Below are 143,810 nucleotides of genomic sequence, written 5' to 3'. Positions count from 1 at the left end.
TTATCCATTGCTCCTTAATGTGAGTGGCTGGCTACAAAACAAATCGCTTGCCTTCTGGGGCAGTGCCTTAGTGGTTTGGATCCTTGGGACTTCACAGGTCTTCAGGTGGGCACCCCCTTTCACAGGTGTTTCGTTAATTAGCCCACGACACCTCCGGGGGACTTGACAGCGGGACCAGCGTCCTGGAACCACTTCCTCTGTACCTCGGATCCTCTCCACTTGGCTCTGCTCTCCCTCCTATCTGCTGGCTGGATTGCGCCATTGCTCAGCCCTCTTCAGCCAGAGCCATCTTGACGCTGTCTCTGCCTGTTTCGTAACATTCCCAATCAGCGTCTTGCGCACAGGACCTTTCATTCCAAGGGCTCCTAGTGCTGTCCACAATGATTGCCCTGGAAAACCTCTACAGCCAACTTCGACTGGGAGATTCCAGGCTTTCCAGCCCTTCTGCTGGATCTCAGAAATCAGAGGCTGATACTTCCCACGCTTCCGCTCATGTGCCTCTTCAATCCTTTCCGCCCAGGGCACTGTTAGTTCCAAGAGGACCACCTGTCTGGATACTTTTGACCAGATCACAATGTCAGGACGGAAGTTGGTGTCAATAATCTCTCCCGGAAATTTAAGCTGTTTTCCAAGATCTACTCTTATGTCCCAATCCTCTGCTGTCGCAAAAATTCCTGTGGACACACGTGTCCACTGTGTTTTCCGACTGTGTTGCAGACGTTCTTCTGCCTCACACAGTGCCTGACTAGCTGTCCATTTGCGACCTGTCCGAACTCTGATGTCTGCCTGTCAGACCGCTTCATCATCACTGTCGCGTAGCATCACGGCAAGTCGCACCTTTGCAGTTTTAAATTCTTCAACGACAGGTGGTAGTGGAAGCTGTAACTTACTTCCTGAACTGTACAAACCAATTGAGCAAAAACTTCTGGGTACAGACAGCCACCTTCTCAAATAGTTGTTAATCTTCCTTTCCAAGAGCTCAACCGTCGATAGGGGAACCTCGTAAATGAGCAAAGGCCACAAGAGCTTTGGAAGCACTCCATGCTGGTCGCCCCAGGCCTTATACTTTCCTGGAAGGCCATTCTTCTCCAGGGCTCTCATCCATGCTTCAGCTGGTTAAGCATTTCCTTCACGCTAACTTTATCATTCAGTTGAGCTCGGTACCACTTCCCCAAACTTTTTACTGGTTTCTCCGTGACTGATGGGACAATCTCTTCTCACATTCTGAATCAATAAAGGTCCTGCACACGCCTTTTCTTCAGAACAAAGCTTCTGGATTTAGATGGCTTAAACTGCATCCTAGCAGCCTTAGTCAACTTTACTAGATCTTCTAAGATCCATCTGCCCTCTGGAACTGATCTTGCTGTAATTGTGAGATCCTCCATGAAGGCCCTGATAGGGACTTGCTGAGTTCCAGTCAAGAGTAGAGCACCTCGTCTAGGTTTTTCCACCGACTTCACAAGGAGGTTCATTGCTGCTGCAAACAAAATCACTGAAATGGTACCGCCGGTGACAATGCCAACCTCCAGACGCTGCCATTTGGTGGTGACATTACCGGAGGAGAAACGCATCTTAAAATGGCCACAATAGTTCTGGAGGAGCGGCTGGATGATATCTGGGACATGATAGGCCTTTTGGGTGGCATCTACCAACTTATGTGGCATGGTTCCATAAGCATTGGTGAAGTCCAGCTGTAGGACTGCCAGGTCGCCTCGGTTTCTCTTTGCATCTTCAATAATCTTCGAGATGACGCTGTTGTGCTCAATGCAGCCTGGCACTCCAGGAACTCCGCCTTTCTGCACCGAAACATCTATGTATTTGTTACTCATCAGAAAATGGGTCGACCTTCTTGCTAAGATGCCGAAAAAGACCTTCCCCTCCACATTGAAAAGTGAAACTGTGCGGAACTGTTGTATAGAAGTGGAATTTTCCTCTTTAGGAATGAAGCAACCTTCAGCCACAAGCCAGCTCTCTGGCAGATGCTTCTTCCTCCATGCAACCTTCAGCAGTCTCCATAACCGCCTCCTCAACCTTTCACAATTCCTTTACAGTACAATAAATTAAATGACACACAATTTTACGATTCATCATGGCCCTCTGTTTAATCCATTACACATAAAAGGGGAATCTTTCTAAAGCTGAACAGCCTGACCATTGAATGCTTTGTGTCTGCAGATGTCAGTTCCACCTTGCCTGCCCTGACTGTGGTCGTCATAGTGAGCGCTGTCAGTCTCGTTCTTCTTATGATGGTCACACTTACTCTTTCAAGACTTCAGATGAAACCAAGACAACCTACAGTCAGCACAAGTAAGCATAAGTATATAATCCTGTTCCACAAAGTATTTTAAAGAGCTTCCGCTTCCCTGGAGCTAAGAGCAGTTTTTTGGGTTTTTTTCACAGGAAACTCACAGGAAGATGAAGTAACCTACACGGAAGTCAGAGTGATTTCCAACGCAAGAGGAAACAAGCCGAGCTCAGACGAGGGACAACCTTGATTCTATTTCCTCCGAAGTCATTATCAGTACAAAATGTGACAGATCAAATTACTCATGTTCTGAAAGATAAATGTGGAAAAAGGTCGTTGTTTGATATAAAACAGATTAATTGCAAATTGTGACTGAATTGTGAAATATTGTGTCCTGTTTATTGTATTTGCATTAGTTTTATTTTGAAAAGACTTAGAAGCATTTCATGGAGCTAATTATATCAGCAATGTTTGATTCTGATACATTCAAATTTAAATGAACATGAAGCACAATGATTTACTCTAACATTTCGAACAACAACAAATCTCACGTCACTCATTTTATGCATCATAAAATACAAAGTCTATATATGAATAAATAAATAAATAAATAAATAAATAAATAAATAAATAAATAACAGACGACTTGTATGTAACTCTGAAAAGAACTGTGGAAAAGTACAACAAATGAAATCCCTCCAAGGTTTAAACCATTTCAGTTTTATTATAACTTTATTATATATTATTTATTATAACTTACTTTTTTGTTTGAGTAGTTTTGGAAAAGATTATAACTTTAACTGGGTTTTTCTATCAGAACAATAGTTAGAATGCAGTATAATGTCAACAATATCACTGTATTTCCACCTGCTTCTCCAGAACAATCTGACTTTTATGACAGGTTGTCAACTGTCTGATCAATACTTTTTGTGTGTGAATATTTACATTATTAATGTTTTTAATAGAAATTCAGCTGGGTAAAAAAAGCAGATGGTACATTTTGTCCTCTTTCGTCTGGAAAATTTTTTCTGCTCTTGTTTGCAGGGGAAGGTTAAAGCTTTCATCGTCTTTTTTGCTTAAAAATTTGATCTTACACAAAATGTGTTTAATAATGTTAATAGAACTAAATATCACGCCTGATGTCGAAATAAAGCATATTTCAACTGTTCAGTGTGGTCATTTATTTCAAATAACACCTGGTGCTTAGCACTTTCTAACAAAAATAAATCAACTGTCTCTTCTTGTTTTGTCTCTGAGGTTTTCGTTTCTTTTTTTGAGATGAACAGTGGTCAGAAGCTGAAGCAGAGACACTGCAGAAGGAAAGCGCTGTGGTTTAAACAGGGCCTACGTTGTTCTGAAAGGTTGATAATAGAAAACAACAGCCATAAAAAAGCATCAGTACCTTGTAACAATATAGTTCAGGTCTGTGAATGCACATTTCCCTCTATGTAATTCACTCTTGATTAGATTAATCTAAGTGCTGGGACAAGAGATCACACCTGTCGGGGGGAGGACCAGGACCACGGTTCACTGCGAGAGAGTCCCAGTATGCAGCATGGGACCCACACAACAGTATGTGACCCTCTTGAAGAATTCTCTGGCATTGCCATCAAGATCTTTGGAAACCACAAAGAGGTACTTACCACAGAGACCCTCTGGCCAAGGGTGCGCCAGCACATCTCGGCCCATAGGTTGTAATTCCCTCAGGGAAAAGCCAAGTGGACGATGGGTCAGTTCCTGAGGTGATCCCCACCCTGCTGAGAGATCCCAAATCGTGTGCCCCACCTCCAGGTGGAATGACAATCCTCCTGGTGGAGGACTCTGATGGGTCAGGGCGCCCGCTCGTGTAATATCCAAGCAATATCCAGGTAAAGGGCGCAGGACACGTCTACCAATCAGTTGTGGCCGGTGCTGTGTTTTCCACTGTGGTGTGCTGGGGAAACTGCATGACGGTCAAAGAGGGTAATTGTTTGGACAAGCTGGATTCTGTTGGTGAAGTGGTGAAGAACAGAATGAGGAGGGTGATGGAGTCCATCCCCAGGAAAAGCAGGCACCCCCTGCATGAAACTGTGGTTGCTCAGCAAAACAACCACAGTGCACGACTCCTTTCAGTGCGCTGAAGGACAGAGAGGTTCAGGATGTGGTTTGTACCGTCCAACCAATTGTGTTAAGGGGTATTTTACTTATTATTCATGTTTGTAATGCATATTGATGTGTATGCTACACTATGTGCTGCTGGACACCTGAATTTCCCCTCTGGGGATTAATAAAGTACTTTAACCTTTAACCTTTAACCATTGACAGACGAACTACACAGCAGGCACATGGCCGCAGGACCAGCAAGGTTTAGCAAGGTTTAGAAACTTAAACTGTAACTGTAAAGTTAGTCTTATTTTGTATTCTAAATAACATAAAGCCATTAAATGTGATCCGTCACCATTACCAACCCTGCTCAGGTGTCACAGGTGATGTTGTTGGTACTCGAACACTTGAAGAGAACATTCAGCGCTTTCAGCACCGCCTTCAGTGGGGATGAAATACACCGGCGGATTATGGCTTGAAAAGAATACAGATTCATGCATTGATGTATGATTTCATTTTCCCCCTGAGGTGGGTTAGCGTCTGTATTGAACTGGGTCAAATCTTATAAAGGTAGTGCTAATATTCTGGTTAACTTCAATGACGCATCAGATTGCAATAATGACAATAACACAACTATAGTAGAATCCTATTAAAAAAAATTCAGTCATATTCTCTACTTAAGTCATAGTTTGTTTGTTTTTTAATGAACATTTGTAAATGTATATGTGGGTATAGTTTTATGTTAATTTAAAAAAAGAAAAGAAGTTGTTTCACTGGACCCATTAATTTTATTTCGATTAAATCTAGAATTGCAGGGTTTTCATCAGAGCGCCAAAAACTCCAACTGCAGTGACTACTACTGACCACATGATGGTGCCACAGACTACTCTGAATGAGCCCTCCTAAAAAAAGCCCAACATAAAAAGCAACATGTTTAACTCAAGATGCCAAGAAGGTCGTGTAGACATGTATATATGTGTGCATGCCATGTGTACATATGCAAAAGTTTGTCTGCACACAATAAAACAGTCTTTTTGTACCATATCATGTATTACATAGAAAAATGTACCATCAATGTGAATTATAGATCAGCCTGAATGCAAATTAAAACATTTCTTTGTAGTCATTTACACTAAATGTATGTGCTCAGTTTTAAAAGTCATTGATAAAATTAATAATGTTTTTAATATTAACAATAAAAACCATGTATATTTTTATATATTGTCTATTCAGCAGATTTGTTTTAAAGCTCGAAACGTGTGTTGTTTTTCTGATGCATGATCCTTCCTTTAGATACCTGTCAGTGATTTAGGCCCACATCAGATACATGTTTTTCTTTTCTCTCCACTAATAGTCAGCACGCAACACAGAGTGTCCGCTGCACTTCTTTCTTTCACGCATGTTTCTCAGTGACACACTGACCCAATGATCACATCAATATCACTTCACTTATTTCTCATTCTTTCTCTCCATGTTGGTACCATTGGGGGATTCCAGATCCCTGTCACTTTCTGGGCCCTGAGACAAGCTGAAGAAGATGAAGGAGGAGGATGAGTGGGAGAGGACAAGGGAGGTTTAAAAGGAGTTTAATGGGTGAGAACAGCTTACCCTGTGCACCAGTCCCTGAAACAACTCCTCTCTCTCTCATCATCAGTTACTCCTTACAATACAGAGTGGTGCAAACTCCGTCGCTCCCCTCCTCTCCAGCCTGCAGCCTATTCTGGCTGCTTTTCACTGCCTTTGTTTTTCAGATATTTTCCTTCCAAACAAATTCAGATCTGCACAATTTACATCATCACTTCAGGCCTTTCCAGATTTCCGTAACAGTATTTAAATCCACATGTAAAACACTCACTCACGCCTCCTCTGAGTGGGGAGTCCATCTTTCTTTCAGTGCTGCACCATATTTACCTGCAATATTTTAAAACCTTCAGCGTGAACAGTAACTTTCCCTCCCTGCCACCCTCTCGCTTCGAGCCCTTGTGTGTTTTTATGGGGTGACTGCAGGGGAAAGAAGGAGGGCTTCCCCCACTACCCTCGCGTTCCCCGCTTTGAAAACATGTGGCCTGGGAATAATTGGGTTACAACTGCAGCAGTCCAATGCGTTGGCCTTGATTTGGAGAATGACTCCATTTACTTTTGTCTGACTGCCTGCTGCTTCCACAGCTGCAGCTTTTATTCCAGGGTTTTACTGTATGGGCCTGGCGGGCAGCCAGATGAGAGAGTGGAACACAGGCCACAACGCTTACTAACATCCAATGTGTAAGGTGGCAAAGGACGATGGGATGTCTCCTGTAAAGCTCATAGCAGCACAGGGAACCTTGATATTAGCTAAAAGTAATCAGAAACTACAGCAGTTACATTTTTTTTTCCACAGTGTGAACAAAAAACAGGCCCTGTGTCTTCACTCAACAGCATGAAGATGAACAAGGTCCCTAGTTTTATTAAGTAAAATAAGAAAATTCAATTAAGACACCGACATGACTGCAAGAGCGTAGCTTTATACATGACAAGCTCAGTGCAATATTTTCCATTTTTCAGTGGAAATTGAGCTGAATAAGGGTTTATTACTTAATGATAGCAGAGCTGCCCCTGACTCATTAACAGCAAGATAATATCTTGAACTATCTACAGTCTTAATTTTGAATCACACTGAATTTGCATTGAAGTAAAAAAAAATTCCCTGCAGAGTTTGGGTTTAATATTTAGACCTGTGCATATCGCAGGGCACTTGCTCAAGATCATTTACAACGTTTACCTGATGAAATTCTAACATTCTGACATTTGCAGATGCACCGCTGTCGTGCAGCATCTCACTGCTTTTTGTGTCTTCATATTAGCTTTTGCGTTTTGGTCCTGCCATCCAAAAAACATGTTTGTGACTCTGTTCCCCATGTGAAGATGAGTGGATGTGACTGTGTGGTTTTGTGTGTTTGCCCTATGATGGAGCGGTGACCCACGCAGGCTGTGACACGCCTCAGAGCATCATGGAACTGACTTCAGTCCTTGCAGCTCTCAGTCGGATAAAGCAGCTAAAAACATGAGAGGACTGATGTTTTGTTGCTCCAGAAGAATGTTCCTTGGTGAGAGTGAGACTAAAATTAGCTCTTTAAAACAGAAAACTTGCGGTCATGGTTTTCTCTAATGGTTAACAAAAGGTAAATGGATTTTACATAAAGCGCTTTGCACTGTTAACCACATTCACCCATTCACACAGTAATGAGGGTGACTGCCATGCAAGCCACTCGTTCCATTGGCGACCAAGACAAGAACCTCTAATCAGGTTCTGCAGCCCATAATTCATCACCGGATTTTCATCATCTGCTTGTTAACTGGTGCAATATAGAAAACATGTTTCAGTTCCTTGAACGCTCTCAAAAAGCTCCAGAGTGAAAGCCACCCATGCACTGGCAAAAAACCATTAGGGAGCAAGAGCAGCCACAAATGGAGCTCAGATTTCATTGAGAGCAACTTGAGGTACAGCGTTTTGCTCAAGGACACTTTGGCAAATGGCCAGGCAGACGTGGGGATCCGACCACCCACACCGGAGGTAGAGAGCCACCTGCTGCACTGCACATGCAGGAAAGTCAAGCGTCACTGGAAATTAATTACTCCATGCATCAGAAAGATGCTTTCTATATTATGTTCCACAGCAGGACTTCCTGTTTGTGAGATTTCTGCTGATCTCACTTGAGAATCAACTGAATGATTATATTGAAGATCAACTCCTGTGTCCAAGAAAGTTCTGAATTACTTTATTGATTTATGTGAGGCAACTTGACATCATTACAATAATAACAATAAAAGTAATAGCTCAATCAATGTGCAAGTATGCCAGACTCATTTAGAAGGAATATTTACCAATCATATTTCAGTTGTTTTACAAAGAGAAAATGACTTGTTAAGCTTCTTTTTGGCACATCGACACACAGGAAGGTGTTTCTTGTTGACATTCTTTCTTGTTGTCAGAGCAACTTCTCAACAAACACACCGCCTGTCGATTGGCCCGTCCTGCAGTCATGGCGTCAGAGGTCAAGGTGCAGCCGCCTCTCACCAGATAGCATCGGATTCCTCCTGTGCCTCTCTTCCAACAATGTACTCCATGAGCCAAGGTTGTGGCAAAAAACTTTCCTCATGTCATCCGTCTCCCTTATCAGACGATTTTCCACCAATCAAAACAGGCCAAGCCCTCCTCCTGTTTTGCACTTGGAACTCAGTGGCTGTTAGTTTCTTCGCAGCTCGAGGGGGTCAAGGTCTGTGAGCACTGTTAATGATGTGACCCGACCTCGGTATTGCATTGAACAGCAGCCAGCATGATTTCAGAGAAATTATCGGGGTCACTGAGACAATGAAGGCTCTTATCCGCCAACAAAAGCTCCTTGGTCGATGAAGTAGGTAAAAATTACGACACGCCCAGCTTAGAGACACTTAAAGAAGGAAACGTCTGTACTTTAGTCAATAAAATAAATGATAAAATGACTTTGGATGTGACCTCGGTGAAACAAAACAACCCGCCCCGAAGCCACGGAGCCCATTATTGCTTTTCATGGTCACCACCCAGGCTGAATAGGAAACGAATGCCACTGCGGGACACAATAAATCCAGTGTAATCTCTGTCCAAAGAGGAACTGCGCTGATGCACAAGCCAGAACTCGCTGGAAAGTATTGGGTCATTTGCAATCCAGAGTAACGAGCCGGTGAGTGAATTCATGTCCTGAAAGGTCTAAATGATGCAGAGAAATGACACATGATGGACCTCAGTAGGCCGCTCACTGAGGCAGGCCTACACAGGCTCAAACGTGCAAACACACATATAAAAAAAAAAAAAAACACATGCATGTACCCAAATGTGAGCACCACGTATCTCCATGAGTATATTGATCCACGTGAAGACCTAAAATCTGCTTCGCTTGCACGCCATCGGTGTTTCGCACCAAGATAAGCACACAGCTACGCACATGCGCGCCACTTTTATAGTCCTGCCCAAGGAAACCATGGAAATGTCGAGCAAACACGAGCTCTCCTTTGGCAGGCGGCTTGCTGGCCTCCGTCTGTGGGAAATACTGTACCGAGCTGCTGCTGCTGTGTCAGACGTATGATGGTGAAGCAGACGGGCCTGACGGAGGACATGGAGAGGGAGTATTCAGAGGAAGTGGACCTCCTCTGACAGACGTCTCTTGAAGCAGTTTGTGTGTGTGGCACATCAGACATCTACGAATGTGTGTTTAGCTACAAAACACAAAGGTGTTGCTCAACATTTCACGTCACCTTCCATTTAGAAATGTACAGTGTTGCTTTGTACCGAATAATCACCTCTGAGGTCAGTATGTTCCTCATCTCACCCCACATTTATTTGTTTCGACACAGTCCTGCATGATCAGTCTGATTACATTGAATCTTTTCGCACATCTCTTCTATTTTTTTTAACATGAAACTTCAAGCGCCGAGTTTCCTTCAAGTTATTTTTCTTGGTCAAGTGGGATGGCCTGTGAAATAACATTTGGATGAGGTAACGCTAAACCTCTGCCCTGAAACTAATCAATATTAATGAAATTCCTTTGGCAGCCGGCTCCTCGGGGCACAATGTCCACAGAGTCGCCTCAATGGCAGCATTGTAGCTTCATATCCACAGGTAACACATAAATACTTCCCTGTATTTGAGATTGTAATGCGAAGAGAAAGCCGTTTTAAGTTAGTTTTGTTCCACTTGGTCATGTTTGACAACTAATGTGACACAATCCGGGCCTTCGTGCTCCAGTGCGCTCCGGATACCGTCTCATTCCAAGCAGCTTAATGGAGTTTCCCTGTAACAAATTTCAGTTTGGTGCACCGATCTGGGCGAGCAGCATGAAACCTTCACTCATGAATGCACATGAATCAGATCTGAAGCTGCGGGTTTGAGTCATGCATCTGAGTTTGGAGCTGAGATAATGTTTGAGTGACATGATGTTCTTCCTCCATTGTTTTGTTTGTAACAAACATCTGTGGACGCGGCCGCCAGCTTGTCATATCAACACTACCATTGCACAATATCTGTCATTTAGGAAGGGATGGATCCCTGCTGGGAGCGCAGAGTTCACGCCACACTTTTGTAATTTGTTGTTTTAAATGGACGTTCGGCTCAAAATGAACCCTGGACTCTTTCTTGCTTCTTAACTTTTTTTTTTTTTTTTTAATTCAACATACTTTTTTGGGGCTCTTATTTTGAGCCTGGTTTTTAAATATCCAATCATGCCGTGATGCTCTCATGTTTTTTTTTTTTTTTTCCTTTTTCTCTAAGAACTGTTTTAATTATGTGGTGGCGTTTCTGCATTTGTCAGTGTTTTTGTCGACGAGGTTCTTTGGCTTCCCCTCTTCTCACAGATGTAAAAATGACAAGATACAGATGGGTGAATGCATCCCTAAAACATTTGAATTAGTGAGTTTTATTAGATTTGCAACACAAGTGAAGTTATCTTGCAGAGAATGAAAATATTCAGACGTAACTGCACCAGAAGCTTCAAATCAAACTTTAAAAGCTGGTCTTTGTGGTATTTTTTTAACCTCATCTGGACTCCCGATCTCTGGCCTCGGTTGCACTGATGACCTTCACGCTCGGTGGGTGAGGACAGAAAAAGGCCAAAGGACAGTGTGATGAGTTGCAGTTTTATTTGTGGCATGGGTATTTATGTTTTTAGAAAGTGACTGATTTGCTCGGAAATGTGTTTTTGTTTTGGCGGCCTGCTCCAGGCCGGGAGACCGATCCATAACCCAAATAGCTTCTGACTGCAGCGGAGCTCTGACCTCCTTCAACCTTGGAGGGAAAACGAGACAGAAATGACTCTGCAGGACGGTAATGGAACCAGTCAAAACACAGAAGAGCTGAACGGTGAAACTGGATTGCATTATTTATTCTTGCTTTTAACGGGTGATGGATACCATCCTGGCTGTTAGTGTTTGGGTGATTTATGTTGCACGGCCTCAGAGAGCAGCGCAAATAGCTCCAGTAAAGAAGCTGGACCCTCCTCTCCAGAGTTATGGCCCTTCTTGCTGAATGCTTGGACCTCGAATTATTGCATCTCCAGACGATCTTATTCAGGAGGTTGACCATTGAAACGAAAAAAATAAAAAAATAAAAAAATAAAAAAGCCTTGTGTTATAGAGGCGATGCTGCCTGGGAGGCAAAATGGGAAACGACCCTGAGAAAAAAAAAAAAAAAAAAGAGAGCGAGAGAGAGAGAAAAAGTTGCACATGGATCTTTTCTAGTTGATACAATGGTGCCAATGGTTGTGGAACTTCCAGTCTCTATGGTATCTGCTGGAACGCGCAGCTGCTCCTCTGGGATGAAAAGAGCGTAAATAAAGAATCGTGCGTTGGAATGCGTGCGCCGTTAAAAAGACTGAACAGACTGAACAGAAATGGAAAAGAAAAAAGAAAAGACATAGAAAGAAGAATATCCTGGGTAGAATGAGGAGGGAAGGGTGCAACCAGAATAGATCCTAAGACCCCATGGCCTTTAGTTTTGTAACTGTGATGTAGGAATCTTCAAAAATTATGGTATAATCTTATGTTGTTTTTTTTTAAATCTTTTAACTTTTACTTACAGTCAACAGGTCATGGGGTTTTATTTATAGTGATCCACATGATTGAAATACGTCTGCTTTTCCATAAAGGTAAATAAACTGAGAGTCTCTTTTAATGAAAAAAACACTGACGTTACGTGGCCCGGATGAGAAATTGAGTCCTCGCATCAATCTGTCATCACTCTCAGCTCGACTCATCTCACACAGGGCCGGGTTTTACCGAGAGCAGACGAGCCACTAAAATATGAGCCGACTATTTTGTTTATATTCGCTTTTATTCGAGCCGATTCGAGAGTCTTGAGATGTGTTGCATATGTCTGCAAAACCAGGAGAAAAATCAACTTGGCAACAGCATGGCGGGCTCTGAAGAGGATTTATATTCTGCACAGTAAACAAAAGACCTCAGAGGATTTCAACGTCCCAATAACGTATCTTTTATACGTCTTTAGCTTCCCCAGCATTCATAAACCCAAGTTATTGAAGATTTATTTGACGGTGTCATTTGTTTGTGTGTTTGTAGCTGTGTGGCGTTTAGTTCTGGTTTGATCTCAGTTGTCCAGACATTGAAACAAGCGTCATGTTGTTCAAGTGACGAGAGTTCAGTAGTTCATTAAAAGCAGCAATGGATGAGGTCAAAGGTGGCACAGTGCTGTAGTGGATAACAGACAACTTTCCCATCAAAAAGACCCTGGTTCGATTTCTTCATGAAGTGAATGTTTTGTTTTTGTTTATTGTTTTTTGTTTTTTTTTTGGTGCTGTGGTTCCCTCTTTCAGTCCAGATGTGCATATTAGACTTAACCGTAAAATTTAGAGCAGTGGTGGAAATCATCGATGCAGTCTGCAGATGACTTCATTTCAAAACAGAAATTACAATATGAAGAACAATTATGCAAACTTTCAACCTTTGGAGGACATTCTAATCTAATTTTGCAGCATCTGTACAAACACAAAACACACAACATAGATAATGGGGAAAAAATCTCCAAAAAACAATGAAACAAAATTTTTTTGCTATTTTCTCTTTCTGCTGTAAAAATTGTCTCTAACAGTTCTTGGTTGAGGTCGTTCTATTTTTTCCAGAATTGACAGCAATGGAGGAAGGTTTGAATCCTCTTTAAGGTGGACCTCTCAACTTCTGCACTGGTCCTTGGGGTTATGATCAAGATTTTCAGGAGAGTAATCACTTCTAAAAATACCTGATCCTGAGTATTCTTCGTAAACAGATGGAAAAAAAATGCTTTTCTGACCCAAAGCTGAGCTCACTCATCATTTCTACACTCGTCATTAGCACGTTGCACAGGTTTTTATAAACTTTAACATCACTTCAGATTATGTTAAGTTTTTCACCGGCCTTTCCGTGACCACCTCCTGATTTTCAGAAGCTTTTATTGCCGCGCTGAGTGCTGGATAAGTATGAGGTCTCTGTCAGTGTCTCAAAAACAGCGACTCTCTCTCTAAATCCTCTTTTAATGAGGGTGAAAGCAAAGCAGAGTTCAGGCCTCAGCTCTTCACGAGGCCAACCAAAACATGGAGAGGGTCAAAGGTCGTCCAGTGATATATACACACACAAACAAACAAACTGAGGGAGCTCTCAAACGGTGCTCCTCGCCATCATTTGGGGTTGAAGAAACACTAAAAAGCATAAAAAGCAAAGAATAATAAAAACAATTAAAAGCAGAAGTGTTCAGATAGTCATCGAAGCTACTGAAGCTTTGCCAGTCGGCCTGGTAACACTTCCTTGGATCAAGTGTGCATAAAAACAGTGTTATATGGTTACTGGTGACAATAGCACATAAACAGAGCGAAGGGAGTTGTGTTTCTCATTTAGCTCTTACTTCACAAAGCGAATCGTTTTCTGTAAGCAAGAAAGCAATAAGTCAATAATTAAAAAAAATCAAAAAATTTATTGGCTGCAGGGAGAAAACACATGTTTCTCTGTGTCTTTTATTCTTGAGTGAAGACAGTGAATATTGAGGACCTCAACAGTATTAAAAACAGACAGACTTGAACAGAGTCTCATTCCCTCCCGAAGTGTCCTGCATGCACGGTAATTGTTTTGTCCTCAAAACAAAACTGCTTATGTTACTGCCTCACTTACTGCTTCACTCGCACCGCAGCCATTTAACTGACAGTTACAAAACGGCGAGTCCTTTAATGTACACCGAACCGTCCCGCCAAACATAAGATTACGTCCCGACTCTTTCATTATGGAGAGAAACACTCCTCCAGCGACTTCGCGTTGCAGCGAAGCTTCACTGTAATAAATTAGGGTTTGGTGGGTTGCTTATGTGGGTTTTTTTGAATTATGGTACATGTCTTCCACTTACATCAGAGAAAGAATGGTCAGAATGTATGTGCAGTGTCTCATGCACACGTCCAGCCTGTGTATGAACGCTCGTGCATGGCTGTCTCTGGCAGTAGATTGGTACCGTATGGAGCAAGAAATATGGAGTTAATACCATGGTCCTGAAAGCTGAAGCAAGGTGCATGTTTAGACTGGTGCAAAACATAGAAATCAGTTGATATTTAAGAATAAAAATGCTCTTTTGATGCAAACGTACTTAATCTTGCTCAGTGATTTGCTATCTGATCTGATCTTTCTTTCTCAGCAGACTGCGAGATGTTCCTTTGTATATAAAATAAACCTGCAAAAGTAAGCGATACAGTGAAACTATTCATTTTTCAGAGGTCAGTGTGAAATATTTGACCCTGGATGAAATAAACATTGTGTTAAAGTGGGCTGGACGCTGCTCTGGTGATGCTGCTTCTTGCAAAGCAACAAAGAATCAAACTCGACATGTTTATCCGGAGTTAAATAAATGTTTATATCTTTCTTTTCTTCCATGCAGCAGTTTCTTTTTCTTGAGTTGTAATTTTCTTTTTTTTTCTGTTTTGCTTCCACGTTGAGTGTGTTTGTGTGTGTGTGTTTGTGTGTGTTATCTTTCATTCGGGGTCACGGCCTGTTTCTGCGGCTGCCTTCAGGTTGATGCTGGACGGCAATGAAAGCCAAAACAAAAAAGATCCAAATCCAGTTTGGATGCATGAGTCATTGCACAAGACAAAACAAAACCTTTTCTGTCACTGAGCCATGAGAATAGCACTCTTACAGATAATGAAAAACTTGATTTTCCTGTCAGGGATTTAAATATTTTAGTTTTTAGGGTTGTTATTTTCATGGTAAATTATTTGAGATAATTGGTTACTTGTTGTCACACATGATATTAATCTAATATTTGAACTTAAAACTTACTTAAAGCGGAATATTGTCATTTGATTAAGGGCGTCTGTAAAGTGTGTGTTTGCGGTTGTGGGTTGCAACACACACGAGGAATCCCCGGTGGTCTCCCAGTGTGACGCTGCCGAGTCACGACTCCAGTATAAAAGACAAATTCAGTTCTTTTGTTCTTCTGTAATTTTTCTGTGGGAATTCTTGCAGCTGCAATTTGTGAAAAATGTGAATAATCACGTCATGGTAATACACTTCTCATTTTATTTAGAATCCTGAAAAAAAAAGCAAATAAGAAGATTCAGAACAAAAAAAATGTGTTTGGTAGAACAATAAGTTAAATACAAGACAAAAGGATTTGTGACAAAAAAGACCATTAAAAGACAAAAAGGGCAAAGGCACAAGTGACTTGTTATGAACTGCATGTTAAAGCAATTACACTGAAACAAATATGTACAAAACCAAAGAAACACGGTGGCAGAAACAGAATTTTCACATAATTTACAAGACAACTGATAATGGTGGCAAATACCAGCAGCTACACGTCGATATCTGCAAAATCAATGGACAACAGGACTACAAAAGTCATTCTCATGTCAAAGAACAAATCTCAAGAATCTTGTTAGTAATATTTCTAAAACTGAAAATAATACCACTCTTCTCCAATCACCCGGTTCACTCCACTACTCACAACAAGCTACGTCATTACAAACTCAATTCATCTCGCAGGAAGTTGTCAAGAAACTCGTTCACCTCACGGGTGACCATGGACCTGAATTCATTTTCGGGAGAGAATACACCTTCCCACATCTCCATCTTTTCCCGAGAAGTACTGCAATGTCACAACACAGCAAGTCCGAAAAAAAAAAAAAAAAAAAAAAAAAAAAGAAACGCAGTGAGTATTACTCCCACATGTGAAGTCCCAGTTTACAAGTTTCTAACAGTTTTCTATGGCCGTGTGTCAAATGCACACAGACATTTTAAAGGCTGTTTTGAGAGGTGGAGAGCTCGGCGGTGTCGACCTGGACCGTTTCCAGTCATAAAAACCGTCGGTGAACTCTGGGTGCTTGTTTTTGTTTTATGAATGATTCCTCTTTCAGTCGTGTGCATGAGCCAGAGACACCAACATGGACGACCTCTCCTTCAGAATGTCTCCATTGCATGCATGCACCAAATTAAGCGAAGTGAATGATCATTAAAGCGTCATTCCTCGTTTTGTTGTGGCTGCGTTCACATCTGGGAGAGATTCTTTAAGCTGAATCTCACCGAGGTTTAGAGCCTCTCACAAAGCTCCCAGGATGTCTCCTGCAGGGATTTGTTTACATTTTGGAAGGTGGTGCTTACATAGCTGCATACGGAGGCATTGAAAACAGGTTATAGTTCGCTACACCCAGTCACCAAAGCATATTGACAAGAAATCCAGACATTCATAGTTACACCTGTCAGAGATCTGCTTAATGTTGCTTGTTGCTTCATAAACTGATAAAGGAGTAGACTATCAAACAGAGATGCTGCCCAGTTTTAAAACACGGAAATTCCGGAATAAGTAAACTGCATACATTTAAATCAGGAATGCATGTATAATAATGACAACAGCATAAATAAAAATACACGTTTCAACCCTTAACCACAATGTGTCGCTATGCCTGATGTGATATTTTGTGTGCTACGATGCAAACTGCTATTATGAATCCAAATAAAGATCCCAAAAGTTTTAGAACAATCTCTGCAGAGTTAATCACAGCAAACACACCAACCGGCTTAAAAGGTTTGCAGAGCACACACACTAGCATCTTGAGGTTATAGCAATGCCTGCATTAAAACATGTTGATGGTGATAAATGGTCCGGAGCAGTCACTTCAAACAGCATTCAGCTTTCTATGCACTGTGATTCTTTGTTTTAATGTGACTGGACTGTACTTGTGGTGTAAATGTACATACTTTCTCATGACTGTATTTCGTTCAGTGTTTTGTTTGTTTTGGTTTTTTTTTTTTCTTTTTCCCAGAAACAGATATTCATTGCAAGCTAAGCTGAGATGCGAGATGAGAGCCATCAGATTGGGAAACAGAAAACAATGTCAGCTGTTGCAATGGTCGAACCAAGACAAAGCCTTCTTATTCCATCTGCTCAATATACATGGCGTCAATGGAGTCTGTCACTGGGGAAATGCTGATCTTGGATCATTAACAAACTAGCATCAATGTAAAACTGACCCCAGATCAGCAGCCCATCTTGACAGAGCCCGATCGACCATTGTTTGAATCCCCAGTTATACAGTATAACTGTATCACCTTCCCCTCCATCTCACACTAGCTCCACCTTGGAATTGGGATACACTGCAACAACATCGTAGCCTTCTGGGGGCTGGACGCGGGCCATGGCGTGAGTCTCACAGTACAAATTGTCCTCGATAAAGAAGTAGCCTCTCTGCTTGAGGTTGATCCCACAGTCGTCACACATGAAGCACTCGGGATGGTAGAGCTTGTCCCGGGCCTTGACGATGGTCCCGCTGGAAGACGGGATGGAGACAGAGGGAGAGATTTAACGTGTGAGTGCCTGAACAGAGGTGTGTTTCAAAACAAAGGGATCAGCCATGTGTAATCTAATCAGGGTATTAAGGAGCTATTGTCAAAAACATGCAATAAACTTAGTCATCCCAAGCTGTCCTTACAAGTTTTGTCATGTAAGAAACACCTATTCTGCCTCTTCACTGCTGTTTCCCGCATTGATGCCTGATGTCAGTGAAGACAGTTACATATTTACTCTGGCAGTGAGCCGCTGCAGCGGCGGTGAATCAAGTGGTTCAGTCGCACAGTGACAGCCTGATTCAAGGGCGTTCACTTCTCTCAATAAGATTTTCCTTTGTGGACGGGGAACCGGGGCCAGCGACCAGCCGGTTATTAGCCTGCTTCTTTTTTTAACTTTTTTCCCCAATGTAACCACACGACTCTCTGAGTAAACTCCTGACACAGTGCTCCATACATGTTTCACCAAGCTGTAAAAACGCTCCTGGGCCATAAGAGTCTGACTGTACCCGACAGGCCTCCACAGGGTCCGCTTGTTAACAAGTACAGCTCTCCTGACATCACCTCCTACCTGCAGCCGCCTTTCCAGAGCGAGGATTACCGGTGCGTGTGGCTACCTTGGCACACGCTGTGTGGATGTGCATGCACCTGTGACTTTGTGTGTGTATTAAGACTGAGCATGGGAAAGGGTGCGGAGGACGGAGTGGTTTAATCATTAAAATGATAAGTGAAGACAGATTTTTTTTCCCGGAGCGCTTTTGAAGGGCCTGTTCGTGCAAGTCATGGAAGTAAACTGCTTTTACAAAGGAGTCGGCAAGGCTTTCGATTCACCTCACATGGCTCATGAAGCGATAGTGAAATCATGCAGTTCAGAAGTGTTGTAAAAGAAAAACATATTGGATCCAGCATGGCAAAACATTATACGGAGCCTTAAGCTAAAACATGTCAGGGACACACTTGTGTACATAAACAGTAAACGTGGATCTGTTAATACTTACACAATACCGTTACAGCAGCGTGTGCACTGGGGGAGCTTCTGAAGTCCTGACATGGGGGGCGGGATGGGGCTTCCCAGCTTGGGGATTGGAGAGCGGACTGGAGATTTTAGGCTTCTCATCCTCTCTGTTGGTGACATGCCTGTGATGAGAAAAAGGAAGAAAAAAAATTTGAAGACATTATAAACTCCCAGAGACTATGAAACTCGAAAACAAGCATGAAAACCATTCGTATAAATGAAATCCAAGAAATTCAGGCAGTGTCATGAGACACCTTGTCCGGAGGGCGTCTGGTGACCACTTTTATGTGTGTGTGTGTGTGTGTGTGTGTGTGTGTGTGTGTGTCTGCCGAGACCAATAAATCCGAGTTAGTGCTGCTCTGGTGATTCAGGGGGAAAAGCCAAAGAAGTTCCCCAGAGTGTTACTGTGTTTGCCGTTTTGCAGGAAATTCCCCTTTTAGTTTCAGGTAGTACCATCAGGCTGTGAGGTGACACAAAGATGGATTAAATGTTCCCACATTACACCAAAAAGAGAAAACAAAGGTGACTTGCACTGTGGTATTTGCAGTAACCTGCTCTGACCAAACCTGGTTGAAAAAAGGTCTCGATGTAGGGTTTAGTTATTGAGTTACTCATTTTGTTACAGAATTCACCAAAATTCATCCAATATTATTCAAAGACTTGGACATGCAATTTTAACCACAAAACGTAGTTAAAATCAAAACTGAGTTAGCCACCCAGATCACTCCAAAACGTCTCCAGTGGGAAACGTGCATCTAAATAGAAGCAATCTTTACAATATTTAACTATCAGAGTGACATCAGTGATCTGTCATGTTTGACAAAACTGGTAGGAAATTTCAATTTGATGAGCGAATGTTCTTTTTTTCCCCCTTGAGAGCTAAGATGACATTTCCTATTGACCCCGTCTCTTCTCTCACAAACAGGATGCTGCCACTTATTCTTCTCGTCAGATGTTCCCCTGCATTCGAGTCTATTTAAAGGTTACATAATAAAGGAAATTTTCACAACAATGTTTTTCACAGCTTGAAATCTGCTGTAGTAGACAAAAATGTGTAGCTAGCTAGCTAGATAGATAGATGATAGCTAGCTAGCTAGATAGCTTGCTAGATAGATAGATAGATAGATAGATAGATAGATATTTGGTGCTAAATAGATGGAACAGAAGTGACGGTTTCATTATGTTAATACAACAAATGTGGCATCTAAGTGTTAACTTAGAGAAAAGAAACCCTTGAACATCTTCTGCTCTATTCAACTCATTCATTGACGTCTTTTTCTCCCCTCTCTCAGTCTCTCTGGTATGCCTTACCCTCTCTATGACTTATCCTTGCGTCTGGCACCTTCCTGTATGCTCTATTTAAGCGTCACATTCTGCAGTGGCATTTCCGAGTAGGAATTCATCAGTCAACCTGGCCAGACACCAGACGGTCAAAACATCCACTGCCACACAGGCCAGATTCGACCATCGCACCAATCTGCTACAATTACATAATGTGTGTGAACAGCAAAAGCTGAGCTGTGATGACATTTATCTTCTAGAATGAACAGCTACATTCATCTTCTGTACGTTTTGCAGATGTCTGATAAATGGGAATCCCTCAGAGAGACTCTTTTAGAGATTTCTCCAGTCTTTTTATGTTCTCACGATCACTTTTTGTTAAAAGACACTTAAATGACAGGGGCAGGTAATGACAGTGTTGGTGGACATGGCCCACAGGCTTCCCACCCGTGGTGTTTTTTATTAGGAGCCATCAGATTAGATCAGACCACAGCGCAGAGCGTTTGGTTATGCCTGACTGGAATGTATGAAAGTGCTTTATACTGGACGTCTGGAGCCACTTCAGCAGTTCCACGTGCAGCTGGACAGATGAAGGGAGGACATCCATGAACTGCACTGTGCGACCTCTCTCCTCTGATGATGAGCCAGCAGAGGCTATACAGGCCAACAAGCCAAGTATCGCTGCCCCGAACCGCAATATAATGACTTTCTATAATCTGGCACCGTGTCTTTTTCCCTCGGTAACAATTAGCCGTGGTGATTTCAGGGACAGACTTTAGCTGGGTGTGTTATTTTTGGGGATTAATGTCTCTATTACCTAATGATCTAATGATGCTAATGGAAAACTTTTTTTTATGTGTGGCACTCCTGTGACTTTTGAGCAGAGGGGAAGGTTTGACTAATAAGAGTTTTCAGACCACAGACCATGAATAAGTGGAGAAAGTGGAATGAAAAAGCACATGTTTAGTCTTGGTTCTACTCTTCATCTTAAAATAGCCAGATTAGGATTCTTATTGGTACTTTGAAACGGACCTCACCCTACATGACATTCGTGGCACAATGTGTGTGTTCTATCACTGTGACTAACGTCAACCAGATGTATTGTAAAACAGACACATGAAGGCTGTTAACCTTCATTCTGCCTCAAATCGGTCCGACGGGGAGTCTGAAGCTTCCCAAAATTTATGGGGAAAGGTAATCACAGTGTCATTCCAGACAGCTAATGCAGCTTCGTGGTGAGATAACTTCTATATGATATATAGGGGGGATAGAAAATATGCTGTGATTTGGCTCGTGAGCCATTATGTACAGGTTTTTGTGTGAAAGTGTGTAGATGTGAATGTGATTTTGAGTTTTTACTGTGATGGACAGATGGATTGATGAACCAAAATTCCCTATAAAGATGATTTCCACCTCACACTATTGTCAAAAGAAAGTCTTCTGTAAACAGTCAAAGGGCAAACCTCTGCACTGGAACCACATGTTAACCCCCACAGGACGAGAAATCTGAATCACGCTTTAAATATTTTCTCTCCTGCTCGGCTTGTTCTTCAGTAAAGTTTACAGCCTGGAAATAAAGTAATCCATTGAAATAGCAATACAATTCAATCACTTCACCTTTCTGTGCGTTGGTCCTTTCAGAAAAAGTCAATAAATTAAACACAAGATGTGTTTAATATGTGACGAAGGAAGCCAGCAATGAAATGTAGCATTGCTGCCTCAAACACCCCAACTTAACAACTTTATTTAACAGTTTCTTCACTCTTTGTTTTCCAAACGCTGTGGAGCCTGTGGAACTCTGGGTAAACTGACACCCTTGTTTGCTTTAACTTTAAAAGCCCCTGAAAGTCAACATGGCCTCTACGGGGGCTTTCACCTTCAAAAGAAGACGAACTGTGGTGACATAAAATCTTGACAGCCAGGCATGCATTTAAAAGCGGGATGATTTCACGTGTGAAACCTGAGCGAGATCAGTCCGCGTATCCTGTTTGTTGTTTATGGAGTCCTTTGAAAACAAGGCCCGACTGAGACATCTCTGGCAGGATTTCGCTCTCACAGGGATTAAGTGATGCTTCGAGACGTCAACAAAGGAGCAGGTCGCTTCTGAGAGGACTTAAATCCAAACAAGAGTCTCCCTGTTACTGCGAGGGTTAAGCTTATCAATCAGCCTGCCAGTCTGTAGGGCTGAAAGACAACTGACAAGCAGACACGACAGGCTCCATTTATTCTCTCTAACCCATCAGCGGTGTTACACCTTTCCTCCCCCATCTGTCATTACCACCTGTCTCCGTCTGTAGCACACTCTGTCGGATTGCTTTGAGCACTATAAGGAGTGATAATTAAGGGAAACAGTGTGGCTTGGCCCGGTTCCAGGTCTCGCTGCAGGAGCAGCTTGCTTCGTTTCTTCGGCTCTGAGCTTTCCTTTCAGCTCTCACTTCAAAGGTGAGCCTGGAGATTTGAAAGTCATGCAAAGAAATACTATTTCACATGGGATTGCGTTAGATGAGAAATTGACGCTTTTCCCATTTGTCTTCATTATTTGTTTTGACAAAATGAATAAAGGGTAGAATCAATGCTTCTGTAGATCTTATTAACCAATAAGTGCAATCCAGTGAGTAAAAGTGAAGAAATCATGGAGATGATCAATTGTCTATTCACCATAAATATCTTCAGTGGAATTGCTTGTAATCGAGTAAGTTGGGTTAAGATTCACCATGCAAACCTCGGTTTGCAAGAACTTCAAACGTGTGTAAATTTTAAATGAGTATGAAGAAGATTGAGTTTTCTATGAATAGATGAACTGATCCTTCAGATCCAATCATTTATAGCTGGTAACAGAAAGTACAAGTGATATTAAAAGGACCTTTTCTAGAGCAGCTGAGGTAGAGAGTAATTACTCATTGACAATTTGCACTTATGGGGCATCAGTTCACTTCTGAGCTATTTCTGTTTGAATATAGCAGCACTTGGCTTATGATTATGGCTTTCTCCACTCTCGCCCTGCTTCAGTGGTGAACGTGGAACCTGAAGTAGAGGTTTTAGTTCCAGGGATTAGCTTCCCCTCTGCTGCTGTCAGCATCACATGACTCCACCTCGGACGCTGGAATGCCGAGCGGTCAGGAGAGAGACAGGAAGACCACATTTTTCACTTTATTGTCCTTTGTAATGTTGTTTTTGCAGTAAAACGTCTTAACAAAACTTCCGTACCCGCTCATCTGTGTGTGAGCTATTTAAAGCCCGCAATCTTTCTTTTGCTTTCTTTGTCGCTGCTTTTCTGATCGTTTCTCTCTCTCGCTCGCTCTCTCTATCTGCCTGGCTGTCTGTGTTTTTCTATAAAAGGAAAGCTATGCCACTTTGACGCGGCTCATCACAGTGCCTGTGAAAAATGTTCTGCATTGGAGGAAATGCTTACTCACAAATTTCCAGGGTGCGGGCCCCATACGCATGAAAGATATTACATAATAATGCATGGGAATTACACCGATGTTCACCATCACAACCAGCTGTATGTGGCATAACTTGCTTTTTAAATATGACATCAATGGACTATTAGGGCAGCTACTATTATATAATTTACACACTATGACACACACAAATGTGCATGTATATACTATATGCTTACCTCCGTCTTCGGCCTCTAGGATACCCTGGAGGTATTTGAAGGAACCGGACTGTTTGGGCTCGGAGGCGGGCTCCTCGTAGTCCTGCAGCATCCTGTACACATCTGACTGCAGGTCGAAGCCGTTGCGGTTCACAGGGGACTGAGGAGGAGGCTCCGGGCTGATTGATACAAGTGAAGCAAAGCTGATTTAAGTGAACTGCAATGCAATGTTTCTGGTGAAAAATTGCAGGTGAATAAAAAAACATGGATTCATTTAGAGACCATGTATCTGTTCTCAGAGTCCTGTACACTCGTTTCATCCATAAAATAATTCTCTAACCCTACAGTATGAAGTGTTTGACGTCTCTCCAGGGGCCTGAGGATGTGTGTGCGTGTGTGTGTGGGAGAGAGGCTTGGGAACATTGTGTAAGTGAAGGTGAGTGACAGCAGGCGATGGAAAGTGCTAAAATGTCATTTAAGTGTGTCTTTGTCTCCATGTTCATGCACAGGCCAAGCAAGGATTAACAGTCTCATCCAGGGGAACTCTGGGAGTTTTGGAGAGGATGTTCACTCCGACACAAAACACACACATTTATTACTCACTAGAGGGGATGCACAACAACAAATGGCTTTTCCAGCAGTGCAAATATCTATCCTAGCAGGTGTGTCTAGAGACTTCCAAAGTGTGGAACTGCTAGAGTGTTCTCAAAGGAGCCAGCACATGCTTTTATGCATCTGTGTAAGCACGTTAATATATTGCCAGTCCTTTTTCATATAAGGCTACACCTGGAGAGGCTTCCACAACAGATAAGTAGGATTTTAGAGGCAGTCATTCTCACACCACGATGGTATAGAATGAGGCTGCTATAGAAAAAAACCCCAAAAGATGATTTCAAAGCAGATATGCCTCAACAACTGTGGTCAAATCAGAGCTCCTGCATAGATACAGCTCACTTTTTTCCTGTTAAGGATGAGATACGGACAGTGAATACAGCATTTGATGGATTGTTTGGGCAAAATATGGATTTGGTGCTCATTCCTTTGGTTGTAAAAGTGTGACTACAGGCACTTTTGATGGTCTCACCTGTGTGTGGCGCTGATGCTGAGGCCTCCCATCTTGCTTGGCAGAGCTCTGTCTCCGTTGCTGCCGTTGTGAGCGTACAGTCCCGCTGGGTTGTTGTACTGAGCGTGCCCAGTGCCATTCCCATATCCGTAGCTGTGGCCGTTGTTGGGTCTGGAGTGTCCGTTATTCAGATGAGTGGGCTGTGGGGCCTGAGTGGGCTGTGGGGCCTGAGTGGGCTTCAGAGGCTGGGGGGACTGCAGAGGCTGGGGGGACTGCAGAGCCTGAGGGGAAGGCGATTCAGTGGTGTATGACGGTTTACGGCTGTAACCGCCATATCCGCTGGTGATGGGACGAAAATTCTGAAAAAGAAAAAAAAAGAAAGAAAGAGAAGAGGCGTTAAAAAAATGGGTAAATCCAAGGACAGCATGTTTGGAAATCTTAAAATTTTTGTTGAGACATAGGTTGGAAACTATGTAGATGAATGGGAACTGAGAGTCAGAGACAAAAAACTTAGAATTTGTTAAACTGAAGGAGGAAGGGGAAATTTCAAAAGTGAATCAGCATTAGAGAACAAGCACAGTGGTGCTCTGGGAGAAAGTTTTATATATATATATATGTATATATATATATATATATATATACACATGGCTGCTCATGAACAAAACTTAAACCAGTCATTGGTATCGACTTTCCTCAGATATTTTCATCAAAATACAACAACGTGGGATTTTTCTTGCTTCTTTCATGAAAATAAAAGAGATCAAGGGTGCTGACAGACCTGAGACGCTACAAAATATTAAATTACTGTCATTCTGAACCGTGAGATTGTTGCTGCAGAAGTGCCCAGCTGGTGCTGGTTTTGACGTAACGCGGCACAGATGTGCAGACACCTATAATTACGCCACCGTACGCTCAGTGAGTGTGTTTATGCTGGGGTCAACGCCCTCTCCGGAGATTTGCACACAAGCAATGCACTGACATCACGGAGGCACTCGGTGTTTACCGCAGCTATCAGCGCAGCGCTATGATAATGCACGTTGCCTGCCTGACTCCTCCATCGCGGAGGCCAGAAATTTATAGATAAGGCTTTATTTAAAAGCTTTGCATGATGTAACCACCTCTGATGGTGTTTCAGTTCGAGAGATAGGCAGTTTTGAGCGATTAAACATGGCTGCCCAGAATCAGAACTCCAGACTATAAACATTTCTGCACAAACGAAGTGACTTGTTTACACGTCTAGCAGTGTAGGAGGAAGGCGGACCGTCAGAACGCTGCGACAGTGTCTGTGTGTGCGTCCGGGTGTTTGTGACTGTGTGTCTGAAGTGACTCCCCACAGGTGGTGGAGGTTCGCCGCCTCTCCAGACAGATGGGTCCACTGAACGCCATTCTGTCTTAAGCGCTCACACAGACCACACACGTGCACGCACACACGCATGCATGCACACCCAAGTCTTCTGCAGTCAGCACATTTCAGCATGCCGGACCTCCTCTCCTTTCCTTCGACAAGCCCACATCTTGGATTTGGAGAAGCACTCTGTCATTGCTCTGCCTCCTGCAGTTAAGACAGATGACTCCAAAGAAACTTTAAACCACCTCTTCCCAAAAACCGTGGACAATGACGAAGGATGAATCCAAAAAAACTCTTGACGAAATGCTTGGAAATTGCCATCCGTGGTTAAATTTCAGAAGCAGGCAAAAGGAGTCACAACTGAATGTGATTTTGCTTCCCGAGCCAAACCCTGTTCGGGCAAGATGTCAGAAACACCCAGCGCTGTGGCTCCCTCTCCGGCTGAACCGTCTGAGCCCCACCGCAGAGCCAAATGGGCCCAACCAGATTCTACTCGTTATCTTTAGCTCTATTTGCACAGATGGTGAACTTCTTGGGAATTAAATCTAAGTTTCCTCCAGCTCTTTGGAAAATATCCTGAATCTACAAAGCTTTACTTTTCATTTTTCATTTCATATTGCTGTGACGGATGAGCTGAAGTACCTGTGTTCAAATCTCTGGGGCTCTGGACCCTGGACTGTACATAAGAGGTGAAGTGTGTGTGAAGTGTGCAGGCAGGCTGGAGTTGGGACAGGAGCGAGTGTTTGGGTTGATGTGCGACAGAAGAACAGTACTGAGACTTGATATGATGCACGGTTTGGAGACAGCGTGATTGACTGACAGACCAGAGACTGAGCTGGAGATTAAAGGATGAACAGGATCAGTAAAATGCCGCTGTGATCAAGTGGTCTGACTTTATTAAGGCGTATGAGAAGTGTGTTGCTGAAAATGTCCATGTAGCTTTGTCCCACAGAAGCTTCCTCAATGTGCCTCTGTAAACACTCTCACTTCCTATTTAGGAATTTCTCCGACTGTAATTTAATGTGAGATGCTCCCCTGTTTGCCGTCCTCATTCTTCCTTTCAGATTATGCCTTGATTTATTGCAAAGATTTTAATCTCCCATGAAAACAATCTTAAGAGGAGGGGTGAAGCTTGTCAGAACACATCATGATGCCTGCATGCCTTTTTTAGTCTTCATTATTCAGTTCTCATTAACAGGCGAGGGCGAAATCTGGAGATAATACTCCAAATAATCCCTGTATCACTGTCAGGCGAGCTCACGCATGTCTCTGTTCGGAGGATAAAGGATGCAATGTCAGGAAAATCCCGACAGAGTATTGCATTACACACTCCTGCAAAGTCACAATGAGATTTATAACACTAATTTGTCCAGACATGACATAAAACAGACACATTAACATCAAGTGATGTGTTCCAAGACAGATAAAAGATGAAATATATTTTGCTTTATTAACTGGAGGCAAGGTTGAAAAAACAAAAGCTTATTTATCCAGAAAATCTGAAAAGTTTTGCTGCTATAGTCATCCCTATTGTCTGAAAGAGGCACACATTTTCCCATTTTAACGCTGTCTGAGATAGTCCAGCTCCTGAACTCCTCCTCAAGCCTTCCCTTTGTCTTTTTCCCCTCATAACACTCCTTCCTCCCCTGGCTGTGCACGTCTGTTCTGCAGATACTTTCTTTGGGTGGATGGTGGATTTATAACGCAGCACATCTGGTGCTCGCCTTATAAAAATGCCAGTTTGGTAACATTCAAGACCAGTAAGTGCTTTCAAGTTGCTCTCACAGTACAGCAACTTCGATACAAAGATCCACCGTAAGCAACCTGTTTCATTTCAGTGATTAATCCTCCTACTTAAAGACCAAAATGTACGTGGGTTTAATAGCGATTTGACCTCAAAGTGGCTGTCGTGGTAATCTGGAGAAAACCTTATCGCTGTAATCCTCCCGGTAACCTTATCTCATTTTCCTAGAACAGTCAAAACAGTTCAAGATTTATAGACACAGTTGCAGTTGCTCTTTTACAGAGAAAAGTTTGTTTAAAAACATAACCTACACGGTAATCCCCTCTTTTTTCCTGGGAATGGATTTACTTTTACTTTCTCTCATATCTTAATCTGCTGGCTCAGGAAAAGACAAACTAAAAAGAAAAAAAAAAAAAAAAAAAAAAAGACAAAACCAGACTAAATGTCAGCGAACAAGAGCCAATACAGAAAGTATTTATGAGCAACAGCACTGTCTCCTGCTGTTCGCTCATAAATTCAGGCAGCCATTTGATTTCACTGACCTGTTTTTCAGCGGTAACCAACGAATGTTTCAGGACGACTGGCCGTCATGAGCGTTATGTTCCAAATGAAGGAAGACATAAAAACGTTTCCATTTGCAGCATTTTCGTTTAATATTGTTTACCTATATACTACACCCTGAACTTCTCTATTCATTAAAAGGTCTGGAAGTTTCTGTGATTAATAAAGGCTTGAGTGGGAGAGGATGGAATTTTCAGCTTTGGAGCGTCAGTCTGAAACTGCTGCTCGGTGAGAGCGGCAGACTGATGAGGAGACAGGAGGGGGAAATAGGTGGACGACTTTAATTGAATTCATATGAGGGCCCAGACCTCAGTGGTCTTTCCCAACCGGGCACACATACACCCAATCATGATCGTGCGCGCACATGCGCGCCACTTCCTCCTCTGCTGCCTCCTGCATGGTTTAATCCCTCTGGACGCTCAAAATGAAGCTTTTCACATGGCGCTCTGCACCACTAACCAAACACAAACCAGGCCTTCATGGCTCCCGGGGCCGGGCCCTGGGTGCCTCGCTGGGAGGAGAGACAGACGAGCACGGGGCGGGGGGGTTAGGGGAACACATTAACAAAGCCACAGAATACACAATGTGACGCATCCACTCATCTTTTCTTCTATTTAATAAAACTATTTTTAGAGACACATGACTTGTTAATCAGTTAAAGCCAGTTGGTACAATCTGAAATATCGGGTGACGACAGTTCAGTTTGAGAGTAACCACAGAACAGGAAATCGGTTAACTTGGTGTGGTGGACAAAAATAAAAAAATTTAAAAAATCAGTCGACTGGACTTTGGTCATAAAGGTCTGGGTCTCTTAGATATGAGGGCTGTCAGCGGAAAAAGCGTCCAACAGCTGAAAGTTAATCACTGGGATTTCTTTAAATCTGCTTGCAGAGGTGCAGGACTTGTGGACTTTGTACTCCTCATCATGCCTGCAGCGAAGCAGAGCAGGGAAGGATCCATGAGGAAACCCCGCATACAGGTTTGGACGTTTTGGGGGATTACTTTCTGATTAGTGAAAACAACCAAATACGTGGGGTCACATGCTTGTGATCTGAAACGAATGCTGTGTGGATGATTACAGAGCTGCTAAAACCTTCCAGCAATGCTCCATTTGTCGACCAATCTGAGATTAACAGGTGAATAGGTAGCAGTGGACACAAAATACATGTATTGATCAAATAAGAATCTAATATCCCCATCATGATACAATACAGTTACATCCTGTGCCTTTATGTCATAATTTATCACCATTCTTATGCTCTTTTATGCATCTTTTAAACTTGATTTTCAGTTTTCAAAAGGAGACTGGCTTATAAGAAAAATATACTGGAGGGGAAACAGCCTTGCTTGATTCATAAAGTAAAGCTGTATCACACACACTCTTTTGTTTTAAGAGTAAAAGTCAATCCCAAGCAGAAAAGACATTGTGGTCTGCAAGTCATGCAAGGACTTTATCTGTCAGCTCCTATTAATGTTAGCCCGGAGAATTCGGTTTTAGCTGCCAGCTCCTGGGCCGAGACGCTAAGCCTCAAGTGACGTGTGATCCAAAAACCTGCAGCTTCCGCATTGCGAAGTCTCATTCTTTCCACAGGGCAACAGCTCCCAGCCACAATAGCGATCACTTTAATAATAGGCTAGCTGCCATGAGTGGCATTTTGATACTGGTTAGTAAAAAAAAAAAGAGAAATACCATTCGACTTTAACATCGACTCTGGGCCCTTCCTACCTACTTGAAACTGCCACTGTGTAATTTAAGGAAAGGAATTTGGAAACCTGAAATGTCAGTAAGTGATGGTATTGTTTTACTGCTGCATAAAAATGTTCCGAGAGTAGAACAGACAACCGAATGCTAAAAACACAGATGTAAGATGAGACAGCCATTTACAAGACGGAGAAGCATTTTTGCTTTTAAACCTGTCTTTGTCATTAGAAAGAAAAGCGGAGATATATGAGGAGATGTGGGGATTTTCTGTTTACTACTGCTTTTAAAAGCTGTCATCGAATCTGTCCCCGACATCAAATAAATTCCTTGAAAATCGAAAATTCAAATTTATTACATGCAACATCAAATTGTTGTGTCAAAGTCGGATTAAGTGCTTTGAAAGCTCGTTTTATACAAGCGGGTTTGAAGCTTTTATTTCTTTAACCGAGAGACTGTAGAGCAACTTGCGTTAAATATTACTGTGAACCACACTAAAAACAAAGATGAGCTCTCAAAAAAATACAACAGCAAGAGCCTTCAACAATAAACCAGGATTACTATTGACTCTACAATGTGTCTGATGGTTTTATTAGACATTTCTGAATGTTATGTCAACAAGGGCAAACCCTCGCCTCCAGTGAGGAGAGAACCCAAGGTGAGAGACAACTGGTTTTTCCTCTGTCACCAAAAACAAAAGTCATGACCACTGTACAGGACCCAATTTCATCTCACAGGTGAAATAGTGCCATAAAAACGTTTAAATTTAAAGACTTCCTTTGTTGTAGTGCAGAGCATGGGTGATTAAAATGTCTATATTTTCAAAAAACTGAACCAAAAATTACTAAAAACTCAATATAAAGCCAATTTAAAAGAAAACGTCTGGGGTAAAATGCAATGAAACGTCCAAAAACCTTCTTCGATATTCTTTGTCTTTCGTTTTCCAAAATGAAACATGTATTTTGTGCAACTCGGGAAATCCCACCATTACTTCACTGATGCCGTCTATCTTTATCACAATTGTTTTTATTTCAATAAGTTCCTGGTTGTCTGTGGAGAGCATTGCCAAGACGTGAGCTCTGTTCCTTAGAAATGATCACAGTTTCATTTACTGATTTCACCAGCCCGGTGAAAGACACAATACAACAGTGTGGAAAAAAGTGTTACGACACACGGCAGGGTTCACTCACTCGCTCGGTGAGTGCGGGGCCAAAAATACTGCATTCTTTCATCAACTTTTATGCGACTCTGCTGTGTTCCCGATGTGAAAGGAAACACCTCATAGCTTCCATGTGTCACTTCCCGTTCGGTAGCAAATTCCCATCAGCGAGAGACTGGAATTTCCACTGAAGCCAGTTGGTCATGAATAAAGAAAAGGCCAAAGGGATTCCATGAGTGGATTCAGAGCTCATTAACGTGCACGAAAACAGAGGGTTAAGATGCTCCGCTACAGGATTCTTAGTTAACGATTCAATCTGCGGTGAGAAAACACAGGGAAATGCTTGTGCAAGCTGGGACAGTCTGCGGTTTCCCTGAAGGTTTGTTTTGTTTACACACTGTGTTGTGTGTCCTTGTGTGCCCCTGAGGTTGGAGGCGTAATCCCGCTGGCCCAGGCGTACGTCTTCGGGGTGAATCAGTCACACCGACAGTCATTCTGAACAGTTATGGATAATCACTTTGATGGGTTTCTTTCAGACAAAACTGTGCGTCAGCACACACACAAGAGTTATGATTTATATCCATTCTCGCTCGCTCGTGGAGTTACGGGTCGACCATCTCACATGGCGCAGTGTGTGAGGTGATGGAGGATATATTGTTTCCATGGTATCCGGGGAACAATCAGCATTGTCGTGTGTTGGAGCTCTATCATAACACGCCAGGAAGCACAGAATGAGAAAGCGTTTGGTTTTATTATGTCACCCCAGGGAGCGGATGTTCCCCCACTTTTCATGCTGAGAAGAATCCACCTGAGCGTGACACTACAGCAGTCTTCGCTCGGTACTCCGCAGTTGTCAGGGTTAACTTCATTAAACGAGACGCCAGAGGACTTTTTCAGACGTCAGAGTTGAACAAAGGAAGGACTGGACAAAAGAGGAGCTGCTCTTATGTTTCCAACATGCACATCCCTCCTGGTTTTATATCTTTCATTGAAAAGGAAGAAAATTAATTTGAACCCAGTATGAAAAAAGAAATCAGATTGATTTCACCTCAAACTTCGATTCCACCGATTTCTGCTAAACACCGTCACAGCGAGGCCTGAGAACCAAACAGATCAACCCCGTCTCCACATCTACTATAACACAATACTTGACAAATGGACGTCTCTCACATGTCTGAGGCACAATATGCTCATTGTCTATCTCTTTCAGTCCCACAATCTCCACACTCACAGCACACACACACACCTCCTATTCTCCCCATGCTCAGAAACCTGCTACCCTGCCAGCACTGGAAAGCTCGGAAAAGATCATCTGTGAGAGTTCATCATGCCTTGAATATCCTTTTTGGCAGCTCGGAAGTTTGGAGAACAATCAAGATACTATTTCAAAACCATTCCAGTGAACAGTGGGATGCATTATCTCATTTATAATCATGAGAATGATAGTGTACACGCAGTTGTCAGATCCAGTGTTGAGCCCGTTTCTATGGACTCTGTTTACAATATAAACAGACTGGGAAGACTCCAGTCTCACACCCAGTAAACTGTACTTTCAAGTTATGACCCCAGATGTGACTGAGCCTTTCTTGTGGCTGCTGTGGTTCACGGCTAGAATCCTTCATCCACAGCAGGAGGTTTTTAAAACTAAACAAAATTTAACTAGAATCAGACGAGGGAAATGACTGAAACCATGACACCTCATCTTTTAAGATGATTTTAGATATACAGTATATTAGTGGATGATGTGAAATTTTTAATGAATATCAAAAAAACAAATGAAGCATCCAGGATCATCTGAGCAACTTTACATGTTTTTGTAATTCTGGGCTCGGCCGGGTTCATCCATTCATTCACGGTACTCCTTATAGTAATGAAGAAATGAGTTCTGACAGTGTCCTTATTGAGGTGATGTTAAATGTAAAGAAACAGCTGTGATTTGTGTTTCGGGAAATCCAGCCTAAACAGCGGTTACCTGTGACTCAGGCTCCATGTAGGGGCTTGTCTTGCCATCTTCGCTAACTGTGGGCGACCACACTCTGTCTCCTGAACCCGATCTGAAAGGAAATATCCATGAGAGAAACAGAAAGTCAGATAAATCATGAGACATCTAACACCCAACCAGTCATGCACGCCATCATTTTTGCTGAGAAGCATGGATTTTTTTTTTTTTTTTTTTTTTTTAGCTGACAGGATTTTCCACCGAACGTCTTCTCTAAACAGTATAATTGCTAATTATAGTGTAAATGTCAAGAAGGAACAAAAAAATGACAGTTGGCACTGTTTACTTTAGCTTTGTTAGAAAAACCGTTTGCTGGGAAAGATGAAAAGTTTTTCTGCATTTGAAAACTCATCTAACAGCAGCACAAGTCTCTTATATGGCAAGACTGCAGATCAAACACTGAAGGTGTAATATGGAGTCTGGCACGGTGTTGGCCACCGACCCTTTAATGTTGCAATGTGGAGCCTCTGTTAGTTTGTCGCCACTTCAACGTTTTTCATTCCTTTGGTCACTCATGATAGACACTAACCTCTCCGCTCTGGGAACTCCTCACACACTCTGTTTGCAGGATGTGGTCAAATTTGCTCAACTCCAAATTTTCTTGGGAAAAAAAAAAACTACTTTGCACACAACTATTTCTCTCAGGTGAAGTGAATAACTGATCTGTAGTGCAGTGGATGAGCTACCGCTGGAATCTGTCGAAAAGCTTTCTGGACCGTGGCTTTTTCAAACAACATCCCTGCTGTTTACATCAATTGACTCCAGTTGCAAACACATTCGAAGAAGTACATAACTAAGTGACTGGCAACCATGATGGAATACAATATTCCCCACACAAACAGTTCAGAATGCTGTGCTTACAATTTATTGCTTCCCTTTGATAAACATTAATAAGAAAAGTAGAAGCTTTTCAAGCAATGTAATACATTCTACTGGCATCATGACTCACGCATGCAGTAACTCCTTCCTGTGAGTCCCACTTCTGAATATTTATATTTTAAATTTTCCTCTGACGTCCAATAAAAATTCCCCTCTGAGTAGATTTAAAGCGATTTTTCCCTTTTGTTGCCAAAGTGGGCCTATCGGTGTTAAAACTCTCGCCTCTCACTGAGAAGATTCTTGGCTTACATCTGTATTGGGGTTGGAGGCCATCCTGTGAGGAGTTTGCATGTTCTCCCTGTTCATCCATGCTTTTTTTCCTTTTTTCTTTTTCACATGTGCTCCAGATTCTTCCCACAGCTCTTACTTGGTAACTCTAAATTTCCCATACTTGTGAAAGTGAGTGTGTGTGATTGTTTAACCATTATGAGCTGGGACTGGTTCCAGCGCCCCGCGACCCTGAGGTGGCTATAGGGGTATAAAAGATGGAGAATGTTGCCATAGCACTGGCGGTTCTATGGGAAAGCATCCAACTTCCAAAAGAGTAACACAGGGATATCATGCACAGTAACTAAAGGCCAGCATGTGTGGAAGTGCATGCTTTTCCCTTCGCCCTCCTACCCTATTCATCTCCACCTCCGCCCAAAGTGACAGAAAAAGGAGTGTGTGTGTGTGCAGGCCTTCATTTGTTGACCCCATAGGGGTCGGGAGCTGAGTCTGAAGAGGTGAGGTCACTGGCTCGCAGCTGGCACAGCATTGACGAGGCTGAGGCAACGCTTCAGATATGAAACGCGGAGGTGTTGCCATCAAGGACGCTCTTATGAGGCGCCGAGTGTCTGGCGGATGAGCAACAGCTACTGCGTAGGACACACCCCGCCCCCATCCCACCCCCCCCCATCCCCAACGATTCAGGGACAAAAATTCTTCATGCTTTCTGATTGTTTGGTTGTGATGGTTACCGCACAAACAGCCCATTGACAGGGATGAAAGTTCAGTCTGAAGTGGTCTATTTGAAGTGACGTCTTGGAAGGGGAAGACAGAGAGACGGAATGCACCCATCCATTTATCCAAACGGACTTCTGAATGCACAGGCATGACTGGAAACTGTGAGTGATGGACCAGTGCGATCAACAGCATTACAATATTGGGTTTATTTTGTTGTGAGGCATTTTTTTTTTTGGCGGATGCCCTTCTGGATAAAAGACATGTTTTATTGGTTCGCTGAAGATCAAACTGTTTTGGAGAATTTGAAATCAGGCATGTCGTAAACAGCAACAGCGGAAACAATCCGCTGCATCCAGGACAGATTAGTGACATCAGATTCTATGGTCTTTTTCACTTCCAGGACTGAGTCACTCAGTGATTAATATCCATGACTGTCAAAGATCCAGCATCGCACTAAACAGCTGCTGCACATACAATGACCTGTTGATTGCTGTGCGAACCTCATTTTTCTTTGCTCTGTTTTTCCACTCTACTGTACGTTCCTGATCCAAGAAAAGAAAAAAAAAAGAAAAAACTTCTGCCTAACTGGTAAAACCTGAGTGGAAATACCAGATTGAATTGGATATTTGATGAAGTTGATGAAATTTTTCAGACTGAGTCTTTGAACCGTCTCGCTTCTACTTTCTGACTTTGAGTGGAAACATATTCAGATCAGAAACTAATTCTGCAATCCCTACTTGCACATTTTCATAAATGTAAAATGCTCAATTTCCTTCAGACATCTCATGAAATAAATAAGTCAACGTAAAAAAAAAATATATACGAAAGTACAAAAACAGAAGCAAGAGGAAATACAGAGAGTAAAACAAACACAAAAGAAAGTCACAGGTCATCATGAAGATTTTCTTCTTTCCTTTGGTCATATTTTCCCCAGTCTGACCTCCTGCTGCCAGGTTTAATTTCCTGATTGGGCCGGTCTGGGTTTAGGAGCGGTGGACGGGTTTATTTTGGCAGAACAGGATCGCCATGTTGGAGGAGGAGGAGCATGGGACGGAAAACCTCGTACCCTCAAATTAAGATGCGGCTGATCGCGAATCATTTCAAGGTTCACTTAAAAGTCTTGCCTCGTTGCAACATCCTGTCAGAGGGCTCTTGAAGAAGGCAGCTTTTGCCCTCCAATCATGCATCAGACAGCATATTGAAGCTGAGCAGTGAAGCTGCTCCTCTGAGTTTGTGCAACGCAAGAGTTTAAATTTTATGGGAGACAATAACCTTTTAAAAAGTTGTTGTGAAAGTAAAACAAATGAAGAAGGATCAACCCCCCCAGTCTCCCATTCATGTTACAGTCCCGACCGTTAAAAAGAACGTTTTTGGGGGAGCATGAGATGAGGGGAGCAGAGCTGGTGGAGGGTGGAGGGGGCGTGCCTGAGATGGTTTGTTTTTGTTTGCGTCCCATCTGGACTCCCGTGCTCTGCTGGGATCCCTCACACAGCCTCACACGTAATTCCTCGGCCGTGAGTCACGGGTCGTGGAGTCAAAGCGAGTCAAACAGGGTCAAACTCAACACGAAGGGGATCAAACTCGATGCCTTTCCACCGTCTGATTTTTCTCTCATTCTTTCCAAAGCCACGCCGCTCGCATGTGAAGTCTTACTACGTTACATTAAACATCACTCCAACAGAATCTTGGCCCTTATTGCTGACTATTGCATGACTAACATTACCTGGACTTCCCTTGCACAAGAAACGGTCAGTGAACCTTTGTATCGATGTGTTTTGTTAATTCTTTGTTACATCTCTTCTTTCTGCTTAACATATGTATTGAAATAGAGAAAAGAAACTTTGCTTTGATAGTCTTCCACTGACAGTTTCTATCGCCAACCCAATAAAGTGGATTTGAATGTGAAGTTCCAATAAAAACTCAAGTGGATTATTTAGAATAATCACAGTTCTGTTTCTGAAAACTGCTGTAGTGTAAAATTCATTCACCCCAAAAGAAAAAAGAAAACCCCAAAAAAATACCATAGAAAGGACAAAACTGAATTAAGTGGATGCTGAAAGCTCTTGGGGAACTTTGATGAAGCGTTGAAGCTCTGAACCATCAGCACCAAATCCTCAACTTAATCCGACTTCATCGAGTCTACAATTAATAGGATTAAATTAAGGACAAAAGCATAAATGCATTTCACAAGATGTTCTTTTGGTTCCAGAACAAGATGCAGCCTCAGGAAAACACAGCACGAGCAATATGACTCATTTTTCAGCACATTTAACTTCCCACTCCAGAGCGACTCTTTCCAAAGAGCCTGACTGGTGGCGGAATAACGTCCAAACCGCCACCATGAGTCTGCAGCCAGTGAAGCCACGTGGCGATCCAGAGCGAGGAAGTCACCAAGGATGGGATGGAAGGGCGGAAGATGAAGAGAAGCTCAAGGAGAAGTTAGCAGGAGTGGGTTTAAAGCTGGAGAGCCAGACATCAGCGCGGTGTGATGAGCAAGGTAATAATGAAGAAGGACAGATGGAAGGAGTGAAGAGAAAGTTCCACAGCTGCTTAAAGTATCCAGAGCCTTTGTTTAGGTCTCAGGATATACAGACCAGACAAAGCAGACATGACACACTACAATATGGGCCCAGTCTGTCCGTCCAGACCTTGACATTACAGTGAACCTGGACATTTTTCTGACATTTTTTCCTTCCCAGCGTGACGACATAGCTCCGTTTAAAGGCCGATGCCAGGAACAGAGACATTTGACAGGCCTGCCTCAGTGGGAAAACCTGACGGAAAATGGAAATAAGTGTTGACCTCAAAGTATGTTTCTTGTTTCCCTGTCCACATCTTGGCATCTTTCGCGATTATTTTTTTCCACCGCTCTCTCTTTTAGGCATCTACAAGTGGGATTAACTCAGAACCACAGCTTGGCGTATCATCTTTCATAGATGGGCATAGATATAGACACCATGCAGCTGCAAACTAACAAGTCCGCCATCAGATGCCGTCTCTGCATGTGTCTTCTAAATGTTCCCGTTTCCAGAGTAAACCAAACATTTCAACATGAAAACAAGAAAGATGCTGCATGGTGGTGTAGTAGGTCAGGATATCACTTCATAGCGCGAATGAGTTAAAGCTGGGAAGTTTGCATGTTTCCCTGAACATGTTTTGGTTTTCTTTGGGTACTCCAGGTAGCTCCTCCATTCCAAAAACATGTATTTTATCTAAAAGTGTGTGAATGTCTGTGTCATAGCATCTGAAGTCTGATTTTTTTTTCTTTTTATGATCTTTCTTTATTCATTTTTCATGAGAACGTAACCAGAATCCCCCCGCCCTCCCCTCCCAGATGGCGCTAACACCAATTCTGAATCATGTGGGTTATGAAAGTTAAAAATGTGGACCCATTACAAAGAAACATTCTTGTGTTGCACAAGACGTCAAGCTCGGCGTACTGTAATTTTGGTTCACAGCAGACGTGTAGACTCATATATTTGTCCATCGGCAGCAGCACAAAATTACAGGTCTCCCGTTTCTTGCGCCTGTTCGGAGTATTTTATGGCATCGAGCTTTTAATGAGGGCAGAGAACTGCTGCGCTCTAAAATATTATATTTTAGTGAGTCAGCATGGTTTCTCCGTGTTCCGCTTCACGTATTTTCACTCCAAAATCAGTGGTTGCAGTTGGATAATCATCAATTATTTTTTAAGACCAAACAGAAGGTTGTTTTGAATGAAATGAGAAGCCCATTTTTTTTTAAATCTCCTTTCATAGATAGCACACAGATTTAATGAAAGCATCTGAGCATGCTCACATTGTATAAATCATAAGTCAGGGATGAAAATGTATTAAACGTAAACACAGCAAACAGCCTCTGTGGTTCAGAAGTTAAAGGTTTCAAAGCACTGAGCCTTTAGTTATGGTGTTAAGTTCTTTTTCCTTTTGATGAATTTGACAGTTTGGCTCTCATTTGTTTGCGTGATCAGTCGTAGTGACCGTTGCTGTGTATTAAGACACAACTTCCTGCGCAGCATATTTTCTGGAAATAAGTAACAAGGCACTCAATGTTTCAGACAATGAGCCGACAAGAACTGCTCTGGATGACGTTGCTATTATTTCCTTCCGATACCATGTGTTAATTTCTTTCCCCTTCCCCACAAAATTACATAATTTCATCTCTATTTTCATATTATTCAGCAGGAACATTCAGTTATTTGAAAACTTGATCTGATTCAGAAAAATATCGATATTTACTATTTAATTGAATTTCCTGCAAAGCACAAGGAGAAAACATTGGCTGCAAAACTGCATTTTAGGCAAAGGAAAGCCCATGTGGATTTTTCATTTGGCCTATCTGATTCACTGTTCCTCTACTTGGCTCGAACTTCCTCTATTTTTCTACCTCTCACTCTCGCTTTCGCTCCATCATTCTTCTCCTTCTCGCTCCTCTTTCTCATAATCTCAGCGACTTTCCACCTCCTCTGGTTCCCTTTCAAAACTCTTTCTTGCCTTCTTCTCTTCTCTCACTGAGAAATCCGTTGCGTTTTATTCATTTGTACCGCTTCCACTCATCCTCTCCTCCTCTTCACCAGCAGATTACTCCGGCTGTACAGCCAGAGGTGAATACCTCTCTCCCAGATACGCCTCATACTCCTCCTGCCCAGCAGCGGGGCAGCCCGCATTCTCATTCTTCAACCAATATACTGACGGAAAGGTCACATTCCAGCAGCTAATTCTCCAGCTTCTTGTTACGCTGCCATGTTTTAATGATTTTATCAGTTTTAAAGCGAAATAAAAGGCAGGATGGATCTGATCATTTGGTTTTGGTTAATGTCATTGAAATCTTTTTAGCAGGAATTAAAAGAGTGACGCACAGAAATGTTGAGAAGAGCATAAAAATGTCTTTGACCTTTCGCACTGAATAACAGTGAACCACTCGCCCAAGCTTTTTCACCCTCACCCATTGCACAGCTTTGCTGACGAGCATTTGCTCCAAACCACATTGCATCAAGTGAAATTATGGTCAGAGTCGCAGGGCTTCCAACAAACCAAGCATGTTCTCTTAAAACTACATGGGAAATGCGTGAGAAATGAAGCACACGAAGGCTTTCATCTCAACAACAAGGCGTCGGAGCCAGTGTAATTGCAATCGCTCTCTAACAATGCGGCGAAATAAGCAGCTAAAGAATGAAAGTGCAGCTCCAGATCAGCTAATGGTTGCTAACAGGTTTTACGATTTAACCACCACTATAAAGTGCTCCTGCTTTTCATCAGAGTCAGTGAGGTGTTGCATTTAGCTTTGAGCAAGTTTGACCACTTGAGGAGAAATTCAAGCTGAATTCAGGAGCATTAAGATGCAAGAAGCGGAGCGTGGGAGGGATTTTATTTGTGCTCCTTCAGTTATAGAGGAGCTCCTCCAGTCTTTGCAGTGAACACTACTTTATGTATGCTTAAATAAATTTACAGTCCTCAAGCGGACAAATAGCAGCTCAGCCACTTGGCTTGATATATGACTGAATGGTTCCTACAAGCGGGAGGTGGAGGGGGGCTCGTGCACGCTGGAGTGCACATGATAAAACACTAATACAACACAGAGGCAGAAAAACCTTTCAGGGATTCTGGCATGTGAATGCCTTCCTCTCTGATGGATCTGATCCTCCTCCTGGAGGGATCCTCGTTCCTGCTGTGTTTTCAGGTCAGCTTTTTGCTTCAAACCATTCCGGGGGAGAAGCAGAAAGACGGAGGGAGATTCTCTCGCGTGTGCTGCCGTAAAAGGAGCGAGCCGAAGCACCCGTTGGCAGCTGTCACTTGTAACCGAGGCTAAAACCACACGGTGTTCTTCTTCTTCGAAGAGGACGGGATTCAGAGGCTGCCAGATTCGCTCTGCACTTTCCAATATTCTGGAAAGCCAAAGCAGCCGTCTAATAGAAATGTGGGAAGGGAACGGCATTTCAGTTTTCCCCTTGGTCACAACCCATTAACCAGCCGTGACCCTTTTCCTTTCACACCCCCTTGTCATTAAATGTTTGGATAGATCATTTCCATTCTGCTACGCAGACAGAAACATGTTCTCCCGTCGACCGAGTAAGGTCAGCCAACACTAGGAATAAAATAATGCAGCAGACTGATGAGCAGAATACAATTTTCCAGCTAATGAAGAAGTGAAACCTTCAATATTGACCCGTGGAGTCCATTTGGAAAAGGTCACTCTCTGACTCACTGTAAGTGCAAGCCTCATTGGTTTTGACGGCGCTCGACGGGAGCCGCGAGCGGATCATTTAAACAGTCGTTAACCTGTCATCTGTCACTGTGACGCAACCGTGCCAGGCTAAACAGGAATAAAGACAATCTGTGTTCACGGACAAGAGGCAGCAAATGTCCTGAGTCATGTAGGATTTGTCAAATTATTCAACTCAGTTCACTTAATGAGCCTGACAGTAAAAAAAATAAATCAATTGCCAACACTTTTATCTCTTATCAATCAATACTTCAAGATGAAGTTTGCCGTTACTCTCAGGTGTGGTCAGAGCCTTGGTTCAGTACCTGCAGACGCTGAGCGTGAGCTGCTGAGTGCAGGTTTTGATCCGGTTCTGAGCCTCCATGTGCGTCATGACTTCCGTGCTGTCTCCGTTGATGGCCAGGATGGTGTCTCCCGGGCAGAGGTCACCCTGGGCCGCCTTGCTGCCAGGCGTTACCTGAAGGTCACAGAAGCAACAATCAAACTCTCATGTTCCCCACAAAAAAAAAAACAAAATAAAACAGACAGAGCTGCTGACAAAATACCAGTGAGGGAAAAAGGGGCGTAAAAAAGAAGAAATGCATTAGCATGGGAGTGTCAAAAGAGAAGCCAAATTCAACAAAGGAAGCTCCTTTTTGATTTATGTAATGTTGCCTTAGGCAGCACTATAGGTTCTCTAAAGTCAGCAACAACGACACTTGGAAGTGAGAAGTCGTTCAGAGATTGAAAGTGCTGAAATATCTGGAGAAAATAGGAACGTTTATGGATCACTGGCCTTTTAAAATTGAGTACAATCCAAACATTTGCAGTTTTATGATCATTTAAAAACGATATTGGAGTAAATCCTTTGTCACCGGTTCAAGAGTTCAGAGGTCGACTACTTTGAGACTTAAAATTCAACAACTCTGCAAGTACAAGCTTTGCAAGCATTTGATTGATGTGCTGTATTTCTCTCGGACATTTTTCACTCTGTCTTTTTGGTATTTCATAAAAAGGAAGTTCGCATCGCTTTAATTTAGAGGATTAACTCAGCGGTCAAACACAGCCGGTCGCTCTTCTCTGTGATCTATCATTCCTGAAACACGCTGATCTTTGGACATTTGAGCCCCACAGAGAGACGTAGGAGTGAGATGGAAAGGATGGGGGGAGGGGGGAGGCTTACACCCCAGTGGGTAAGTTTCACCTTCACAGACATACCAAGTAACATATGATATCAATTTTCCTTTATTGCACTCATACATAAATGTCCCTGCTATTTCCAGGCCTGCCTCCGACTGATCTGACACTCTTGGTGGAGATAAAATGAAAGAAAGTACCGATTACTGCTGGAACGGGAAATATTCAACAGCCATGAAACAAAAACATCATGAAAAATGAGCAATTGTCACTGAACTCTGTGAGCTGTCCCGCAATGATGCACACGGCTATTTGTTTGTATTTTTCCACTCATTAAAATGTGAAGAGATCGTCTCCAGCTGGATGCAATTTCTGCAGTCACAGTGGTTTTGGAAGGAATAATCTGTGACAATTTTATATCACCTAAAGAGCCACAATTACTTTCTTTTTCTTTTTCCATTTCTGATTAATAGCATTCGCATGATCTCCGTTTTAAACTTAACACCACTAGAAACGGAGGTACAAGTACTGGCAGTAAAACAATGATTGCTTTCCCTATTTATGAATAAATATGAATGAATTTGATGTTAAAATCTAAAATTTTCAATCCAGTTATGAGATGAACCACAAATAAGTCACTTTGATAGACCAATGGTCTATTTTTAAACTACTGGTCGGTAGCTAAAAAAATAAATAAATAAAACTCCAAAGACACACAGTTCAAAAACCCACAGTTTAGTACTTTGCCACATGTCTGAGATCTAAAAGTAAAAAATGACTAACTGTATGTAGAAGATTTAGTGCCATTTACCCCATTAGTGAAGCGCTCATATGTCAGGTTTTAGTGATTCATCTTTGTCTTTTTCAGACGCAGCACTTTTTAAACTCATCTCATCTTCATACCAGAACACCCACCGCCACATCTCACGCTGCCTTTTGGAGCCTTCACCACCTTGAGAGCACCACTCATGGACGCTCCATGCCCAGTTAGATTAAAAGCTTGTGTTGAAATAAACAAAACCCGGAGAGGAGACGCACAGTGGGTCTGTTTGTGCAGGAGTTGCATGGTGGGAAGAGCCTCAGAAGAGCGAAGGCACACAAGTTCACGGTCCATGAAGCACTAATAGCTGAGTCGTGTGGTTCAGATGTGGAATTCCTAATTTACAGCCTCTGACCGCCCAAACGTCCCTGACTCAGTTCCGGTAAACTGAGAGGTCACTGTGTGCGTGTGTGTGTGTGTGTGTGTGGGTCTCTAAAAACAACAACAACAAAAAATACAAACCCACCTAAACTCAACAAGAATAAACAAAGCTTATCCAGGTAAATGAAAGATTGAGTCTTGTAATGAGGGGAAAAAGCATGAATCAAGGCGATCCGGGGTGGGAAATGTAACACATTCCTGTCGGTCTAAGCCAGCGTTGACAGACACTGAGTGCAGGTTATAGTTTGACCCCGTCATTTAGCACGACCTCCCCAGTGTGAAGGCACGTCAGATGTTTGTTTGTCTCTCGGGTCTGCGCCTGGGTTGTGTCACCGTGGTGGAAAGTTCATGCACCCCACAACACAACACACACACACGCGCAATGACGAATATCACCTAAGGGTCAAACCATAAAGATTAGTGCATGATTCACACACAGCGGTATGCCATGTACCACAACCGCATGCCTGAGTCGTCTCTATAGGACACTTCTAAACATCTGCAGGAAAATGTGAAGCTAACGTAGAGTATATAAAGTGAATATTTAGGAACTTAATTTTTATTTTTTTTTAAATTAGGCTTTAAAGACTGCCACATTTTGTTTATCCCAGTCTTTTTTTAAATCTTGTGCATACTAAACCCTTGTGGTAACAAGAGGTTTGGAAAGAGGCAGTCCTCTAAGATCTTCTGGAAACAAACCCAGCGTGAGTGCCGCTAATGAAGATCTGAAAGGGAACAAAAGCTGCTGCGAGTGATGAAAAGTGGTTTCCAAAACCACTGCGGTGAGAAACAAAAGGCAAGAAATTCAACGAGTGGATTCAGCCTTAGCAACGTAGTCTCACATGGTATAAATCCAAATTTTATCATCAACAAGTAAACTTACTTTCAATGGCAAATCAAAGAAAAGTCCTTTTTTTTTCTTCCAGGAAGTCCAGATGAGTACGTTGACTAAATGAGCAGCGGTCATGTGGTATTTATAACTCATGACATAATCAGAATTAGATTCATTAAGTCCACAGAAAGTCATCATTGTGCTAACCCAAGAGGGATTTTTTTTTTCTCCTTCCGCTCTACAACTGCACGTTAAACGGTCAGGAGTTCAAGCAAATAACACAATCTATGCTTATGCTATCAATTTTGAGTTTTTACACCTCTTAGATAAGACCGCATAAGATGCACAAGGCATTAGAGTGACAGCCGTGATTGAGCATGAAAAGCAACTTCAGCAGCCGGTTATTAGGAAATCTAAACAGCCGCACGTCCATGTGGATCCACTCAACAAACAGTGACACAGTTTAAACATGAACAGATAGAGCGGTTAGCAAATGACAGCCTCATGTCTGGCAGCGACGTGGTGAGACACGGCGTGGTTCCACTCAGACGCGAGGCTGACCCACCGGGGAGATTTCACTTTGTGGACGCGAGCATGATGAACAGCAGGAGATAAGACGGGATGAACACCGTCACCGTACTGTGGCACCGGCACTCATACCAGCAGCTACAGTTATTCGACTGTCCTTTCCTTTTACCTGAATGAAGGAAACAACGGAATGTTCTCATTTATGTTTAATTTATTTATTCCAAAAAAAAAAAAAACTTTCAAGCTGAGATTGTTATCTAAACCTCGTCTGACCAGCCTCTTCTTCCAGGGTTTAATGTTTCTTGTCACTCTCACAGTCTGTTTTCCTGTATTCCAGAAAGACACATGCTGCTGGGAGGGAGTGTTGAATCTCCCGTCTCAGCAACACAGGGAGTAATTCCTGGCAGCGCGTCAGTCGGCTCTGTTTGCTTGTTGGAGCTGAGATAGCAGCCATGGTTATGACCTTGATGGTGTTTTAGAAGCCAAAACATGACTCGGGGTGCGAGGATGTGACTGGTGTGAGTTGCTCACAGCCAAGATGACCAATACAGCTGATTACGATCTATCTGGGGACACATTTAAGTGTTTGTAATGAATTCATGTATTGCTGAATAGATCATTATACTGCTACACGTGTGTGTCAGTCACATGAAAGTGTGTTGCCATGCTTGTAAATTGGATTTTTAACAAGACAGTGAAGCAATTAGTCACATATATCACTATTTCTTTGTGTACTTTTCAGTCATTGTTTGGTATTTTACTTGAAAGTTGCTCAAAATCTTGGGAATGAAATGACAATTACGGAACCAGACAGATAGATGGATAGACCAGATCTGACAATGTCCCCAGTGGTGCTCAAAGAGTTCATAAATACATCAGTCATTGAGCGCGTCGCCAGTCTCTCACATCAGATAACCAGATGAGCAGGAAATGCTGAGCAGCAACCCAAGGACTCGCATTGTTCCCTCCTGCCCGGCTGCTTCACGAGCTACCCAGCCTCACTGACAACAGGAAATTCTTTGAGAGTGCCATCTGTTATCTTGCGCCGAGTTTGTTGCGGAGATGCAGCATACTGTATGTAATTCTAGGCTGGAGCTCGAAAGCGGCCAGAGAGCGGCGTTTAAAAGCTGACTGTTATAACCAGCAGTGTCCGAGAACCAACCCATGAGGCTTTAGGTCACATGCGCTGTCTCTGGTATGTGGCAAAGTCAGACAGAGATTAAAGGGTACCAAGGACATCGAGTTCACTGGATATAAAACTGCAAAAGCACTCAAACTTATATGTTCCTAATTTACTTTCCGTCATTCGGTTATGCTTTTAAAACAAGCATAAAAATACCGAAAACTGTAAGTCTTGCGGTTATACTTATCAAATTCCTGAAATAGCGGTGGAAAAATGCTGATTTGTGGCAACAGTATAGCACACGAGAGGATACAAGAAATGCACACATGAAGCTCGTGAGGGATTTTCACTCTCTCTCTTTCTCTGTCACCTAATCTAAGCTCGCAAACATCAACCACCAAGAGGGAAAATGGTCCGCTCTCTGGTAACATATTAGTCTGCCTGGGGCTGGACTTTGGGCCCACTGAGAAGTTAAAAAGAAATAAAACCATAAAGATGAATGTAAGTTGATTCTTTGCTGTGTCCAATGATCTACAGATGGTCTGGAAAAAGACTATTATACAGAACTTTAACAAGAACCAGACTGAGGTCCTACAGTGTTAATCGTGCTTTTTGTGGGATGGTTTTTGTTGTGGGGTTTTTTGTCTTTTGCGATTGCAAATATCCATTTTGAAAATGAAATCTGATTAGCTCATCTTTCTAATCTAATCAATATTGAACTCATACCTTCAAATACATATATTTGCAGGTGTTTAATCTCACCATAACATTTTGGACATTATGAATCTCTTCTTGAAGAGCTTCATCTTGGCTTTACAAAACTTTTTTTTTTTTTCTGTGCTTTCCTTTCCAAAGACCAAATGTGTATTCCGATTTGTCTGAGAGCTTCACCCGTCACTTTACATCATACGGCAAGCAGGTGCAAGAGAAGTGTTGGAGGAGACGTTGCACCCTGACTGAGCTCAGCTCCGCTGATGATTATTTACACGGTCCATAGTTGTAAATTTTTGTCTGCGGGGCGACAGCTTGCCAGTTGGCAGGACCGACAAGTGTCCTGCGTCACCTTGTGCTTGGAAGTCAGTTTGACACCGAATTACAAAAAGGGCTTACGATACAGCTGTCGTATTTGGCGCCTTCACTCTAAATGCTTCAGCGGTTGTATCAGTGATTTTTATAGGTTTCTGTTTCTCTGCTAGTCAACCTCTCTCATTCACGGGGGCATTTAACAAGCTTCGCCACCATGCTCACGCACACTAACAGGGAGTGTGTTTCCACAGTCGGACAGACACCCCACTCACTGGCTGGACGCCTAATGGGCTGGCAGGGAACTAATGGGCTTATCCTGGAACATTATCACCTTAAGCAAAGAACCAGCTGCTGCCATCAGGACCTTGTTTTCTGGTATTTACAACTTTCGCTGTCCTGAGGTGCAGGTGTTTGACGGCATGCACCGTGCAGAAAAAAAAAAACGTGAACGATCGAAGGGTGGTGATCTTTCAGCGATGCACTGTGCAGGAAGAATGCACCACGCACACAGTGAACTGCCATTTTAGGAGATTTTCCAATATATCAGCAGCAATGAATCACAGAATGCTTCAGAGTCAACAGTCCCCAGGTGGTGGGGATCGAGAATGTCTTTTCCACATGACTGTGTTTCTTACTCACCTCTTCTCCAATTTGATTCATTCACTCACATAAATGAGGACATCGAACACAAGGATTAAGCAATTATCGAGTTCAGCCAGTAAAACACATTTTGGATTGTCTGCTGATGTTTCTGAGCAACATGAGTCAAGCTGGACATGGAATCTGCTCTGTGACGGCTGGCAGAAAACTTGAAACAAAAAAAGCCTTGAAGAGGCCAAAACTTTCAGCTAAAACATTGTTTTTTATGGAGCTGACATGACATATTTTACTAAATATGCTTGTGTATCAACAGCTGCTTCCTCGTCTAATTTACAAGTCAAGACTTTTTAAGTTTGCCAAAAAATTTCCTGTTTACTTCTGCAAGCAGCTCTTCGTAAATGCTCGACTTTTTTTTCTTTTTATTACCGTCGTTGCTGTATAATTGTCTGCTAAGTGTAACCTTTCCTTCATTTCATCGATGGCATCATGAGTTATGCAACATTCACAATATAAAACACTTCCCCTTTGCATGCCACGATTGTCATACTGGCAAGCACACACAGGTTGCATTGGTGAGAAACTGTGATCAGTTGCAATAAACCTGAGACTTTATTAAAAGAGCGAAGCATGCATCTGAAACTCAGACACGCAAAGCTGCAAAATGCTTTGAGATCTCAAAGTCAGCAATAAAAACAAGAAGGATTCAAGAGGCTGCTAACGGTGCATGAAACTCCACACCCATGCACAGGCAGGAAGAGAAGAAAAATAAATATGAATACGAAACTAAAAGAAAAAAAAATTGTCCTGTTGAAAAAAAAAACAACAACGGGATTGCTCCCAAAATAAAAAAATAAAAATCCAATGGAGTGTCAGGTTTACTCCTGTCAGTTTTTATAGCTACTCTTCAGTACAATACCGCGAGTCCAAGGTGCCAAGTTAACAACTGAGCCCTGCTAATGTGAGAAGGTTGAAACCATAAATGGACAGATGTGCATCTTTCAAGACTTTTGACTCTTGAACCGACTGTGAGTCATTATTGCATCACAACTTTTTCATGAGTAGGTGTAAAAAGAAACAGGCTTTTGGGTGACCTGCACGGGTTTGTCCCCTTCCATCAAAGTCATTAATAGCCTGCTGTAAATGTAAAAATTACACCTCTGGTTTTGAAGGCCCTGTATTTAAAGGGTCGGTTTGGGACTGGTGATCCAGCTGAGTGCAACACCTGGAATCCCTCAGCAGCACCAGGGAGCTCTGATGAAAAACAAATGTCAGCGCCTCCCCCTCTGTCCCCTCTGCAGAAAGCCCAGGCTGTGTTTACCCTGGCCAGGATGAACTATTGGCTACTGCCAGATCCACTGCCAGCACACTGACTCTTGACCCATATTCCAGAGGGTAAGGAAAGTTCACAAAGATTTTTTTATTTATTTATTCATTTATTGATTTTTGCTACTATTCTTCTTAACAATGATGAATCAGTCTGGTTATATAGTAACAGCATCCCTTCATGTCATTTGTCAGATGTGCCATGTGAGACTTTCAGGCTCAGTCCATCAATATTTATCGGAATTCGGAACTAATTCAGATTTTTATTAGTTTCACTGACTTTAAAAAGTTATTTAATGAGATTTATGAATCACTTTTTGACTAGGTTCAGATGATATTGGGACTTTGATATTTTGTTCCATCACACTCACAGTTAAATTGAAGTTTCTCACTTCTTCTCGTGTCAATTTATGATAAATGGTAATTTTTTACACTACTTGAGTATCCCCTAAAACACTTTACTCTGTTAATCCCACCTATTAAATTCCTAATTAATCCGCCCATTCATAAATAAATGGAGGAGTTCTAGTTTCTGGGGAATCGAACCAGCATCTGAAGGCGACAGGAGAGCGAGCGGCTCCTACCCTGGAGACGGTTAACGGCGTGCTGAAGTCCCGTCCTCCCACCAGGCGGAACCCCCACGGAGAGGGTCCCTTCAGCGTCACGGTGCGGGGCAGGTTCGCCATCTGAGCCGCGATGGAGGGACGAACAGGCGGGTGACAGGCCGGCTGAGTGGGGGGTGGAGGGGGGGACGAGAGAGAGAGAGAGCGAGAGAGAGAGAGCGAGTGAGAGGGAGAGAGAGAGATAGGTCCGCCGCGCTCCTCCGTTTGGCCAAAACTCGGGTTTTAAAGACACGCTCCCAGTGCGCGCATCTGCTGGGCAACGCGGTCCCGGCGCTGAAAACTTTTCCTCCTCTCCAGATTGAAGTTTAAATAACGAAGCCGCCCCCGTCGTGAGGGAGGACGGTCCGCCCGGTCCGCCTCCAGCCGGCCTGAGGGGAGCCGAGGGGGAGGGGGGAGGAGGAGGCTGCTCCCTGCCGGGTGAAACGCTTCATTCTGCAGGTGGAAATGTGGGAGAAATCAGCTGATTCTCCTGAGAAACTCATTCATTTATTTTTAAGCTCCTCGAGCATTCTACAGCTTCAAACAATGAACACAGGTTAGGATTTTATGTTTTATTATTTTGAGATTACATCTGACAATCTGAGCAACAAAGTTACAATTGCTTTCACCTGATGATTCTTCAAAGTGCAGCCGTGCTTACCTTCAGAGGCAGGTGTCAAACATAAGGAGAGTGGACCAAATTAGGGCCACAAGAGGTTGCAATCTTTTTTTTTTTTTCCAAAATATATTTATTGTCATTTTAGCTTTTTTTAAACACACATTCTCACAAATCCACAAGGATTATTATAAAGTGTGACAATTGAAAACAGAACAAGCCAACAAGAACAAACAGACAAAAGAAAAGAAAAAAAGGGAAGAAAAAAAAATTGGCCCATACAAATTACCTATGTTTTAAACAATAAGGGCCCTTTTAATTACTGCCGAAATTTCTAGTCCCATGTAAGTTAGAAAAGGTTCCCAAGTCTTTAGAAAAACACTGTCTTTATGATGTAATCTACAAGTCAGATAATCAAGGGAGACACAACTCAAAACAGTCTTATGCCATTGTGATCTTGAGGGAATATTATCTGATATCCAGTTTACCAGTAGACATTTTCTGGAGCAAAACGTAAGCATTCTTTACATTTTTTATGGTACTTGTTAACAACAACAGGATCGGATAACCCAAGTAACAGAAACAGAGGATCACAATTCAGCTTCAAAGAGAATATTGTATCAATTTCCTGGCCAAAAACATTGCACCTTTGAACAAGACCAGAAGCAATGTGTGAGAGTACTGTTGTTGTTTTTTGACATGTATTTTGCATCATTAAAATTAGTTTTATTAAGATTGGAGTATCTCTGTTACTATTGTTCAGATTTGGAAATAAATAGCCTTTTTCAAACAAAAAAAAAACAAAACTGTCAAGTTAAAAAAGAAAGGTGATTATTGCATGTTTTCTCTATCCCACCCACTCATGATGAAATTGCGCTCTATGTGATCCCTGAACTACAATGAATATATAAAATATATAAGTAAAAAAATAATCAAACAGCACATCTTTAGATTGCAGAAGGAGAACACAGAAAGACCGTGCAAACTCACCTCACAAAGAAATGCCATGTCAAACCACTCTTTGCCTGCCGCTGTACCATCACCTGCCCTCAAGTACTCAACAGACAAACCAATTTGTCGACCATCGCTGTTCGCGTGACTGAAAACAATCAAGACTATGGATTGAAGGATTACCAAAATATGTTTGCCTTTAAGTTCTTAAGGAATAATCTGGGCACATACTTAAAACTAAGGCCAGGTAATCGCTCCCTGATCGCTGTCTTGAGCAACAAGCTGTAAGTGCTGAGTATGATAAAATAACAAGGAGTATGTTGTGTGTTAAAACGGGATCCCTCACAGACAGAAAAGACCTCTCCCATTTGTCAGTGGATATCCCAGTATCCTCTCTGCCCCACTTTTTGATTTTTCATTTCCCCAGCCAATTAGAGAATGAGTCACTGAGCTAGAGTACAATTTTTCTGCTCCTGAGTGGAATGATCTCATAGACATTCCTGGGAATGTGTCTGTTAGACGGCTGCAGACATGTGCAGCTCTGTCTGAAAATCTGAGTCACTTTGAATCACACACTAACCGGTCCCACTGACTGTGTCAGGCGGCGGCACTGATGTCAAACTGGATCCCAACATCAGGTATATACCGTCACAGTGCGACTGGCACCGTTTTCAGAGTTGTGTAAACTTTACAAATTCACCTGTTGTGACGCAACAGATTGAGAAAGTAAGAATGTTAGTATGTTGTGTTGCTTAATCGAACTAAAACTAATCAATGGAAAAGGATGAGTAAGATTATGTGTCTCTGAAGTCACGTCGGTGAAGTCAGGTCAATCTAAACCAGGAGTGTTAAACACATTTTAGTTCGCACATTTCATCTTGAGTGGACCAAACCAGTAGTATAGTGCCATGAAAAACTTTACATTTAAATTTTAAAGTTTGTCTTTTGCTGTGGCTTGATGGAAATGTCCTGATAAAATAATTTAAAAAAACACCTCTGATCTAAAACAAACCAAAAAAAATCACTTTAGTGTTTTAGTCAATGAAATGAATAAATAATTAAATATAGGATTGCTTGTGTTTTTACTAAACAGGGGGTCCTCAATTTAGATCAGCTTTTAAATAAAAGTCAAAACATTTATCTTATTTGTACTTGGTGTAGTTCAACAGAATTGTCTCAATCAATCTCAATCCCAGCATATTTCTCATATCTGATCAAAACATTAAAGAAAAAAAAAAAAAAAAAATCTGCGTAAACAAACAAAAAAGATGCTGCCAGACAATAGCTTCTACGAATACGCAGCTCGAAGCCAGTAATCATGTTTACAATGGCGTCGGCAGACAGTATCCACAGATACCTCTTTTACTTGAACCTCAGGGGACTTCAAAGGATGACTAACCAAAGAGTGAGAGAGGTTGAAAGGCCTGTAGTCTGCATCGAAGATTTATTGAGCAGATCAACGGAATGACATGTTCTTCAAAGCCTCTTCGCTATAAATCTGAGCCAAACTACAGAGAGCCCCCGTCTCTGTGTTCTTTGTCCCCGGACGGCCATCAGTCGACATACCCCAGGCCCGCTCTGAGAAGTCCCTTAAAATGACTGAAAATCTATTTACTCCCTGTTGTTGTGTGACGGAGTGGAGAAGAACCTGAGGGGAAACAGGTAAGACAAGCGGTCTTGTAATTATGATCCGTCTGCCTCTGTCTGGTTTTCTCCCTGCTGTCTGAGAGAATTATGTCATCTCTTCGTGCATTTAATCCCTTTTCATCTCCGTAAACAGAGACGAACATCCTAATATTTACTGAGATTGTTGTATAATTATTGGTATATATATATATATATATATACACTATCATTTTAATTGAACAACATTAAAAAAATCTGGGGATATTCTTGCTGGGAGGTAAAAGTGCTTAACCACTAGACCATCATGTGGCGTTTATAAAACAGCAGAAGGTTGTTCAAACATCAGAAAGCAGCAGTAATCCTGAAGCTGTTTAATGTATGTCCATGTTGTCATAATCAGAGATATGATTCATTTTATTCCAAACAGAGGCGCTCCATACCGCCAAGCAGCCTTCACAAGCGCCGGAGCTGTTTTCAGCCGTTCTTTTTTGGCTCCGGCTCGCAGTTTCCAGCAGCAGGTCACAGCTGTTTTCAGCATAAAATAGGCTTTGAGAAATCCACTATATGAAGCCTGCCCCCAATTTAAATGGCAGACAGACGCAGTTAGTCGGAGCTGGTGGAGACTAAACAGATCAGGTGAAACCAAGTGTCCCACTTTGTCAGGTAATTGGAAAAGCGAAGCTAAACAAATGTGTAAATGTGAAAATTACGCAGACTGTGATGATGTGCTGCTTCCTCAAACAAAAACTCAGTTAAATTTACAATTTAGTGATTGAAAAACCCGTATTTACTATTCTTAATTCATCATCACAAGGTTTGGCGGCTTTAGAAAATTTATATAACGGTTATTTAAAGTACAGAATTAGGCGAGGATTGCAGTTCATTATTGGTAACAGCTTTGAAGCTTTAAAACAAATACCTGTTTTCTTTCCTCCAGATCGCGCGACATTTGGGAACTTTATATCCCCTGCTTAGAAAACAATTGTTGTAAAGATGCAGGCCAGAAACAATGGTGCCACTTAGCGCATTGAGCCCGGAGCGCCGCATGGGGAAGCAAACAGTTGTCGGGGAATCATGAAGCTTAATTTACGTGGTTGCAATATTGCTGAGTCAGAAATGAAAAACAGATGATTCCATAACGTTAGGACCACCACAGACCCTGATCCGTCTCACGTGAACGCTGCGGATTTACACACTCACCATTAGCAAGTTGAAGCGATTACACGTAATTGACAAAAGAACCGGATCAGATGTTGACTGTTTTCTTTGCAGCATGTGTCCCTTTCTTTCAAACGTACTCCTTTTTCTAAATAATAATCCATCAAAATTTGATCCAAGCCACTGGATTCCGAGCAGGTGTTTGAAATACTGTGTTTACATGAACAACTGTGGCTAAAATGTTTCTCTTTGTCCACCGAATGTCAAAATAGTTGTATCATTCAAGTCAAACATATTCACTTCCAACATCAGACATTTTCAGACCAGAATAATCACTCTTTCATTGTTGAAGGTTTACTTTTCCGAGCTGGTGAGGCAGTTGTTGAAAACCTTCTTTACATATCTATCCATCATCATCATGACGGCCATGTTTTTTGGCCACACACATGCACGCTGACCAGAGGAAATTTACTGTGGCGCTGCAGCGTTACTCTTTCTGCAATAACAAACAGCTGCGAGAGGATCCTCAGTCTTTTTATTACAGTGACGCGAGGGTGATGTATTCTCTGTTTCATTCGATGCTTCGACGGTCCTGAATAAAAGCAGAAGAGGCTGAGTTACATAAACTATGAGTACTTGATATATACTGTTTAGCTACTTACTTTATATTTTATACTTTATACACAGGAATCACCACAGTAAATCAGTGCAACTTGAAAAGTTGACTCGGCGAGGTTTTATGTCCTTCCTGCTGCTACAGGATTGGAAACCAAGTCTTATGAATATGAATTTAATAGAAAAATGTGAATAATTGCGTTGTGTTATATCAAAGTGGCATTTACCAGGGCCTTTGGACACAGCTGGTAGTCACAGTAATGTTGTACATTAACTCTAAAACAATTCAAGCCATATGGAACCTGATCTGCTCGTTACATCTGGATAATCAGCTTTGTATAGCTAATAACAGTTTCCAGGCACAAGCATTGTCATAAAAGGACAAGAAGCGTGAGTATGGACAGCAGGCGGTGTGTAAACATGTGTTCCTGCAGGGCTTGCATGGTTATGAAACAATGCTACGGTCTCGTTTTTGTCATTTTTCATGTACAATCAGGGGAACTGCGTCACTGCCTTGGAGATGTAATCAACCTGTTTACATTAAGTAGATCCTCATGTAACTGACACACTCCAGTGAGTCAGAAAGAGAAGGTATGGTGGATTATAGACTTTTAGTTTCAACATGGCACTCTCATGTTTGCTGATGTCTGCTGGAGAGAAAAACAATCCTGCAACAAGTTCACGATAAATACATCTGCTGTGTGTAGTTGTTGTTTGTGATTGCATCTTCACCTTCATTTGTTTACTTGGAGGAATTATAAAATCTATATTTTTTAAGTATTCATAGCATTTGTATGACTTCTACCTCGCAGTTATGAGAATGACAAGTACGATTTTTCCTCTTATTCATGTGGAGTAAAGAAAATTCAGGACAAAAACACATGAGTCACTTCAATCAATACCAGGAGCAGAACCTGTCCTGGTGGAGATAAAGACAATTGGAATGGATGGAAACTTTCCTTCAGGCTTTGAAATAATCTAATCTTGATCACTGTGAATCACTACCAAATGGCATCGCACACCATATTGAACTCGATCAACATGATAACAATGCCTCCTTTGTACTGCGCTCGATGTTTCTGACCTGGGAAAGACACAAATAGTTCCCATGTGTACACATGCCAGTCGCTGACAACTGAGTTCAGCACATTCGCCACTTTGTTTGTGTTGACACGGGTGCATTACTGCAGAGTGAGCTGAGGGCCGGAGCCAGGTGGCATCTCCACTATTGTTACCAACCACGTGTCTATATCCATATTTACTTTTACTATAAATCTTTTGCAAGCATATTTTAATACTAACACAACACATATATATTTTTCTCAAGAACTTATGCATTGAATGCAATTTTAACAAAGATGTCAAACTTTTAGCATGCATTTAATTCAATATGTAGTAGCAATGACTGTTTGGCCTAAAACAACAGATGTATTTAAAAAAAAAAAAAACAGTGCATGGTTCAACTCCAAGTTTCTGAGTCTTCCTGTGTGAAGTCTATATGTTCTTCCCAGTCCAAAAACATATCTGTTTCCACTCTCTGCTTCCAGCAGTTCAGCTCTGGATTTCTAAGTGAGTCTGGAGACACTCAAATGGTGCACATGAATGTGGGTGATTGTCTCTGTGTTTGCCCTCTGATGGGCCTTTTTGAGTGCAGGAGGCTGTTGGATAAAGCGCTTTACATTTGACTCAGAGTGTTGCTTTGTCTTTGCAGTTTGTTTACACCGAACACAACAACCTCAGACACCCTGCCTGCATTTCACACCATGTAGCAATACGAAGATGACGCCACAAGCTGAAGATTAGTGAAAATCAGACAATACAGATTCTCTTTTATTGAGAGTCGTGTGGGATTGTTTTCTTCTACCCTTTACAGAGTGTATAAATGTCATTACATGAGGTATGTAGCAGTGGATGTGTTTTCTTTCTGTCACTGGTAGTTAAAGGGTCTTCGGGGATTTCATTAGTTTGCTGTTGTGTGATCCCTCTTTCTGTAATCCGTGGTTGGTAATTGGAAACTTCTTTATTGGTTATGGGAACGCTATAAAGTTTTCATCTTCGTGGTGTACTGTTTATTATAGATCGCCATTTGCCTGTAAATCTGGTAATTTTTTTTTACAAAGGCAATTAATTCAGAACAATGTCAAAGTACTGGGGCAATTTCAATTTTTAAAAGGCAAAAGTGAAACCTTTTACCAAAATTTGCTTTGGCTTCCGAAACAGATGAATGCAAACCAAAACTCAAATAAATAAGGGCCTGGATTCATAGAGCTTATTAGTCCAGGATCTCAAAATTGTTTTTGTGAGTCCTCCTTTTTTAATGATCCTCACCCGTTCTTCATACACACACAATGTAAATTAAAGCAACTCTGTCAAATGTAAAGGTCTGGTCTTGAATTTTGAACACATGATTAACTTAACTTTCCAACAGGCTGAGGGGCCAGAATGAAACTTTCATATTCATTGTAATTATCCACATGCATGCACACACACACACACCAATATGATTTTGTGATCAAAAGTCCTTGAATAACTGTTGACTTAAAATCTTTCCTTTGTGTCAAAAACGCAAGTATTCATATTTATGTTGGAGAATGATCGTGTAATATCTATTCATGATGAGCAGATTTTATTTCAAGCATTATCAATGGATTTAATGTAAAGCATTGTAAATAAAAGGAATACATTGATGACTGAGTGGACATGATGGGTGAATCAGGATGCCTACAGACTATAAAATGTTTAAAAAAAAAAGGCATAATTGCAGTGATTGTGTTGAAGGTGAAGTAATTCACACCTGTTCCATGAAGTTTACCACCAAATTCTGCCAGAAAGGCTCAAATTAAATGGCTTTTTTTCCTCGATGACGGCAGTTACACGTGTCTATCTTTGTGAGTTATATATCTGTAACTGAACTCTTACTTGACCTTTTTTGGTCACATAGTGGTAACAGGGCCGGAGAGTGGAAATATTTCCCATAAGGCTCCTAAATAACTCCGTTTTTAACATGTGTATAATCAACATTGTAGCAGCGGCAGCGTTCAAGTCAGAGGATCAGGCTGTTGCTATCTGGGGAGCACTGTAATATGGGATAAACTACAGCTACTGGTCAGCAGCTGCTTTAAAAGAAAAAAAAAAAAAAAACCCACCTCCGCCACATGCACAAACCCGGCAACAAAGAGACGACGCACCCGGCAGGCTGGCAGGCCGGCCAATTAAAAACACAGAGGGAGCTCTTGTTTAGATAAGAAGCTTTTGGCTTCGCAATAAAAACATGCAGACCGAAAAAGAAAAAACATGCAAGGTTTATAAGGAATTGAAAAAAAAAAAAGAAAAGAAAAGCCCATAAAGATTTGTATAAATATGAATGAGTAAACATTTCTATCTGCGATTCTTCCTGCCTGTAACTGAGCCTCTACCCCACAGCCCCGTTTCTCCTTTCATCTTTGTTAAATATGTCAGTCTGTCCCCGTGCTGGAATGTCAAACAGTGATTGTGAGAAAGCAACATGAAAGGGAGTAACAAACAGAACACACATAAACCCTCACCTACTCATACACACACACACACACACACACACACACACACACACACACACACACACACACTCAGGAAATGACCCAAAGTCTGGCTTTTGTTTCACTCTATTTCTTGAAAGCTTGTTTACCTTTTTTCCGCCTGTTTGCACCCAGAACATTAGCTGAACTAAACCAGGCAGCGCAGAGCACCCTTCACTCTCCCACTGTTTCTTTCTTTCAAACGAGTGTGATGGATGTCAAGCCCGCGTCATACGTCACCTCACCAACACAGTTACTTGAAGCCTTTCAGCCTGCGTACGCTATAGTGCAAGATAGAGTGTGTTTGTGTGTGTTTTGTTTGGACGTGTGGTGAAGAATGCTCTCAGAGCCTATTTACAGCCTTCCGGGGGCTTGAGGGACTTCGGTGGCTTCAGGCAGACCGAAGGAGGGAGTTTTAACCTCCTTTGCATAATGACTTCCAGACTATCGCGTGTTGCTTCCCTTTTTATGCTGCGTAACCCTGTCAGGGTCCATCGCGGACTTTATCCCTCTGTGAGACAAACGCTTTATGGCACGGGATTTGGGATTTGACGGATTTATATCTGAGGCAAAACTGCTTGGCTTGTAATAAAATGAGGCCATACGGGGCCATGCGGAAACATTCACAAAACTTTTATAGGTGATATGTTTATGAAGGATCAACAAGACGCACAGGCCACACTGGATGTTAAAGATATCACAGATATCTCATCCACAACTACAGCATAAAACTGAAATATGAAATTACCTGGTTTTCTTTTTTTTTTTTTTCTCCACACCAGATGTATAAAAATACCAGATTTGCACTCATATTTGAAAATAAAAGGCACTTTTTCACTTTTCGTGTTTTGTAACATTAATGTGTTTGTAGTTGTGACAAAATTTAATGTACTATTTCGTTAGATATATTTTCAGTATTTGAACAGCGACACACACACACGTCTGACCATTCACTGTGCATATCTTAAAGGCATAAATCACCAAATACAGCCAAATTATATATTTCTTGATATGTCGGTGGCATCGTCTTTCTTTTGACTTATCTTCCTTCCTTCAGTCAGAAATATTAAGTGAAACCAAACATCAGTGTCTTTCATATTAGATATTTCTTTGTGATGAATTTTGAGTTTGTCACTGAGATTTCATGTCAGGGTTCATATTCTTGTTTGTTTTGTTCGATTCTGACCCTGGTGTCTGATTGCTGCTCTGCCCTCATGCCTTTCACCTGCACCCGATTGTGTGATTGTTGTCACCTGCTGGATTTGGTGTACCGGTATATATTGAGCTTTTCCTGTCTGTTCTGCTCGCCTGCCTACCTGTGTTTCTCTGCAGCTGTTCTCCTGTGCACCAGTGTCTCTGTGTTCTTTTGGATAACACTCCCATACTCCCTTGAACTTGTGAACTTTTGGATTTTCACCTTTTGGCAGCAAAATGATTTTCTTCATCAACAATGGCAGCGCCTGGCAATCTAAATCCACCTCTTCTGAGCCAAACATAACATTTCAGTGTTACATTAGTGTTTTCCTAAAAGATGGCCTCACTCTTGAAATTACGATTCAAAGTTTGATTAGAAATCTCCACAAACAGCAGGTTACAAACAGAAAATATTAAATTGTTCTATATGATTTCTTTTGGGCAGGGTGTTTCTTTCACCTCATTTGTATTGGCAGACCAAAATCCATCAATAAAAAGAAAGAAAAGAAAAAGCGTTTGCTGTGTTAATCTGTTTGATCACACAAGCTGGCAGCCAAATAATATGGTATTCCAAAAAAAAAAGCTTTGAAATGCTCATTGTGTTTCAGGCTTCTAATCTGTCAGGCTGAATACCAGTGAGGATGGAGTTGTTCCCCCGGAGATGCTCTGGACGGTGGGGGTCAAGGTCTGGAACAGTCTGCCGATCACAATCTACAACAATCCTGATGGCGGCTTTCTGGATTTATCTGCTTTGAATGATTGCATTTCAAGAACGCAGTTACACCAGATCAAAACGGTACATTTAATATAACATTAAATCATATCGGAAGAATAATTTTAATGTATTTATCTCAAATGACAGGTTGGAATATTCACGCAGCTCACGGACACAGCGGTGAAGCTGGGACTTCAGTGGACCACCAGATATACGATTTACATCCATAAACTCACAAACAAGAGAAATAAAACACTCTAGCATAACTGAAAACTTTTCCTCTCCTGCTGAGACATCTCCAGATGTGGAGTTGAAGGTTCAGTTGAGCCACAGCTGGCTGTGTTTCTTAGAACTGCTCTGGCAAACTGGATATTAACACTGCTCTGGAGAAAGACAACATCGACTGCATCGTGTGTGTTTTGCCTTTCGGTCAGCACATCTACAAATAAGTGAGACGTTGCTAAATGCGGAGTCAAAGACAGGATTTTATTTTGAAAAAGGTTTTTCTTAGTGTGGCAGGTTCAGAGAGCAGTTAGTGAGTGAGCGGCCATGAAAAACTGCACATCCCCAGCAAGTGTGATTTTCTGTGCCACCCCGTTATGAGCAATGCTCTCAGTCTGGCCAAACCAAAGAAACATTTCTGGCACCGCCACTGTCCGTGCACAAACACAAGACAACAGAGACAGATGATAAAACAAGAGATGAATGTAAATGGCTCAGAGACAAAATCTACAAACTCAGTTTGACTTGCAGTGTTACACATACTGACCTCGTGCGTCTTTGGAAGGGTTTGTTTTTAATACATGAAACATTTGCTTCTTCATTTTGACTGTATTTATTTACACTGTTTTTTTCTATATATATTTCTTAACTTGAATATTGACACTCAGTTATCTATAATTCAAGATTTATTTCTTCAGGATTCATCCAAACAGTGCAGGATTTGTTTAGTTTTTTCAGCCACGGTCAGCAGCAGAAAAGATTCGGATTACGTCGGGTTTTGTGGTCGATCCTGAACCTGCCAAGAGAAGCAGTGCGCGTTGGGATGAAACTTCTCATATTTAGGTCAACTCCTGTAATGTATAGCTTGTTTTTCCAAAGACCTTTTCCAAGCACTGTATACCTGCTTTCTACATATAGTGCACAACACTGGCAGCAATGCACGTGAAGAGAAATCGGTGGCTGAACTCGAGGGATTGTGTCACTGCGGCTCCATTATGGGCTTCTGCTGAGATGTAATCGCATAATTGAATCTCCACTCCCTCTACCTTCAGACCCTAATTCGGTTACAGGTAGGCGTGCGTTTGCCATTTCAGGGCTTTTTCTTCCTAGCCACTTCAGTTGCACTAATGTCAGTGACATCATGTCTGGTCTCAATATGGTCGAAATATTCGCCAGGAAAAGAAAAGGACCCCAATAGAGGCAATATTTTCCAACTTTTCACAGTTGTGAACGACTCAGAAATCAGATAAGTTGAAGTGAAATATCGGATGAGCTCGGTGAAAAGACCTGTCTCTGTCGTTGCCTTCCAAGCAAGAAATCAGCCTCACTTCCTCGAACAGGCTGTGGTTTTCGGGAGCGTGCAGGTTTTGGAGTGATCGTTTTAGATTCTGTGTGAAACATGAAGAAGACCCGGGAGGCCTTCCTTCATGCTCCCCGACTGAGCTCCTTTTTGAAAGGCTGCCATCCACCCTGCACTTGAGTGCTTCAGCATATGTCTGCGGGAGTGTATTATTCTATGCCTCCCTGGGCTGTTACCAGTCATCGGCCTTTTCCGAATGAGAACAAAGTGCTCTGGAGGTTTGTGTGATTTGACAGCCGGCAGCGGTGCCACAGAACTGAGGCCGGGCAGAACTGTCTCATCGTGGATTTAGTGGGTTCATCATTTCCACAGTGAAGACGTTACACTGCTGTGTCTCTGCCAAGCCGTGAGTCGCTTCTGTCGAGGTGTGCAGTCTGGAAGGGTCCCACAGGGCTTCATTGTAGTAATATAAAACTTAGATATATATTTGAAAAAAAAAAAACAACCAAGTTAAATTGAAAAAACAAAAGAAAGACAGCAGCCAACTGGGTCATGAAAGAAGCTTTTCCCACAGCCATTCAAAGAAGAACAGTAAAGGCCTCCACCAGTCTGCGTCGCTTAATCTGCCTTTCTCATTTCCATCTTTTATTGCTGTGGGAACCTCTGGAACGGCAGACAGACGGGAGGTTTCCAGTCCTTGTGCGGTATGGAGAACACAACCTCTCCGGACCGGGCCCGACTCTCTGGAGATCCGGCCTCCAGGGTCATGTTTGCAAAGCGGTTCTCGGTCTTCCCGCCAGTGGCGACTGCTCTGTTTGGTTTGTAAACCAACCTGACGCGACCTCGCGGGGCAGAGCTGATTTCGATGTCATGAAATCACAACACATGATAGGCGGCGGTGGACCTATCCGTGATCCTTACATTAATTTTTCAGGCTACAACAAACATTGATTGAAAATCTAATTTAATCTTGCAATATCTGAAACTGTCTGTCTCAAAGATGCTGTGCTTTGTTCTCCTGAACAGACAACAACCACAAAAAGAAACCCAAGGTAAAATCCAGGTATCAGTCAGATTCCCCATTACTATCCAATCAGTCTGTTGACATACATCCTGAAGGACGGACATGTCAAGACAAATAAAGAAAGGCAACACCAAAGTTTCTTAGAAACAAATCAACAGTTGCAGGTCAGGGTTCAGTCTCACCCACGCACCCTTCCTTCTGTATTTCACAAGCACTGTAGGCTGAGACCTGTCGGTGCATCTGCTGGAGCTGCCTCCTCTTTTAGCAAAAAGAGCTGTGTCAATATTAGTGAAGCTGTAACTCACTGCTCCGCTGAATGGTCGACGCATGCTTCGCTGAGCGGAGCCTTTTACCAAACGAGGTGTGTGCAAACACACGTATGCTTCCGCACAATCACTGAGATCAATCACACACACTCGTGTATTGACATGCTTCTACAGTACGCACAGTAAAACTGGGAGTGAGACGGGAAACATTCTCACACTAAGTGTTGGGAGTGAAGCATTGTAGTGTCTTGTCTCCTCTATACACTTTGGTCTTATCTCCCTTTGTCAGCAATTCTTAATACATTACACTATCCACTTATTAATGGCTTGTGATAATTTGCCAATTTTTTTTTACACTAACTTCCATCCATCCATCTGTGCTGCTTTTTTCCAAATGAGGCTCACAGAGAGCTGGAGCTGAAACCAGCTGACTGAGAATGAGGCTGGATACACTGAACAGGTTTCCAGTTCACCCCAGGACAGACGCAGAGAACCAGACAGTCACTCTTTTTATTTCCAGTGTTTATCGCGCATTCATTTATTAGTTTCTCATCCATCCTTCATTTTATTAATGGGTTTATCCAGTTCAGGGGCGCAGTGCACAGTATGTTGGAGCTGTGAATCCCAGTAGTATCAAGAAAAGCCAGAGAAGTCGACACTGCGATGGCAATGACTCGCTATGGATCAGCCAAATATTCATAAAAAATTACAGTTTTGCAGCCCTTGGAGTTTTTTTAACCACTTTCAAACTGGGACCTGAGCTTCTCACTTGACACAAATTCTACGATGAAGAAGTGAGTCAGAACTGACCAGATGTCTGCCTGTGTGCGTCAGGCCTGTGAAAGCCTGAGACCTGCCCCGTGGTGCAAGTCCGATCCAAACGAGACCCGTGTGACCCCCGGACATGATGAGTGTGTACAGAAAGTGGTCTGATCCGGCGAACCTGTCAGTAATACACCAAGCAAGCAAACTTTGTGACACATTCCAGTGATTTCCAAGGGTATCTGGTGTCAAACCGCGCCCGCTCAGGATTCCCGGCTCCCTAAAACAAATGTTAGGGATTACTCCCAAACAGTGATTGACATCGATCTGGTGTGAACGACACTTTGCTTCTCTGATTCCCGGGGGGGGGGGGGGGACTGCAGTTTGTATACACACACCATAACAGGAAAAGCCTCACAAGGTATTTATTAATTTAGATATTTCAGTTTGGCCAAATCCATTATTACAAAATAAATATGAATTCTTTACTGAGAAAAACAACAAAAACAACACACCCTCCTGACAACTGAGTAGCCCCTCCTTTGTGCTGTTAAGGTCTTTTTTTCTGCCTCATTACCAAGTTGGAGTCACTCGACCAGACACACACACACACACACACACACACACACACACACACACACACACACACACATACTGAATTGTTTTCTCTAAGTCTTACGCCGTTGTTTAAATTCCCACCAGAGTGGACTAAATGGCACCAAGGCAATAGTCACTGTCAAGCTCTTAAACTCAGCTGATGAGGCTTGATTAAAGAGGCTGAAACCCAAAACCGGCTCAGTGTGTGTTCACTTTCAATCACCGGTGTTCACACGCTAAGTGTAGGCCACCGTAAACAGTGTGTACACAAAGGCTTGCACACACATGTGCTACAGCTTCTCGCCGTGTGTGTCCTCTGTAAATCAGCGTCGCACAAAACAAGGGTGCATCTCCCGCCCCGAGACCTTTCCGGTGCACGACTTAGCAGCGTGAGCCGAGCGCAGGATGAGCTTTGACACCAAGAGTCACTGGAGACATCTGGAAAACCTTAACCTCCACTGGATGAACGGGTAGAATTAAGTACTGGGTTTTGTGTCGTCATTTTGTCATCGTGCGACTGTGAAACACGACGGCGCTGATTCCACATGAAGGAGAAAACAACTTCTTTGCCCTGACGTCACCCTCACAGTTTACTGGCTCTCAGGAATATAAATCATTGAGGGAGAGCATCAGGATGGGAGGTGACATACTCCCATACCTTGTTTTTGCTGCTTGTTTTCAGGGTTTTTGTATGTGTGACATACCAGACATTCAGTTCTGTTTGTGTAATCACAAAACCAGTTTCATTCTTTTTTTTAATTTGGTCGTAAATCTCAGGTGTGAAAATTACCTGCTGGTTTGTTTGGTATTCTCAAACCATGACGGCATGGCGAGCAAGAAATACTTCAGTGCTGAGGTAAAGAGAGGCAAATCCCCGTTGCTTCAATAAATTCCCATCAAATTCATGACTGTGGTATTTATAGCTGACAACTGTGGAGTGGAGCAAAAGTGTGAATTACTGTTTCATTATGTATTTATTCCGATAGCTTCACAGAAAATATATTAACAGTCACAACAATCAATGGATGAGAGGAATAAAGTAAAATGTGTAGGAGAAGAGTGACACCTGCTGCCTGAAGTAGGCACAGCATCATGACACATCACTGTTTCTTCATCCATCCATCATCCATCCATCCATCCATCCATCCATCTACTCCTAGATTTGTGCAAGGAGAGCACAATTTGTACCCGAAGAAATTAAAAGTGCTTCACAGCCGCACAAAATAATAAGCAGACAGATAAAATCAATCCATAAAACATAAACACAATCCATAATTATTACATTAAAATTGAAAAGGGAGATGAAATCCCTCTATAAAAGAATAAATATCATCATTATTTAATCATAGATGAAAACAAAGAGTGCAGATAAAATACTTTAATGTGTCATATGCACAACTCGATAGAACTGAGAATATGGACCAATGCTGACACTCAGTGGATGTTTCTGAACTGTGCAACAAGATTTTTTTTTCTTCTTCTTCTCTTTACTGCCCTCTACATAACTTCAACAAGATCAGCCTGTTAAAATTAATCTCGCCAATCAAACAAGGTCCACATAGAAATGTCCGGGCCTTTGAATTATACTGGAAATGTTTATTCTTCGAGATGAAGCTGCTTTTAGTTTTGTTCACAACATATAAAGAACAGGCTCTAAGAAAGACTGAGGAACAAACTGCTTATCATAAAGCAAAGCTGAAGGCCTCTCTGTTAGCCACTCCCTTCTGGAAAACAATTACTGATGTTGCACTGTTCCAGATCTTATTTATTGAATTGTATTTGTTTGCTCTTTAATTCTTTTCCTTTTTTATTATTTTTCATTTTATTTGTGTTTTAGTCTTTCCATGCTTTAGTTTTCCTTCCTTATTATTATTCTGTGCGCTGCTGTTTCTCCTTGGTGAGTCAGTTTAAATCACCTTGTTGCTCAAATATTCTGCACAAATAAAGTTGCCTTGCTTTTATTAAGCAACAGATGTATGTGCATGAGTGAGCTGTCCTTGACTTGGTAATAAAATGATGCATTTGTGTTGTAGGCTAATTCAAATCACTATTCAAATCCTAAATGTGAAGGGTTTTTTTATTGTAAAACTGAATAATAAACCAATGTACTGTATTTCTGCATGTGCAATACGTCTAAACCTGGACTCCAACCTGCAGCTCTTGCACTGAGCATGGACAGCGGTCAGCATTACACTGGCTTGGAAAAAAAGAAACTTCAGTGCACTTGCTGTGCTTGCTATATGTTTCCTTTGTGAAATTTATTGGAATAATCTTAATAACAATCATCCATCAGCAGTCCTTTGTGAAGTAAAATAATTGTATCTGCATCCCTGAGTGGCCTCTGGCTGTAAGTCTCATTCAAGGCACCAATATATATCTAGTGAAAACACAAGGCAACTTTTCAAGCAAGATTGTTCTTTGTTTTATCTACTTGCATGAGAAATAAAATCAGAGGTTTTTTTTATTTTGAACTGATATTGTTCTTTTCAATACTACATGTATTTGTGTAAAGATACTAATTGCATTTTTTTTCTGATTGATTTCAAAGATTAAATCCCGCAATTTTATTTTTCTCTGTGTCTCCAGGCTCTGGTGTGTCTTCTCCATTCATATTTATCCTGAATGCTCACGTGCATGCTGCGTTTGACCAGAGTCCTCATGCAGGAGACCCAATCTTTTCACCCTGCACAGGGCTGCTGCCCAGAGTCAGTAAAGTTAGATCACTGTTGGCTTGTGCACAGAAACTTCCACTGATGTGCACTGATATCTGTCTGTCTGTTGGAGTACTTTATATACTGTTCATTCATTCAGAATGATTTTGTCTTCTGTCTGTCTGCAACGTGTCTGGTTGAATGAAATCATGAATTTTCATTTAATTTAAATTATTGATATCTTAAACACAATAATATAATATGTATGTATATACAGTATATATATATATATATATATATATATATATATATATATATATATATATATATATATATATATATATATATATATATATATTTCAGAAGAATTGAATGAAACTATATAACTGAAGATGGCAACATCAATTTTCTTAATAACAAAGCACTTCATATAAACAGTACTTTTTCACACAGCATCCTATTCAGTGGAGACATGAGGATGTAAGTCTGCTCTGTAATCACAAGAGCTGTTTCATCAGATGGGCCTCAGCCCTCCACGTGTCCCAGAAAATTACTTCTGCACAGAAAAAGAAAAAAGCCACTTGCCTGTAATCATCCTAGTTATAGCTGCAAAGTCTAAAATCCTATTCACAGTGGCCACCCCTCAAATTGGTCCCTGTTGCAGATAATATACAAACATCAGAGAGCAGGGTCGGTACAGAAAGAACAGTATAAAAACTTCAAGAGAGAAAAATAATCAAAACGCCATGTAAAACATATTGTGCGTTATTTCAATCCAGGCGGGTTTCAGTCCAGCCAGAGATGGAGTCCTGAAACCCTCCTCACACTGTGAACGTGACAGATTGCATGGATTACATTACCGTACTTAATGGAAAAGACGGAACAATATTGCTGCTGAGGCAAAATCTTGTAGCATACCACTGCTTTTTGCTTTTGAAGAGCTCTCAGCTGAATCTTCGGCCTACATTCTAGATTTAGCTCCTCAGAGCTTGTAACTATCAGTCATTATCATTTTGTAATTTGGACACGTGTAGCGCAGGAGTACTTGTTCCTGCCCTGTCAAACTCCTGACTGAAAGGGAAGGCGCTTTCGTGTGATAATTAGATGTAATCAGATGATAATTAGATGATTAGATGATTGATGATGATCAATCGCATTTTCTCTGTTTCTCTGTGTCCCCTTTGACTTTATGAACCAGCTTTCCTCTATAATTGTTGAATTATTTGGTGATGCACATCGTTGGAATGATGAAATAATACTTGAATAAAAGTCGTGGGGACTTTGTACAATCTATTCTCTGATTTTAACACTATATTTACATTTACAATGCATTCTCGTCATTGTGATATGAATAATTTAACTGGTGTTGTAGTTACAGTATTTACTTGGGCAAACTTTCAAATTCGTCGATTAATGCATTTCTTAGGAAAAAAGTAGACATCTGATTGCATTTTAATACGCCTTGATCTATGTAAGAGAGAGAAAACCTTTTAATCTGTTGATAAATCGGGGAAACCATAATTTCCGAGGCACACATGAAAGCACCACAAGTCCCGCTGGATGAGGAATGCTGTTGCGCGTTTACTTTGTATTTTAAGGTAACCCCTCCAGGAGGTTCTGTACGTGGCAGCGCCGACAACCCCTCTCTGCACTGTTCATAACCCCGGGGTGCCGAGCGGCTTTGCGTCCGGACGCTGATGTGTGGCAGTTCTCCTGAAAACGCGGATTTTTAAAGGTGAGCTGGCAGCAGATTCTGCTCCCGATTCGCCGCCACCGGAGCGCTTGTTTACATCCCTGCTGGGTCGGTGGGGCTCCCGAACATGCTGGGATGGTTGTCAGTAACTGAGTCCAACAGGCGACTGAACCGGGTGTTTTGCGCTTTTTGTTTTTAAATTGTAACAGCGCTAAATGGTGATATGAAGCCTGCTGTGCTGACAAATTAGGTGAGGATTTATTTCTTGAGGTGCGAGTGTCTGTGTTTATTTGCGACCCGTTTGCTGCATTGTAACGCGAGTCGAAGCTGTCGGGTTACATTGTATCAAAGTTTTTTAAACTTTGCGCGAACTTTACGACCGAGCCTCTCGGCCAGAGTCGGCAGGACGGTGTTTTTGGCGCATTGAAGCGCTTTTTGCGCGCGCGGTGGAAAGATTTAAGTCAAACATCATCTTTTAGAAACGTGTCCATGTGTAGAACAGCCTGCAGACCGCAGCACAGCCTCTGGACCCAAACCGCTCAAGTGTGGTAATTTCTAGAAACAACTGTCCCGGGGTGACGTCACCTGGCCAGCTGTGGATGCGAGGCTCGCGAGCAATTGCTTCAGATTCACGTGCGCGCGCATGTATTTTAATGGAAAGAGTATCATTTCTTATGTACTTAATTACTGAAATTACAAATGTAGAAACATTTATTCATGATTCAGGCAAAAACTGCAGGCTGAGAAAAGGTGGCGGAGCAGGAGTTTATGGAAATAGTGACACAAACTTTTATATTATTTTGATATCTTGGAACATAAATAATCCGGGACATTCCTGTCCACATAAATCAAGCTCATGTATGTCTAAATAACATTGAGTAATAACTGGTGTGTAACCACAGAAGAATGCAACAAAGTTTCCTTTTGCAATAATTTGTAGCAGTTGTGTCTAGTATGTCAGAAATTAAGAAAATAATTGCTATAAATCCAAAAAGTTATGCAATAAAATCATAAAAGATTGGAATAAAATATACACTGAACAAAGTGTATTGAATACTGCAAAAGAATGGCACAGACCACTCTCTGTGAACCAATTTTTTGTGCTTGTTTAATAAAAGGTCAGAAAACAATGAAGGAAATCTTTTTTTTTCACTCTATTTTAATCCAGTGTTTTCCCTAATAACTTCTAATAACTTACTGTATACAGTCCCATGAATAATTTCGACCCTCACATAGGAGAAGCCATAAGATGGGAGTCTGAAGCCAAAATATAGGTCTTAAAATTGTCGTGCAAGATCGATTTCCTGCCAATCTGTTGTCACCAGCCTACACTGGAGCGGATGAAACCTGCTCTTACCAACAGCCACCTGCCTATTAAATTGAAAAGAATATATAAAAGCAAAAAAAAAAAAAAAAAAAAAAAAAGAATAAAAAGCCTTTGTCCACCCACAGAAGATTGAAACCTGAGCTCATGGCACACAAAGGTCCAGTTGAACAGGCTGTGAGTGATGCCCTGCAGTGCTTTTTACAGAGACAATAATTGGCATTGGCAGCCTTTTGAGGGTGTGTACATGCAGGGCAACTAATAAGCAAATGTCATAAATCTGTCAGAAGTAATTATACAGCACAGTAGGTAACCTGCACTCCCAGAGGATGATGCATTGCCAGACATAGACTGGAAATAGAAGAGTGTGATTTAGGTAAATATAATGGTTGAACAACATCTGTCACTAATTCTGTCTAATGACAACTACTTATACGTCTTTATTTTATATTAAAGAAATGGCTGTCCTGGTTATGTCTGTTTCTGAAAAGCAGTGCAATCTGACTGCATCGTGGATCTGCAACGCCATTTCCATACAAAGAAAAACGGTTTGAACGAGTGAACCAGTTTGCAGATTGATTACAGATTACCGATCTTAGTCCAGGTCCCAGTCACGCTCATCCTCAAAGTCATACTATAAATGATTCCATAGCCAAGATGGTTTTTACTAGGGTTGTATACCATTTGACACGTCTTTTTATCAGCACATATGGTCAACAGACACTATAAGTGGAGCTTTTTTTATTAACCTTTGGCAGTACTCCGATTCTCTGCACTTCTCTGCACATTGTCGTTTGCAGGGTTGGCTGAACATCAATGAAAGTGCTCATTTTGATTTTTTTTAAAGTGGTGGAAATTGCCTCAAGTATTATCTTTTGGTTCGCTGTATAAAGAAGCAACACAACATGAGCAACTTTGCACTTTATTCACCCTGCTTGTGATGCTGAGGGGAAGTGAAAGTGAAAGGCAGTGCTTGCAAAATCTGTGATTCAGAAGATGTTGACTGTATTTTGAAAAGATCCAAGTCATAGAAAGTACAGTATGTTGGATGTAATAATGTTTCAGGCCCCACTTTGAAAAATTGAACATCTCCGAGCAGCAGTGTTTGCAAGTTTGGATCTGAAACCGTTTTTATGACTAGAGGAGAGTTTGATAGTTTTCAGGCTGACAGGCATGTTGCCTGAGCATGTTCTCATTCTGTGAATGTTCGTGCACATACATCATGCGGTGCATTACATAAGAAGTGCTCTCCTCTGCACACGTAGCAGGTAGGAGTGTTGAAGCCTGTGTACATGCCTGTCCTTCATGCTCGCTGATCAGGAAATATCTGTTTAGCATCAGGACATTGCTGTCTTATCTCTGTTTACCATTTTCAGACATCTCAGTCTGGAAACACTTGGGAATTAGCCTATTTATCCCAGCTCTCGTTCTTTGAATGCATAGTTTCTTCTGATGCTCATCAGACTAGTTTTATCAAAAACTGGAATTTAAAACTTGCTTGGAACTGCCATAAAAGATGAGCTTCCAGCTGTTTTGCTCTCAAAACAAACTTTTATGTGACGTATCTTAAGACAGCTGTTTTCCAGCCCCTGGCAGGTTTTTTGCCATCAGGGGCCGAGGAGATGAGAAGAACAAGACGACTACGAGTGTTGAGAGTAAATATTTGTGCTCTGCTATCCCTCTGCACCGTCGCAGACCTGGAATCCTGACTGCTTTGCCAGGGAAGGTTTTCCTTTACTTTTGGTTTCTTATCTCTCCCATGAAGCAACACTTCCATGTAAAGCAGAAAATGTCTGGAGAATCTCAGCCCACGCAGAGATCATGAGATGTTACCCTCCTCCTTGTGTTTATTGGCAAGTGGAAGAAAATAGTAATTCATTACTAATGTGTCTTTCTTTTAGGGCCCTGATCTTAACTTTTAGAACATCTTAGTCACCGCCATTGTTTCCAGCACAGGGTGGAGGTATTCTTTTCTCAGGTTTACAACACAGGAAGGCAGTTTTCCATCATCCCGCTCCTGTCGGCCTTTGTGGTGTGTTAGGTGAAATCCTGGTCCTGGGTGTGGGGAAGTCAGGTTCACATTCCAGCAGCATCAGTCTGGGTCATGAGCTGCTGAAGACGCCTCCTCTCGTCTGAGCTGAAACTCCAGATGCCCATTACCTGGACCTCCCGCGACCTGTCGGATCACATCCGCTCTTTTCCTCTCCTCAGTGCTGTTTCCTACAGATTTCCCGAAATAGCAGGAGAGAGAGCGACAGCTGTGGAACTGTTGGATAGTGAATGTAGCAGACCTCTTTTCCAGGAATGTGACCTGGGTGTAACGACCTGTAACAACAGGCCAGGCTGAGCTGAACGCTGAATGTCAATCAGGGTCGGTGCTGTTCTGGTCATTTAATTTGAAGTGAAGGACTTTTGCTTGTACGCTTCAAATAAATGAAGCAACAATGTGTTGGAGCGAGAGAGGTGAGAGAGACGTTTGATAAATGTTGCAAACAAAACACTTCTGAAAAACGAGGTTGCTTTGTGAGAGTTAAAGATAGCGTTAAATGAAATTGTTGCTGTCATTTTCTGGAGTTTTTCTTTCTGAAATGTCTGATTTCCAGGCTCTGACCTAAATACTTAGTCAGTCACATCTTAGAAAATGAAGAAAACGACTCCTTTCTTTCAACATAAATAATTAATTTTCACACTGACTCGCTCCGCAGGCCTCATCCCGTGCTGCCTGCTGGAGGGACTTCACCATATGGCACGCCTGATGCTTGTCTGAGATGTTTGCCCCATTAACAGGATCTTCTTCTCACAAACCTGTCACTGCCTTCTGCCCTTCACTGTGTTTGTTTGACACACAAGTGTGGAAAAAATACATGTTGAGGTGATTTTGTCAGTCTTTCTGTGTCACTTTGGCTTAAGGCTTGAATTATGTGGATGTGCTCCATACGTTATTTCAATTACAGTACTGTAGTGAGGAATCTGGCCCAGGGAGAAAGGAGTAATTTCACTTATAGGATAAATGCTATCATGTCACATAGAGTGCCAATTTTCTGCTTAGATCCCATGTCCCTATAAGCCTTTAATGACACAGTTGTGAAGACAGAAGTATGTGTGTGTTTGCAGATGAATGTATGTGGTGCAGAGGCATTAGTGGAGCTCCATTGATGTGGTGGAAACACAAAGTCATAGAGAAAGTGCAGCAGTCAAGCTGTGCTGGGTCCTTCATCGTGAGCAGAGTTTCTGGTGATTTCCATCACTTTCGAAACACTACGACTTTCACAGTGTTGACGACCTTCAACAACCAAATGGAGATAAGAGGTCATTAAACTGTTTTGGAGAATTACTTCTGCCCAATATCCATCAACTTTCTTTGTCATTTTATGCATATTTCATTTTATGAGTGATGCAGAGGCAATGGCCAGATTCAGTCTGGACACAGAGCTATCCACGCATATTCACACTCACACCCATGTGTCAGCAGCTCAACCAAAATACATGTTTTAGGACAGTAGATGGAAACCGGAGTACCAAGAAGAAAAAAAAACAATTTAATCTCTGCACACAGTGGCTGCCAAGCCGGGACTCGAACCAGAGAACATCTTGTTTTGAGTACTATTAACCATGACACAACTCTGTAACCCCCTTTTTTTTTCCACTCTCTCCATTTGATACCCTTTGTTCAGAAGAACCGGGCTCAATGACAGAAGTGACTCATTCATAGGAAACATGATGAGAAGTGAACCTGAACAAACAGTCCAGTCGGGGTTTGTTTATGTGTGAGCGTCAAAATGTGATGTCTCAGCCTTTAGTGGGCTTTTATGACAGAAAAATACAGTATCGATTACAACTAACAACACCGCTTGTGTGACGTAATGTTTGTTTGCAGGTCGTTGAAGGAGACAAAATGAGGAAAGTCCTGTTTTTTATGCCCATCATCCTGCTGGCCTGCTGCTGCTGGACCTCACAAGGAGAGATATTCACCTCCATTGGTAAGTTCTAAGACCTGTATTGATTGATTTGTGAGGAACATTTTCAGGTTTTGCAGTTTATTTCTTTCTGTTGTTCTGACAAATCATGTAGACCACAGATTTAGTCATGAAATGGTATCTTCTCAGACTATTTGACACATGTAACACTGGATTTTTCCACAACATTCTCTAAACATAAGGTTAACTACCAGCTGTTCTCTTAGACATGTGTTATTATTACTTGTGCATTTAGTGGTTTGAGCAGCGGGAATGTTTTACTTTACCCAGTAAAAGCTTTAACACTTATTTACTATTCATCCAAGGAAATGTGAATGAAAACAGAGCAGAGCATCTGTTCTTGATTTTACAGTGGAGTTCAGAGTCCTATTTAAGATTAGTTCTGTTCAGTGTGCCCATGTCTGTAAAAGTGAAGTTTTCAACAGATCCAAACAAGAACCCTTGTCTCTGTCATGCTGAAGCTGCGCTGACAGTGGAAGATGGAATCAAGATTGCCATCTTAAATTCTTAGTTGTTGATCATATTATTGTGTAAAACAACATTTATTTTATTCATAAGATTGTGGTGATCGTTTGTACTTGTTGTCAATATGCCACAGTATACTAAGGGTACAAATTGGAATTTGTTTATTTTAATGAAAACTTGGAACTCAACAGTGTTGATTTGTTGCACTTTTGTGTACAACCCTCTGAATATGTGTTAAAAACACAGTGATTATTATTATCACAACATGGCTGTGGCATGGCATTCACTATCACGTGGATACAATGGCAAGATTTATATAGAATTATTTATACAGTTCAAATAAAGAAAGATGTATGAAGAATGTATTTCTGATTCAGGGCGACCTCTACCCTCCGGTAAAACATTGCCATGGACTTCAACCCGGCTCTTTTCACCACAGAGATACAAGCGAAGCGCTGCCGTGTGGCTCTTGTGCTGCACAAAACGTCTCGTCGCTGAGGAATTCATGTCCGTGCTTTAGCCTTAAAAAGATTTTAAACAGAGGATGCGGCCTCGGGGGCAATAAATGTTAGTTTATTTCATCTTCTTTAGTTTAAAAACACATAATTGTGGTTATTGTATTTTTTTTTTTTTTTTTTGCACAGTCCCAAAATACACTCGAGTGTGATGATTTTTTTTTTTTTTTCGGACTTTGGTGCACAGTCTTTGTAATGCATAATGTACAGAAGCTGCTTTAGATTTACAGTCTGTGTCACTCAGCAGGCTACAGTTTATGCATTAAACAGACGTTTAGATCACACTGACTCACTGCACCTGACCGCCCCACTCCCTGCTTGGTTTTTAGATAAATTATGCTTCGTCAAATCTGCCAAAAGATCTGAAATCTTATCTGCCTCAGCATTTCTCGTCTCAGAGGGCATGTTTGGACAAATTCATAATCATGCCAGTATGTACTGTACTAACTAAAAAAAACATGTCGTCCCCAGTAGAAACATATTTTGTTGTTAGTTTTTGAAACGTTGTCCTTTGGTAAGCCGTTTTTCTCCCGCCTACTTAATGCTTGACACCTCTGTCACAGACGTTCCGGCAGTTTTTCTACTTTCTTGCTGATGCTGAAAGGTCAACATGACCTGAAACTGTGAGCAGAAGCTCAACTTGACTCTCATGTGTCTGCGTTTTGCAGGTCAGATGACGGATCTGGTTTACACTGAAAAGGAGCTGGTCCAGTCTCTAAAGGAGTACATTAAAGCAGAGGAGTCCAAGCTTGCTGCTATCAAAAGGTACTTTAAGAAGTCTGTATCTTATAAACAACTCTCACAACTCAGAGCATTTTTCACATGGAGCAATATATCGTTCAGTTTTCACACACTGTACTGGTGTGTATCAGGTTTTTAGTTCTTTTAAACTCTTTCAACATGTTGAAATCAACACAGACTAATCAAAGTGCACGCTGTCCTCCCAGCTGGGCCAGCAAACTCGATGCCCTGACTCGAGTGTCCACCTCTGATCCAGAGGGCTACTTGGCTCATCCTGTGAATGCCTACAAGCTGATGAAGAGGCTCAACTCCGAGTGGTCCGAGCTGGAGACCCTGGTGCTTCAGAACCCCTCCGACGGTAAGGAGCTGGTCAGCATGTGACAGCACCGACACGCCAGAGAAGGAAAGTCGTGGCATGCTTTGGTTACAGCTTTTTTTTTTTCCTTTAATTGTTGTAGTTCTTGTGTGAGCTGTATTTAGATCGGGCAGTCGATGACAGTGTTTTGTTCATTTGCCCCTCGAGAATGTGTGCGTCTCTGGCCTTGGCCTCATGCGGCAGTTGGTCTGCCGCCTGTGTGAGAGTAAACACACATTTGCTGTAGTAACAAGCTGAGAGCGAGGTGCTTTTTTTATTTCTTTCCCAGAAAAAAATAGAAGAAGTCTGGCTCATTGCTGAAAATATTTCAACCAATCTAGACTCTTTTTTCCAACTGTGTATTATTCTTGCAATCTTACAGCTTTGCATTATCTCAGTGTGCTATGTGAGTGAAAGGCAGCATTCACTTTTTTTTTTTTTTTCCTGAGGAAACATCCGTCAGCCTGAGCAGAGAGCAAATATCAAATCCAGAGCGGATGTGAGCACAGTTTTGGATGCAGAGAGAGAAGAAAAAAAAAATCTGCTCCTCAGAATGAACACGTTGAAAACGGCAGTCTGTCATCTCTTAGCTGCAGCTGTTCCTCCTCTGCATATTTTGGCCATGTTGGGCGCGTGTGTTTGGATCCGAAAGTGTGTATTGAGCCTCAGTTTCATATCTGTCTGTGAGTCATGTGGACACCCAGTTGAAACTGTGCATGTGGCACTGAAGGCGGAGACACTTGTGATTTGCTGGTTAATATTTTTCGCTTTCCCTTTCCTCCCAATGCTTTCATTGCACAATTGCTTCACTTTTCATCTGAAATGGCAATAATGCTGCTCCATAGTTTTTGCATAAATTGACACTGTGGTCAAAGTTCACAATATGAAGTACAAGTGTCACAGTTGATTTTGTGTGAGGAAGTGTGGCGACCAAACTAACTTTTAATTCATTTTAATTAAAAAACACAAAACAAACATTCATAAAGTTGTATTTTAGTTAACCATTAACATGGATTCTAAGTTCCTCGGTTGATTGTTGACTCAGTGACTTCGCTTTTCATCAATATCTTCTTTATAATTACCATCCTGACTGATTCAGTGCCGTGCGTTCCTACTTTTTTTTTTTTTTTTCAGGGTTCATCTCCAACATGTCCATACACAGACAGTACTTCCCAGATGAGGAGGATGCGACGGGTGCTGCCAAAGCACTGATGCGTCTGCAGGACACATACCAACTGGATTCAGAAGCTTTCTCCAGAGGAAAGCTGCCAGGTAACCAGGGAGAGCGCACCGATTGTGAAAACATGCACGAATAAATTACGAAGGGCAGTGCAGTGTGCACCAGTCTGAAAAAGAAAAAAAAAAAAAACGCTCAAAGGCAAACTGCACCCACCCATGATAAGTTTTCTTAGTGTGCATACTGTCGATGGCAGAGCTATTGACATTCTCAGTTGACCTTTTCCTGGTTGTGATTGTGGTTGGAAGTCAAATACACACACGTTGGCACATGTACACTTAAACCTTGAAACTATTATTGTTGTAATCCTGTTTGTCAGCATTTAAACGCCAGAACAGTCTTTAGCAATGGTAACTTTTATCAATTTTGTGTTATAAACTAAAACAGGAAGTGTACAACTAGAATGGCTGTAACTTGATCGCAGAATATAATCTGTGCTCATCAGCTGATATGAGCCTGTCACTCTTATTGTTTATTATCAGCCATACAGGCTGTGATCAAACAAAACGAGTAAAAGTTAGTAGTTAACAGAACAAATATTTCAAGTACAGTTATCTGAAGAACTGTACTAAGTACAACTGTTTAGTTTCTTGCTAGATTTGCTGCTGTATTGGTATGTTTATGCTTATGGTCCCTCAGCCTCAGCTTAAAGTTGGAGGAACTCGTGGTATAAATGACATTTAAATAGTTAGAAGTAGCTCAACTTTCAAATGCCATGCATAAAAGAACTTAAATGTTAGATATGCGTTGTATTTCATGTAACCCTGCGGCATCCCACAGTCAAAATTAACATATATTAGTGACTTTGAATGCTTACTTAGTGAATCAGTCACATTCCCAAAGCCTCTGCAACAGTTCAGTTTGCATTACATGGATCAGTTACCCTAACTGTACAACTTAAAACAAACTAATGTATCCATAATAAATGCATAAAAAAACAATTCGTTGGAAATAAAAGTGTAAAATAACCATCAAACCATAGAAAAAGGAGCATCACTGTGGTTCGTGTGCAGTTTGTAATAACATCTCATTATCAAAATCAGTTTTGGGAAATACTTTAAAGCTATTTTTCCCTGCAGAATCTGTGGAAATGTTAATTATTTATTATCACTTATGCTTTATGGATGTCCACCCCTCAAAGTGTGTGACCGAGTGACTCTGAGTGCAGATCTATAGTAAACTACATATAGGCCTATGTTAACAACTACAGAGTGACACAATTATACAATGCAATCACAGAATGATATATAACCAATTTATGTATGTTTGCAGAGAAAATACCAATTTTTCTTCAATAATGCTTTCATTCAAAATGTTAATAATTTCTACGAAAGTCAAGTGGCATGCTGATATAAAATGAATTGAATCAGAATTAACCGACACTCTTCCCTTGTTGAGACAGTATCTATTATCCCTATCAGTAAATGACATCATGTATTGAATTGTTTTCCCAGGTTTGCACACTAATGCTTTGCTGACAGTGGACGACTGCTTCGACATGGGGAAGACGGCGTACAACGACGCGGACTACTACCACGCCGTGCTGTGGCTGCAGCAGTCCTTGAAGCAGCTGGACGCCGGAGAGGAAGCTGTGATTTCCAAGGCGGACATTCTGGACTACCTCAGTTACTCTGTGTACCAAATGGGCGACCTCCCTCGAGCCATCGAGTTGACACGGCGGCTGGTGGCGATTGGTAAGTGGCAGCACAGTCAAGTTAACCAGAAAATACAGGAAATGAGCAAATCAGTGTAAATACACGTGCACAATGACTTTTTTTCCTTCTTGTAACCATAAATAGGTTCATGGTTTTTTTTCAAAAGCCTAAAATATCACAGTTAGCAGGTATTTTGAGATGCTCTTTTAGGTTTTTCAATTTTCCATGACACATACAGACACCACTGCGCTGACTGGTCCCACCGCAGGCCACTGCTGTGGTGTGGCTGTGAGGTTTTCTGTTTCCTGTATGTCTAATCACTACAATCAGCCTCCTCCTTGACTGCAGTGGTGCTCGATGCTTTGCCACAGTGGCAGGGTGTAGTCCCTTCAAAGTCAGGGCTTGTGGTTTCAAACAGTTATTTTAGTTTCTGCCTTAAAAGCAGCAGGCCGTCTTTATTCTTTTCTTTTTTCTTTTCTTCGAGTTGTGCGATGTTTGCTTTTATTTCAAGTGTAATAAAGTGGGAAACTATGCAGGCGTCTTTGTAGGTGCACAACTACTTCACATCAAGTGTAACAAAAGCCAAGATTACATAATTAAATGCACACATGCATGAAGAATTTCTTTTAGAATCACACATTAGTCCAGTACAGAGAGAAAATGCAAAGCTCAGCATGGACCTGAACCAAGGACATTCTTGCTAAGAGACGACCGCTAACCCAGCTGATTGTGTTTGATAGAATTCATGCATGACAGAATTATTCTAACAAAGCATTCAGTGTGTTTTCCCTCCCAAGACTTGCTTGCTTCTTCAGGAAAATGACCAGAATTTGAGGTTTCAGTTTTTCTCAATTACCATCCGGTGCAATTCCTTTGAAGTTCACTAGAGGGTGCAACTAGACTTAACTGTTCTGCAGAGGAGTCAACTCAAACACTAAATACTGATGAACACTGAATGATCAAAAGCACATCATGCAAACCCTGTCTTGTTGTTTCAGCGTTCAGTCAGAAACAATGTGCAAAGAATTCCTGAAAAACGCTCTTGGATAGTGAAATAAATTGAAGATCCAGCACAGTGACATAAACTTGTCTTAGGGTCAAGTGTCACAGCAACCTGATGTGGAGCTAATGTGGATGTGTAAGAAGAGAAAAAGAAAGGAAAAATTAGCAAACGTTCTTTCACAGACCTGGGCCTATCTGCCTGTGTACTGATGGAAAACCTTCCCTCCAGGAGCTCTAAACCTTAAATACCACAGATCACAACTCCAGCAATTTGCACAACTTTTGTTTGTATAACATAATAAGCGTCCCATCTATTTTCTAATGTAACTATGAAAACTGAGAAAAAACTTAAACTTTGTAATGCCAGTCTTTCTAATCATAACAAGTATCAAAAAATCATTTTAGTCTTATTATTATTATCTTTTTTCTTCAGATTTGTTTTAACAGTCCTTCTACAATCCTTCTACTGTTGATTAGTTTTTAAAAGAAAAAGGAAAATACATCTAGTATTATCATCATTTATGTAATAAACCCTAATTCTGCTGACCGACTTCTCAACTGATTCTGTTCTGTTGTGTAAATCAATCTATAAATCACGGAATCAACTTATATGTATTTATAAACCCTTAACTCAATCAATCAATTTTCTGATCAATCTATAAATCATCATCACAGTCATTCTAAAAGAAAAAGCCTATGTTATATATACAATGGGGGAAATAAGTATTGAACGCATTAACTGTTTTGTCATTACATGTATTTCCAAGGATGCAATTCATGTGACATTTCTTCCAGACACTGGTATTAACTCAAATAATCCACACATGAAAAGAAATCACAACATTCAAATCCATAAATAGTGATTATGTGGAATTAAGTGCAATAACACAGGAAAAAAGTATTGAACACACCATGGGAAAGCTGTATAGTTTGTCAAGGAAAGGCCCCATACCATCTCACACCTGAAAGTAATTAGTCTTTGTACTTCCTATAAGTGCAAACCAACATCAGCTGGGTTAGTGCTAATTGATGGCCCTATAAACAGGTTGTTTTTTCACCAAGTAGTCAAACAAGACACATCTCATGATGGGTAAAAGCAAGGAGCTCTCTCAAGACCTTCGCAGCCTGATTGTTGCTCAGCATCAGAATGGAACTGGTTACAGACTTATCTCAAAGAATCTGAGTATTCCAGTAAGCACCGTTGGAGCCATTATCCGCAAGTGGAAGAAGCATCACCTTATCATCAACAGGCCGCGCACAGGAGCTCCTCGCAAGATTTCTGACCAGGGAGTCAGAAAGATGGTCAGAAGAGTTCTCAAAGAGCCAAGGACCACCCGGAAAGCACTCCAGCAAGACATGGAGGCAGCAGGTACAAGTGTTACAGAGAAAACGATAGGCAATGCACTCCACCGCCATGGCCTCTATGGACGCTCAGCCCGCAAGACTCCGTTCCTCAAAAAAAGGCATGTTGAAGCTCGTCTAAAGTTTGCTAAACAGCATCTGGATAAGCCTGTGGAATACTGGGAGAATGTTGTCTGGTCAGATGAGACCAAAATTGAACTTTTTGGCTGTCATACTACACACCATGTTTGGAGGAGAAATGGCACTGCACATCACTCAAATAACACTATACCAACAGTGAAGTTTGGTGGTGGAAACATCATGGCATGGGGTTGTTTCTCATCTCGTGGTACTGGCAGACTTCATATAATTGAAGGAGCAATGAATGGAAACATCTATCGGCAAATTCTTGAGATGAACCTCCTGCCATCCACCAGGATGATGAAGATGAGACGGGGCTGGACCTTTCAACAGGACAACGATCCGAAGCACACGGCAAAGTTGACTCTCGAATGGTTTAAAAAAAAGAAAATCAATGTGTTACAATGGCCCAGTCAATCACCTGACTTAAATCCGATCGAACATTTGTGGAAAGAACTAAAGATAAGGGTTCACCAGAGGGCACCAAAGAATATTCAGGATTTGAAGACAATCTGTGTGGAGGAATGGGCAAAAATCACACCTGAGCAGTGTGGGCGATTAGTTCATACATACAACAAGCGTCTGGAAGCAGTCATTGCAAACAAAGGCTTCTCCACAAAGTATTAAACGAGTCTCAGATAGTGTGTTCAATACTTTTTTCCTGCGTTATTGCACTTAATTCCACACAATCACTATTTATGGATTTGAATGTTGTGATTTCTTTTCATGTGTGGATTATTTGAGTTAATACCAGTGTCTGGAAGAAATGTCACATGAATTGCATCTTTGGAAATAAATGTAATGACAAAACAGTTAATGCGTTCAATACTTATTTCCCCCATTGTATGTGTGCGCAGCGAGAATTAATATTTATTAGCAGTAGCGACACAAGTGTTTTAATCGAAGGGGGAGGGGCGGGGAGGTGATCTCCTCAGCCAATACATAATCCAGTGTTCAAACTCGTCTCCACTTACGCTATTCAGGCTCCGAACGCCATAATGTCATATTTTATTTGTTTGGTATTCTTCTTTCTTCATGCTTCTGGGCCTCCCACCACAAAGTGAGTGTGACGGCCGGGATTGTGATAACCAACAGGGCGATCAGTGTGATTTTAACCTGAGGTCTTGTTGATTTGATCACATAACTGTCAGAATGTTCTCCATCACCACCATGGATCTGTTCTTTTCACTGAACTGTAATTGTTGCTCTGATTTTTGTGAAGTTTTGCTGCATATCTTCCAGGATGGTTTTGTCAGTAAGGCAGTTTTAATATTCCCTGTTTCTGCAGTCTGTTTTGGTAGCACGAGCTGCTGCCCATACCAGTGACTGGATACCCAATAACCTTTTAGAATCAAATCTTTACGTCTGATATTGTTCCTTGTAGACCTGGACATTCCTCTGTTTTTCTATATTTCTCCAAAAGTGAGTGAAATTTAAAAAAAAAACAAAAAAAAAACCATTAACTATCAGTACATTTCGTGTCCTTGTCCCAGTTCACATACTCTAATGAGAGCAACTAATTTATCTGTTTCGGCCGAATGTCGAGATGGTGGAGCTGATACTTGTTCTGAAATCACAACAACGTAATCCGAGTGTGTTTTTCTCTGGTTTCCTGATTCAACTGTCTTTCTCTGGTTGTGCTGCAGCTCTTTGAAGGTTTTCATTGTTTTATTTTATTTTTTTAGTGATTAAGGTCTACTTCTGTTTCAGCTGTTAGTAATTTAGTTACTTGTCATTTATTTATGAGTTTAATCTAAATATTTAATATGTAATATTATTTCATAATAAGTCATCAATCATATCTATTCACTGTATTTTTTTCATATTAGTGTTAGTATATTCACTTTATCTTTTTTCTTTTATCCGTTTAGTGAGCAGATAAATCATCTCTGTAAGTTTGTCTCACTCTCTAAACCTGAACCCAGTGGAATTTGAAATTATTTAAAATTCAAAACACCCAAAAAATATTCAAAATAATATCAAATTAATCAAGAATTGCAGCAAATTCCTTAATCAATACTCTAAATAATCGAGTCATTTTGGCCTTACGCCATGAAGGAGGGATTGACAACGGGGTCACATTGATGTTTTCTGCAGTGTCCAGTTAAATGAATTCAGAAGAGTTTGAGGAAAGTCTTCTTTAAATTTAAATATTTATTTTATCCTCCTTTTCTTTTTAATACATTTCCACATTTTGATTTCTGGCTTCTTTCATCCTAATCATGATTTGGGGATCTTGTTTCTTGCGGTATTATTTTTCCAGGCCTTTTGGATAATTCTCAAGTTGTTTAAATTTATTTTTTTATTTAATTACTGTCCTTAGACAGATCGGTTGACCTCAGATAACTTCTTTTAATGTATCCCAGAGTATATTTGGTTAACTTTTCTTCAGCCATTAATCTAGAGAAAGGTCTCTATTCCAGGTTTTATTTGTTGTTTGCCGTTTTAATGTAAGCTCTGATTCAGTTTCCAAATAGTTTTCTTTGCTCTGCTGTCTAAATGCAGAACCAGGAAAACTGATGAATGATCAGAGAGGTCTCTGGTTCCTAAATCACATTCTATAACCTTGTGTCTTTCATGCTGACAGATTAAAATAAATATTCTTAAGCCTGCTCTGTGGGGAGCAGAGTGTATAATTCAATAGTCATTGGATGAATCCAAGTTTTTCTATGAATGTTTTTGTTGGCGTTCAGCGGAGAGCAGTGACTGTGTCCATCATCATTAACATCAGATCAGGTTTGATCATTTCTTCTGTGATCGAAGTAGTGCGTGTTTGTTATTCTTGCTGTGACTCACTGGCAGTCGTGTGGTTCTCCCTGTTTTATCCCCAAGGCCATGTTATTGTTAACTGCCTCAAAGTGTCTGGCTTTGTCTGGCTACGAGTGAAAATCTTTGGCTTGTAATAAAACTTGTTTCCGTATGATTCGTGTGTACATAAGTTTCATAGTTTGATAAGTTTCAAGTTTGATTGTGCTGCATGCGATCTGTGAACAATGCGGTAGATGTTTTCTTTACAGTACTGCAGTAAAGGGTTAACAGTGGGACTCCAAAACGATTGATCTGTCCAGCTCATGTTTTATCATTGGGCCCAGATTTTTGGCTTGTCCCCCTGCTGCCACAGCCAGGGTGATGTGTGGCGCCGAGTCATGATCGAGTGCGTATAGCGGCGTCAGTGTGTCCTGCAGATTCACTGCTGCTGCCACGCCTTCTGGTCCAACGTAGATGTTTCCCATTGTTAGCTACGGTGTGCCTTCTTGGGTGAACAGATCTTCTTTTGCTTCCCAAAGGGCGTCATTATTCTGGATCAGGGTTCAGTGAGTAGTTATAGGTACCATGTGGAGCATCGACGGGGGTCATGTATGTCCTAAGACCTCTAATCCATGGTTCCCAGCTCTCATAAGCTTTATGGAGAGGAGTTTCACCGGGATGTCTCAGTCTGCCCCACCTATCTCTGCCCTGTGCTCTTCTTCTGCCTGTGTTTGCTGAGCTGCTGTTTGTGTCATTTGATGTGATGTCTTCTCTCATAGACACTGCCTGATTCTACCATCAGGGGAAAATAATGTCGGTGTGTTTTCTTCCACAGATTATTTGTGCATTCGTGGTCGCTACCTCGTCCCTCGCCAGCAGATTTACAGGACAGTCAGATGAGAGTAGAAACCTGTGCTCCAGCTCATAACCTTCCCATTTGTGTTTTAATTTTTTTTCATAAAGTGGCCAAAGCTCTGTTTTTTCCTGGAAATTATTACAGCTGCTGTGTGTATTGAGGGTGTGTGTGACTGGTTTATTGTGCTGTACGGCGCTCCAGTCTGAGGGTTAGGACTAGTGAGGAGTCTAGTATTTTTCCCATTTATGTTTAATGCTACAACAGGGAATTATTTTGGATTATTTTGATCAGGGGTCAGGGGTCAGTTAATACTGCTTCGGCCTGTATCCACAGCACCGGGAAGGTAGAGGGCTCTGTTTTTACCTGGGTGTGACCCAGGTCTGAGTCGACGGTTTGAGAGTATTCCCACTTTTAGTCCCTTGGAACTGGGGAATCTTGCTAACCTTCTCTCAACACCTCTGGTCTCCCTTTTGCAACAGACTCAGACTCAGTGTCCTATGCTAGCCAATCCAAATGATGCCCGTATTTATTGTTTTGCACTATCACCAACCACAGTATCCCCACAGAACTGTGCCTGGAGATCCCCGTGCAATGGGCGTGAGCCCCGAGGGTTTAATTCACTTCACTGTACAGGAACCACCCAACAGATGATGTGAAAAACAACAAAGATCTGTCCCTGTGTCCTTATTTCAACCGACATCTCTTATTTCACAGGCGAGTCCCTGACTCCCTTTGGTCCCAGACTCCATGTCCCAGACGTTTACAGTCCCAGACTGTCTTCAGTAGTTACACCGGCGGTCCCAGACCGACCCAGTCGCAGACTTGGGATTTTTCCAAAATTTCCGGACACCCGTCATTTTTACAGAGGGCCGATTCCCAGAATCATTGGAGTCCTTATGTTTTCCAATTAGAACTTTAGTTGGACAGTTATGAACTTTCCCTATGTGTGTTCTTTGTGTTTCATACATTACATGTGGCTCTATAGAGAGAAAAGACTAAAGAGTCGTCACTTACAAATGTTAGGATTTGTCTTCTGGACCTCTGATCTCTGCCCAAACGACAAACACAACGAAGTCCAGCAGAAACTTTAGAAAAGGCTTTCTGCTGATCTTTTTGTTGGAGCTCCGTTGTCGTTGGGTGGTGACGACAGGCCCGTCTGGAAAGATCGTGGTTCCGAATAACCTAATACCAATAAGAATCCAGGTCACGGCACCATTTGTTGGAGCCTAGGACTTTTTGTCTGTCTCCACCCGGTCCTTTGATTCTGTACTTGGCATGAAAAATGTCAAAACAACTGACTTCAGATTGTTACCATTTAATTAAGTATAGCCAGATGTAATGTTCAGCGCTGGATCTTAAACGGGGAAAAACACGCAGGACAGTCCCCTGAGTATTTCGCCCTGAAAGGATCGAGATCATTCATGAAACAGACCTTTTATTCCATGTTCTCCTGGGCTGGGCCTGCCCCGACAGATAGGTTGGACTTCATGCGTAATCGGGCAGTTCCCTTTACTTCATCGTGGCAGTAGTGGTAATCAGAGTATGTACCCAACAAGAACTTTTATTGTGTTGTCAGACCCCAAACACGACAGAGCGGGAGGAAACCTTCGCTACTTCGAGCGGCTCCTGACGAAACAGCTCAATGAGATGAATCAGACGTACCAGCCCCCGTCGGAGGAGCCCATCCAGCTGGGAACCTACAGCAGGCCCAAAGACCACCTCCCGGAGAGAGAGACCTACGAGGCTCTGTGCAGAGGAGAGGGGCTGCAGATGGTGAGGCATGAAGAAAATAAGTGCATTTAGTTTCAGGTCAGATGTCAGGCATGCGATCGTGTGTTTTATGTAGTGAACTTAGGTTGTTTTTGGCAGCAGAGGGATGGCGAAACAAGTCCAGGGAGTTTTTACAAATGCAGTCTGAGGTCTACATTGAAACCTGTAAATAAATACTTTCACAAAAAGTTCATCTTTCTCTGGTATTTCCTGATATTTTAACAGAATGAAGCCAGGCGGAGCCGTTTGTTTTGCCGCTACCAGGATGGTAAGAGAAACCCTCGTCTCCTGCTGAAGCCCATGAAGGAGGAGGACGAGTGGGACAGCCCTCACATCGTGCGCTACCTGGAGGTCCTGTCACATGAGGAGATCGAGAAGATCAAAGAGCTGGCAAAGCCCAGGGTGAGACCAGAGGCTGCCGATCAACAAGAACATGAGTGACAGATCTGTGAAGAACATATTATTATATTATTTATTACTGTATATATTGTATACATGCTAATTTTTAGAGCCTGTTTTTACAGAAATATTTCCAATGAATTATTAAAATTCGTCATGTGGCCGTAACTTTGAGCTAGAGTAGACTTGGATTTAAAAGCGCATAAGATGGGAAAGATACAAGTTTAAAGTTCCTGTTATTTACTTTCTTTGCTGTGATTTCACTCCTTTAAGCTGGCCAGAGCCACAGTCCGCGACCCCAAAACCGGAGTGCTGACCACAGCCAACTACAGAGTATCAAAAAGGTAACTGTGTTTTTTCTTTTTTTTAATTATTATAGCTGTAATATTGATCTATTATTGATAATATCATTTACATCACTTCACCTTTATTCCCAGACACAACTCACACAAACAAACACACTTTACTCACTGTAAGATGGGAACGTTTTAGGGTGTGTGTGTGGATTTAAGCAGCTCTATTTAGAGGAGCAGCTCTAAATAACATGTCTTCAAAGTAACTCTACATTTGAATATTTTAATTAGCATCAGCCGTGTAGCAGGAGGAGGCAGACATGAAGCTTTAACTTCAGCTCCTAATTGAGTTGGGTTCAGTCTTGATAGCTTGCAGGACTGCGTGGATGCTTATTAGTGCAGCTTCACCAAACTTCTCAGATCTTTCTGCAGTCTGTTTAAATGCAGTCTTCAGAGGCTCCCACCAATTCCTGACACAGCGAGCCTCGCTTTCATGCTGTGGTTTTGCCTGATCCTCTCATTAAAAAAACCTTATAGCCCGCTAATGTCTGTGTTTCATGAAGCCTTGTGTTTACAGTTTCATATACAGCCAATCAAGTGTTTGTTTGTGTTGAATGCATACGAGTTGATGTGTTTTCAGCGCCTGGCTGGAGGCTGAAGATGATGTTGTCATCCAGAGAGTCAATCAGAGAATAGAGGACATCACCGGACTCACAGTAGACACTGCAGAGTTACTGCAGGTAACTACAGCAGCTCGACAAAGATCTTCTTTTTGCTTCATCAACTCATCTTTTTTTTTTCCAAGTTTGAGACTTTCTCACCACATATTCAGATTTAGATTTGCTAAGCAGTGACTCAGGCTTCTTCATGAACCTGTTGTGTGAACCATGTTTGTTCACGGTCGCCCAGGTCGCTAACTATGGAGTTGGAGGACAGTACGAGCCACATTTTGACTTCTCCAGGGTGAGTTCTGGTTTTGGTTGAAAGCTTGTGTGTGTAAGTGTGAAAATACAAATGGCAAGTGTTTAACTGCAACGATTCCCTCCATTTCTGTTTCAAAGTTTACTTTATATCCATGACTTTTCTTGGACATCAGAGCTGTTTGCTCTGTTTTTTTCTGGCAACCACTGAAGAATCTCCCATGTTTTGTGTATGATACAGCTATACCGAGTACCTTTACAGCCGCCATAAATATAAATGATATGTAAAATTTTATATAAAGATTTTGGTAGAAGTTTCCCCCCTCTGTGGAGGGACAAGGAATATAAACAACATTTTAATTGCAACACAAATATTACATTATTTTCTTGATAATGAAGTACTTACGTTTATGTGCTATCAATTGCTTAAATTCATGCAATTTTATTCCGTTTAACTTGTGATCTTGGCCCGAATGCTATACTCTGTGGCCGGCTCCCAGTGTGAGTCCTTTTAGTGACGGGTTCAACATCTAAACGTCTGTTGCAGCGTCCTTTTGACAGCAACCTCAAGGTGGACGGAAATAGACTTGCAACCTTCCTGAACTATGTAAGTAACGTGTCTTTGTGTGTTCATTGTGAATTTCACTCTTAAATTTTATCTTCATAGAAAGATGAGCCCGATGCTTTCAAAAGATTAGGCACTGGAAATCGGGTGGCGACTTTTTTAAACTACGTGAGTATTCGTGTCCGAGTCGCCATTGAATGAAGGACGGTGGTGGAATGCAGAATGCTGGAATCCACTCTCCATCTTCCTGTTAATCTCTGTGGGCATGAGCTCTGGTTCAATCTTGGACTCGGATTGATTGACTTTGATAGAATTCGTTTGGTTTTTATTGACCCAAATAGCTGAGTAGGTGAACATTATTAAAGAATGACTTGATCTCGGGATAAGAGACCACGGATTTGGTGTGGATAATACTCTAAACTGTGGAAAAACATCAGTTCAATGTCAATCAGTTCCAGTACTTATTGTGGAGAGTTTTGTTGGCCATTTCCCATTAACAAGCTAGTAAAGAACCGTCTTCCTACTGTACGTTGCCCTTGCTAACACTACATCCATATATCCAAGATGTGAGCGGGGCAGAACAGCACATCATGACAGAATACTTGACTGGACTGTGGTACCAAAAACTAGAATCCCATTTTTCTAGAAAGTTGGGAAAATTGCAGCCATCAAATTCAAATTCACATCCTGACAAAAAGAAAACGTCAAGCAGAGTGAATGATTCAACTCAGCATGTTTTGTTTTCTGGATATCTTCACCCTGTTATCTATTTGGGAATCATAAGAAAGCCACAAAAAATGTATATATATAAAAAAAAAAAAAAAAAAGCCCAGAATGCCACTCAGGAGGTTTTGTTTTTCCCAGCATGCTTCAGACTTGCTGTTACCATTCTGACTGAAAAACATTTCAACCTTGTGAATGTGATTGAGATTGTCTGCACAGTTAGTGGCCTTCTGTCCGTATGCATGTGTTGTCGTCTGCTCTGCGGGTTGAAGGCACGATTCTGTAGATGTGCAGGCGTTTGGGGGTCACTGAGCTGCACTTTATGACTCCTGATTAATAAAACACACTATCCTGCTAAACACAGAGCTCTTTTTTATGTCTACATATGCCAGGAAAACAATTATGCAGAGTGCTATGTCCCTGTTTCCTGTTGTCATTATGATTGTTAGAGAAGAGTCAAATTGAAGATTCCTCTGACTGTAAACATGCAGGTCCATGTGCTTTGAATTTACAATTAATTTAGGCAAAAATACAGTAAAATATACACAATAATGGTTTAAAAAAATAAAAAAGCATCAACAGATACAACTGTATAAAAAGTTTATTGTGTGAAAAACATTAAGTAAACAACAAGCAGTAGAAACTAGGATAGTCTGAGATGTTCAGTGTTGCTTCGAACATAGTTTTTAAGCAAAGAAAAATGTTCTCGACTAGATTATGCAACATTAACTGAAGATATATGTTCTCCTCCAGCTAATCATGCCTTCATGTAGGGAAACATTAATTTTCCAACCATGGAGTTTCTCGTCTGTTTCCAGATGAGTGATGTTGCAGCGGGAGGTGCCACGGTGTTTCCCGACTTCGGAGCTGCAATCTGGCCAAGAAAGGTTAGAATAGCAGTCCGTACGTTTCCTGTGTTGTGCACGTGTGTGACTAAGCGTACGGTGAAGTTGTGTTATGTTTTACATCGTTGTTTATGTTGTATCAAGTTGCACCGCTGGTGTTTGGGACAGCTGGGTATCCTTTGCATTATTTTCTTTATTGCAAAAGCAGCCAAGGCACAGTTTGAGGACCTGGTGGGTCAGTGAGTTGCTGCAGTGCGGGTCAGTCCCTGCTCGAAGCCTCCTTTCCTCCAGGTCCTCTGTAACCCAGCTTCTGCCTCACGGCGCGTTGGACTCCTCGTGCCTGTTTTCTGTCAGTCGCACCGCGTGTCACATGTCACCGCCGTGGTCCGTCTCTCTGCAGGGGACAGCAGTGTTCTGGTATAATCTCTTCAGGAGCGGGGAGGGCGACTATCGGACCAGACATGCAGCTTGTCCCGTCCTAGTAGGAAGTAAATGGGGTGAGTCCACCACTCACATTTATGATGCACAATAATTACTTGTTCAGACCTCCCAATACTTGTTGTTATACGAGGGGGTACCCAAAAGTTCCCGGAATTAGGTCATAAAATACTAATAATAATGACTTTTGACTTCTGGCCGTCAGATGTGCTACAGGTAAGCCTCGTGCATATCTGTGAAAAAGCTGAGCTCCCAGAGTTACACCGACGCCTGTCAGGCGCTATTTATAGTAACAGAGTGCAGCAGCGGTCTGCGATTTTTTCCAAAATGGCGACATTGACTGGGAAGCCAGAGCAGCGCACAAACATTAAATTCTGCTTTTTGCTGGGAAAACACAGCAGCAGAAACACTCAACTTGTTGCAGCAAGCCTACAAGGATGAAGCTCTGGGGAAGACTCAGGTCCATGACTGGTTCGGGCGGTTTAAAAAGGGCCAGATGTCCGCGCGTCAGGTCCGCTCAGCAGTGAAAACAATGCTGAGCTGCTTTTCCGCTGTCCAGGGTATCGTCCACAGTGAGTTTGTCCCTCCAGGTTAAACTGTAAATCAGGACTGTTACATCGAAGTCCTCAGACGGCTCCGTGAGGAGGAAGCGGCCCGCGTAGTGGCGGAGTGGAGCCCAGTTGATCCACCACCACAGAGCGCCAGCGGACACGGCGCTGCGCGTCACGCAGTTTCTGGAGAAGAATGAGATGAATTTCCTCTCCCATCTGCCTTATTCGCCAGATGTAGCCTCGAGTGACTTTTTCTTGTTCCCCAAGTTGAAGAAGGAGCTGAAGGGACGGCGGTTTGCAGATGTGGAGGAGGTGACAGAAAAATCGCAGCCGGCCCAGAATGGCACAATTACGCACGGGTGTCACGACAAATTGGTGAAGTGGGAGACACGGCTGGAGCCCTGCATTAATGCGGATGGAGATTATTTTGAAGGTGACGGTGATGTTTTATTTTGAAATGTCAGAAATAAAAAGTTACAGTCAAATTCCGGGAACTTTTGGGTACCCCCTCGTATTATAAATTGCATTGCTGAATTCAATGCAGGTTTCTATGTGTGTAATTAATTGTATCCTTATTTATGTTGACAAAACCAAAATTTGAGAATTTTTGGCAGGTTTAATCAATAAAAACAATCAAAAAACAGACCAAACTTTAATGTAATCCATTAATTTCCTCAAGCTTTTACCTACAACACAGGTAAGAGCAGGCATATGGTGCGCGGTCATTGTCCAGATGACGTAAACAACATCAAACTGGCCGTGATGTGGCGACAAATTCAAGAGTTGATTGTGACTGTGCAGTGATGGAATTTAAAATAAAAGATTGTTTTCCTATTATTTCTGAATTATGCATCAATTATTGACACATTGGGTTAAATCTTAATCTGGTTAAGTTTGATCTTCGGTCTGGTTTGAGTCCCACATGCAGTCAGGAGGGGATCCTTCCTCGGCTTTGGTGAAAGCAGCGGTCAGTTACACATTTCAGCGTTGTGTGTTCAGTAGCAGCTCCTGTTATGTGTCAGTTTGTGTGTACTTACCTCAGATGAGAACATCATGTCTGGTTTCTTTATCTCAGACCTGGGCTTGTTTCCAGGGGTTACATAGGGCGGTTTGAGGTAGCGAACCCTCAGTGAACCGAGCATCATGAGGTCCCCGTCTTCCTTTGTGCCTTTACTTCCCCCGTTCAACAAGGTCGACCCATTTGATGGTTTAGCGTCTCTTCCTGAAGCCGGGCTCTACTATGAGACTCCAGCTGGCTTTTTGCTTTCTAGTGAGTGACAAGCTGCTCAAGCTAATTCTATTAAACCTGAATGTCTAAAGTAATCCACCATGCAACAGTGGTTTGGGGAAAAAAAGACTGTTAGTTTAATTTAATCCCTGGATTTAACTGTATTGCTCCAAATCAAAGATTCAGATGTTTAACAGCTACACGCTGAGTGTTAAACACATCTGTTTGGCTTTCTGAAGCTTTGAAGTCCTGAACACGAGAAATCCTCCCATCACCACTTCAGCCAGTGTTCAGTATCAATGACCATATTTATTATGGTCTGTTACAAATCGGCACGTTAAAGAGAAAGAAAGCACCACAAGAAGCAAGATGTTCCATAAACTTAGTGGATTAAATAGCACAAATATCAGAAATAAAAAAGAAACCATGTCAAGAAGAGCAGAGCTCTTCTCATAAGACAACATGGATTTCATTAATGCTTAAAATTAGATTAAAGGTCTGCTGAGGTGAACGGGACAAGAGAAGGTTTGTTTGAGGGAGGAGATAAGAAAATCCTCCAGTCACTGGGATTTCATCCTGAGAGGTTTGTCTTTATCAGCACTTGTAAAGTGTTCAACAAATAAAAACATCGCTGTGACAAAGTTTTGAAGATGGTTCATTCTTTGTTTATGGAATCGCCTGACCCGGTTCAATTCCTGTCGTTCTCAGTGTCAAACAAATGGATTCACGAGCGAGGGCAGGAGTTCAGGAGACCGTGCGGCCTGACGGAAGTGGACTGAAGCCTGGCTCACACCCACACACCTACACAACATCCAGCAAACACACACAAGACAAACACAACTGCTGCAGTGCCTTATCGAACTAACCTGAAAAAAAAATAATAATAAAATTAAATCCGTCAGCGCTTACATAAGTGTTCTCTCCATCAACCTGTCTGCACAGTAAACGCCTTAACGGCTCACGGGACGGCTGTGTGTCGCCGCTGAGTTAGACCTCGGTAGGAGACGTCTTATCGCTTTCTCCTGGAGTCCTCTGGATCTCTTCCCCGCGTCACGCCTCTCCCCAACCAGTAAATCCAATTATAAGTTTCCCCGTGTTGTCATCATTGTCATTTGTGTTGGCGTCCGCAGCCAAATCTCAGCCAAATCACACCAGAAACTCATACCTCTGTCTTCGTTTCTCTACTTTTACCACGTTGAAACAGTCAAACCATGAGAACTGACCTTCAGCAGGGCCCTCACTATTCAGCTGACTCAAAATGTGTCTTTTTCATATTGTGGCAGAGAAATAGTCATTTTTACAAATTTGTAGTGCTTTAATGAATCACTCCATTCTCTAAGCTTTTCATTTAGGAGCTATTGAGTAACAATAACACTAAATATGTTGAGGTAGTGCTAAATGTAGACATGAAGTACATGCTTCTGACATGTGAACTTGGAAAAGACAAATTCAAAAAGGTAACAGAACTAATGGCAGCGTAGTTACTGAAAAGTCCTGCATCAGACACTGGAGGAAGTCTTTATACCGATTATACACCAAACTGTTTTATGACCATTTTTTTTCCAAGAACTAAATTTGTTGGTTAAAAGGGATACCAGGAAAAAATGTCTCTCCCAGTGTGGAGCTCTAAACCCTGTGCTGATTCTTATCTCTGCAACATGTGAGGCAACATTACTGTGCTGCTCATTTGAAAAGTGAAGTAAACACTTTTGATTCAACCTTTAGCGAATCCTTTAAGGATTTATTTCTGCCTAAACCAGCCATTCAGGCAGACATCAAGTTTTGCACTCCTCCTTCTTCTACACTCCTTTTACTGTTTCCCTCTCTCTCCAGAATTGGCAGAAACACACATTTCCTTAAATCCATGTCCCTCCCCTGTTTTATTTATGTAGTGTTTAAATTATTACACTGTTGTTACCTTGTATCCTCTTTGCATAAGATGGCAGACAAGAAAGTCAATAAACGGTGTCTTTTCTTATGATGTCTCGTGATTCTTCATTCATTGATGTATGCTGCTTATTGAAGGGACACGAGGTGAGTGAAGGACGTCCTGTAAAGACTGACAACGCCCTTGTAAATGTCGTTTGAGCTCATGCACACTCATGACTGCTGTTTGTGACTTTTCTGTGCTTGGCGTGATTTCTATAACGCTGCAGTGCATGCTGGGTGACATGGGGACACCGTTGAGCAACGCAGCCTTTTGTGTATGTTTAGGTGCACGGACACTCGAGCAGACTTTGGATGTCTGTATATGAGCCTCACTCAGCCACAGGAGGGGAACTCGATCTGTTTGTATTCTTAGAAGTGGATTTCCTCTCCCACACTATCATAATGTCTCAATCCGATCAATAACAGTGCCGACTGGAATGGACTGACACTCCTGGACATTACCAACTGCGTAAACAGCATGAGGTCTTCACAGGAGACCTCTGCAAACATTCAAACCCCTGAAATAACAGGAATTGATCTCCATACATGTTTCCATATCTCTTGTGTGACAGCCCCATGTGCTTTCTGACCTGAGAGAGGTCTGTTTTCCTTTCATTACAGGAAGTATTTAAAAAAAATATTAAATTTTTAAAGCTCTCAGTCGCAGGTATATTTCCTTTGTTTCATTACAGATCTCAGTTTCTGCAGTGAATAGATGTACTCGCCTCAATGACAGCAGCATCAAAATGGAAGTGTTCTGCAAACGTCTTTATTTTATAAAGTGCTGAAAGTATCACCTGTCGTCAGCATCCCCGTTCCTGTTGTTATTCACTCACAGTTTGAACACATTGAAAATAAAAACACTTAAAATGCTTAAAAAAAGATTCATTGAAAAAAAAAAAAAGACCAGTCTCTTAAGATGGTTGTATTCAAACACCCTTGTAGTAGATATACAAAACAAAGTCATTCAATAAACTGCTCCAAAACACTCATTAGGTGTGTATGTGTGTGCACTTTGCATTTAATGAAATAATCCTAAAATAAAAACTATAAAAACTAGTTTTAAGGCACTTCATTAAAGCTTTCAGAGGCACTAGCTTCTTTATGTAGAACTATCAGAGTTCAAAAAATTGTCTGAATGTCAAGATGTGACATTCAGATAAAAAAACACATACTGCACCTATTGAGAAGACGAGACAGCTAAAAAGAAAAAAAGACAAAAAAAAACCCCTGGAAATTCTGAAATGTTCTGAAATTGGTCGATCGTGTGTCAAAAAAAAAGTCCACCTTTTGATGCACTGAAATTAGAAATACATGCAACGACATGCTTTTAAATGTAAATACATGCCGCCTTTCTGATCTTTAGGTTGGAAATCATGGCGGGTTTCCATATTTAGTCAATATCAGTGAATTTAGCTTCCTTCTCTTTGCTAGAAATAACATACTGAAAAATAGGAAGTTAAAGATGTTGCAATAGGTACATTTAAGACTTGATAAATTCACCCGGAAAATGTGTCTTGAAAAAATAATAAATAGGTTCGAGCTCTCGGTTTTTCTTTTTTTTTTTTTTGTTTTTTTTCAATCATGTTTTTGCATTCGATTGGAACAGTCCTGTGGCTGCCATGGAGGCCCGTCCCATATATATTATATCGAAATGAAGGGAACAATTTGTTTAGTAAATGCTGTTGATGCCCGTTTGTACAAGCGATATTCGAGGAGCGTTCCAGCTTCTGATGGAAATGGTTTCGACAAATCCCCACTGAACGTGAGCGTAAACCGCGCTGCGCTCACTGAGTGAGTCCGCCTTTATGCGACAGAGGTACGAGCTCTTTGTGCAAAGAAGTGGTGCCGTTGGTTTGTGACGGAGGGCGCTTCTGATCCAGCGGGACTTCGTCCACGGGCGTGCAGAGCACGGTCAGGCGCTGAAGAAAAGACAGAGAAAACTCACTGAGTGGAACTTCATGGCTGCACAGATAAATTAGTTGCACATTACTGCATTTAATGAGTCACTTCAGTTTAACTTCTGTACGTGTCTTGCGTGTTTGAGTTAAAATATGTTCTCAGGTGTAACAGTTCACGTTTCATTTCTTGGATTATATTTAGATTCGGACTCTGTCCCTTGTTTCAGGCTCCTAAAGGAATAAAACTTGTCTGGTAAAGTAACAACGTGGCTCAGACTGCTTCAAATAGTTCCAATTCAACAGCTGAGGCCCATGTAAAGGAAGTATAAGACATGCACCATGCTTCCTTTGTTCAAAAATACATGCTTTAAATGCTTTTTTTTTTCTCCACTCCAACAATACAATGTGTGTTCTCTGTTGCAGCTGAAAGGCTCAGAACGTTAAAGCATGTAAAGCCAGACTGTACCGCCACAACCTTTAGACTCAAACACACGCATGTTCGAACACAGCAGTCAATATTTAAGCCTGGACTGGACAAATACATCCAGCTGCAGATAACTAATCCACCACCAAAGCAAGGAAATTAAATAATGTATGCATTTTTTTTCCAGATATTTTCCACTATATTTTCACATTTCATTGGAAAAACCGAAAATCTGTGCTCACCTGTCGGAGCGTGCCTTTTCCCTGGATCAGCTTCCAGATCACGAACAGAGGAATGAGAGAGAGGGACACGGTGGCGATGAACCAGCCCAGGATGTTGGCCCAGAGCGGATAAACGTAGGTGCTGTTGAACCTCAGCGGCGAGTATTTGACGATGGAGAAGATGAACGTGCCCTGAGATGAGACAGCGTTGCGTTTGAACATGACTTTTCTGGATAGCTCGTCCGTCCTCTACGAATTGACGATATCGTGCGTGAAATGGAAAACAAAGCAATTACATAGAAATTAAATAGAATACATACAAAACAGATGAAGGGAGTGATGTAGCGCCAACAGTATTTCATAATCGGGTGTGGACGATAGCCGATCATCTCAGTGATGTTACCATAGAAACGATCGGTACCTTCAGGGATAAGGACACGTTATCAGAGGGGGTCGGTCATTCGGAGACACTGTATGTCTTTTCACAATGAAGCCTTTGAGCTGTTGTCTGGAAGTGTGCGTGACCTGCCATAGATCCAGCCGATGCTGATGGACTGGCAGAGAGAGAGGAGGAGCAAGGTGGTGCCGCTGCAGACGTGGTGGTCTAACAGCTGGAGCAGGTAGATCCCACCCTGTCAACAAGAACATTCACCGAGGATTGAGTAAAGCTGCCAATAATGTCATTTCTGCCTTTTTCCATGTCACCTAACATCCTAGTTTAGGACAGTACCTCAGTGACAAGCAGGAGACCCAGAGAACAGCAGGTGCAGCAAATAGCGAGCAGAACCAGCTCACGCCTGTGCCCACGCTGCAGGTACGACGGAAACAGATCCACCAGGGACGTCATCAAACACTCCAGGCCGACAAACTGCAGGAACGACGACCGTTAGTCTTTTATTTCATTCGCCCGACTGCCTGTTTGGTAAAGAGGCTCCGCTGGTACCTGACTGTCGAGTCCAAGCAGGATGATCATGAGGAAGAAACACACCGACCACACCTGAGGCATGGGCATCGCCGCAACGGCACGGGGGTACACGATAAACGCCAGCCCCGGGCCTGAAACACAGACAGACACACACACACACACACACACACAAAATATATCAATGTAAATATGTCAGGATTTGACAGAAATGCGAATTTTGTATGTCGATTACTGCTGATGTGAAAATTTAATCAACTTGTGCAGCAACAAACAATATAAAGTATGTCCATATATGTTTGTTTTTTGTTTTTTTTTGTCACAAACAAAACTATAAACAGCACAGTGTGTAGTGAAATGTTGGAAATGTTCAAAGTGAATGATATCAACTTCTGGCAGGCCTGAAACATCAACAGCTGCAAGGGAAACAGGGGGGGGTCGCATGAGGACGCCTTGACTGTCTGTGCAAAAATTCATTCATTCGGGAGGATTAAAGTGTTGGAACGGCTCCCCGTTCAGAAGACAGACGGGCTGTTTTTTTGTCCAGTCAGTGTCCGTCAACATTATTGTTCGTATAAAGCGATTTCATAGCAGTGCCATCACAGCACATTCAGGCCGAAGGACAAAGGGCAGCGTCTCTCCAGCTGGCCTTTACAATAAAAACATTACTTGTTGTTGACCTGCCGCCACCATCTAAGAGTGGAGAGCAGAGCTGGATTTTTCCACTGTACTGATACAGACTGTTTGATAATATTATGCAATCATAGGCAATGTAGTTTAAATTTTCTTGCCTTTAATTAGGAATATATTGCACTGAGCTTATATGATATGATCTTACATTTTAATCAAATGGAAACAATTTTCTATAGCGTGTGAATTTCATAACTTCAGCTTATTTCTGGTCGAGGATTTTGAGGCCAAAAGTGCTGCACATGATCTGAGGACACCTGTTCTGAGTCCAGCGGCTGGCCGATGTAGGTCTGACTGGTTGCCAAAAGTCAACGCACCTCACCGACTGCTTCCAGATTAAATATCTGGGCCAAAATCTCAGCTGATCACAACTTTGGCTTCTGTTCTATGTCTTTAGCCCTGCATTCCATCGGCTCACTGTTGACCTGAGGTGAACTGAACTTGATAACCGAAAGGGAGAATATCAAAAGAGAGAAAGGGAAAAGTGAATAATGAAATAGGCTCCGACAGAAAGCCTCTTAAGATGGAACGAAAAAAAAAAAAACATCATATGATGCCAAACTATTTACAGGAGGTGACGTTTTGGCAAAGGTGTGTTTGAGATTTGGCTATTTTTACTGCACCGCTCACAGAAAGTGACCAGAAACTGTTGGTCCGACTCTCTGTAAAGTTTAACGATCGGTGCTTGCCTGATGCCGCCACTTCGGAAATGTCCACTCCCTGTTCGTACGTCATGAAACCCAGAACAGAGAAGATGGCCACGCCGGCCACGATGCTGGTGCCGCTGTTCAGAAGACACAAGTAGAAGCAGTCCCTGAAAGAAAGAAAGAAAGGGAAAAAAAATAAATCCTCTAACGTGAGGTTTTCCCTTGACTATTGAAATATTTTCATGATCATTATTTCAAATTAACTTCAGCTGCATCCTCTCGACTTACTTGTAACAGTCGTTGTTAAAAGTGTTGTAACTCCCCAGAGAGGTGAGGAAGCTGAGTCCGATGGCGTACGAGAAGAACACCTGAGTCCCGGCGTCCATCCACACCTGAAAAGATGTGCACGAGGTGCAGGTGAACACTGGGGGAAAAAAAATCACTTTAGCGTTCCTCGACTGAAATCGGGGCTCACCTGTGCGTCTGAGAGACGGGACAAATCAGGGTAGAGATAATAGACGAGTCCATCCATGGCCCCCGGCAGGGTAATCCCACGAATGAGCAAAATAAACAGCATGACGTAGGGGAAGGTGGCAGTGAAGTAGGCTGCCTGGAAGGACAAAAAATAAATAAAAAAAATAAATAAATAAATACAAGTTTGCAATGTTTTCAAAGTCACGAGTTGCTCTGCTTCATATGTGTTTGTGTTGAAACAAATGCTGCACTAACTCTTTACAAACCATGACTGGCATTGCTGCAACTGATTCGTTCATAAATCATTTGAAGCATCTCCAGAATAAATAGCAGCTTCTCTGTATATGAACGCGTTTGCTCACATGGGAAACCTCAAGTTTTGTTGAGGAAGCCGCATGCAGCGCATGGCGACGGGATGAATTTCAAAAACAAATCCATCACAATCACACGTGAGCCGGCGCCAGCTGGCAGCAGGAGGCATGTTTGGAAGAAACCCAGCCTAATTCTGATCAGGCCGGTCCGGTAATCCTCGTGAAGCCTCTGTGGACAATGTTCTTACCAAACTGTCAAAAATACAATTACCTCTAATCACAGGCCAAAACTGACGGGCCTACACTGAAAACAACGCCGTACCAACCCGTCACCCTAAATTCTGTCCAACACCCAGAGTCGTGGTACAACAGCACACGAGGTGGGTTGTAAGGTGTTATTTTTCTCTCTCTTTTACACGTGATGTGAGGATTCCACACAAGTCACAGCACATTTTACTGCTATAAGGTGAGAAAATCGCCACACCACTGGCAGCAGGTCATCTTAAAACCCAATGAAAGCTAAGCTGTCACGATGCCACGGGCTAAATGAATGAATTAAGGAAACTAAATCGTTAACACCTCTACTACCAGGATGCAGTGGGAGAACAAGCATGCCCTTTTATTTTCTCATTTAATCTTTTTTTGTTTTTTACTTTTCATTCATCCAAATTGGTGAGCTGTAAGATTGTCAGGAGGAAAGCATTAATACTGCATTGTGATTTAACACTTTTGGACTCACAGCTGGCTATGAAGCAAGAGGTGGACGAGTTCCAGTGACTGCAGTGATTTTGGGGTTGAGTCCAGCACGGCATGCCTGAATGTTTACCGCAAAGTCAGTGACAGACGAGCTAACCGAGGTGACACGGTTGGTCACGTCTCTTTAACACAGGCGGATTTTCAATTTGAAAACCTATTCTACATTTTAGAGTGTAGCAAAGGGATTGTTTCAGGTTTTTCAGCTTGAGAATCAAATGTTGAAATGAAGAAGAAAGTTTCAGTACACTAAACTGGACTGGATGCTGCTTGATGATGCACCTGATTCTGTTTCCAGTAGCCAGATACAGCTACTCGGACGCCCCTATTCCAACTGAAAAGATACTGTGGTGGAGCAAATCTGATGTTTGAGTTATGTTTCAAATTCTTCGGGGGGAATTTCATAAACAAGGTTTCACACAATCAAGTTTACTCTGGAGACAGTGTTACATCATCTCCTAGAAAGACGCTCGTCTCAAAACCACACTCCTCGAAAACACTGCGGGTTGTATGAATAACGACTGAAAACAGAGTAAAATGACACCTCGAGTGTTTTAGATCACATCGATAACATTAGAATACATCAAATACCAAGATAGAAAATGTTCACCATTGTAGAATTAGTGATTTAAATACTGACATTCATGTGGTTTCATTACTCTTTACTTTGTTTACAGGAAAATACTTGCAAAGCTGCTGTCCTTCTCTTTCCTGCTCCCTCTGTTAGAATTAACAACGTCCACAAGCAAAGAACAGCTCTGTAACTATTTCAGTAAACTCCTCTTTACCAAAAGAGGAGCCTCTCTGACTTCTCCCAACAACAAGGCTACAAGATATATCAGCATACACCGTGCCAGTGGTCAATCAGCACCCATCATACACATTAGCCTCACTGCACGATGCGTCCGCTGCTTTCTGCCGTTACTAGTTCACTCGGTTGTTTTGTTCCCGCTTGTCTTCCAGCGGGACCTAATATGTGAATCAGTCATCAGACTGAACTGCACAGCGTGAGAGCTGAGCTAATGTGCCACTGCAGTATTATAACGTTACAGCTGCGTGCAACAGTCAGAAAACAGGGCTATCTGACAGGTTTTAACATAAGAGTTTCCTAAATATGTGCGGGGTTTTCTTGTTCTCCCCAACTTTGCATGGGCTTTATTACGCTTGCTTGTCGATTGGCTGTATTTTTTTTTTTTATGAAGATAGCCATGCAGCCAACCTTCCCTGTTGACTTGATGCCCTTCCAAATGCAGAAGTAGCAGATGACCCAGCTCAGGATGAGGCACAGGACCAGTTCCCACCTCAGACTGCCCAGGTCTTCAATGCCACTGGAGATGTTTAGGACGCGATGCCTGGTGAAATGAGGTGGCAAGGGCGTGGGGGAGGGAGGCAGACCATGAATGAATGGCAGATGAAAGGAAAGATAACTGCATAACCGGGAGAAAGGAAAATCGAGTGCCGAGATGAGAGGGTGCACGAGGGGAGAAGATATATCAGAGGCTGGCACAATAAAAGGGAAGGAAATTAAAAAAGGGTTGGATGATGGGAACAACTGAGAAAGGAGAAAGTAAACAGAGAGAGAAAAAAAAAGAAGTGTTTGAAAGAAGAATTAGCATTTGGTGAAATCTGAGTTGGCTTCATACTTACTGCCAGAACTCTACAACAGGGAGAGTGCTATTCAGCCTGGCTGTGTTGCTGGCTGTGATGTTGACATTTTCGTTGTTGATGTCCAAGCATGACTCTTGCATAAGAAAAGCAAACAAAGTTCCCAAATCAAAAACTATCGGTACAAACCACACATACTGGATATTACACTGCAATCCTTCTCTGCTCCAGAGTTACAAAAGACACTGTTTCTCATACAGACAAAACACTCAGTCCTGCCACTGCGCATCAGAGGTTTAAAGGGACGCACCTGTGTTCCAGTAGTGGCCACAAGTGGCCCACGGGAGTTCAGCACTGAAGGACGAGAAAAGGTAGAAAAACGCCCAGGCCAGGATGGTAATGTAGGAGGTTGCGCTGAATGAGATGATTAGGTGGCTGGCATAGCCCATTCCTTCCAGGAAGAGAAGCAACAATCCATTTAAAAATGGTCAATTTGGAGACTGTTCCCCGCGCGGTGTCAAATGCCTGTGCGTAATTACGCATACAACGTGCGGGTGAAATAGAGAGAAAGTCAATAAAAAGCTATCAGTCCAGTGTCAAGTACGTCTAGCATCTGCCGTCCTAATGTTAAATACAAGGTTAAACAAATCATTTACCTTGAAAAAGAGGACAAATCTTTCTCCAGCATGTAATCCCACCCTGGCTGGTGTACTGTCCCAAGGCAGTCTCGAGGAAGAATAAAGGGATCCCGCACGCGAATATGAACAAGATGTAGGGGATGAAGAACACACCTGTAAAGAAGTCATGTTTTCATTTCAGAGGCACACATGAGAGAAAAGGGGGAAAAATGAAAAGCATTGGAGAGGCTGAAGCAGCGCGCGCAGCCAGCAGTGGTGCGTCTTTCTGCATGTGGAATCACCCACCTCCACCGTTTCTGTAGCACAGATAAGGGAACCTCCAGACATTCCCAGGTCCGATGATCGCTCCCATCACAGTCAGGATGAATTCGGCTTTGGTCGCCCAGTTTCCCCTTTCCTCCACATGTTTGGGTTTCTGCGGGTGCGCGTTCGGCGCAAAATCCGCGCAGGTGCCATTCTTCCCATTGACAGTCATCTCGCCCATGTCAGATGTTGATAAATATGTGTAGAGGAAAAAGAAAAAAAATCCTGTTTAGCACATAAGAATCACTAAAGTCGTCACAACACAGCGAGCACAGACTGCACACGAGCCTGCGCGTGAAGATGTGCGGAGGATTGTCGTGGTCCCGATGGTCCTGTTACTGTGGGAGGTGTGAACCAAGACAGCAACTTTTAAGTAGCCGGAAAGTGAACGTGAGTGATGAGAGTGCGGTGCGTGGGTGTCGTTGTTCGGTTCGAAAAAAAAAAAAAAAGTTGTAGACAGGGGCGGAAACTGCTCCGCCTTACTTCATCCAACACTGAAACACATGAAAAATCAAGATGAGTTTATTCCAACGCCTCGACAACACGCCACCGTATTTATGTAAGAGAAGTTGCAAATAATACAGGCGACATCAGCATGTTGTTTGCAAAACCATACTCATGCATACTGCAGACACTATCAAATTTACATTTAAATTTCCATTTGGAAGCGCCCAAGTTTGTGGGGAATAACAGTTCTATGTGATATGAATGCTTTGTGGAGCAGTTGGGAATGAATGATGTTGCTGTTTATGGGTGAGAGGAAAGGCTTATTGCAGGGCTGACTTTTTTTTCTTTTCTTTTTTTGGGGAGGGGGCGGGGTGTGTTAAATAATATATATATAAAAAAAGAAAAACTCATCCTACCAAGTTGTGTAACTGTTGGGACCTTTGTATCAACTTGCATAAACTTTAAATGAGGAATATGTTTCCTCCACAGAGATCAGACCAATCTTTTGTTGATATTATTATTATTATTATTATTATTATTATTATTATTATTATTATTATTATTATTATTATTAGTTGTTGTTGTTGTTGTTGTTGTTCTGAATAATAACACCAAATGCTTTGCACTGGATCATAATAGATTTTAAAATTTATTGGTATGGGCCTTTGGGTGGGGCTACCTGTGATTTTCAAATGGTTCATTGCAGCCCAGCATCACAAACAAGAACACACTGAACTTTTAGCGTTATTTAGAAAAAAATCTGAAGACCTCAAGAAAATCATTAACATTGTTAAAATGTAGAAATGAATGCAATCATGAACAAACAAGTAAACATTGGCAAATTGCAGTTTCATCATGATCTTTTAATGTTCCGGTATGTATTGTCTTTGCATGTGTTGTTATTTACAGTGAAGTTTACATAATGGTATGAAAACATGATAATTAAATCAAGCATAACTGAGTTTACAGTAAGTACAATAGAATGTTCTGATTTTAAATTTTAAATCAAAGGAGCACATGTATCATTAAAAAAACTAATACTGATATAATGCAAATGGTTTTCCTTGTTTTTTTTTAAGGTATTTTTATGTGTGGATTGTTCCATACAGTATTTAAATAGCCCTGTAGTGTTAATGGTGGTGTGTTTCTAAAAGACTGAACAAGGTTTTTTTCAAGATTTGATTTTGCTTGTCATTTTTATAATAACAGATTTTAGTGATATTAAAGGTTGCTGCAGTTGGATGGATGAATTCTTTGACATATGGCAACATTTCTGGTATAGTCCTCTAGTCTCACAGTAGCATGACTTCTGTTGAGGAAATACTTTTTTCTTATATATTCATTGTATTTTTTCTAATATCATTTCATTGACAGCTTTATTATTGTTCCTCTCTCTCTGGGTTACCTCTCACTCCTTACTTTTTCCTTGCAGGAGCGCTTTACTCAGACTCGAAGACACTGTTGTCATCAGCTCCTTGTATGAGTATCTGCTCTGAACCCTGGTTGGGGGAGAAGACTTAAAAAAAAATCACTATTCTTCTCCTTCTTAACCTCTTTCAGAAAGAGGTTAAGAAGATTTCTTTGATTTCTCAAAGATTTTATTCTTTAAGAAGTTCTTGGACACTTCCTTTATTTTCCACTTTCCAAAAGGGGAGTGATCATATCTGGGCCATGGCCAGCCCTGAAATCCCAGTAAAACTGTTATCCGGAACGACATGAAGGCTACAAATAATGAGCCAAACAAACCCTCACAATAAATGAAAACACTGATAGACACAATATTTGGCATAAAAAGGATTTTTTGCTTGCGTTTTCATGCATTTAAATAACTGCATGAGCAAAGTACATTCAAACCAGTGCAGGTTTTCATTCATTTCTTTCTCTCAAGTAAGTAAAACTGTTTTTTGAACACAAGTAGTAGGGCAGAGGTACTAACATGGGGTTAATAATTTGCTTTGTGCTCAGTGTCATGCTTCCTGTTCAATATGTAAAAAAAAAAAAAATGTTTTAAAGTGATGTATCAGACACAAACCAAATGTCTCTAAAAACCAGCTCTTTAAAATCTCTCTCTCTCTCTCTCTCTCTCTCTCTCTCTCTCTCTCTCTCTCTCTCTCTCTCTCTGAGAGAGTATATAAACAAACTTTGTTCCTTTTATGCAGTTATATCCTGGCATATTCACAGTTTTTAGGCATTTTTTGTTGTTTGAAATTCCCCTCTTCTATATACATTGATTGTTTTCCACGCGCACAGACTGCTCTGGCCATAAAGACTGTCCTGACTCTGATTCTAGTATATTAGTAATTCATTTGACCCGGCTGCCATGTGAAGGGGTTAAACCGGCGTGTGGGGGTGACGGCGGACTGCAGCGGGAGCCGGCGGATGGCGGGGAGCGGGCAGAGCCAGTGAGCTCATCCCGGCTGCCGGGGGAGGAGGGCGGGGCTCCAGCATCATCACCACCGGCCATCGCCGCCTCATTGTACCGACCGAGCTCCGGATGCTGCTCCCATCACGGCCCAGGAGGCGATCCCCCCGCTGAAAGCCCCGGCATGCCATGGACACCGCTTCACACACGATGAGGATTCACTGCGAGGTGAGGAGAGTGTGTGTGTGAGGGGAGTGTGTGTGTGTGTGATGGAGGCTGTTGTTCGCTTCATCACCGTCTGCACTAGCGGGCCTGCTGCTTCCTCTCACTGTCAGCGCCACATCCAGACCCGACGCTCGCTTTCACTGCTCTGCGGGGAGAAACAGGGTCGTGCAATACACGCCTCGGGGGTGAGATGTGTCTTCCGAGGGCCCAAAGGTGTGATTTTTGTGGGTTTCGTCGGATTTAGCCCGCATGTCGGAAGTGCAGCGCTCGGCCTGCAGCAGCCCTTTAAAGATGACGGGGATGCAGCCAGTGTCCGCTGGGGGATTCTACCACACACACGACGGATGCTCACGCTGCTGCATCCTGCATTTATTTATTCACCTCCGCTTCTACTTTTTGTGCGATGCACTTGTTGTGCAGGTGCGGATTTCCAGCTGTTGTTTGCCTCAGGTCATCCAGATGCGGCTTATCGAGCATCCACAGTTCAGATTGAGTGGCGTGCTGCATGTGCTTTTTTTTTTTTTTTTTTTTGCTTGACACACCATCACACACCATCATCGGCTGTGTTTTCCGGAGGATGCTGCAGTGATGCTGCAAGAGGATGCTGAGGATCCACAGAAGGGCCTCCAGACTGGCCTGGTGAACAGGAAGCAGCAGGGCAGGCATTAGTCACACCATTGTCCCTCATGCACGGTGACCGGCCGCAACTTAATTGTTTATGGATTGTGTTGCAATCATCCACATGTTCACATTGACGTGTTGACAGAACAAAATGTCACCAGAGCATTGGATTTAAAGAAAAAAAAAAGCATTCGGAAAAGTTGGACTAATCCATTAATGCATTTTGACTGAATTACTTTGTGTTATCATGAGTATATGCACAATATTGCATTGTTCATCATTTATTATAGATTACAACCAAAGTACTGCAGTTATGGCTAGACATAGCACATCAAAACGTCGCTGCAGTGCAAAAATGCTTATTGATGTAAAGTTATGCATGGATGTAGTGCATTTATCCCCCTTCAAGTTAGTGTCAAGGTAAAAATCATCAGTTGTTTTGCGTATTTTTTGCATTATAAATGGCTGTTACAATTATACAACAATAAAAAAAAACGACAATTTGATTTTAAGTCACGGTGATGTTGATGAAAACTGTGTTTTTCACTTTTTTTTGCCTAATGCCCTGCAGCAGATGTGCTCCTGGGCCAGTTTGCTCCACTTTTCCTTTTCATGCTTTCCTATTTCCTGTATTAGCATGAGCACTGCTCACACACAGGGCTGGTGTTTTAACCTCGGTCAAATGGATTGATGTGATGTTTGTGCCACAATAAGATGTAATCCCCCTAAAAAAGAATTTGGAAAGTGGCGCTTATCTCCAGTCGATTTAATGACAATTTGAACAAGCTTACATCACAGCTTCATCCCAGTCTGATTAAAGTAAAGTTGCTCATTGACGTTAGAGTGTGGGCATTAGCCTGCCTAACTTTTGTTGCATTTACCATTGCATAACATAGATTAAAAGTCCTGGATAGCAAAATTGAGTTTTCTGTAAGAAGACTGAGAGTTGAGGGAAACACCAAAAGATGCATTTGGTTGGTTGGCGCTGTAATCACTCAACAGAGCTGTCTCCTGGCGTTTAGATTCCTGCTGCAAGTATCTGTCTGCCAATTGATTCAGGACTAATTTAAGCTTTATGCAACTTTGGGTCCAGAGGGTCTTGAGCGAGGCCCAACTGACTATTGATGAAGTTAGATGAGTCCCTGGTTGGCCAGTACATCATAGGGCAAATACACAGTAACAAGCGACTCACATTCACATCCACAGGGTAAACCATTAACTTCATACACTTGTTTTTGGACTGTGGGATGAAAAAACACATCATGCATGCACACAGAGAGAACATGCAAACTCCACAGGCCTGGATCTTCTACCTGTGAGGTAGCAAATGGATTGGCATTTAATGAAAAAAGAAGGAGAAAGAAATGAGTTCAGTCTAAATCAAAAAAGTGTTCATATGTTATTATTTTCTGAAAACCTTCAGAGCAAATTCGGTCACTGGCTTCTTCATGCAGTTGTTAAGTGGTTACAGAAAACCCCAGTTTTCATATTGAAAAACAACCAGCTCCTCCTAGATGCCCTAATTTCGATTGCGACGCAAGCCGAAGTGGCTTACAGTTTATTTGACTGGACAGGAAATGACATGGAACGACCTGACGAAAATCAATTGCCTTTTGTTAATTAGCTGTAATGCCCAGCATCTCTTTACAAGTCCCCAAATGAATCTGAAGTGTCAGTTCTAAAATATGGATACATCTAATATCGATTGAACTTGTGATGTTGTAAAATTCAGCAGCTGACTCTTCCTTTTCCATAAAGCTGGTGTAAATATCTCTAAGTGTAGTCCTGGCATGTAGTCCAGATGATCATTAAAAAACTGGGAAAGTGTGCAAAAAAGGAAAAAAAACAAAAGGTAGCCCCATTCATATCTACAGCTCTTATTTTACTAGAGTTTTGTGTCGTCAGCTCAGAGCTGACAGGCAGCGGTAAGGTTTGCATTTTCATTGCTATTCTGGTTGGCTCAGTCTGGAAAATCCGACACTAACACCCAAATGTCTGAGGAGTCAAAAGTGGGTCATGGGGCCAGTGTGCGTCATGCTGTAGTATTTAACACACACACAAGCTCGCCCTGATACACCAGCATCAGGATGCATGCGCTCAGATTCAGGGCGAAATGAGCAAATGAGCCTTCCAGCCCAGAAGACTCCTATTTTCTCTCTTTCTCTGCTTGATCTGCGCAGCCAGGGGCGGTTTTGCCGTACACTATTTTCTGTAGCTGTGCAGTCAAAAACAAAACTACCCTCTGTTCATGCAGTTACTTAGTCATCCATATGTTCCCTCACTCAGTGTTCTGCCTTTAATTGTGCTTCTCCGGGTTAAAACCTCACTCATTTATATTCTGTGGGGCGACGGTGCCTCAGCGAAATGCTTCTTATGCAAGTTAACAATATCTGGATTATATCTGAAGACAGATACATCCAGAAAACTCTTAGATACATACTTGGCAGGTCATAAGAAGCATTAATGGCCTTGCGGTGCATCACAAAGTGACTATCTGGTTGCGCAGAAGACCTTTCCAGGAAAGAGATATTATAAGCGGGTGTTGCAGTGGACAGTATGTCTCAGTTGGACCTTAGAGAGACACACACACACATTTTAAAATAAGAAGATAGGGCCAGTACATATTTTATTGAACATGCAGATATTAAGTCGATAGGATACCTGATTATAACTAACCTATAATTTGCAAGAGTCAGAATTTTTTTTTCTTTCTAATTGCCCATATAAAACAACTTTAAAAAAGAGAATTAGGAAGTGATGAATTATTCTGCAGAATGAAACCCAGGGATAACATGCAAACTCCACACAAAAAAGGCCCCCAAACCCAACACATGCTGCTGAAAACGCACAAGAATGCTACGTGGTGCATTTCACCTTTTCGAAAGATTAAAGATAAATGTAAAGGTTGCTAGACACATGCATGTCGTACACACCTGAGCTGTTTAATCCTAGCCTGAAACCAGGTGAATGGTGCTTTAGCAGCAGCAGCAGCAGCAGAGAAAATCCCCATCAGAGATTCCGAAATCTCCCCCGCTATGAATTCCTTTGTTGACTTGGCTGTGAAAAAGAACGTGGTGCAGCTTCAGGGAACGTGATACTCGTATGTTTAAAAATAGAAATGGAGGTCAGTACAGGTGAATAAGGGGCCGCTTACGTCCTGTGACCCAGCGTTGACAGCGACGTCCGCGTGTGGGTGGGTTGTGCTCGTTTGACCAACCGGCAGCTCGTTTCCATCTCGCGGTCCGAAAATGGAACGAGGCAGTAATCAGATTGACCTGGGCTCACGACAAAATCATATCCACCCGGCGAATACACAGCGCTGTCTGGCATCCGAGGAGGGATTGTAGGTTAATGCTGTATTAGAACTCATGTGGAGTTGTGGCGGGCTTTGCATGATGGTCATGTCGCCAGCAGAGCAAGATACAGATGAGTCGGCCTGAAACTAACGGAGCGGCAGGGTCCAACCTGGAGAGACCACCAGTCCGCTACAGGGCCGACACGGCGGTGCGGTGATTAGTTGTCTCGACTTGGCCAGACCTCTCTATGCGGGTTTGGATGTTTCTCAGAGTCGTCTGGTTTTCTCTCACAGTCTAAAAACATCCATATGAGGTTTTCTGCTGACTTGAAATTGCCCATAGCTATGAATGTGAGTGCTATCTGAGATTGAGCAGACGTGCATACGAGCTCAATCCATGACTGCAGATTGGCTGTAGATATGTGTGGGTAAACATTTATCAGATGAACTGGTGGTCTGTCCAGGATGTAGCCTGCTTCAAGCATGGCTAAACATTAATACAGATTTTTATAGCGTGCATATAAGGAGTTTTACTTAAAAGTGGAATCGGTATATAGTCGTTTATGTCATGCATTGTAATTTTAAAATGACTAAAACTTTATGGGGTGCATTAAAAATGTAAATAAAACACATTTTGAAACTCTAGCTTGTCTATTTTACAAGCAGCATTAAGCAGTGATTTAAGTACCGAATATCCACTCTTTAAATGCACAGGGCATTTGTTTCTATGGCTGCACATCTTCAAATATTATCAGATGTTTTTGATACATTTTGTTTTTAATTGTGCGACAAAAATAAATGGTGGAAAAAAAAAAATCACAATCTCCTTTTGAGAAAAGTTTAACATTTGAACTTTTCAGAAGGCAATTGATTAGCCTCGGATATCATGACTTCTCTCACACTGTAGTCGCCTCATAAGAGAAACAGCTGCAGTATTAAAAGCCCCATTAGCTCTGCCCAGTAATAAGCCCATGTGCACTAAATGTGGTGGCTGCTTCATCTTTAATCCCCATCTGGAAATCTTTTAAGCGCCGTTATGTCATTGCTGTCCAGGTTATGCCAGACGGCTCCTCCTCAGTCATCATGGGAAGTCACCATCGCTCGCCCTCTAATCTGAACTTTTGTCCCCAGTTAATGAAAAGCAAACAGATTAAGAAACACTTTGCCGTTTGTGGAGTCGCTCCCAATGAGTTTGAAATGTCAGGAACTCTTTTTTTTTTTTTTTTAGCATTGACTACTTGTGAGATTCATTTGCAAAACATTGACACAAGTAATACTTTTTCAAACAATCAAAGCTGTAACATTTAGAGCAGGAGTGTCATTGTAGCCTGTAGAGGGAGTGTCACATAGGAGGTTATTTTATAAGTTATAGATTAAATTATTCCAACTCCAAGTGATTCCAACATTATGCTGTTTTTGCTGTTATTTGCTTACATTATCTCCTCTCTGCAGTTTAATTGCATTGCTCTCCATTTGAAGACAAATTGTCCCTTTTAAGTGTGGTGTTCTTTTCCGCTGGCTTCTGTTTAACTCACTGGCGACACACTCTGCAACGAGCGTGGACGTAGGTCAGAAGGACAGGAAGCAATAGACAACTCGTCTGTATCAGACATAATGTTACCACTGAGCATGAGGATGCACACTCTGCCACGTGTGATGTCCCGAGTTATGAGACTGCAGTGATTTGTTTGAGGGCGTTTTGCATGAAAAAAATGCACATTACCAACAAACTTGTTGCTTACCTAAGCTGCTATCAGCTCCATGTATTCACTGAGTTCAACGGATAAAGTTTGAAACAAACCTACGTTATGAGTCAATAAATTTCCTTTTTTTCATAGTATATTTGATTTAAATATGAATACAGTGCTGTCATAAATTTATTGCATAGAGTATAATTTATGATCAAGAGAGTAAATCACAGGTTGTAACTCATATCAGTGAAACGCACGCACACACACAAATATTTCTACATCTAAAAACATCAGCACCATGCCACTCTCAATTGGATTTATTGTTTATGGCAAACAGATCGAAACCCGAATGAATTATTGCATCTTATATACCTGACATATCCGAGCTGGATTCTCAAGGGAGTGGAGCTTGAATGGATGGAAGGAATTACTCCCAAACACACCTCCGGCTAATTTAGGGTCATATCTTCTAATAAGTAGGAGTTAAGACCTTTGGATGAAATTCAAGAGCACCGTACACAAAGACAATATCTCGTGCCAGTGTACACCGCGTGTTTTTGCCTCTTCTTAACTGACAAGTTCATGTCCTGTTTCAAATTCAATCTGTGGATGTTATCGATCCACAAGTACATATAATAGCTCATGTGAAATAGCAGTAACTTTGTGTTTTTAATATTACATTATGCTACGCTTTTGACACTGTGGGTCATTTAAAATTTAAATTACATCATTTAATTCATTGTGTTTTTATTTGTGTTGTGGTCTTTTCATAAAACATGAAGTAGTTTTAACATTATTATGATTATGATGAAGTTTGTATATTATTGATCATACAGGCCCAGAACTGGGACCAGTGTGGCCTTTTCTTTAAACAAAAAAGTTGTTTCCAGTTTGCTTACCAAGGATCACACTGTGTTGGGAGGAGTAGTAGATGTAAGCCGAGACGTCAGCGAAGACATCAGCATGTAATCACTTCATACACATGTACCTTCTTATTTATTCATTTTGAGAGAATGAATGGTCGTGTGTGCATATGTCAGAGCTTAACCATTATTTCAGAAGTGGAACTGGCTGTTCGTGCTGCGTAGTGTCTTTCTTTAGATGGATTCTTCACGTGAGGTCAGTGGGGTTTTCTTTTAAAGTTTAACTGATTTCTCATTTTAAATCTGTAATCAGTATGTTGCTCCAGAGTCACTGCAGGCGTATAATTGTCCAACTGAACTCATTTGAAAGGATCTTTGGATGACGGTAGATGTGTCTATTCAACAATGAATCTGTTGATCGGTATACTTGACGCCAATACAATACATGCATGTTTATTTTACATTTCGCATGTTGACAATCACAGAAAATCAAAATCACTAAAGTAACGTTAACATACGCAGAGCATGAGAACAAACAAATGACAGCGATCGCTGTTTCCGTCTGGTTTCTATTTGATCTGTGTGTGACCCTCAGCAGGTCATTGGCTTTTAGCTGACCTCAAACCTCAAGTGCATAAAGAAAAGGCAAACAGAAGCGCGGGAAGGATTGCCACTGACTCAACAGAAGCAGACAACCACCTGTCCCTAAAAACACCACTCTTGTGAACACTCTTGTCGCACAGGCATCAGGGTCAAGATCAAAAACCATTTACTTTCCAGGTAAAAGTTTCTTTCATCAAAAGTGATTGATAACTTCATGAGTTGCCCTGCTAGATAACCTGCTAATTGCTCAATATTGGTGAGTAGATTCCCCTAAAAGACTCACTATGACTGGAGCCATATAGGCCGTCCCATCACATAGTAAACACGATAGCAGCTGTTCTGTTTCTCAGTATTGATTCAACTGACAAACACGTGTTGACTGCTCATGTTTTTAATCACATAGTTTTATTTTGTTTGTTTGTTTTTTTTAACCAATCGTGGACTTTGCCAGTCATATGAGGAATCCAGTGCAGCATGAAGCAAACACAACCTGCAGCAGAGAACAACATGAGCAGGACTTTTCATCATCCTGGAGCAGGGTGAAGTTCCTGAAGGTTCGCAGTGGTCATGTCATTTTCAGGCTTCTGCAGAGCTTGATGACAAGCAGGTCATTTGAATCGGGTCTGTTGGAAGAGGGAAGCCTCTAAAATGCTGGACAGCGGGGCGCCTGAGGACCAGGATTGGGAAACAGTATCCTGGTTGTAGGGAGTGCCGCTGTGGCTTGGTTGCTGGACTGGGTCATTTTTCAATCGTGAGGTGTCTTGAGCAGGACGCTGACCATGATGAATGTGTGTCTGAAGGTGTAAAGCCATCCGGGCGCTGCGGAAGTGCTGATGAGTGAAATGCGTCTCAACGTGTTTCTTTTGCTTGACGATGCTTGGTATATTACTGAACTGAATTTTCCTGATTGTGATGAATAAAGTTGCCTGAGCCCGAACAAGTCTTTTGTTTAGGCTCGATGTCTGATTCTCACAGTTTACATATAAAAAGGTTAATTTGCCAAAAATAAGCCCTTCAGAGAAACCCAAACGGACCACTGAGGCTCCAGCTGCAGCCTACCAGTGCACAATGTTCAGGCCACCGCAATCACAATCCCATGTCGGATCCCCTTCCCGATCTTGCACACGACAACCTGCAGCAATGGGAGAAGCTCTTTAAGATTGTTAGTGGTTCATTTTTAATCGGCCTTGACACCTGCTCTCATTGGGCCCACGCTAATGTCCTGAAGTAGCACCGAGAAACAAGCGGCTCGAGGAATCTGCACAACTGTGAACCCAGGTTTCTCCTTCTGCACTCCTCTCCCTCCTTCATGGAGAGAACAAGGTCTTAACAGGTATAAATCTTCTGGCGTTGCCCGGAGGGAGTTTAACTCTGAAACCTGGTGCAAGGCTGTCAAAAGACCATGAAACTTAATGTCAACTGGAGATGTCATCAGGGGCAACGACGCCAGAACCTGCTTCCCAGGACTGAACCGTTGAGTCTTCTGAGCGTGACAACACCTCATTTTAGCCTGGGAAGAGGCCAGCCTTCTTCTATACTGTTACCTGCCACACAGAACTGCTGCCAGAAACCACACAAAGGTTTAATTTTCTGATCAGGCAACCCTGTCATTTGATGGATGTGGCATGTTCGAACATACTGAGAAAATTTTGGTTTTTTAACCCAGGCCTAAACAAGTAACATTTTGTAAGTTCCCAGGTGTTCAGACTGATCAGAAGTTGTCATCACCACCTCCGCCCAGAACCTGGAGGAGACAACAATCTGACAGACAAGATCATTAATGAAATAGTTTCCAGATGGCATCGACTTTCTCACCAATATCTCGTCCCACAGCATGAATCCACATGCAGTACTTGACGTATCCACCCACACACAATTAAACAAGACACTGAGGGAAGGGTCAGCTTGCTGCTCTGCTGCCAGTTCACTGTGAATCAGGTGTAACCTGGGAGACCCACCATCACCCATGTCACTCTACCTTTACACCACCCATGGACCTGCACCCGCTGTGAACACCTGAGGGAAGCTTTCTGCACTTTCATCAGGACTTCCTGCAACAAACCAAGAAGACGGTGTCTGTCACAGGTTGACGTGGCCCACCAGCCCATACATGGCTCCCAGCCGGCTCATTCCCCAGAATAACCTGCACCCCAATGGTAACCTCACCCTAAAATTGTCCACAGTCCAGTCTCAGCGTGTTGGCTGAACAGACGCCCCATTCCCTGCATCCAAATGTGTTGGCCCGAGACAACTGCTCCAGCCGCTTTCACGCCACACTCCTGAACCCCCCCAGCGGACTCCAAGGGAGACCGCTCAGGGACAGAACCACAGCAGCTCACCACTGCTGTGCAGCTTCAGACACAACTCAGAGACAAACACCGGCAACACAACCCAACAACAAAATACCAGAGCTGGTCGTTAACTCCAGAAAACAATCAGCCCTCATCTTGTCCCCAAATGAACGCAACGTGCAGAACTACACCGAACGCTGGGGCAACACATAGCGCCGTTTACAACACTTCAATCACAAAGCAGACTCTGCCCATGGTGTTTTTTTTCGAATTACAAATAAACAGCGATGTTATAAGAGGAGCAATCTCATTACCTTGAGCGATGCCTCCAGTTTCTCACGTTGCTGTGACATGAGGTGACATGTGTAAACATGCTTCCCAACTGTGAAAAAACGGTGAACCTTGTTTGTTTTCCTTATCAGGACAACGGATGCTTGTTTAGAAACATGTCAAAATAGGTTGTTGTTTCTGCAAACATGCTCATCCTGAGATGCTCACAATGATCTGGTTCTGTGGTAAAGCTTTGGGACTCATCATGGAACAATCTTCATATTTGTTTGTTTGGGAGTGATGACACTAAGATTGTTTCATGAGAACCTGCATGATTTTCTTCGAACCTTTGCGGTTTTTATATCTCACGTTGTCTGTTCATGTCTCTTCTCCACCCCCAAGCCCTTGTGTCTCACAGGAGAATGAGGAAAAGGAGGAACTGGAAACGTGGGGACCACCTTGGAAAGTTTCAGTGAAGTCTCAATGAAAGCGTCGGAAGAGCCCCTCTAGATTTTGACTCAATGGCGAAGAAAGGGCGTACGAAGGGCGAGAAGCCCGAGGCGCTTATCTCTGCCTTACAGGCAGCCAATGAAGATCTCAGGTCCAAGCTAACTGACATTCAGATAGAGCTGCACCAAGAAAAATGCAAGGTAGTGAACGCCAACAAGTTATTTTTTTTTCTCTGATATAAAACCCTGTTTATGTAAAGTCAGAAAAAAATCTGAAAAAGACCTGTTTGGAGGATAAAAGGGGTAATAAAAAAATAAATGTATCATCTCGCTCCTCTTCCTGTGTCGTTCCTCTCAAAGGTGAGCAAACTGGAGCGAGACAAGGTGCAGGAGGTGAAGCGTGTGCGCGAGCAGGAGCAGCACCGCCACACTGCCATGCTGACGGAGCAGAGGGCCAAGTGGCATGAGGACAAGCAGAAGGAGCTCCAGGCGCTCAGGGAGAACCTGACACGGCAGCACGAGCAAGAGCTGGCCCGCCACGCCAAAATCAAAGATCAGGAGAACCAGAGGCTCAAAGCCGCGCTGAGCGCCATGCGCGACGGCAGCGGAGAGAAGGTGAGGTCGAACCGCACACCTCCCCGAAGAGTTCCCCTCCGTCGAGCCCACTTCAACACTTGCCTCATGATCCTGCCGCAGGTGCGCACGGCGCTGACTCTGGAGGCCAAGGAGGAGGCGCGGCGCTTCTTCGACCAGGAGAGAGTGAAGCTGCTGCAGGAGATCGCGGAGCTGAAGACCTCCAAGAAGCAGACCGACGAGGCGCTCAGCAACATGATCCAGGCCGACAAGATGAAGGCCGGAGACCTGCGGGTGGAGCACCAGCAGCACCAGGAGCAGATCTCCAAGATCAAGTGGGACTGTGAGAGAGACATCCGCAGACTGGTGTGTGGCATCACATCGAAACTTTATAGAAAACTGTTCAATTTTGATGTTAAATAACACAACTTTAGAATAGAGCGAGGCTTAAAAGGTGCTGTAGGCAGGATTTTGCTAGTCAATGCTAATTTTTCTGTGGTTTCTTTGGATTAAATGTTAGAGTATCCATTGATAATCCTTTAGGAGTGTAGCATAATTGCACTACCGCGAGGGCACAGCGTTTCCATCTGTCTCTGTTCTGAGCTGAAAAGGAATCTCGACAGCTCCAGGTATCTTTGACCAATCAGAAGAGCCCATGAGGCTCTAACCGTGATTGGTCGAGGGGCGTACATCGCACGTTCTTGTGGGAGGGGCTTAACTTGCGTAAGGGCGTGATGTCAGAGAAAACAGGACAGGATTGGCTGTGCTGGGTTTCAAATCGCCATCTTAGATGGGTCAAATAGCCATCTTGCTTAGGTAACCCTAAGCAAGATGGCGGAGATGCGGAATCCTGCCTACAGCACCTTTAAAGTAAATGTCAGAGTGTGTACACTGTACTTTTCTGCTATACTTTTATACTTTTAATTATGAGACAGACTACCTATGGGCAGCTTTTTTTTTTTTTTTTTTTTTTTTTAATCTAGAGCTATGTTTCTGTTTACATTCTCATAGGTAGATGAAATCAAATCTAAGGACCGCACCATATTCTCCCTGGAGAAGGAGCTGGAGTCGACGACAGGTTTCCTGCAGAAGCTGCAGCTTCAGAAAGACGCGCTGGACGAGCAGCTGTTTCTTGTCAAAGAGGCCGAATGTGGCCTTGGAAGCCCGAAAAGAGAGATCCCGGGCAGAGCCGGAGACGGCGCGGAGCACTGCGGCAGTCCGGTGGGTGGACACAAACACTCCGAAGACTAAACAGTAAACACTTTATATAAGAAAAGCATGAGGTTCAAAATCCTGAAAGCAGAAATATATTGATTGAGACAAATCAAGGAGAGTCAGCTCGTTCATTCAACATGATGAGTCATGGGATTGTTCAGCGAGGAGCAGGCGTTTCAAACCGGTTGCCTCTCCCACGTACGCTCGTCCCAATCTCTCCTTATCCAGTAAATTGATTTTCATCGCTGATGTTAGCTGACTGCACCTCGCTAAGTCCCGATCCCGAAACGCAAATGATCGTTCCTTTAAATCAAATTACTGGAGGAAATGTAGAAATGTTTCATTTTATTCACAGTTAACCACAGTCATCATGCTTCTCGACTGTAAACTCTGGTAATTCAGGTAATTATTCTCACAATTCATACTGTTATTTGGTGTCTTGTTCAGGACCTGAGGAGAAACCAGAGGCGCATGGCTGAACTCAACTCAACTATTCGCAAATTGGAAGACCGCAACTCCATACTGGTGGACGAAAGAAACGAACTGGTACCAGCTGGCGTTTTTTCTTTCATGTTGTTAATTTGCCCTCTCTCGAGCACCACTGATTTGACGTCTTCTTCTTCTCATCAGCTGAAGAGAATTCGAGAGTCGGAGAAGCAGTGCAAGCCCCTGCTGGACAAGAACAAGCTGCTGAGCAAGAGGAACGACGATCTGACCAAATCCATCCAGAAGCTGGAGGAGAAAATGAAGAGCCTGGTCAAGGAGAACCTGGAGATGGTAAGCACAAAAAAAAAAAAAAATTAACATATGAATCTAAACACACTGCGGACACCAGCCGTCTGTGATCATGGACAACCGCTCTGCCTGTGTGTGTGGTCGTGGATTCACAGAAGGAGAGAATCAGCTCCAATCCTCCGCTGAAGAAACTGAAGTCGCTGAATGACTTGGACCAAGCCCACGATGACCAGGAAATAGCCTTTCTCAAGCTTCAGGTCCTGGAACAGCAAAGCATGATCGATGAACTCACAAGGGTAGGTGTCTGTTCCTAATATAGACGAGAGAGAAGGGATTAAAACACACGGTCATCGTTCCATCTCCATCATCACTCCAGCTCCAGAGCACTAAGGGCTGCTTTGTTCCATCTGCAGACGTTGCTCAAGCAGATGCACAACGCAGAATTACAAAATAAAACGCCCTTTTTCAAGGCTCTGTTACTGAATCATCAATAATCCTGTTGAAGAACGCAATCGATTTTGTTGATCCGAGTTTAAAACCTCCCTCAGCAGAAGCACTGATAAAGGAAGGGGGAATTCCCAGGCGTGCATATTAACTTTATATAACTTTAAAAAAGCTCTCATGGAAAACAACTGTGATTTTCATTCATAGCAACAGTGATCGAGAGTTACTTTGGGAGGATGGCGTTTTATTTCATAAACAGTCATCTTCGAGGAAAGATTAAAAAGCTCAGGGCTAAACGATCGCTTAAGAGCCGCAGAACAAGTGACGTACTTAATGAATGTGACTCGCAGTCATCTTCGTATGCTGCGTTTAAATGATCATGCCATGCTTAACCAGTTATGGAAGGATTTCATACGAGCGGCCACGCTGAGGATATCGTGATCGCTGACCGGGTGGTCCTGACTCCAGACCACAGAGAGCAAAGATGTGAAGTGGTGGTGGAGTTGGTTTGTATGTTTGTTTGTTTTTTCATGGGTATTTCTATGTTTTTTTAGGATCGAGAGAAACTACTCCGAAAGAAAAGACATAAAAGAAGTTCAAGGCCTATAAAGGTGGGAGCTGTATTTTTTTTTTTTGTTAAATATATATTTATCGTCATGTTTTACTGAAGTTCTTGTGTTAGCATTGAATTTATCCGTTCTAACACTTGTGCAGGGGAAGAAAAATAAAAGATTGTAACCAAAACGTTTCACTTTAAACGTAATCTAAAAGAAAAAAAAAATTCATGAGTCTTCGTGTCTTCCTGCAGAGGCACATCGTAGTCGACACTTTCTTCGGATATGACGAAGAGTCGATGGACTCCGAGACTTCCTCGGTGGCTTCGTTCCGGATGGACAGAACTCCGGCCACTCCGGACGAAGACCTGGACGAGGTGAGAAAAATACGCCTCGGACATGTTCGTTTCTGTTCATAAACAGGACCATAACCTTTGACCTATTTCTTCGAACAAGGGTCTGGCAAACGAGGAGTCGGAGCTCCGTTTCCGCCAGCTGACCCGCGAGTATCAGGCCCTGCAGCGAGCCTACGCCCTGCTGCAGGAGCAGAAAGGAGGCATTCTGGATGCAGAGATGGAAGCAAAGGTACGTGCAGAAGTTCTGCTAGCTGAGTGTAATCAGAGTTTAGAGAAGAATCACACACCATCTGATTATCTGCAGCCTCTAGCATTAGTCCGAACACATGATTTTCCAAACAGCTATGTCACTTATTCCACTGTAACATCGTGCAATTTGTTCATTTTCCAGACATTTTTTTTTTTAAGTTTAACAGAGTACAATTTCTTCTTTCATCTGATTAAGACACGGATGCCATCAAAGCAGATTCCAAAATGTGGTTGGTCATGCAAGGCAGGGTTTTCAAACCGAGGCTCCGTCAGTGGAGATGCTGTGTTGTAATGTGATTAATGAGGAAGAACCGGGCGTGTTTGATTCAAAAGATACCAATATCACAGTATAGCCAGTGAAAATTGTGTATTTTAATCAATTTATGAAAATTTTCAGTGCATTCAACAAAAATATTAACTTAAAGGAATTTCATATATCAAATTATTACATTTTTATAGATCATTGCGTGATGACAATAAATGATTTGTCAATAATTTGTCCAAATTTTATTTATCACTAAATTCCATTTTCCATTACCAAACAAAGGCATAGCATCAATTATACTTTTTGATAGCAATGACTGATGACTCTTGTCTTGAATTGTCTGAAAACGTCGATCCCGGAATTCTCCTCAGCTGTTGGAAACTTCACCAAACGTCACATCTGTCATATAATAGGGCTTCAATTCTTTTTTAACATTATGAAACAGCAACTTTATCATTCCTGGCGTTGAATCTTTGTCCCGTTTGTCGTCATTCTGACGTGTTCTTATGAAAATCTCCCCAAACTGATACGGTAAAAAGGTTAATTTAGCATCATTTCATTTATCCACTGTGTTATAATTCAGAGTAGATCAAGTGTCTCCACAAGGCAAAGATGTAGAGTTCAAAGTGTAGTGGAAAAGTACAGCTTATGCAAGTGTTCTGGAGGAGCGCGCTTAGTGTTCTGCAGCGACGCCTCCTGTAGAGTCACACACACAGTGCTTGAAAACGTGGTAATATATAACACTCCCCTAAGTGTGAAAATGTTCTTTAGATGATCCATTTTTTTGGCAGCAAGAGCCAAAAATATGTTGTTGACTAAAAGGGAGCGGACAAAAAAAAAATGCCCACAAACACGTGAATAAACAATACGACCCGACGAGGACGGAAACAGAAGATGAGTTGTGGCGGAGGCGGGATCTTCCCGGGCTGCAGCTCACATTTCCCGCTCAGCTGCTGCAGTGAGCAGGACGTCGGACATTCTCGAATTATAATCAGTTCAGCTGTCTGCATTAGCTTTGTTCTGAGCTAGAAGCCCAGTGTAACTGGCCTCTGTGTCTGTCCTGTTGTGTTCCAGGCTCAAGAGCAGCTCCAGGCAGATGTTCTCAGGTATAAAGAGAAAATAGAGGACTTGGAAAAGGAGCTCACGCTGAAGGGACAGGTACAGTTCACACAAGCACCGTGTCTTCCTGTACGGCTCGGGTAGAAGGGATCCTCAATAAACACACTCACTGTAATTTGGCTGCTGGATTTCCTCTTTGTTTTCTACTTATTCATATGCAGTAGCAAATGAATGCTGTAATAGTAACATATTACCTTCTTCTTAATATTTTACTGTGTGTGTGGAAGACACCGTCTATATCGGATCATTAATCAGCTTAATAATATAACAAGTTGTTACTTTTCATGTCATTACTGAAACTGTTATTTGTTAGTGTTTGTTTTGTTGAAGATGAGGTAAAAATTGTTTCTCTGTTATTTTAAATGCCGAGGTTTCAACCTTTTTTTTTTTTTCAGGACTCAAAGTGGGTGGAGGAGAAGCAGCTGTTTTTACGAAGGAATCAGGAATTATTGGAGAAGGTGGGAGATTTTCATTGTTTTTTTTCCTGATAATCTTTTTAATCCTAGTAAACACTAACATTTCCGATTGTTTGCCACGGCCCAGGTGGAGAAGCTGGATTCAGAAAACGGCCGGCTGCAGCAGGAGCTTCAGGACTCCAGAGACCAGAATGAGCTGCTGGAGTTCAGGATCCTGGAGCTGGAGGCGAGTCACTCGAACGAGCTGCAGACACGAGACTCTGATGACTGGGGCTTTGAGATCAGCCTCAAACCCCAGGGCCAAAGCGAATCAGATTCCTTCTATGTTTTGCAGGCGAAAAGCCAGCCTTTCTTCGAAAACCTAAAATTCTCGCGGCTCCAAAACATTTTGGCAGATGTGTCTCGATTCCAGCAGAGTGGCCTGAAGTCGTCCGATTTGTGCTTTGTCGCATTCCAACAAAAACACATTATTTTAATCAATGAAAACAATTCCAGCCCTAAAACACTCCTTTTAGCACTTTCACAACATAGCCCTGTTCTGGGGAATGTCACATTCAACATTTTACCACTTTGTGTTATGTAATAGTATGTGTGGACTTTTTTTTTTTTCTTTTTTATTTCCAAAATAAAATTGAACCAGAACTTCAAATTAAGCTCTGGAGGCTCTATTATGAATTAGAAATTTGTTTTCATCCTTTATTCCATCCTTGATTCTTCTTTTTAAAAAAATGAAAGAAATGAATTTACTTTCAAAAAAGACTAAATGTGTTTAATTATGCCTTTTTTTCTCAGTTTTGTAGAAAAAAAAATTACTGTGTTGTTGTCAAATCATCAACAGTTAGCTCCATTGTTGGGTTTTGCCAGTGACGTTAGTCGCTCGGTGATAAAGACAAGCAGCCCACCAACATGTCATTGTGATTATTTCTGTCAGTGGTCTTTGTGTTTTTGCTGCTGTGGTGCAGTGGGACGGTTCAGTTCATGAAGCCCCAAAGTGCCACCTAGTGAGCGCAGAGGGGAAGTAACCACTCAGTCATATTCCGTGTTGCACAACATCAGCGTCGGTGACACAACATGAACTTTGATTTAAATGGCAAACATCACTATTTGGAATGTAACACAAAGCAGTTTGAATTGAAGAACTGCATAGACGAATGCATGAGTTCTCCACGTTCTGTCTGTGTTTGTTCTGTGAAAGAGTCGCGTCTCTGTCCAGGATGTATAATCAGCGAGGGGCACCTCCAGCACCCTAAATTTGATGTAGTGTCATAAAAGCAGACAGGTTGAATGAATTTGAAGAGAATTATTTACTAATATACAATGTAATCAGTGCCAAATTCAGTTACGTAATAAAATCTGAGTTGATCAGTTAAAAAAAAAACACTTTTACATTTGTATGAAAACTGTCATATTATGATGAAGCAGTTGATCTAAAATAGGTGTGTTTTCTCCCCCAACAAATCTAATATATTGTTTAAAAAAAAATACTTTTTTTGCAGCGTTTGAATAATAAAATGCTTGGATCTGTAATTGCAGGAGCGCGAGAGGAGATCCCCGCCATTCAATCATCTGAGGATGCACCCTTTCTCAGAGGGGATCAGCGCCTTGCAGATTTACTGCATGAAGGAGGGAGTTAAGGTGAGGATTCAACACAAACTCTCCGCGTATCAAGGAAGCCCGATTAACTGTAAATTTTCAACATGATGACGGGCTGTCGTTCTGGTCTCTTCGCAGGATGTGTGCATTCCAGATCTAATCAAACTATTAGACATCCTCGGAGATAACGGGGTAATTTATTTACTGTTGAACACCACATCTGAGTCTTTAAAAGACAAATGCTAATCTCTCCTTTTCCCTTTTTGTGCAGAACTTGAGGAATGAAGAGCAGGTGGCCATTATTCAGGCCAGCACTGTTTTGTCCCTTGCAGAAAAGGTGAGAAGAGAGAGAGTGTGAGTTGACGTTTGATGGCAGAATGTGCTGTCTCCACTCATGCCTTGCTGCTTGTTGCCCTCTAGTGGATCCAGCAGATTGAAGGGACAGAAGCAGCGCTGCACCAGAAGATGATGGACTTGGAAATAGAGATGGTGAGTCACCAAATTATACCCAAGAAAACAAATGACACCTTTATGTCAGCCCAAATTCTCAATACCAGTGTCCCAGTAAGGTGTAAAAGTAGCAGCAAGTTATATTTTGCTGGAGAAGTCAACAAAATAAAATCATTGCTGTTGATATCGCAAATATTAAATGAAGCGTCTTTACATTTATTCTCCTATATTCAATGTCTGTGCACTGCTCACTGTGTGCAGGAGATGTTTTGCAAACAGAAAGGATACCTAGAAGAGGAGCTGGACTACAGAAAACAGGCCCTGGACCAGGCCTACATGGTGAGTGTGCGTCGCCAAAAGAAATACACTGTCACTTCCAATTTCACTTGGAGAAAGGAATCAGCTCCCCAGTGAAGATTGAGTTTCATGGTCTTGCTGGAATGACAGTAATGGTGCTGTGCATGCGGCAATTTGGCAGCGAGTCCGCACAGAGGCTGCTGTTGTTTGTCTGTATGGTGGAAAAACTAATAACAATCCCCGTTTTCTTCTTCTCCGCAGCAAATTCAAGAGTTGGAAGCAACCCTATACAATGCCCTCCAGCAGGACAAGGTATTTGAAAATTCTGTTGGAGTCCTCTGGTTCTCACGTGGAGACGAAAACAGAGGAATAGATTAGAGTTTGATAACATCAGCTGGGATTTTGGGGACACCCTGCGTTTGACGCCCTCAGGTAATAAAGTACGGCGAGCCGCTGGACGAGCTGCAGAGGGACGAGCTGCGGACGGCGGTGGAGAAGCTGAGGAGGCAGATGCTGAGGAAGAGTCGCGAGTACGACTGCCAGATCCTCCAGGAGAGGATGGAGCTGCTGCACCAGGCCCACCAGGTCTCTGAACCGGGAGCGGAGATGTAGATATTGATCCGTATGTGTGTCTGGCACTGACCGGGGGATTTCTCTTCATATCTCCAGAGAATCCGTGACCTTGAAGACAAGACAGAAATCCAGAGGAGGCAGATTAAAGACCTGGAGGAAAAGGTAGGATGTGTTTTAAATAGACTCTTTTGTTTGATTCACAGCAGTTAACAACTCAGAATGCTCCAGTTTCCCTGAACGGTGAACCTCTGTGTCTCTTTGTACTCAGACTAACCTACCTTCAGTGTTCTTTAATTCTGTCACTTTTTTTTGTCTCTTCTCCTTTTTGTCTTTCCCCAGTTTCTATTTCTGTTCTTGTTCTTTTCTCTTGCCTTTATCCTTTGGCCTTGAAGCCTGTGGCGTGTCCCGTAGCAGAGGTAAGTCCTGTGGGGCTTAGAGAGGACCGGATCAAACCCCTCCCTCCCCCGTCTCTCCACTGGACCTCGGTCAAATATTTCCTGATAGAACACAACCTGCACATCAACTGTTTTGACCTTGTTAAGCCGCCAAATAAGAAAACCTGGGAAAACTCATGAGGACATGGACTGCTGTGGAAAGATTCCCACCAGTCTCCTCTGATCCTCACATTTAAACCGTTTAAACTGATTTATATTATAAATGTTCTCTGTATATTCTGTAACATCACAACAAAATGCTATAAAAGATTAAATTTATGGTAATATGAATTTATCTTTGCAATTCAAGCAGTCAGAGTGAATAGTAGAACTCAGGGTGAACGTACCACTGATACCATATGCTACATTATTCCTCTTTGGCTCTCACTCGACTTCACACTGTGTGCCGATGATTCTTCACGGCTGCAGTTTGTTTGTATTTCTCACAGTGTGACCATGTGACCACTGGGTGGCTCAAAGCCTTTGACTCATGACATTCATTTTGACCCTGGTCCACACCTCTTATCTTTGCTTCCACTTAAAAAATATTCAGCTTTTCTTTTTTTTTCTTCTTCTACACATTCTTACATTTCTTTGGGTTTTAATTTTTAATCCGTTTTGGACATAGAAAGCAGATTTTGTTTCATTTCATTTATATCTCTAATACATGAACACTTTGGCTCTTGCAGAGATTCTCGAAGGTATTTACAAGTTACCTCTGAAACTGATGTGATTGATTACAAGAAAAAAAAAAAGTAGAAACTGATTTGAGAAACAGACGAATGTTTCCCAGCATGCCTTCTTCTTTGAGAAATCATGGTTTAGTCGTTTGGGATTTGCAACCATGACAGGAATTTGAACTCTGAGTTACAAACTGCTGCTTGAATTTCAGTTCAGAGTCTTGAAAATATCAAGTGAGAAAATATAAATCATAAATTGAAAGAGTCACCAAAGGTCAAGGGTCACTATAGACTTTATTGGAGTCGTATATTTTGGATTCTGCAGAATGTTGGCATTTCTCTGCATTGCTTGAACTGAGTCCTGCTCGTCTGTCTCTTGCAGGTGGCGTGTCAGCGTGGAGATCTTGTTTGTGACTGCAGTGTTATATATTTTCTGGACCAGCGTGAACCGGTGTGTGTAGCAGTGGCTGCTCGTGTCGTCACATCAGTGACCACTGTCAGTATCGGTGGACGTGTCGTTCAGTTCGTTGGCCCGTTCACACTTCAGATGTCGTTTTATTTCATCTCTGAGATAATATTGTTTCGAAAGCGGCTTGGGTTTCTCAGGATCTTGCCCAGGATTATATTTTTTACAGCCATGCGGGACATTAAACATTACTCTAAACAACTGTCAGACTGCAATTGGAAAGACAGATGCAGCGGCACACACACACGTATACAGGACATACATGCAAACTGACACGCATGCATATAGAAATGCATGAAAATGCAAACACACATGCACTCATGTGCTTTGACTGATCCAAACCAAAGCCTGGGAAATGCTCTCTCTGCCATGCAGGGTAATAATGCACCATTCGTCACCGTTTAGCCATATAAACAAACCCGTCGACAACGAGGAAAACAAACCGCCGCCGGACCGCAGCCTCTCTTCTTTTTCTCTCCCTTCCTTTGTTTTCCGAACCCCGGAAGTGCGGTGAACAGAAGCGAGCCAACTCAGGGCCCACGAGCGCGGGAGGCCATCGGAGCGGCGCCGGCCTCACGAACAGTATAAGGACGCGACGTCTCGCCGACTGGCCCGCCACTGCTCCGACCAGAACGGTGCTCACACGGTCTGCTTGCACTCTCCAGAAGAACAATCTGGGAAAATAAAGAAACACACTAAAAACAATAGGACGACGCCACACTGCAGCGTGTGTACAGACGCCAACGGGGGATACGGGTCTTCACTGGACTCACGATAGACACGAGTGAAGAAGGACGAGAGACTTTAAAGGACACTCTTCAGCTCAGCTCTGCTCGGCCTGGATCTCCGTGGGAAAACCTTCAGATTGTCAAAGTTGCTTTTTAATTTCTCCTTTGAAACCAGCAGACAGCAAGAGCTTTACTCTCTGGTTCCACTTCTTCTTCTTCTTCTTCTTTTTTTTTTACAGCTCCAACCACACAAGTACTGTGTCCCAAGATTTCCACTGAGAAAACATGCCTATTCTGTACTGTAATATATACACTGTTGATATGTACATGTGGATTATTTCCTGTCGTCGCCCCCTTTTTTCTGTGAATAGTGGCACTTTCCTTTGACCTCTCTCATGCAGCTTGAACAGTTGATGTACTTTGCAGTTTACAAAGTAACTTCAAACAGTTATAAATTGCTCTGTTTTATTGTGGTGATGGCTGCAAAGATGAACTTTTATTTCCTTGGAAATTTATCAATGAAAAACTGTCAGAATATGAATGTGGAATGATGGAATATTTGCCTCCCCTTTTTTGTTTTCGCTCTCCTCTCTTACATCCAGTATAATGGATTTATTCAACCCTGTCAAATCTTACAATTTGCCCTTTAAGGTTATGCCATCAGACTTGTAAATACTTTGCAAAGTATCTGTTTGGAATGATTGGAAACTCCCAAAGATTACCACAAAATCTCTCTACCCCTGTTTTTTTTTTTTTGTTTTTTTTTACTAACCAGACATATTTGATACTAACCGCCCTCTTTTAACTAAACACTTCTGCCCATTTTACGCTGAAACAGGAGAAAGTGAATGCAACGTAACACTCTGCCCGCTCTTTGAAATATTTACTAGCAGACTGCCCGTTCCCCGTGTACCTGAGCTCGTGTGTCTGCCGTCACGCCGCTCTCGTGGCTCGCTCGCGGGCCGAGCGGGGGCTTCTGGTTACATCACCGACGGTAACCGCAGCCCGCTCCATTCACGCCAACCTACCGAGGGGAACGACTGAGACGACTTTTGTGCAAACTCAGCTAACTAGCAGTTGCCTTAAAAGCACTTTCCCCTCTTTTTCCCCCCCACTATTTTCCTTTTTATGCATTATTTTTCCAGGCGGTTGATGTAAGTTGCAGATATACATTACCACACAGTACATGTAATGTATATATAAATATCTATTTTGTTTTAATTTGTGAGAGATTTTTTTAAAAAAATTCTTTTGCCGTCTGTCTTCCAACAAGAATATATTACCTTCTTAATTTAATTTAGATTATTTATGAAAGAGAAAAAAAAACATTAATGCTGTAAAAAAATAAAATGAAAAAAACAAAATGAAAATCAATACCTTTGCACATCATTTTGTGTGTGTTCTTGATTTTTTTTTTTTTTTTTTTTTTTTTATTACATCTCTGAACACTGAGCTTTGTGTTGGACCAGTGCATTTTGAAACATCTCACCTCACATATGGACTGAAAGAAAAAAAAAACAAATTCACAAAGAAAAACATTCAAATTCCTCACGGAAAATTCCAGCATGGATTGAAAAAATTTGTATAAAGTTCCGTTTTACCACAGCGGCTTGCCCGTTAACGGGGTTTATTTGTACATTATGCCCCTTTATGTCCTTTTTCGCTGCTGTATTTTATAAGCCGGTGTCGTTTAGCAGCTGTCATCGTTTGTTCCAGCTAGCAGAGTTCTGCTTTCTGCGGATCAGGAGGATGAAAATGGCGTTTTACACAGTGCCTGCTATTGGCTGCTTTCTCCACCTGATGTGCTCTGCACATGTTCCACTTCCTGTCAATACCAGGAGTCGTTCATCCTCTGTGCATCCTGTTTCAATTTAAGGTCAAAGTTCGCGCTGTTTTACGACCTTGTCATCTAAGTTCTGTGAAAGCAGCTTGGGATATTTTATGATAATTAATAATCTTCCGCTGAAGGCTTGTCTTGTCTCGGGGGCTTATTAAACAGCAGCCTCTTCCACATTGCGGCTGCTCTTTAAGCTCAGAGTCAGCTCGGGATAACAGCCTGTCTTTTCACTTAAGCCATGAACGTCCCGGCCAAGCCAGACAAAAACTGGAGACTGAGCCAGGTTTTCAACTATCAGCCCGCCTTGCCAACAGATGTCTGTCATGAAATCTCCTCTGTTCGTCCCTCTTCACCGTTCACACAGAGCTCAGTGACCCACAGCTGAGTTGTGAGAGAAAACTTTGAACAAAGTGAGTAGATATGCATTTCTTCTGCGCACAACTCACACTCTGAACACAGAATCCATGATGACATGTTGTGTGGAAACTGCTTCTTCAGCAGAATACAAGCTTCTGTTTCATAAACCTTCAGCAAATTCACATTTTCTGAAGGTTTTCAGTGTGAGTGTGACATTTCTGGAACAAATAATGCCAGTTTTCATGGCAGCTCTTTCATGAAAACTCGCCAGCCTCTCTGTTTAAACCGTGTGAGGGACTGGAAGGTAGAACTGCACATTTATCTTTGGAGGCTCTTTAACCTTATTTCACCGGCAGCTGGTCCGGAGCCAAATCATCCCCGGCGGATGCAGCTGGCCGGTCTGCTCTGTTCAGCTGCTCATCAACATCAATTTCAAGGCTCATGCAACACAATTTCTGTCTTTTACGCTTTATTGTTAGTTACATGTGTAAGAAGAAAAAGAAAACAGTCAAGCTAATCCGTACAATGTGCTTCAGCAGCTTTCGTACAATTTTTTTATGCACAAAGAAAAAAGATCAAGAAAGAAGGCCAAGGATAAACTGGTTCAAATTAACTCTATTAAAATACATATTTTATATTGCTTATGTGTGGATGTCAGGCTCTGTCGGGTCGCAATATTACGTACCATTTGAATAAAGTCCGATTGACTTATCTTGGGAACTGTGCCCCACTTACCTACTTCTTCAAAGGTCTCGGTTGCCGTGAGGCCTTTAGTGCCAAATCCATGAAGAGCGCTGGAAGCTGAATTCGCCAAACCCGGCCCTGTCTGCCGTCTTCCCGCCATGCCTGAACGAACATGCACTTACTGTAAGCCGGTGGCAACATGAAAGCCGTCGTCCATTTTAATATGGACTTTGTCTCCTGCTTTGTTCTCACATAACTGCTATTGATTTCAAAGACTCATTAAGTCAAAGCAAAAATCCTATTAGCGAGCTTTTTAAGCGAGCGCCAAGTACAGCTTAATGTCAGCGGGCTGAGCCGGTCATCGAAGAGGTGCACGGTGAAAAACATAATTTCCAATCAGATTCCGCTCACCGTAACACAGGACAGGGTCCACTCAGTAACAGTCTGCACAAGCCTTTCAGCTCTGTCCTTGATATTTCATTATTTTCTGGTTGTTGTCGGCATAGAAATGTGCGGTCGGAGGAAGCATGAAGCCGTTTCAAGGGTGAAAATCTGAATCTTCATTCCTGCCTGAGAACCAGTAGCAGGAGGAGAAGAGGGCAGGAGGCTCTGAGTGCAGAGTGCGCCCCTGGAGTTACAGCGGCAGGAGAATTAAGTGGGCTCTTGGCGTCTCCTCAAACCTCGATGCTTTACTCACATTCATGTGACGGGAAAATTCTGCTGGCCTGGCAAGTCGCCGCATTAGATGTGGGTGCAGCGACGGGCACTGCGGCAGTGCTGCTCAGCGAGGAATGGGTGGAAATAGAGCGACTTATATTTGACAAAATCTCTTGAAACCCAGTGAAGTCTGTTTACCATCCGATGACGACCCGCTGGATGAGACCCGAGGACGGACCTTGTCTGACTTCGTTGTAGCTCACAGAGCAACTGTGACCTTGAGAGTGTCTCTAATCCCTGCGGAGTCTCGGTCTCTCTCACACTCAGACACAAACACACACTGTAGCACTCAGGCAGCTGGGTGTTATTTCTAATCCACCTGACAAAAGTTTCCACTAATCCTTTCCCTGGTTTGTGAAGCCATGTGCCAAAGCTTCCTCGCACAGACAGCATGCCAGGACTGCTGCTGTTGTTGATATTTATTATACTTGGTAAGTTTCTCAGGGCGTAGAATCGTCACTAGTTGTAATTAAAGAGGCGTGAATGGAGTGACCCCAGAATGACACCCCTGGATGATACATGCTGTTACATAAGTGCATTCCTGTTTACTGAGCGACTGTGTCGACTGCTGCCTCCCTTTGTTTTCCTCTGGACTCAGCAGTCTCCCGGTTTGATATCTACAGCCTTGACACCACGCCGTCTCATTTGTGCTGCCATCGCCGCTCACCCCGGGGCGCTGAAGGGACAGACACTTCATAGCTTCCTTCCCCGTTAGACTTGTGAATGGCGGGGAAAGAGTGCAGGGTGTATCACATGTCCTGCGAGGTGCTGAAAAGGACAGAGACTAATTGGACATATAGTATCTGTGTGACCCGCTGAGAGCACACCTGTAGTGACCCATCCATCCGTTTAGTTTAATGCCATTAAAGACTTTTGACAGCGTGTTGACATGAATGCAGCGTTTGAAAAACAGCTCTGCAGTCTGATCTGTTTAGTGGCACAGTTTTAACACCCAGTATTCAGATTTCATTTCCATGAAGACAAGACAGGAAGCTTTAGAGGAAAAAGTCCTGAGCATCCCCACAGTGCCACCTCTGGCTTTCATTCAACTCCTGCCTGCCTGCCTGTCTCACTCACTCACTCTCTCACGCACACACACGCACAAACACAAGCCACTTGTACTTTCTGCGTCTTTTTTCTCGCGCGGAGCTCCAGCATGGCAGAGCGCGGGGGCGAGCGGGCGCGAGCAGAGGACGAGCTGCCGGTGTACCTGGCCCGGCCCGGCACGGCGGAGCAGCTGCCCCGGCAGAAGCACGGCGGCTTGTTCTGCAGCGTGGAGGGCGCGTTCGAGAGGAAGACCATAGACTTCGAGGCGCTCAGCGTCGGCCGGAGGGGCGCGCGCTCCCCGAGGAGCGCTGCCGCACGAGGGGCCGAGCAGGAGGCGAGGAGCCCGGCGAGGGGCCGCACGAGCTCCCCCCAGCAGGGGGGGCCCCGGGGCGGCGGAGGGGGTGAAGGGCTGCAGAGCCTGCAGGGGGGAAAGGTAAGAACTCCTACTTGTCACTTTGTACCTGATTTAAGTCATTTCAATCTTTTTTTTTTTTTTATCTGCGCACCTTTATAGTTAAAGAAAAGCCGAACAGTCTGGATTAGTGCTGAGAGCAATCAGGAGCTCGGTTATAAATGAGAATAATTCTGGTGTTTGGATGGTTTGGTCACCCTGCCGCAGAAAACAACTATCTGTCTTGAAAAATGGGTTGTCTGTTATGCTGAAGTGCTCAAGTATGGATGCCATGCAGCCTTACAGGAAATGATAAATGTGGGCCAGAATTCAATAAAGAATCTTAATTTCTTCCTTAATGGAATTAGTTTTTAAAGATAAATGAAGAGAAAGAGCTGTGTCCCTGCCAATACATTATTGAGAAACTGGGCAGGACTTACTTTTCACTGCCAACTATCAGCGAAATATTAAATGTGTTTGACAATTTTAAGATTCAGCCAAAGGAAAACCAACAAGCGAACAAGGCCTGACTGGAGAATATCAAGGCTGGATGAATGAAAATGTCTGTCATCACTGCAGTGCCTGGGCAACTGTATGTCCTCTATTTGTTGAAGTGGGGCCACAATGATCCCTCACAGTGGGATTGAAAGAGAAAAAAATGCAACAAGTGTTGCCTGCACATGCTGTGGAGGCAAGCCTGCAACATACTATGGTCCTCAGCATGAGCTTGTACCACTGAAGTTCTGATAGACAGACGTTGAAGCTGAGAAATATGATTATATAAACCAAAAACTTAACTTATTCACAACTACCAGTGTAAACCAACATACCACAACCATCAGACTAACCTGGAGCAATTCACTGCTGAAGAAATAATCCGTTTGTACACAGTTTAGTATAGTTACAGTGAATTTTACAGGGTTTGCCATGAAGTGTCATGTATAATATTGACTTGAATTTCCTTGAATATCGAGACTAGTTTTCAGTGTTTTGAAACATAGGCAACAAAAGCCCCTGCTCCTTCAGTTTGAATCCAATGTGCAGGTCAACACATTTTATTTTCGATTTTTAGTATGGGAATGTGAGTATAAACTGTGCTATAGAAGTTTTATGACCTTTTTAATGAATTGCCTGTATAATGGTCTTGTGAATGAAATAGGTCAAAAGGTTTTTATTTATACTTTACTAGAGCCAGCAGAAGATAAGCTTTGTTGTTCATGCACTTTTACAACTAGTGAAAAACGTGCATAATGCACAGCTATGTTAGAAGTTTTGTGTACATTTCAGCAGTTTCTTGGATGTAACTGTTTTTTGTGAAATTATCAACTTTGTCATCACATTTAGTCCATGCCACAACAAAGAAAACCTTTAAAAGTTTAACATTTAAAGTTTATTATGGCTCTATTTTACTGGTCTGGTCCCCTCAAGATGAAACTCAGCTGTATGTGGTTCCTGAACTAAAATGCTTTTGACACTGATGATCTAAAATAAATAATAGTAGCCTATGTATATGTGACTGTGCCTTTGAGCCATTTACAGTATAAGTTATGCCCAGGAAAACGACATACAGAATTTGAAGTACGTGTATTAACTTGTCAAAACAGGAAATACCTTTTAAGATCTATCTGTGGCTCCACAGAGATAATAAATGAGTAGCTGCAGCCTCATGTTTCATTAACAAAGAGCCATAGATAAACATATAGCTGGGGCTGGAGTTTTTCACTGCTGATACAGTCTGAGGCACTGCAAAGGAAGTGCGTAAGGGTTCAGTGAAGTTCTTGGTATGTTGGTATTTTTTTAGATGTTTATTTTTAAAACATGCACTCATAATGTTTATATATGTGACAAAAGAGGTACGTTAAGTTGGATGTATTAATTATTTAATTATGTAATACTTGCGTTCAACCAGAAAGCGAGGGCTTGTTTTGATTCACTGAGATCACCAAAACAGTGATCTGCACGCTGCGTCTGGGCCAAACACACTCACTTCAGATTCTGGCTGAGAAGAGAAAGATGGTCATTAGTCAAAGTGGTGAAAATTATCACTGAGTCGTTTCACCATTCCGCTGCTTTCCAAACACCGGCACACACGCTTTTACCCATCCAGAGCTTGAATGGAGCAAACAGATCTGCACGAGGAGTTTTATTGACTAAACTGAGACAAAGTGACTGTGATTGACATTCCATCTCTGGAGTTGAAGTCAGCTTAGTTCTTAATAAATATTTCAATCATTCCACCTGACCGTGTATCATGTCGTTCCATAGGGTTTATGGAATGGTGCTAAAGACATGTGAGGACTTAGTCAGATTCAGATATTGATGATAGAAAGCTGAGATTTTTGTTTAAAACTTGTCATTTTGGATACATGATTTCCAACTTTCATTAGCTGACAATGCAGTTGTCGAAGTGCTGTTTCATCAAACTCCAATCACCCCTCGTCTGCTTGTGTTTGTGCTGTGGTGACAAATCTCTTATCTTCCTCTGCTGTCTTCAAACTTTGATTCATTGTGTTCTTAGCAGCAGAGCAGGCCTGTGGTGAGTCTCATGTTTGGAGATCGATGGAGGATATTCAGGGACAAACAGTCTCTTGCACTTACCTTATTCAGTACTGTCGTATCTGACAGGCTGTAGTCAATCCACTGCACACCCACACAATATAAATAAGCATTCACACACATTTTTATTATCCTATTGTCCCGTAGTGTATTCTGTTTTTTTAATTCCAAAATGTAAATCCATTCTGATTTTAACAACTTTCTCTGTCACAGTCCATTGTTGTATGAAATTGAGTTTCTCCTCCAGGCTTCAGTGTCCTCCTCAGCATGGCAGGCTGCCAGGGTGCCCCCATGTGGCTCCATGTGAAACTGCAACACTGCTCCTTCAGTTGTCACCAGATGATTCAGCAGAATGAGGAGAAGAGGTAGTCTCTTGTCTGCATTTTTGCTTGCTTTGGAGACTGAAGCAATTAGACTGACAGTTACAACCAGGGTGGGGGTCACCCTTTTTAGCACATCATTCACCAGCTTTAGTTGCATCTTCAGCTGGACATGAATGCAATTAGAAATATTCTTTGTTATTCAACCACCACAATAAAGACTATAAAGAGCAATTTGATCAATTTTTTTTCTAAATGTAGGGATAATTATATAGTTAATCACAGTTCTAGAGGTTGGATGTTGTGGATGCAGGTTTCTTCCTGTCTGATGAGCTAATTAGTGCAATGAGCTTCTGCAATGGAGTGAATAACTGGGAGTGGTCAGCCAGATGTCCAGGAAACACCCCCCGCTTCCATCCCCTTTTGTCCTGCTGGATGGACATCAGGAGCACTTTACATTAGCACACACACACACACACACACACACACACACACACACACACAGATAGCAATTTTAATTTCAATGCACAGTTTAATATTAATTTAATGAATAATTCTTTCATCATAGTGACATTGTCAGGGTTGTTTTAGATTCAGTGTTATGTATCTCACACCTAAACTATTACAGAGGTAGTCAGTAGTGTGTATTGGTTGTATAGGAGCTATTATGTGTGGAAATTTTATGTTCTCCCTGTGGATTTCCCCTTGTTCTCTGGTTTTCTCCTGCGTCTCAAAATCATGTGTTTACCTGATCACTCTAAATTGCCTGCAGGTGTGGCGGTGAGTCTGTCTCTGTGTTTGCTTAGCAAACTGCTCTTCACTCATAATGACAATCGGACAAAGCGTTGCAGAAGATAGATGGATGATGGACTGTGAGATATTATCTTGATGAAGTCGGTACAGTAGTGTTTAGTTTCTGGTTGCTGGTCCTGCTAACAGTTCCTCTCACTCTTCTGTTTTTCAGTGTAGCCCGGCTGTTACAGACGCTCAGGTAGAGACACAGCAGTTTTATATGACTGCTGCACCGGAGCGGCCCTCGAGCAGTTCGGGCCACCGAGGTGTCAGATGTGCTGCTGCAGCTCTCAGTGACCTGACAGAGGTTTTTTTCTGCATCCTCGATCTGTCGGCCCCCTGCCTGTCAGTCAGTGTCAGCCGGTTAATGTGGTCTGCAGAGGTAGCGGCCCTGCAAACGTTAGCGTGTTGTTGATGCATTCTCCAAGTTCTGGGAATGCTGAGGTAATGGCTTTGCTGCCTCACTGCCATGAAAGGACATGTCAGCATACAGGCACCGGTTCTGGTTGTAGCCAGGAACACGATTAGTCTCAGTTCATGCAATAAAAAAAAATACATCAAGTCGTAATTGCAAACAAATGTTCTAAGAGAAGTAAGGTATTTTAATATTGAGAAACCTGGAGAAAAACACAATATTTGTGATTTTTTAAATAATTTGTAAGACATAAAAAATGTTTTCATCTAGATATTTCTAATGCATTAAGCACAAGTATGCTTTTTAAATCAATTGATGATAGTCTCAACAAATATGCATGAAAAATTGTCACTCCCTCCATCGTGCTCACTCTCACATGCTTGAATCTCATTAGGAGTGCATTAGAGGTGAGGAGGGGAGTGGTGGAGTGAATGAAGGGGGGTGGAGGGTCCACTTTAGGTCCAGACAATAGAGACACATGGCTGGGTGGGGACATGCAGAGTGTGTGTGTGGGTGTGCGTTAAGGAGACATGTGGGGTGTCTAATGTAGTCGACAGGCTCTTTGACAGCTGCTACACCATTTTGTTGCAACTCCATGATCACAACACACCATAATGTGTTAATGGTGACAGATTAAGATGAATGCATACAAATATGGGACTTGAATGCAACACTCATTACAATCATGTACTTTTTCACGTGTTTTTTTTTATTGGTTTTCGTAAAAACATGTCTTCTAACGGGAAAGTTACCATGAGATTGTGCTACTTTTGTAACATTTTAAAAGTTTATACTCGTGTTTGTTGGCCAGTTTTGCAGTGGTTCAATAAAATGTACATGTAGGTAAATATTTATTTCTTGCAAGACGATAATTGATAAGCAGAATAAGCTGCCTCCCTTTGGTTTTGCCTTTCTTCCTCCAAAACTTGATTTTTTTGGGGGGGGTTGGCATGCAGTCATCTTCACTATGCAGGAAACAATGTGGGGCAGGCGGCTCTGTTATGCAGACAAGTGGATGGATGGTGGGCTGGAGGAGGCTGCTGCACCGGCTGCTCCGCTGCGCCCCCTGCTGGACGCACGGCCTCCTCCGGCGGAGCCGCGCTGAGGGAGGGGCCGGCTGACTGGACCACAGTCGCACCGCCGAGCACTGACTGCACATCGCACTGACAGAGAGAGGGGCGACCGATCCTTGAAGCTCCCAACCAGGCGAGGCCCACTGCAGCATCCGTCCAGCAGGGATTACCGGCTCTTTCTCTCTCCAGCTTGGCTCATAAGGTGGAATCGGACGAAACATGTCTTATCAAGGAAAAAAGAACATCCCAAAGATCACAGTGAGTAAAAGAAGGAGGAAAAAATTACGAGTTATTTCTGCTTCAATGGCTGCAGGAACTTTGATGAAGGCGAATCACTGCATTGGGTTTGCATCATGACGCACAGGCAGGAGCTGAAAATGCGCTTTTTTTTTAATTGCCGGGGTTCAGACCTGACTGCAGGACGCCGCTGGGAAAAATGCGCACAATGAAAAGGCATGACTGGCTACCATAGTGACAGGCAGGCAGGGAGAAAAGGCGTTTTCTTAAAGGTGTCCTGCATCTTCTTTGTTGAGCGGATCCACGCCGTGTGCCGAGCCGGCTCGCCCATAATAAAAAAAAAAAAAGGAATGGAAAGGAAAAAAAAATCTTCCTGCAGGGACTTTAGCGCTCCGCAGTGTAAACCTGTGCGTTTATGAATGGATCCTTTGAAAATTCACACCCGTGCAGAAGCTCGTATTTTTAATTGGACTTTTTTTTCCCCACGTGAAATGATATCTTTTACATTGAAAACATGTATATATTGAAAATTATATATATGATGTCCATAATAAATATGCTCGTGACTCTTTTCGAGTCACATTTGACCAATTTTGGCAAGAATGTGTAACCCTTATGGAGATTACTTGGGCCTAATTGATCGCCCACAAGGGAGGATCATCTGCAGGAATCTTAGTCTCTTTCTGAGAATCTTTCCTCCTTTTAATATATTAATGCACACTGCCTCTAATCACATACTTCAAATAATAAGATTATATTATAATATTAGTGTCCTGTGGCTCTGATCAAATGTATTAGCCAGTATAGATGGTGCATGAATGTGCATGTTTTGAACAAAATGTGATCATTTCCCAGTAATCTGATTTATTTCAGTGCTGATAATAAGGCCACCTCAGACATGGCTCGTGTTGCAGGCTGGTGCGGCAGAAAGTGAGAGGGAGAGGTGGAAATGGAGAGGGAGGGGGACAATACACGCCCATCTGAGATGAGCTGTGATAAGGCGCTTGTATTTCTGCGTCTCCAGAGGGGGAAAGATTCAGATTTGGAGCGTTGGGAGTAGTGAGGGTTGAATTCGGGGCAGGCCTGTGTTACGCGGCGTGCCAGCTGGGTTTTGGTGTGTGTTACAACTGCTGAAAAACCCCACACCCTCGATGTCACTCCTCTCTCCTGTGTGTGTGTGTGTGTGTGTGTGTGTGTGTGTGTGTGTGTGTGTGTGTGTGTGTGTGTGTGTGTGTGTGAGGGAGAGGAGTCTGAAATGCCTGCCTTCCAGTCTTCATTGTTGCGGCTCAGCCTGCAGTCAGGGGTGTGGGAGACACAGCCTTTGTCTCATCCCCACAGCTGATTTTTCTCCAGGATGATTCGGGGAAGGCACGACTGCCCTCAACCTCTTCAGGTCGTTCACATTAATGTCGGGTGTGTGTTTAAAGAGGAGTAGTTCATAGAGCATGTTTTACCAAAGCATTGAGGATTTCATTTTTTTTCTTTCAAGGCTTTTTTTTAGAAAATTTTAAGAGCATGTCAGGTTGTGACCACAAATACAACAACAGAGTATTCTAGTAGTCGGCATGAAATCACAAACAAACAAGGACTTGTTTGCAACTTTATGGCCTCAAGATGCATCTGACGTGAATAGACAGATTGTCAAGCTCTGCTCAATCTGCACGTTAACCCTGGTTATCCCGCCGACATGACCAAAACTGTTTATAAAGAAATGCCATGCTACTTTTGTTCACAGGAGACTAATTTATGCAGCGATGAACCACAGAGAGAATCAGTTTCTCTCGATGTATGTTTCACCAATTGATAAAAAAAAATCACTTGTAATCTTCAGGGCTGTTCCCTTTGGGAACTTTTGGGTGTAATTTTGTGAGTCTTTCATGGTGAAGAACACATGTTCAAAACTAGCATTGCTCCCTTCAGTAAACACCATAAAATCTGTCCAACTCCAGTAATTTGTAAGGTGATGTTATTTCAGTAGCTCCATCTAAGGGGAGGTCAGGATGGATGGTTGAGTCAACAAACAATCAGAGCCTCCCTTAGGAGAGATTAAAAAAAAAAAAATCTCACCACAGCCAGTGTCAAACATCAACTGCACGGTTCATGTTGTAACCATAGTGATGAAATTCCCCCTAACCTTAGTAAAGTAGTAATTTTGACACAAAACCATGATCTTTACTTCAACCGAGTTGTTTTTGTGCCTCGGCCTGACCAAACCTCAGCCGCAGCGTCGTAAAATGAGCTTCGTTTTTCAGCCACACTCAGGTACGATTTCCCTACACGTCTCTTACCGAGCCTGGTGGAACAGTGGCCTCCTGCATAGGACTATTTAAAAGATAAGAAAAACAATGGGCCTTCTCGGATCGTAAAGTCAAATGACATGAGAGTTTTCATCACATCACAGCAGTTTGCTGAAATTTCTCTGAAAAAAGAGTCTCATTCTCAGCGATGAGATATATTGTGGCCTGTCGTTCCTTCCTTCATTGAAAATGCGGACCATTCCAGTGAAGGAAAGATTAGATCAGAATTTATGTTGTTGGGTTTGATGTAATTGATATTTTTTTTGCTTGAAGCCATTAGATTTATTATGTTTATTTAATCCTTGTGATAAACATTGTAATCCCTTTTATGTTCCTCCTATTGGTTTTAAATGATCCTTGAGAGCTGGAAAAGGTTTCTTCATGATGTCCCAACTACAAGATGGCTCAACTCTACAGCAAAACGTGAGGTGTTCATGATCAGCTGGGAATAGTGAGGACTGACAAAATACATCAGAACTTAGAAAAGTTAAAGTTTTGGCAAGTATATCAGACATTATTGGATACAACAGTACTTGTGCATCTCTATAAAAAAACAAACTTTACCCTAATGATGCACATTGCAGGACTATGGAGGTTCTTCAGCTGTGACCACATGGGTTGCTTTCAGAACTAAAAAAAAACAACAACTAAATAAACCTGCATTGATTCTTTATACGCAGAAATTACGTTATTCAAAAATATCGTTACAAGCGTTGTATTATCTGAGTGCTGGTTTAAATGAGACAAGTGTTACATCGTTTCTCTGCAGGTCAGGGTGGGGTCGACGAGTTTGATTCCCGTTTCCCTGCTTCATGAATCACCCCATTACAGAGAATGGCTTCTTTTATGCTTTACTTCTTAATATGCTCACTAAAAAGACACGGCGGCCCACTGACCTGCCAAGGAATTTATCACACAAACATTTAAACCATACAGAACGGCCCTGAACATTGTACCTGTTTTCATCTTCTTCCCATGCAGACTTGCCCTTTTCGTTTCTCCGCTCGTCTGTTTTATTCCAGCTGTTTTTCTATGTCTGCCTTCTGCCAGAGCGACTCTGTCAGATTTCTAGGTGTGGTTCTTCCCTTCGCTCATACCCTCTTACAGTAGCCCCAGTGTTGTTCCAGGCTGGTACATGTCATCCGTAATCCCCTCCAGCTGGAATCAGCATCTGCGGGCATGAAGCAGGGCCTGCAGACAGCAGAAATGAACCCCCCCCCCCACACACACACACACACACACACACACACACACACACACACACTCGACACACCGCAAAACAGAACTCCGCTACATCAGACTATGCCATCGCCATGCTGGAGTGCAGACAATATCCCCCATGGCCTCCGGCCCCCCCCTCTCCCATGGTGCAGTGACTAACCATGGAAACGGACATACAGGAAAACACAGAGCCCGGTTGCTCCTGTCGCGCTGGATGTGTGAGTCGCTCTCGGTCGCACACACAGAGAGACGTCTTGACTGAGGAAGTCTATAATTCGACCTGTCTGACTCAGTCGGAGCCAGATTAAAGTTTTCTATTTAATCTCCATGGTTACACGGTTACACCGCTCCGGCCTATCACAAGATCAACATTCCAGATGAGCAGGATCTCTCTGTGAAGCGTGCTGGCAGCGGCCGCCATAATTAATTTAGACGGATAAGTCTCTTTGTTTTCAGTTTTCCAGAATGTGAAAAAAAAAGGAGAAAAAAAATCCTTTGCAGTTTTGGGTAAAGAGTAAATATTTTTGAGTGCTTGGCAACAGGGCTGCATAGGTTCACATTCAAGGCTTCCCTCATCCCCGGGTTTCTCCTCCTCCACCCACTCCGGGGTCTCTGTCACCAGGTCTCCTCTTATATCCTCTGACCTGCTTTGTAGTTTTCCACAAGCGTTCCCTCTTATTAAACGCTGCGGAGTGGCTATTAGTAAATTGCGTCCCAGTTTCGGAGCGCCTCACCCTCCAGTCTGGTGAAAGTGGAGAGTAAATGTCGGTGGAGATCAGCGCAGGAGCACGAGAGCGACATCCTGCCATCTATTTGTGATTACTGCTGGCTTCTGTAACAGAATATGACAGCTTCCTGTGCAGCGAGAGGCCTTCTTTATTTTTAGCGCTCTTTGTTTTTCTTACAAGTGGAATGACTTTTTTTTTTTTTTTTTCATTTTACTTTGTTGCTAGAAGCTCCACAAATAAACTTGTCAGCACATTTGAAAAGATCTAGTTGGAATAGATAAAAAAGGTTTCACAGCCCACTTCATGCCTAAATATACACACAAAGAGTGAAGTAAGTGGAGCACACACAGGAAATAGCTTGATATTCAAGGAATCTGTTTAATTTATGCATTTTTGGTAGCGTGGAATTCAGAATAAGATATTGAGACTGACCTTCTGGGTTGACTCCAGACAGTTTTGATTTTTCTGGGATGTTTGTCTTGAAACGAATCCTTTACAAACTGTCCTGATTTTGGCAGCTGAGGCAGCTGAATCCTTTCCTCTTTAACCAGCACCGAATCGTCCAGAATGGGATACAGGCACGCACAAGCACACGAAATTGTGTTTACATTTTTGCTCCAAAACACACAAACAGCCAGAGTTAGTGTATACAGTACCTTTTTTTTTTTTTTTTTTTTTTCATCTAACTAACTCTTGTTCGGAGAAAAAGTCGATATTTCATAATCATTTAACTCTGCTTTGTCTTTTTGGAAAAGTAGGAATGGCGCTCTATTATTTTCTGTGTTTCAGTGTAACCGAGCTGGAACTCGCTCCACAAAGAGGAAGTGATAAGATCTTTTGGCTTGAAAATGAGGGAATGAAGTTGTATAAACAGTTGCAGGGAGGAATCAAGTAAACAGACAGTTCAGGATGAAAATATTTCAGCCAGAAATGAGCACCTGCTCAGAAACTCTGCAAGTTTTTTAACAATCATATAGTAATGAAAGAATTACAGAGCACTGGTTTCATGCTGTTTTCTGGATGTGCAGCAACTGCAGATGATCCATACACTGTATCTTCTCCTCTCCAGAAAGTGGGTGCTCTAACAGTGAATGCGACGGACAAATGAGGGCATGGTCAGTGACCCTGGAAGGTCAGACCAAATCAGGATCAACATCATCGCTCATGTCTTCTGCGAATATTTCCAACTCATGGTCAAATCAAATTGTGTTTGTTTCCCGTCATTTAGGATTCAGTTTGGAAAAAAAAAAAGATGAACAGAGTGGGAATTCTACTTGCTGATTCAAGATGATGAGTTGGGGAGGGGATCATTCAACCACATGATCAGGCTGGACGTAGATGAGCGACATTCAAAAAACACTTTATCTTGTTGAACTTTACTGAATGAGGAGATGGGATCTCCTGAGAGAGTGTCCTTCTGTTAACAAAAGATCATTGTTTGGATGAGTGGGCTCTCAAATTTGCATATTAGATGTAATTAGTGGCATCATATTGGAATTTAGTACAATTATTACA

The 143,810-nt window shown here is 42.2% G+C and overlaps 6 protein-coding genes across 9 annotated transcripts in view; 4 read left to right on the top strand and 2 right to left on the bottom strand.

Moving 5' to 3' along the window:
* Window positions 1-2,617, top strand: part of LOC115395215 (uncharacterized) — a 5,706-nt gene extending 3,089 nt beyond the window's left edge. The window contains exons 4-5 of the mRNA XM_030100646.1: window positions 2,176-2,307; window positions 2,401-2,617. Of these exons, the coding sequence (XP_029956506.1) occupies window positions 2,176-2,307; window positions 2,401-2,495 (227 nt within the window). The 3' untranslated portion in view covers window positions 2,496-2,617. The remainder of the gene's footprint in view (window positions 1-2,175; window positions 2,308-2,400) is intronic.
* Window positions 2,618-15,362: 12,745 nt separating this feature from the next.
* On the bottom strand, window positions 15,363-49,808 carry pdlim4 (PDZ and LIM domain 4). The gene is made up of 7 exons (XM_030100636.1): window positions 49,491-49,808; window positions 41,463-41,614; window positions 33,085-33,166; window positions 24,623-24,960; window positions 23,560-23,717; window positions 18,640-18,778; window positions 15,363-17,625 (listed from the first exon to the last, which is right to left on the bottom strand). Exons 1-7 carry the CDS (start codon window positions 49,590-49,592, stop codon window positions 17,421-17,423), a joined length of 1,176 nt encoding a protein of 391 aa, XP_029956496.1. The 5' UTR covers window positions 49,593-49,808; the 3' UTR covers window positions 15,363-17,420.
* Window positions 49,809-68,359: 18,551 nt separating this feature from the next.
* Window positions 68,360-94,522, top strand: p4ha2 (procollagen-proline, 2-oxoglutarate 4-dioxygenase (proline 4-hydroxylase), alpha polypeptide 2). 3 transcript variants are annotated; one of them, XM_030100628.1, is made up of 16 exons: window positions 68,360-68,494; window positions 73,654-73,756; window positions 75,402-75,498; window positions 75,681-75,832; window positions 76,964-77,101; window positions 78,521-78,760; window positions 86,386-86,582; window positions 86,805-86,981; window positions 87,252-87,322; window positions 87,912-88,011; window positions 88,181-88,234; window positions 88,739-88,762; window positions 88,859-88,924; window positions 90,298-90,366; window positions 90,725-90,821; window positions 93,250-94,522. In XM_030100628.1, the coding sequence occupies exons 2-16, from the start codon at window positions 73,672-73,674 to the stop codon at window positions 93,318-93,320; spliced, it is 1,638 nt and encodes a 545-aa protein (XP_029956488.1). In that variant the 5' UTR covers window positions 68,360-68,494; window positions 73,654-73,671; the 3' UTR covers window positions 93,321-94,522. The 3 variants fall into 3 exon arrangements, with proteins under 3 accessions (XP_029956488.1, XP_029956489.1, XP_029956490.1); XM_030100629.1 differs by lacking the exon at window positions 88,739-88,762; XM_030100630.1 differs by lacking the exon at window positions 88,859-88,924 and having other exon boundaries at window positions 88,739-88,798.
* A 1,735-nt stretch (window positions 94,523-96,257) lies between these two features.
* LOC115395701 (sodium- and chloride-dependent GABA transporter 2-like) lies at window positions 96,258-103,531 on the bottom strand. Its single transcript, XM_030101334.1, has 14 exons — window positions 103,342-103,531; window positions 103,075-103,209; window positions 102,729-102,869; window positions 102,461-102,554; window positions 102,033-102,165; window positions 99,751-99,885; window positions 99,564-99,667; window positions 99,318-99,442; window positions 97,960-98,072; window positions 97,747-97,884; window positions 97,546-97,648; window positions 97,337-97,437; window positions 97,038-97,208; window positions 96,258-96,392 (listed from the first exon to the last, which is right to left on the bottom strand). The coding sequence occupies exons 1-14, from the start codon at window positions 103,529-103,531 to the stop codon at window positions 96,258-96,260; spliced, it is 1,818 nt and encodes a 605-aa protein (XP_029957194.1).
* Window positions 103,532-106,327: 2,796 nt separating this feature from the next.
* Window positions 106,328-127,090, top strand: jakmip2 (janus kinase and microtubule interacting protein 2). The gene is made up of 24 exons (XM_030100617.1): window positions 106,328-106,396; window positions 116,430-116,677; window positions 116,837-117,091; window positions 117,173-117,415; window positions 118,061-118,270; window positions 118,712-118,810; window positions 118,895-119,041; window positions 119,155-119,295; window positions 119,998-120,054; window positions 120,252-120,374; window positions 120,454-120,582; window positions 121,942-122,025; window positions 122,382-122,444; window positions 122,530-122,628; window positions 123,936-124,037; window positions 124,134-124,187; window positions 124,267-124,332; window positions 124,416-124,484; window positions 124,707-124,784; window positions 125,004-125,054; window positions 125,175-125,327; window positions 125,412-125,477; window positions 125,655-125,731; window positions 126,812-127,090. The coding sequence occupies exons 2-23, from the start codon at window positions 116,549-116,551 to the stop codon at window positions 125,703-125,705; spliced, it is 2,469 nt and encodes an 822-aa protein (XP_029956477.1). The 5' UTR covers window positions 106,328-106,396; window positions 116,430-116,548; the 3' UTR covers window positions 125,706-125,731; window positions 126,812-127,090.
* A 10,841-nt stretch (window positions 127,091-137,931) lies between these two features.
* dpysl3 (dihydropyrimidinase like 3) overlaps window positions 137,932-143,810 on the top strand; it is a 25,933-nt gene continuing 20,054 nt past the window's right edge. For both annotated transcript variants that reach the window (XM_030100624.1, XM_030100623.1), the window contains exon 1: window positions 137,932-138,070. In XM_030100624.1, the coding sequence (XP_029956484.1) occupies window positions 138,032-138,070 (39 nt within the window). In that variant the 5' untranslated portion in view covers window positions 137,932-138,031. The remainder of the gene's footprint in view (window positions 138,071-143,810) is intronic.

This window comes from Salarias fasciatus, chromosome 10 (genome assembly GCF_902148845.1).
Source record: "Salarias fasciatus chromosome 10, fSalaFa1.1, whole genome shotgun sequence".
NCBI classification, from domain to species: Eukaryota; Metazoa; Chordata; class Actinopteri; order Blenniiformes; family Blenniidae; genus Salarias; species Salarias fasciatus.
The sequence above is the reverse complement of the archived record's forward strand: the minus strand, read 5'-3'. Positions and strand labels throughout refer to the sequence as shown.

What these genes read in the sequence shown, in the direction of transcription:
- p4ha2 (XM_030100628.1), top strand. Translation starts at nt 73,672, where the DNA reads ATGAGGAAAGTCCTGTTTTTTATGCCCATCATCCTGCTGGCCTGCTGC. An exon ending in ACACTGCAGAGTTACTGCAG is followed by an intron (nt 88,012 to 88,180) that starts GTAACTACAGCA and finishes ACGGTCGCCCAG; the next exon opens with GTCGCTAACTATGGAGTTGG. An exon ending in CTTTTGACAGCAACCTCAAG is followed by an intron (nt 88,763 to 88,858) that starts GTGGACGGAAAT and finishes TTATCTTCATAG; the next exon opens with AAAGATGAGCCCGATGCTTT.
- LOC115395701 (XM_030101334.1), bottom strand. Translation starts at nt 103,531, where the DNA reads ATGACTGTCAATGGGAAGAATGGCACCTGCGCGGATTTTGCGCCGAAC. An exon ending in TGGCCACTACTGGAACACAG is followed by an intron (nt 102,555 to 102,728) that starts GTGCGTCCCTTT and finishes TTCTTATGCAAG; the next exon opens with AGTCATGCTTGGACATCAAC. An exon ending in CAGCATCGGCTGGATCTATG is followed by an intron (nt 97,438 to 97,545) that starts GCAGGTCACGCA and finishes TTATCCCTGAAG; the next exon opens with GTACCGATCGTTTCTATGGT.
- jakmip2 (XM_030100617.1), top strand. Translation starts at nt 116,549, where the DNA reads ATGGCGAAGAAAGGGCGTACGAAGGGCGAGAAGCCCGAGGCGCTTATC. An exon ending in TCAAGGAGAACCTGGAGATG is followed by an intron (nt 119,042 to 119,154) that starts GTAAGCACAAAA and finishes GTGGATTCACAG; the next exon opens with AAGGAGAGAATCAGCTCCAA. An exon ending in TGATCGATGAACTCACAAGG is followed by an intron (nt 119,296 to 119,997) that starts GTAGGTGTCTGT and finishes ATGTTTTTTTAG; the next exon opens with GATCGAGAGAAACTACTCCG.
- pdlim4 (XM_030100636.1), bottom strand. Translation starts at nt 49,592, where the DNA reads ATGGCGAACCTGCCCCGCACCGTGACGCTGAAGGGACCCTCTCCGTGG. An exon ending in CGCCGTTAACCGTCTCCAGG is followed by an intron (nt 41,615 to 49,490) that starts GTAGGAGCCGCT and finishes TGTGACCTTCAG; the next exon opens with GTAACGCCTGGCAGCAAGGC. An exon ending in AGCATCAGCGCCACACACAG is followed by an intron (nt 23,718 to 24,622) that starts GTGAGACCATCA and finishes TGTATCAATCAG; the next exon opens with CCCGGAGCCTCCTCCTCAGT.